Here is a 144179-nt window from a genome sequence, read left to right on the forward strand (position 1 = left end):
GGGTTGGGACCCATCATTTTGTCTCAGCTAAGAGCTAGGAAAGCATCACATCCAGTGTACTTACAACTAAGCTTGTACAGCAGCGTACTGCCTGTTGGTACGCTCAAAGGCTTTGCTAACATAGTTATTCCTCTAGCTGTTGTAGAAGTCTGAGAGGCAGCTGACAACTTTTTCCTGGGGGATTACACACTGATTAATAGATCACAGAAAATCTTGAAGCCGAGGCCTGACTCTGAGGACAACCCCAAGGATACTTTGAATATATAAAGATACCCCACACCAATAACCCAGAAAATCTTTACTGAAAGTTATCCTAAGACTTCCATTGCTTTACATCCACATCTTGGGGATGGAAGAAATTAGAACCACCCCTAGGATTTGGTCTACAATTAGCTAAAGACGAATTGTTTTTTATCTTAGTCTTGTACAACTCTGTAAACCTTGTAATTATGCTGTCAATAGCTAGACTGCAATGAACCTTTTATTTCTTCCTTAAACACTTGTTTTATATTCAAGTTAATTTCAGAATAACCAACCAACACCAAGGAGTCCCATTCTTATGTACATGCTCATTGTCAAACCAAATGTGCCAGATAGCTTTCGTAGCACCTAGCACACAAACTGGAAGGCTTTGTTTTGGTTTTTTTTTTTTTGTTTTTTTTTGTTTGTTTGTTTGTTTGTTTGTTTGTGTGGGTTTTTTTTTTAGATTATTTGTTTGTTTGTTTTCTTCTTTTTTCAGGAAGTGGCACAGGCCCATATGAACTGCAGCAACTCACAGGTAGTATGGGAGAATATTTCTCAGGGATCAGCATTAGTCGGAGACTTTGTGAGAGGCAGCAGTGTTGGCAGAGGACCCTCCCGGGCTTCCTGCGAACTCGAGACAAGCAGCAAAGGCAACGGCAGCACTACAGAGGACAAGCTCCAAAGTGACATTTTAAGTGACACTATCCAGGAACACCGCAATAGCTTCGGCACGGAGTTAATCATTTTGGGATGGCAAATATATACAAGATGTTCAGAGGAGACTGTGAGACTGCTGGCAGCCCCAAGTAGACAAATGGAGCTGGAGATGTTACCAGTGCCTTGAGATATTCATGGGTGCAATGGAGAGCGCTGCTTTAGATGCTCCTTGCTCAGCACAGCTGTTCCAGTCGGCCAGTGGTTACAAGACACACGGAGCTAGCCCATCTCATCGCTTCAGGGAACAAAGTAGTGTGCATGTCAAAAAAAGGAAGCTGAAAACAATTTACTTCCAAGAGCCCAAGGGACAAAACCGAGGGCCTCCGTTACAGAAGGGCCAGGGGCTGCTGCTTGCTGGCAGGTGGAGGGGGGTGTCCACCCGTGGGTTCTGTCCCTGGTCCCCGGCGCACGTTGCTCCAGCGGCTGCTGAGCTTCATGCAGGTATGAACTGGGACAAGCACATCCAGCCTCTGTGGGAGAAAACGTGCCAGCACCTTGATGGAAGCAGGGACTAAGCACTGCATTTCAGAGTGAAGTTAAAGCTCAAGTCTTTGTATTCATCCTTTTCGCTCTTACATGCTATGTTAAACCCTGTGATGGTCATACTCACCTGCTCAGGCTTTTGATTATGGCCAGCAGAAAATATTTCTGATTAAACTCTAAACCTCAATGTTAGCATGACATCAGATCGAGAAGAGAACAGTTGTTATTCCTCTGCAAGGAAGAGAGAAACTGGAGACAGCAGGTAGGGAGGAAAAGCACCAAAGCCCAGCTCTTCTTCCTTTCAGGATCCCATTCAGCAGTTCATACTGGAGGATCTCAAGGACTCTTTGCACCTCTTAGGGCTTTTATTTCAAACTGCAATACAAGCAGTACACCCCAAAACAGATCAGCCTTTTGCAGAAGAGATTATCTAATGCTTGGCAGGGTTAGCAGAGGTGGGAAGCAACTGCCATCTAGGATTTGCCACAATCTCAACTCCTGATCTTTAATCCTAACACTAATACTTAATCTGAATATTACTAGATTATTTTCAAAATACTTATCTGGAGACAGAGGCTCATTGGCTTCATACAGCCATAGCCAGGGCCACATAGGAGCCCAAGGGTCAGCCGGAGGAGCGAAGAGGGTCAGGCATCGGAAAAACTGATGAAGGCTGGCCGTGCTGAAGGCAACCTGGACTTCAGGAGACCCAGCAAGGGATTTTCCTGGAGAAAGCAGCCTTTTAAACTTTTAGGGAATAAAAATCTCAGGTGAGGGCACAGTGTTCTGTTGCCATGATCACTGGAATAGTAACTTATCCCTGGAGAAGCACTTCAGGGACGTGACACCCTTGGTCCCCCATACCCAGTGTGCTGGCAATGCTGGTGGCAGCATGAAGGACTAGTGGGTGAGGGAGGCATAGTCACAGCCAAAGGAAAGATGACAGCAACCAAAAAAATAAAATGAAAGGTGTAGTGTGCAGTTGGACCCCACATCTCCCACCCAGGACAGATCTGCTCCCTCCTACAAGCAGAAAAGCCCAGGGTAAGCAACAATTCACCGACAGCCTTTATCACTTATCTAGCCCCTGCTCTCATGCAGGAGATCCGCCTCATTTCCTTAGGTGGGGGGATAGGAGAGGAGGCACCCCAGAGAGGCACAAAGTTAACACAAATATATACATACGTATTTTGGCCCCAGGGCTTCAAAACTCTGAATTTACAAAGTGTTTGAATGTTTCTTTGCTTCAGGGCTCTTGAGCTTCAGCAGTGCATCTAAATCCACCTGCACTCTCATCACCCTTGTTCACAGGCAAGAGAAGCCAAGGTGGAAAGGAAATAGGGAACAATGGCATCAAAATAAGATTTATTATTTAGAACTGAGATTTGGAAGAGACAGACATGGCAGATAACAACAAAACAATACGCCAGGCTCCAGCTGCGAGAAAGGATGGTACCAAAAGGCTTATGGGCAAATAGAAACTCCTAGTTCTCTGGCATCAAAAACAAGAGTGAAAAGGTCAGAACATCATGGTCTGGAACTAAGGGGGAAGCAACTGAGGTCCTTGGGTGCACAGCACAGCAGCAGAAAGTCAGAAGAGTTTGGGGCCCAAATGTACCAGTAAGAGCAGCACTCTTTCCCACTCCTTAGGAACAGTGCTAAACTCCATCTTTCTTAAAAAAAAAACAACAAACTTGAGTAGTCCTTTATAATAAATGATTGATCATGAGATTATTGCTACAAACTACTTTGTACATCACCTCAACCCAGGAGACAGCTGAAACCCATCGTTAGTGAATCAAGAAGAAGAAATCTCCCACTACATAATTTTAGCTTGTTGAAGGCACTTTGAAGTCTTTTAAAAATTGCTCCAATTACTGACTCATCTCTGGAAGGATTTTAGTCTTACATTTAAAATTAGAAGTGACTCGAGAACTGTGTATAACTCTGGCAAGAAAATGTGGACGGTCTATAAGAAAAAGAAAGAGGTACAAAGGGAAGTGACAAGTACAAACTTGTTCTCCAGTGAAGCTTCTGTAGGTGTCTTTACTTGATTTAAGCAGATTTAAGAGAGCATTATCTTTACAAAAGAACTGTGAGAAATTTAAATGGAATTGGAACTTATCTTCTTTGTACTAGAATCTGAACGTGTGTGCCTAGCTTATCTTTTGGAAAATTACTTAAATTACAATTAACTGTGTGAAACAAAAAGTATTTGAAGGAGTGCCTCCTCCTCCTCCTCCCTCTTCTCTAGCCGCTGCTCATGGGAACCTGGCTCACAACAGAAGGGAACAATTTGGAACAAAATTCTTTTCCCCCAAAATAATTCTCCTTTATTTTTTTGCATAACATTTTTGTATTTCCAACTATAAATAAAAAAATGATTAGAAAGAAGTTACAAAATTGTGTCGAATGGACCAGAACGGCATAGAATTTCTCACACATGATAAATCACTTCCCATCTTCCTCTTCCTCCTCCTTAGCCATGGCAGGGCCTCGCGCTTGGCACTGTAGCTGAGGGGGCCACGTGTCAGTCGCTGACGATCTCATTTTCAGAATCTAAAAAGAAAAATATCCATATATGGATTTGACATATAGGAAAACCCAAGCAAAACCCAAAAGGGCCCCATGAAGTTGCAGACCCAGAGCGCGCGGAAGATCTTTCTGCCAGAGAGTGCCAGATGCTGCGTGTGTTTTGGGTACTGCAAGGAAACAGAAACTGAAATCCTCTGTTAACACATCACCTGTGTCGTACTGATAGCTAGAAGCACAAACATATTTATGTTGGTGGCAGAACCCAAGCACCTTGTGGGGTCACTCAGAACAGAGTCCCGGTTCCCATGGGGAAAGAGCTAGTCTCATAGGAGGCAGGAATAGTGAAAGCCAGAAAAGATGCCCAGTGCGTGTCTCAGTCTCTGCTGCTGAGTGAGAAGGGGAGAGGGATGCTGTGCTGCGTGGCTGCTGAAGGGATGGTGGGATGGCTAGGGCAAGTCATGGGCACCGGCTCCGGTCCCTGCAGGCTCGGCAGCACAGCCTGACCTTCCCTCGACTGAAGGAAACGGAGCCAAGGCTGAGATCCTTCTCCCACCTGGGAAGCGGGGATGCCATATCCCACGCCAGTGGGGATCAGATCCGTCAGCCTCCACCACCCTTCTCAGGGCGATATGGCTGGCCGGGCATGAAAGGGTAAGGAGATGCCAAGGGTTTGCAATGACAGAACCAGAACAAAATGCAACGAGGGTGCTGGGAACACCGCACAAGGCCGAAGCAGCAGCAACACAAGGTGCCACCATGCGTCCCCCGCATTCCACAGTACATGCCGCACCTGTACGCATCAGCTGCTGGTGACATGCTCACAGTGACATGCACCGAAGCCCTTCACTCTATGGCACGGAAACATGCATGCCGTTATCGGAGCTGCAAGCATATATGGATTTTATATAGCATACACAGTCTGCTAGATGTTTTCAGAAAAAAAAAAATGCTGTGAGTTTTTTAGAACAGCAGGGAGGGCAAGGGACATCAGGGAAAGCTCAGTGTGCAAACAGATGTCATCTGTGTCTGGCATAGCTTATGGTGGGTCTCCATGTGTTAGGCTTTCCTTTTATTAAATGCAGTCCTAATTTTCTCCCTCCCATATTTCTTGCTCTGCCTGCTCGTAGGGAAAATCACTTTTAAAGGATGTAAAAAAAAAAAAAAAAATCACATCTTCATCGTAATTCCTCCACGAGCATCTGATCAACATCAGTTCTACAGATTCACCTGAATCCACCACTGTTCTCAACATCTGCTCACTATTGATAACCAGCATTTGGCACAGAAGTTCATCGAGGAAAACAAGACAAAATTAACTATCTCCAGGTAGCAGGGAAAAGCCTTAAGACAGCAGTGGGGCCTGACCCCTGGGGTTACTCCATGGATCACCGTAAAGCCAAGACCAGAGCAAGCTCCCCAGGGTGCCTGGCTCTTCATAAATCCTTGCAAATGATTACCCCCACATCCCAAGGACAACATCTTGACTTCTTACTCTGAAGTCTGTCTGAACTTTCAATCAAAGACTGTAAGGACAACAGCACTGAAGAGATTAGCGAACTCAGTTACACTCAAAATTGTTGGGGAGAACTATGGGAATAAGGCAGTGACTGCAAATCTTGTAGCTACTAACAGTGAGAAAGATACTAGATAGAGTCTATTTAGCCTGATAAACAAAAACTGAATGCTGAGGAAGTTTACAACAACTCACAAGTATATACTTTTTTAGGGTATTTTATGTCATACCTAAAGAACACCTATTTGAGAAGGACTGGAAGCTGGTTATTTCTTCTTAAGTTTCCTAGGTTTTTACAAGGTGTCAAAGCCCTGAATATCTCAGAAAAACTACGACAGACACAAAGCCTCCAGAAGAGTGGCTCAAGAGACTCTCACCATGCTCATCCTGTCACCTGAAGCTCCCCAAGAGCAATGGTGTCGTAGTTGCATAGCTTAATAATGTAGAGGCAAAGTGTGGGGATCTGCTCCTTTCCAAGGGGAAAAAATACCATCCTAACTTTTCCTTCTGCCTTGTTAATGTGCATATACAACAACACACTAAATATATGCTGTGAATCTATCCAGTGGCACTACGTGAAAAGAAATTAATCCAAACTTCCCTTGCTCACCAGACTTTGAAAAACCAAGAACTTGTCACAAGAATTTCACTGTTATAACAGATACTTTATCAAAATAGTAGATCGTCTTCTATGAATAGCTTCTCCACACTTATCAAGCAAAATCGAAAGCTTAATGAGGCTTTGCATGTAAGACTGAAGGCTTGAATTACATAGCCTCTAAACTCTTCACATGAAAGTTATTTCAAGGGAGAAGTTTCATAGTCAAATATAGATCCAAGTGTATATAGCAACAATCTTGATAGTATGCTACAACTATCACTGAAAAAAGAGCAGAAAAGACCACACGATTTACAAAAGTTGCTGCCTCCTGGTGTAAACTTGACTTTCAGATGAATCAGTTATAAGTAATCTGTTTACTGACACATCTAACATCAGCATCAGCATCCAAGTTCCTCTGAGCAACAAATTCATAATGCAGAATTTGTAACCTGACAGCTCCCAAAATCCATTTCATTATGTTGCGCTTCTAGAGCTTATCTGCATCAATAAAAGAACCAGGACAGTCAGGGCTGAAACATCACCCTTGTGCTGCACCTGCAGAGATGGCTCCACAAACAGACCTACCCGGAAAAGCAATTCAAAAGTCACTGATGTGTATAAGTCACAACACAATTCCCATCTGATCAATGGTTCATTTCAGGAGTATATAGACAGAAAAATAATTGTGTTTACCAGGTTCCTTCAGAATAAACGCCACGTGGATCAGCACACCAGACAGCTGGCCCAAATACTCAGCTGAAGCTCAGCTTGCCTAAGTGCCAGCCAAACCACAGCCCAACACTGAAAAATCACAGAAATGCTCCTCAAGGATTCAGTCAAATAACCATAGTGAGAAATTCCACGCGATTATGGTTTTGCTGTTTTATCAATTCAACCCCATAGTAAGCTATTCATCCATCTGTGGTAACAAATAGCACGTGAACTCCCTGCTCGTGTACTCTGCAGAGACCTTGCTCACATTCGGAATCCATATACCTCTCCAGCATTGACATCCTTCTCCACAGACATCACCAGAAATTGGAGGCTCAAAAAGGCAGACAAGGAACCACAGAGGAACCTTACTAAGGTATTAAACCCAGTCATGAACTATTTAATTTGTGACTTCTGTCTCCAAGCCAACACTTTCAACAGCATCTATTGAAAACTCAGGTGGGGGCTAGTTGGCAGCAGGGCAGAAAACTATGTAGGTTTTTGCCATACTAACTAACACCAGAGACAATCTTAAAAAGACTTGAACCCTTTGCTTAATTAGGGGGGCACAGGGAAAGCAATGCTGAGGTCACATAATCGGAGACTTCGGATTACAACTCTACAAAGCCAACTTCCAAAGAATGTAGGAGGACGGATGTTTTTCCTACTCAAACATGTGCTCACTGAACAGCACCAACATGGACCCACCAAGTACTAAGTCCACAAGGCTTGTTTGGAAAAATTCTGAATGCTCTCAGAATTGAAAATAGTACACTGGGACCACAAAAAAAGAAAACGCTTGAAGAGCAAGTATTGACAAAGCGAAGTTAAACTAACGATTGATTAAAAAGTATTAGTGATATCCTTCCACAAATACCAAATGGCAAAGCTTACAACTTGATTACAAAGTTCATTTCAGAAATACTGCCATTTAGCACCCTGTTCCCAAACACAAATATCTCTGTAGAAGCAAAGAGGCTACCCCATTTGGCCCACTCACACCCTCATCTTGCCTTTGATACCAGTCAATGTCAAATATTTCGGAGAAAAATAAGGTATACAGTAGACAACAAAAGGGAGCACTTTGGAGGTAGGTGTAAAGTAGCAGTTAAGTAGTATTTCCTCTTTAAAGTTGTGGAATGAAGACCAGAGTTAAACATGCAAAGAAACTGCAAGGGCCAAATTTACATCATTCTTTTGAATAAAATCTGTGTCAGGGAGGTTGAATCAAGATTTGCAGAAGACCCATAAACTGCTCAAGTGTTTCTCCCTGCCATCTCCGGTTCCCCACTTTGCATCCCTGCAGCAGACAAGCAGCGACAGCAGCAGCAGCTCTCTTCCCTCCCCCAGCCCCACTCCAAGCAAGCCAGGAATGCAGTGGGAAAACAGGATGTGATTATGCATTTAGATAACTCCATCACGATGCACAGCAACCAGAAAGCCAGATTAATGGCATATGGGCAAACGTAATTTGGCATTTCCAAACTCCTGTGTGCATGACTCGGCAGTCTAAAACATTCTTTCAATATTTGTATGAAGTCTCTGTAACTTCTAAACGATTGAAAATCGGGGGATCTGTGAACTCCCTCATCAAAACCTCATATTTGAAGCTGAGGATCCATAGTGACTTTGCATGTGTCTTTGCAGAGCAGCACTGGGAATGTCAAGAGCTGGAAGAGCTACAGGACACAGCTGCAGGCCTGCAACTGGCGAGGCGAGGAATTCTAAACTTAGTGATTTGTCCAGTTTGCTGCGCATAAAACCAATATCCAGTCAGGAATAAAATTAGTTTAGTTCTGGGATCTGCAGGGGAATGTCTTTTTGGGTACAGACCCCCCCCCCCACCTCTAATGGTGCAGCACAGACCACCCAGGTCCGTCTCACTCCACTCACCAAGTTGTTCCATTTATTTAATCTCATGTCATTTGCTTAATTGCCACCAAGGGTCAAAGCACCCTTTGACATGATAGAGGGCAACAGAACATAGCTTGAAGTTAACAGTCAGAAGAATTGCAGCCAAGATGGCTATCAGAAGATGAAAATCATGAGTGGCGAAATACAAACATCAACCTTTGAGCCATTATTTGGTTCTAATACCAGCTAACGAAGCAGTAGTTCGGAACACACCCACTAGAAACTTGGAAGCTGCAGTTAAGCACCACTCGCACAGGCTGCCCTTCCCCGGCCCAGGCACGTGGCGCATGCAGTGCCGCTGCCAGCCTGGGAGAGGATGGATGACTCCCAGCGAGCTGCCGCACGGACCGCAGACTTTCAAACGTATGCATCACATACAGCAAAGCCACACAGGCCGGATGCACAGGAAGACAGAAGCAGGAGTTTCAAACCTCTTCCTGCACATCCTTTCCTAATTCGTCCTGCAGCCTACGCCAGTGACGGCAACCGCCAAGAAGGTGCTTGTAGCGGGGCCAAACTTCACATCCTTGCTTCTTCGCATTTAAATGATGCCAGGATAAAATTAAAAGGGCTTCCCTAACACTTTTCAGCGTAGGAGAGACACAGTCCACGTGCCTCCCTCACCACCTACCAAACTCTAGCATCCTCATGTGTACCACCAGCAGTACTGAAGATACCGGCTGCTTAAAGGAACTCATTTAAAGTCCAGTCTCGTCTGCTCTGCAGCAACGGAACGGCAGAAACACTGCAGCGGGCAGGGGATTTCAAGCAACGTAACCTGCGAGGTGGCACTATGTGACTTCTGGAGCACTGTTTCACTTCTACAGCTGCCAAGAGGAGGGACATGCCAGTTATGGGCAGAATCTGAGCAGCAGTGGAGGCATCACATCTGCTCCTTCTACACAAGTCAATGGATAAGAGTCTGGAAAACAAATGCAGAGTTACCCGGAACAGCTGGGAATAGACAGTTCTAAGTTTTAGAAAAACACTGGGTTTTTCACACAATTTTCAAGCACAAAATGTTTATTTTTATTCTTTTTAATCTTTACAATTTCTCAGGGTTTTTAGTGCCACTGACTTTGTCAGTATACAAGGGATGGACTATACAACAGGCAATAGCGACATAAACTGTAAGGTTCAGTGCAAGCCGAAGGGAAACTGGTGTGAGAACATATTTTCCATGTTTGCTCATGAAGCATACAGACATGATTCTAAAAAACCCAAACAAATTAAAGATACATGTTACAGAGAACAGAAATCTCTTACTACAGTAAGTATTTTGCCCAGGCAGAAGACTCTGCAAAATTGTCTATAAAATTCAATTCTAACTGAATTGATGGAATAATATATTCAAAGGGTACAAATAAAATAATTTAGACAGATATAATGCTCAAAGTACAACAGAACTATACAGTTCACAGCTTGGCAGCACAAGACATCTCTGTCCTTCAGCAGACAGTATAAAATGTCATCACGGTAGAGATACAGAGCAACGTGCCTTCAGATGTGCCCGCAAGGCTCGTGACCTGTGCCCGTAATGCTCTCCCCTTAGTGCTTTCGAGGGAAAGAAGACTTACCATTAGCAAATCAGTTTTAGTGGTTATCTTGTGCCTTTAGACTGAGAGGTGCAGGTGGAGACTTTATGCACAAGCAAACAGGCAAAAAGCAACTTTCAAACAGGAGAGAGGTGTCCATGCCAGCTAGAGTGCAAACTTAATTAAAACTGGAAAAAAAAAAAAAAATTTTCAAACAAAAGAGGGTGAGACTCCAAAGCTGAAGTATCAGATATGAAAAAGAATAGCTTCACATTTTTATTCCATTTTAGTGTGAATACTGCTAGCACGTCAGTGGCAAAACACCATTCTTCACTTTGGTGGCCGAACTGAAGCCAGAATACATGCAAGTACTGTACTTACACAGCAATTACAGTAATCTGGAGATATATGTTCTCCTACAGTCAAGACTTCAGTTAGATTTCTTCACTTATGAAGCATGCATGAATTCATAATTTAACTAAATTATGAAAGCCCAGTAAGAGGAAAAAAAAAAAAAATGTAATCTGATTTGTTGCTGATCCAGAGGAAAACAGTATTTGCCAGTCTGTTAGAGAAATAAGTTGCTGTCTACAGCAGCTTTACCAAAGACTGGGGAAGAGAATGAATTGCACTGCCCGAAGCTATTACTTGTCCTTATATACAACTCACTTGGATCACACTGTAAATGCTCCTATTTTAAAATGTACATTTCACTACTCCTTGTACAAACACAAACAATTTTTTGATCAGCATCTCAAACAAACCTCACATTTATTTTTAACAGCTTCAGAAAAGAAAATCCTACCCATGGATCAAAATAAAAGCATTTACAGCAGAATGAAACTGATGAAGAACGTCGACTGTAAACCTTCAATATCTTTGCAGATAAAAAGAACTTCAACTCCCAAGCAGATTATAAATAAAATACACCTTTCAAATAATTTTACATCTCTTTCCAGCTGGAACTGAAAAGCTGAAATTCAAGGCACTGTACTCCTGCAGGGGTTAGTACAATTTTCTAGTCATCAATTCAAGTACATCGACTTTAAGGATCGCAAGTGTAAAACATCAGAACACAACATAATAAAGTGTCTTCAGCAATGACATATAAGCAAGTATTGCCAGAACAAACGAACTACCTTGTGTGAAACCATTTCACAGTGATTGCTGGATGCAGTGTATGGCTGTGGATGCTAGCGGGCCTGACCCAGACCCCTGCCTCATCCAACATCTATGGCATCTACAGATCAAACACTCCGTGTGACAACGCCACAGTCATCGTTACCTACGGCGAGGCGGCCGAGCTACGTCATCCGCAGGTGCGGGCCGGGCGGCTCGGCAGCAGGCCGCTGCAGCGGCACCGGGTACATCTGTAAGCAGGTTTTGCCCAGAGGCGAGAACCGTGCGAGGCTGGGAGCCCCAACAACCCCGGGCTGTGTGGCCGGCCCTGGCCACCGCACTCCGTAAACGGGCGCAGGGAACACTCCTCCGTACTGCCACAGAGGCATCGCATAAGGTGTCACTGTGCCCGAGAGGGCAGGCCCTGGCATAGGCACTGGTGGGGACGGTGAAGCTCCAGGAGCTAATGCAGCGGGCATGGGGCAAGACACTGGAACAACGCACTTTTTCCCCAATCCCGTTCTTACTGAATTAACCTATGAAAAGAAAAATACAAAAAGCGTTGCTATTAAGCTCCTCTTTCCCAACCTGCTGCAGGCAGCGCTGGCGTGCCACGACACACGTGTGTGTGTGTGTGTGTGTGTGTGTGTGTGTGTGTGTGTGTGTGTGCTGCATCCTGCAGCGGCACAGCCGCCGCCGCAGCCCCCAGCAGCATCCCTGCCCTGCACCTGGGCGCTCGGCCCGGGGCCAGGCGAGCGCAGGGGTGGCATGGCATCCTTGGAGCTTGGGGGGGTGGGTTGGTTTGTTTCTTTTAATTGTTTTGTTTGGTTGTTTGGGGATTTTAAAGACAAAAAAAAAAAATTGGAAATTAATAGGAAAGGTTGATACAGGGAGGAGGAGAGAGAAAGCTGTCTGAATATAATCTTACTATTTAAGGAGGCAGGAAGCATCACTCTACAAGTGAGAACTGAATGCCACAAGGCCAGGGAAAAAAAGTCTCTAATGTCCAAAGGAACTCAAGTATCTTTTATACTCAGTCTTGTGCATAAAAGCAAATATTAAACTAAATGCAGAATTACTCCAAATCTTGTATTCTTACAGCCATCCTCAGAACACATTTTAAAAATTCTGGCACATATTTCTATAAGAAGTTGTTTCATCCAGCCTCACTGAACTAATGGTAGCAAAGAACAGAAGGCTCTCTGCCACAGCTGTTAAATACCCAGCGCTGATGGCGATTGAGACCGGGCAAGGTAAAGCAGCAAGGACAGAGCAGGAGCTGCTCCTGCCTCGGGGGCTGCCAGAATCAATTCCAGCTATTTTTAAAAAATTCTATTAACACCCACTTCAGTTATTCAGTTTTAGCATGCGAGGGGCAGAGATAAGAGCTCTCCTTCCTAAATACAGGGATGACAGAGCTTCCCAAATGATACGCTCCATCATGTGCAATGCCACGGAAATAACTGTCACCCCAAATGCTACCTGCTCTAACTGTGGATGGCATTTGCAGCATTTATTATGTTTTGAATTTCAAAGAATTTACAACTCCCCGCTGTGGTTCCCACCAAACCAGCACCTATTCATGGCATAAGAAATAAAGGGTATTATTTAAGTCTTGGAACCTCCCATTAATTTGATATTTCACATTAAATTGATAAAATTGGTATGAAGGTGAAATTTCAGTGGGGAAAAAATGAATATACATATAAGACTGTGTGGAACACTTAATCTGTGTTTCTGATTGTAGTATCTCTTCTCAATAAAAAACAAAAATGGCAACATCACTCTAGGATTTACTGTTTTGGGGCAATAACCTGTGCTCCAAAGCAAATTTTAGAAAAATACAGAAATATCTGACTTTCTTCTTCATTTTACTGTCTCCAGTTCTAATATGAAACCTGAATCTGATGGTGAACATCGAACTAAGAGAAACAGCTCCTTCGGTATAAGGAATTTAACATTATTAATGTATTAAAATCCACCAAAATTAACAGCAGACACCAAAGAACAATAAACAGAGGAATCGAGGACATATTTAAGACCTGAAGACTTCTTTAAGCTAATATTAGACACTTGTTTTAACATCCTCAGAAAGAAGGCTTCCACCAAACTAGGCAACTGGGAGCGGATGACAACGGACACCCATAAACACACCTAACCAAAATATGTAATTTCTTATACAAGCAACAGATTATATACAGTAGCATTGAAAATGTGAAATTTTAGCAAGTGGTCCTTTTTATAAACTCTAACTTGAAAAAGTTTATTTTTAGTTCTTTTAAAATACTGAGAAATCTACCACTACCCGTTTCATGTTTCTTGACTTTTTCATTCTCAGCTAAATTAATCAGTAAAGCAACACCTGTATTTAATGCTACGTATACGCAACTGGGAATAAAACTGCATCATGCTCCAAAACCAACCATTACACATACTTATTAAAACCTGCTCATGTAGTCACAAATGCACATTAATAATTTAATGTCACTTTCTCTACCTTTGTTGCATGCTTCAGAGGAGCAAAACACACACTTTAAGAGGCAACAAGACATACAGCTTTTGCATCTTCCCCTGTATAGAAATCTCTCGGTCAAAGCCATTTTTTAACCATCATCTTTTAACCCGCTATTACAACCCAACACCAGTGGAGGCAAATACAACCCATTTCTTCCTGCATGTAGATGCCAACTGAAACATCAAAACCAATGTGTACCAGAGGAACTCTCAAAACAGCACAAGGAACAAGGGATTTCCTGGCTCTAGGAAAGTCATGAGACTACACGTCAGTTTTTCATAAAATTCAAAGGGAAGCAGACGGACGTTCACAGAGTGATGGACAAGGTGCATACCTACACTGAGGTCAAAGTCACAGCTGTAAACAGAACTAGCTCAGCATTTCAATCAATCAGGCTGGTATTTTAATGGAGGCACAGAGAAGGAAGCTCCTGGGATGCAGGGCACAGCCAGGTGCCTTGTCAGTGCTAAGGGTATTTCACACCCCTGAGCACAAGCCCTACAGCTGCTGGGGGGCTGAAGCTCACAGGTGAAGCTGTGAACCCACAAGTTCTCCCATCATTCATGAGCTGGCCAATTCTGTGCTGAAAAGGCACATTTGCTATCTCTAGCTCCCTGCTCGCCCAGGTGACCTCTCCCCTTGTCATTTTTGCAAGTTTGTTCAAAAGGTGCCGGTTCTGGCCCGAGCTGTTGGTTGCAAAATGTGCACCAAGTACAGCACACTATCATAGCAGTGACGAGGCTTCAGCTTCCAGAACATCTCTGGGGCTTTGGTATTCTACCCACAGCTTGGAGATATGAGCTCTACCTGTTTTCAGTGATACTGAAGTTATCTTGGTAATTGAAAGCAAGTGGTACAATATCAGACTCCTGTATCCAGCTCAAGTCAGTGTAGAGAGATCACTGAAAAACAAAAGGTCTTTATAGGCATAGCCTGCAGTTGTATAGGACGAGTGTTTGGGATTTATTTAAAATACTCTGATCCTCCTGATGGAGTGTAAAGCAGAAGTGGTCTTTTCCTAATTCAGTTTTAGACAATGCAACACTAGTAATGAGGAATGAGACTGATTATATGATTTATCCAACTACAGATAGCTTTATTTCATTTTTAGTATTACAGTATTAATTTACTTCTGTTTGTTCTGCTGCCTGTCTAGAGCCTAATCAAGTCAGCTGCCCTGGCCTTAAGCAAGCTGATGAGGTAGACAATCTCAAACTTAATGAATTTAACAAATGCACTGCAAAATTTACATCTGTCATCACCATGTAAAAAAGTCTGTCTGCCAGAGACATTTAATACGTATTTTTTTTTTTTTTTTTTCGGAAGGCAGACTGGGTTGACATCCTAAAACATATCCTGTGTGATATGGGAAGTGAAATTTCCCTCCTCCTTCCCTCTGCATCTCAATTAGCCCCTGCTGTAGAAGCAATATACTTACTGAATGAACGAACTATGGCAGCATCTCTGTCTGCTGCCTTCATATATCTGCTCACACTGTCTCCTTCGTTTGTCAAACTCTCTTTGTACTAATTAACCTCTGCCCTGAGGGCTTGTACAAGTCCCTGCCAGGTAAGAGCCACCTCTTGCTCCTGCTTCCCCAAATGCCTGTCTTCTGCTGCTAGTCTTTCCCTTGCTGCCATTCATTCCCGTTCCCCCAAATAATCACCCAAATAACATACTCATTTAGAAAACAAGAAAAATATATACACAAAGAAGAACATATACAAAAACACATGTAAAATGAAACAAACCCCACTGGACAAAGGCTATGATAGTTTAGGAAAAAAAAAAAAAAAAAAAAAAATCTGTTCTTTGGACTTTTAAATCTCTACCTTGTTCTCATGCTTTACCAAGCAAGCTCTGAAGTGCCACTTTAGCAACATTCATAGCTATGGTACTGTGAAATTATATAGCTAAGAGTTGTGTTTCGCTTATAATAAATATTCATATTTTTATATTAGAACAGATGAAACTAGGTAATTCTGACATAAAAGCTGACTGTAACTATCACAACTCATTCTAAAAGTGCAGAATTTAGATTATTTTTCTCCCAGCTACATCTTGATGGCTACATTATTAGCATTACTGTTTTACTTCTGTATGGTCCAACTACCACTGAAACAAAACTGAGTCACAGGACAAGGTTAGAGCTGGCTGCCAACATGAGCAGGGCAAGGATGCTAATACATCTTCTTTATCACCTTTTTCCAGTTTGCTGAAACCCCAGTTACTAGGTGCTACTGAAGATTTGTGTTTGTGCTCATCCAGGTACCTGGAAAGCTATTCTGACATTCAGACCAAGAAGGCAGTGTTGAATAGCTTCAAACACAGATTCATCCTAGCTTTTATTATTCTTCCAATCCAATAAGAGACGGAAGACACAGTAAAAGGTGTTAATAGTCCTTTCACTCCACTTTCAAGTCTGTGGCTATCTCCAGAAAACCTACTTCCCAGGCAGTCAGCTCATTAAAATCAAGATGCACTCAATACAAACAGATGTGCAGCTATTACTGATGGTCTAAGCCCCAGCACACATCACCAACTGACACAAACCTGCATGTTCACAGAAGCAACCTTATTATGGACTTGGAACACGTTTACAGCTTTTTTGGGGTAATAGTTTTTTCTTTAAAACCCATGGAGCTACCTAACAGTATAAGGAATAGAAAGCATTTTTAGGAAGCCCTTTATTCCCAGGCATCTTCAAATAATGCTTTTAACTACATAATATTCAATACTCTTTACACACAAGGCAGCTCATGTTCCCAAAGCATATTCCTTGACTGGTGGTAACCACAATTACCTGTAAAAAACGATTATTTCATCAGGTCTTCAACATGGACGAGCATGAGAGAAATAACTATTATCAGGTAGTTTGACTTCAGTCTTTCCTAATATCTCCTACTACATTTCAAATTACTGGTGGTGAGAATCTACATGTATTTTCATGTTTATTTGAAAAAAAAAATAAAAATGTACCAGTGCTCCTGTGATATAGCTGGATGTCTGAAGGCGACCCCACAAACTTCTAACATGTATCAACCACTATTTGCAGACAAACTGACAGGTAACTTCCACAGAAACAAAGCAGAATGTAAAGTCTTCCTTTGCATCCCAATTACTTTATTGCTTTCTATACTTCTGCTGATAGAGAATGAAAATAAAACCACTAACTCTTATTAAAAACATCACCAATTTCTCTTCTAAGCTGATTTCTAACCTTAAAGAGTAGTCATCACTTAGTTAAAAATAGGTACCAATAATAATATACTGTATTCACACAGCAAACAATTTGCCAATGGTGGTAGAAGCAGCTCAAGATAAAAGTTAACTTGGGAAAGTTAGTCCTATTTCCAGGATGAAAGAAAAGACAGCACATAGCTACCCTGCATATTAATAATAGTGAGAGGACAGTAAGAGAAAATAATTAAATAAATAAAATAACTCTACCTCTAACCAATAAGAATTTGTTGCAATTTTCCTTTGGCATAGAGATCAAAAAAAAAAAAAAAAACCAAAAACAAACAAAACCAAACCAAACCAACAAATACAAGAGTAGAAAGGGGCCATTTCTTTTGATGCCTTCTTTTTTATACCTTGTGTAACAGAAGCCCAAGACTTCCACCCCAGGAGGATGCTCATCACCTATGTGGCCTCTGTCACATCCAAGAGCTCTGTGCCATGCTAATTCCTGGGGACCTACAACTAACAGAGGACCATGGGACAACTCACATCACTCCTATTCCTGTTTAAAAACCCTTTGAGACATCTTTCTGTCCAATAACCTCCAGAGACAATTTAGAAGTGAAGGTATTAATGCTGCCTCCCTCTGCCACTCATTTCCAATCACTGCATGGGACCAACAATAGCTTCTCTTAAAACAAAATACCCAGTCTGAAGATATCAGACAACCTGCCATGCTAGTTTGTTGCAGTCAAAAAAAGACATAAGAATCTCCACGTTTCCAATTTATCTAGCTATTATTTCCAACATAAAACCTTATTATAACTTTCTCTGATGGCCTGGAAATGTGTTTAGTGCTCCTTATTCTTTTCTTGAAAAGGCATTTCTGTATTTGATTAAAAAGATGATGAAAAGATGATGTTAACAGATGGACAGAGGAAGCTCAGCCTGAGCCTTATATGCTCCTAGAATAATAGAAAGCTATTTTTTCCATCCTTTATGTGATTTCCCTACTTCTTTGTGTTTTTTCTATACCATTTTAAAAGTGGACTCAACAGTGATTCAGTGCGGGTATAACATCTCCCCATGTAACTCATCACTCCAAGCACTGATGTTATGGATCACTTGTCTGGCTCTCCAGACTAAGGGTCCTTTCACACAGTTTCCTTCATCCTCTTTTGGCTATTTTTCTTCCAACATCATGAAGTCCTCTCCTTCTTTAACTTCAGTTTCCCCTTTGGAGTGAATTTCAAAAGGTACAAACAGCAGAATGATGTTCAACAACCAAAACAACCATTGGAAAAGTCTTAAATCATATCTACTGCCCCATTTTCTACCATTTATGGCAAGCTGTGCCATCTTCATGGTCAAAATACCACAACAATAGCCACGCTAGGGAATATTTGCCATCTACCTTTGCATCTCTTCTGCAGCCCACATGGCACTACAAGGACTTTATGCGCAAAATCACCCACCCAGGGCAAGATGGTGCAGGGCTCGCAAGGTCTCTAGCTGACAAGAAATGATGTGAAATGAAGAGCAAGGAATCCCAAAACTGAGAGCTCTTGGTAAATTATCTCAAATATTTTTATCAGCCTTGTTAATTCCCTGAAACAACTGTCATATTCTAGAAAGAACTAAACCCTCTAAAATTAGTGTACCGAGACAGGGACATTCCTGTTCCTCTCACAGCAATACTCTGCCTTCTCCATAGGCTTTGAAACAGACACCAAGACTGCAGAAAGTAAAATTCACTCTGAATTAAGTTAATGGGTGATTTAAATAAGCAAAATAACCCCTCTGTTGCAGAGTTACAACTGAGCAAAATGCCCCCATCAAATACTTTAAACTACTGCAGGAGTCTTGGGCAAAAGACATACATCAAGCTGCAAATAGCACATTGAAAAAGAAGTGACTTAACAGAACAAAATCTGTCCTCTCAACATCACTTTCTAGAAATCTTCAATTTGTGTTTACTAACACCTCCTTTGACTTTTTTTGGAGAACGAATAGGATCTTATGTAGATGTCACTGTTACTCCAGAATGGATTTATACTGGTTAAGCCATCACTATGGCGAAGGATTATTTACTCTGTTATGTTGTCCCTTTAGGGCAACTAAGAATTGACATAAACTTGCTTAATAAATTTGCGCAAATGCTTTTTCCTGTGAAGTCAGTGACCCTACTTATTCAGAACCAGCACGTACCAAAGCAGATGTGTTAGCATGGTTCCTGCGTTGGCACGTCTCACCTCATGAATAACTACAGAGCTACTGCTGCTACATGCAAGTTTTGTGGGTTTTGTTTTTTTTTTGTTTTGTTTTTTTTTTTTTTTCCCCCCTTCTACATGCCAAAAAGGCAATGGTTTACTACGCAGATCCAGTTTTCTTCTATTTAAGGGATTACAAAGCAGCCCCTCACTGTTTCTGTTTTCACTATTTCTTTGTTTTTAAGAAGAATTTATTTTCCTCTACTTTGGCTCCATTTCCAGTCTTCTAAAAAAAAATGAATCCAGCAAAAATTATTAGTGGAAAAAATCATCCAACCATGAGGAGGAAGAAGTCTGGAAACCTAGATCAGGGTGAGACAGAATTCTAAAAACTGGGATCCTACATTCATTTTTGTGCTTGCCTCCATATCATCACCCAGCCATGAAAACAAGCACTGAACACAGACACAAATGCACGTTGCCACGTTTTTTTCCTGCTACGATGGGATGAATGGGGGGGTGCCTCCAATTTCCATTTTGTTGTAGTTTATTTTCACAGCATTTCTGAAGATGGCATTTTCATGAGGCAGACAGCCTCAAAGGTACCCAGTATGACAAGCAAGGGTCAGAATCACATCCAGCTGTCCCGTATCTTAGCACAGTACTCACTCCACTTCTGCTAAAACAAGGGCTCGCTACCACCAAGCCACCAACCCCAGCCACTGTTCTGCCTAAGGAAAGTTAATATTAAACATCAAAAAGAAGAAAGCTTTAGGAATAGTTAAGACTTAACTTGAGCAGCAGATGGTTAATTGTATGAGTATTGCTGTATATTGCTGTTAATAAGCAGTTTGCAATTTAAAAAAATATATTTTATATATGTATTTCAGACCATATATCCCTCAAGATTATTCCAAAAGAATTTAAAAAAAATATCTGGTTTAGTACTTAACAAAAAGAGATGAACATTTATAGGAAGCATCTATCTGAAGCAACTTTAGTTTATGTCCTCCTCCAAATCTGAGTTTTGCAAAAGTTTTCAGACACATAGCAAAAGGTACGTTCTTCAAGGAGTGCCACTTACTCCACATGTCTCATTCTGTGTTTGCATGGGATTAGCCTTTGGCTCCATGTCTTGCCTTTTTTGGTTCTGCTTCAGTTGGTTTAAGGAAGGCTTTGTCTGTGCAGCTCCAACAGTTTTGCTTGTCCACTGGTCAACCAGCTTGTGAAGATCGTCTGTAAACGTCCCTTTCTTGTTGTTACTGTTGTTGGCCTGAACCTGCAGGGTTGATTGTGGGAGGGGCTCAGGACACGTTACGAGACTGTTTGTCGAGGATCCTGGAAAATCACACACAAAGACAGTTGATGATGGCATCTCTGCTTCACCACTTTGCTGCTCAAACAGTTTCTCATCTACAATCTCATCATACAAATGGTGGCTTTTCTTTTACCCCTCCCCCACTTTTCTACAGAACACCTTTGCTTAAAGAAATGGTCCAAGTTCAATGCGTTCATATTTTCTATCACATTATGTTACCTCAGCCACTAGCTGTTACACTCACAACTTCTCTCTGGGTGAAATTAAGGACTCAGAGAAGAAACTAATTCAGTCCCAGTAACACTGACGTCCTAAGGCTTGCAGTCTCTTCAGAGCAGACTACCATGAGAGAATAGGAGGGCAGGTTGTATTATTTAAACTGCATGCATTTAAAAAATGAATTTAACATTTAATTTACTTGCATAAGTTTACTGTCCTCCTGGAAAAACCTAAGTGTCATATAGGTTACAGGTGGGGTTGGCTACGACACCTCAAAGGCTCCAGGAACCCACAATCTCTATCAACGGTGTTAGGAAAATTTACTCTGTCATCTGAATATTTTTTGGGGAAAAAAAAAATTCATCAGGACCATGAATGTACAGGAAAGAGAAAGAAGTAGGACATAAGTGGCTGTGTGAGATTTTGAGACAAAGATAAATATACAGAACTTTTGGTATAAATAAAAGCAGACAGGAAGAGTACTGACATTTAATTTTGTATGTTCCCTTATTTCTAGACTAAGAAAAAACCAAATATGTCATTTTTAAGTGTTGGTGACTACAAGTCTGACACAGCAAGATTAGCAGTGAACAGCAACTGAAGGTGCCTGAATTGGACCTAAGCAGAAAATATAAAGTAACTTTTCAGCTAACATATTTGATATAGCTAAAGATTTGAAATAAAGACCATCTCTCCAAGCAAAAAGTTCATAGAACTGTTGTAAAATTATTATATAAACAAACATGAACATTCAGTCTTTCTTCTGTTAATTAGTTACCAGCCAATGAAACTGAGTAAACTAATTAGTCCTATAGTTATATAAAATACGTTAATAACCTTTAAATGATCATGCATTCAACCTGCAACATAACTTCTAAGTGAATACTGCTCATTTCCTTTTCCTTTGCCTGGGGGAAAGGGACCAGTAAGAAAAATAAGTATTTTGACAGGAAAGCTCTTAAATTAGTGTTTATTATTTCATGCAGCTCAACAGGAACGAGATCGCTTTAAGCCATAAATTCCTCCAGCAGAGAACTGCAATCATATAAAGGTGTGTATTTCAGAAAGACAAACACTGAATCCAGTTTTCTTGCTTCATGCGTGCACGGTCTCACACACAAAGAATACCACAACTGTCTTGCAGCATGCATGATACCCAAGACATCAACAGCACATGCATTATTATGAAAGTATCACAATTTATAGAGTCTAATTTCATAGCAGTATAAGTGCATCAGCTCCTTATTAAACAACTAGCTTTTAGTAAAAATGAAAAGAGCAAAAAGCATCCCATGCCATGAAGGAAATACTGAGAAACAAAAATGGGATAGTTACTACTACTGTGATCTTTGCCTAGACATAGTCGTTTCAAGGTGGACCCTACAAGGTAAAACAATACAAGACATACAGAATTAGGTAAGACTAAACACAACAAATCTGACGGACAAGCTTCTGTACTTTTAAGCAATCAGAAAGTAGTTATTATGCAAGAAAGGACAGACAAAGTCAGCAGTTCAGGTGAGTAAAGGAAGTCTAAATAACTGGACAGCTCAAACCTTTCTTAATGTGCAGCCATTCAGAAGCTTTGAGAAATACAATAGCATGCCAAAAGCAAGGTCCCATGACTTAAAGATGCATTTTTTTTTTTGTTGTTGTTTTGGTTTTGGGTTTTTTCATGTTTTTTTTTTTTTTTTTAATTGCATTTTTTGTTGTTTTTTTTTTTTTTTTTTTTCTTCCCGAATTGCCTTGGCTTCCTAATAGGAGGTTTTGATTCCTACTCTATTTATGCAGGAAATGATGTCAATTCAGTTTGTGATAGGAGGCCAAAAATGCTTTCAGGAACAAGTCAAGCTAGTCTGGCTGCAAAAGACAAACTGTCAAACAACCCTAGAAGTCCTGTTTTACAAGTCCAAAAAGATACATTGTTCTGCAGGTCTGAGGCCAATTGTTTCCAAATATTTTATTAGTAGTATTTGTGTCTAAGTGAGATTCTGAACTTTAATTGGAGGTAACCATGAACGTGTTTCCCTTGTGCCTTGTACAAGTGCAGAAAAATAATCCAGCAGAGTAGCTGAGTTTTCATTTAACCAAACTACACGTTTTTTTCATTATCTCATTACATCCTTCATCAGATTTTACATATTCTGTTGGATAGATATCAAGAGCGCCAGAAGTATACTAAGAACCCTACTTGACCGTCAGATCTTGCCAGACATAAGCACTGTTTCTACTTGAGTGCCAAATTTCCTGAAAGGTATTTTGGACTTGTTAAGAAGAGAATCATTATGGTATGGGAGGAGATGAACATCTGACATGGGGCATGGCAAATTTATTGTGAAGAAGCACTTGAAAACATGAGCGAAATCAGAGTGGGGCAAAAAGCAAGATACAGGATGAATGTGCTTTTTCTCTACAGCAAACCAGTGTCGATATTTTATGTTACTGTGCCAGAAATGTAGCTTCAAACTCAGACTGAAGGTCTAGGTTGACATAGGCTCTGAATGATTCTTCAAAGGAGAAAGGAGAGACATCAGTCAGAGACTGAGGAAGAGAAAGTAAAGAGAAGAGGGAGAGGGAAAAAAGGGAGAAGAAATGTTTGTGCTTTAATATGGGTGGCATGAGGAGGAACAGAAGGAGTGCTTTGAAAGATTTTCTTATTATTTCATTCAGTTTAATGAGGTTTCTATTCCAGGAAAATCAGAAGGACATGACTACACTAATGTCTTACGCAAGCATGACCAAGTTTAGTTTCTCATCTCAAAGCCTGGATAACAAATACAAGTCACATTCATAACTTCACAATCTTGCATTGTATTTTTAATTTTTTTCCCATTTTTCCCTTCAGATATACCTTACCTTGCCTATCTCAAAGTTAGCTAGCAACTCCAATTATGGAAACATCAGTGGCAATAATACTGGAATGCTAATTTCTTAACTACCCTGCACCATTTCTGCATGTAGCAATAGGTAGTGTTTAGCACAATATGTATGCAAATGAAATGCAACTGCCTGCGAAAAATAAAAGCAGGCAGCTGACTACAGTACGTGCTCAAATGCATGTAAAAATGTTTAACCACCAACCCCTCTGCTTCCTGAAAACCAAGTCATAAGTTTATATGCACCTCAGGTGCCAAATCAAACCTGGGGCCCCCCACGTGTGGGGAAGCAACAGAGAACAGTGATGCTAAACAGATTCGCAAAATATGCACGTGAGTGGAGCCAACATTAAGGAAAATATTACAGGAGAGTCAATCACCAAGAAGAGAGCCCTTTCTTCCAAAGTGTATCACTCCAGCATGTTGCTTGGGAGATGAGAAACATTATCTAAGTAGTGATATTACCTGAAGCAGGGACTGACAATCATTGATTATGACTAGTTTTAAATTAAAATTCAATTCAAACCTAATTCACCAGATTAATTGTATTACTTCTAAAAATCAAGGTGTTTAATAGCTGTAAAGTTAAGGATATGAATCATAATTAAGACTTAATTTAAGACTGCAAGAGTTCAGCAGAGTGTTTTACCTCTAATTCCAGATTGCTTATCTGAGAAATTAAGTAGCTATTATATTACACAGGGCAGAAAAAAAAAAATTCCACTCTCCCATATTTGCACTCTAACAACTGCCAAAAAGCTTGAAAGCTGAACTAAAATTGAAATGGCAAGAAATTGTTAGACCATTTCCATAATCACATTTGAACATATCATATATTAATTACTATAGACCTGACAAAAATCACTTTATAAAAGATCTAAGCCTAAGACTTAACTAGATAAATTTTGATCTAAGAGAAATGGAGCTTTTGAAAATTCCAGTCACAATCAGTGCAAGCTCTTCTCTAAGGTGTCCTTGCAATTCAACCCAGGGAAGGAGCTCAGGCTAAAATTATGCCAAAGTCCATCAAAAATATTTTAGTCCATGAAAAGTGTAAAGGAAAGGTCAATATTGGACACAGGGAACAGATCAAAAAGCTATTCTGGGAGAACACTGTGGAAGTGTTCAAATTTGATGGAACCAGGGCAAAATATTTGTAAAAACTATCCTTAATGCATCTGAAAACCTGAATACATCTTTTAAAAGCATGCCACTAATTTGTCTGCTAATATAGTACAGTCCTCGCACTAGAATATCCAAGCTCCCCAAAAGGCTGTTTTACCTTAATTAACCCTAGAGATTCAGAGCTTTTCTGAAAGCCCAGCACAACTTTTCCCAACAGCTCTCAAAAACAATTCCCGGGGAGCCTCGAGTTGTGGGGCAGGCCCAGGCCCCTGTGCTGCCCGGGCCCGCCAGGCCCGTGGGCCCAGCGTCGCCCACGGCCCGGCCCCACCGCTCGCGCTCCTCGCCCCGGTGTGCAGCAAGGACCCACACACGTTTCGCACCTAGCTCAAACGCTCAGCTCTGCCTGCACGCCGGGTCCCTTCCAGAGGGGAAGGAGCACAAGCCGGCCACCATCCCCAGCAGCACCTAGCACCATTCTTCCCCAGGCCCGTAGTCACGGCTGCTCTGGACACCGGCTCCGTGGAATTAGCAGCCCTACATCCTTCCAGCAGTTCCTTGGGGGACTTTGCGGCATGCAGCCCCATCTTAAAACCCTTCACACACACACTCCCAAAGTGTTGGGCTCGTTGGGAAAACAAGCTAAAGTAACCTCCCATCCGCATCAAAACCTAACAGTAATTCAGGTGTGGATAACTGTCTGCAACTCAAGTGACAGGCAGTACTTGAAACGAAGCTGCACACTGAGCCACAGTGACTTTGGATGGATGTGTCAGGATTAAGTGCCTGAAACTCAGTCCATCTCCTTGTACGACTCAGAAACGGGGGAGTGCAAACCTACTCTTTGAACACTTCGCCCAGTAGAAACCAAGAAGAGAGCATATGGGCTGAGAACAGAAAGCAATTACTCATGCCAAGCTATTTAAGCATTGAGAAACTTCACAATTTGAAGGATTTACATATTCCTTGGTTTCATTCACAATACCCATGCACACAAACATTTTTAATGTGCTTGTTTCTAATTGCCATCTCCCAGGCTTTTTGCATCCTACTGAATAGTAATTCTGTGAAAGATTAATGAAACTACTTCTAGGAATTACATGTGCAGAGGAAGAAACTACTATGTCTATTACATCAAATGAGAAAATTTGTGAACTGAGAATTCCACTCAGGTTCTCAGAAAAAAATCCCTGAATGCAAAATTGTCTCATGATTACAATCGTCATTAAAAACTTGTATTATAATAAATTCAGTATGCTGAGCAGTAAATTTCATTTTGAGAACCTGAGTGCTTGGACTTTTAGGGACCTCAAACAAACAAACAAAAAAAAAAAATCAAGATTATTTTAAAAAATACTGTTTATTCATAAAATTAGGAGTGTTTTTGAGTGGTCTTGTGCCTTTGATCTGTACCACTTGGATAATGATGAGCAATGTAGAACTCCAATGGGAGATCTGATATTAATGCAAACGAACAGTTAGTTAACCAAACGTTCTCAAGAACATTGTTAGCCTTTCTAATGTTATATGTAAATGGCCTATAGTACCTGTTCAGCACAACATATCTTTATTGTACAAGCAAAATCTGTTTGCCTAAAAGGCAGCATATATGATTGGGTAAAAAGGTCTTAATTTTTTAATTAAATAGCTTGATATCATTTGGTTGAATTGCCAATTGCTTTAGAAGTCATACAAATAGGGTACAAATAGCAGGTGCACAATTATTTGAAACAAAAAATACTGGATCCTAGCAATCCATTTCAATGTATCATCTGAAAATCTGATATTGCTTTTTACTTATTTATGCTTTGATGAACTGCTAATTGACTTCATCTCTGAGGTCACATAAGGTCATAAGAAAATAAACTGAGTAAAGTGCTTCAGCCAGATCAGCTTACACAAAAAAAGTTGATGGCACTCTCCCTTGGAGTAACCAGATCTTCCTGCTGCTTCTGAGTATATAAAAACATTGCTCACTTAAAGTAATTAAAGTGAATGCATGGGGAAAAGCCCACCTAGGAAATGGATTTTGAAAGAACTAGCTGGAGCACTATTGTCTCAGCATTTCCACATGCAAAGAGCGGGGGAAAAAAATTAAAGAAAATAGAGTGGATATAAACAGTACTGTGTATCGTGTTAATACAGCCCTTGTATGGAAGTTATACCCTTCAGTGACCTTCTAGTATTGTATCAGCTTGCTACATGCATGTCTTCATTGTCCAAACATGTGTGAAAGAGACCATTCGTCTACAGAAGGATGGATTTCTTTTTGTTGTCGCTGGAACCAGGACAGCAGACATGTATATTTGCCACATTGCAAATAAAGTTACTTCAACATAAATAACAAAGTACAAAAGCTTTCATAAGTCCAGGGTAAAAATTTACCATAAGGCTATATAATAAATGATGAGATCTTCCACACATGCTTTTGGTGCCCAGACACGAGCCAAAAGCAGTGCAAATAAAAGCTTTCATATGAAAAATTAATATAAATAAGGTGTGTTCGTGATGATTACTTAAAAGAAAGATAAAAAGAAAGAAAAGATGGTTCAGAAAAAGGGGCATCCTGCCAAACATATTAGAGATATAAAAACATGGAATTGGAAAAAGGGGGTAAAAGAAAGATGGACTGTGATAATATACAAAAGAACAAATACAAACAGATGGACAAAGACACAGGTCCACTGAGGAATCTGGTACGAGGTTTGCTACTAGATTTATAGGTCACTCTCTCAGACGTTTGGTGGAAAACCGTCCAGCCTGCAAATGAATATAAAGGGAAGAAAACAAAGACACTTATAAAGTACAAGTAGCTGTGATCAGATGTCCTATACCATCAGTCAAATCAGTTTTGTTAAACATCCACATCTCCATTTTAATTTTGCCAAAGAGGAGTAAGTTAATTGACCATACACAAAGGATGCAATAACAGCAGAAAAGAACAGATAGATATTTTGTAGATTAGTTTGGCAGGATGTGCAATGAGAAGAAGGTATTTTAATTGTCATAATAACTTCCAATATGCATGGCAACAAGATCAGTCAAAGCCTATGGAGGTGTGCAATACACAGAATATCAGAGGTCAGGACTGGAAACACAGCCAATCTACAGTCATTTCGCTGGGACTGCAAAGTCATGCACAAAGTTAACCCCTTAGGTAAAGGAAACATAACTTTGTTCTTTGGTTATGGTTTTAGTTTTTTGTTGTTTGTTTTTCCTCCACCCCCCCTCACCCCCCCCCCAAGATAGTTTGGTAGTTTATAATGAGGAACTCATTATGAGGTCTACCAGTATCAAGGGGCTAAAAAAAGCCCCAAATGAACCAAAGGAAACAATCTCCTATCCTTCTATACACTTTTTGTTTTCCTTTCTTTTTTCTCAAAAATCTGTAAGGCAGACTCCAGGAAAGTTGTCAGAATAAAGCCATGGCTGGCAAAAATAAAATCTATTTCCTTCCTAAAAATTAGCATGCCTTCTTGAGTGTTGACTCTTAACACTTGATAAGATACTTTACTTTTCTTCTTCTGACAATACTGCAGTGATCTTTTTAAAGATAAGCCAGTAATTTGGATTGTCAAAGGTTCATGTTCCTATATAACTAGAAATGAAATCCACTCCTAAAAAGTTCAAGCATAAGAGAAGCAAACTAATTTTAGCATGTGCTGGAAGATATGCCGAACAGCTGGTATGAAAAAAAATCACCTTGGCCAGAGCTTGCGTTCACATCGCCTCCTTCAGGGCCTAAGCCGGAGCAGATGTCAGAAGACAGAGAGGCTTTGACAGAGCATGGCTGCTGTGTCTGAACAGCCTTCCCAAAGGTGGCTGACGCAGGGGAAGTTACTGCTGCTGCTTCAGGAGATCCAGGCTGAGTTTTAGTTGTTTCTTTGTGGGGTGAGTCTTTCGAGTCTGAAAGGTTACCTGAAAAAGCAAACAAACAAAATACATGCAATGGCAAATGCTAGGAAAGCACTGAATAAAAGTCCGTGCTGAAAAGTAATCATTACTTTGCCACCAAGAGGAACAATGGCTTACAATTCTGCAGTACTATATGAAGCACAGACTTTATGAATAGCCTGCGCCAGAAAATAATCTACACATACTAGTGCTGATCCAGTTTCTCCAAGAAACTGGAGAAATATAGTAGGCTTGATTTTTACAGTTTCTTTTCTGCATTTTTCAGAAAGTCTGGAGTCAGGACCTCACAAGGAACAGTGCTGAAATAAAGTGAGAGCTGCAGAACTGCTTAAGTAGGAGGATGAATGCACAGAACAACTGAGCAGAACATGTAGGTTTGCTCTCAAACATGAATAGTGAAGAGCAAGCAACTGGAGACAAATAAAAATTCGTTGCAAATTTTTATTTATAGCTATTTATAGATAGGTAGATGTCTATATATATTATATATCTATCTACATGGATAACTCTAGTAAAGAGGCTTTACCACTGGAATACTTCTGTAATCATTTTTTATGTGGATTTATCAGCAAAAGCATCTATGGATGTGGAAATGACAATTGTATCAGTAACCGTTATCAGAAACTGCCTGCCCTTGATTCCTGAGAAAGGACCAAGGAAGGCCAAAAAATGAGAAGTCTACAGACAAGTCAAGACTCAGGCATGAAATACAGATTCTCAAAGATAACGTGAACTTTACACAGTGCCTAAAAAAACTGGAAAATAAGAAGAAATGCAAGATGGAAAGCATGCACCAAAGTAGCAGTCTTAACTGAGCAGATTTCTGTTCTCTGACTGAAGGTGACAAGGGTTAAAAAAGGAGAATTGGGACATTTTAAGCAGAAATAAGCTTAAATTCTGCAGACTAGGGTAACATACTGATATGAGCCAAGATCCATGAGTGGAGAAAGCTGTGGGTTTTGTGACGAGACAGAGGGGAAAAATGGCTAAAGAGAACCCAAGAACAAACTGAAAAATGAATGCACCAAGGATAACGGAGTATCTCATCACAAGGAAGGGAAGTAAAACTGATGCTCATCAGCCAAGCAACAGCTAAAGAGGTGTAAAGCACTGAACATTGCTTCAGCTCCTGTAGGTAAATACACCAAGACTTAAGATAGATCACAGAACACCTTGCATCTTGAATATCTTTCGCTTTTCCAATTTCAGTTGAAATCTTTAATTAAAAGCAAAAACCTCCAAAACACTCTGTCTCTAATGAAGACTGATGCAACGAAATTCAAAGTGGACCTATGATGAAGCGAATTTGAAAACAGGAACTACCAGGTTTGAAACAGAGGGTTAATGCTGGAAGGGCTGGTGCTCCTCTAAATAACAGTATGAACTAAGTTGAAGAAAAATTATTCATATTCTATTCTACATTTTGCTGAAAAAATAGGTACTGGGGTATATCAGTATTTCCCAGTTGAAGTATATCTTTATACTTTCCAAAGAGATAATGACTCAAGACTGTACTACTGTTTGAAAAATCTCAAAGTACTTCAGAGATGGTCAAAGCATTCATCGGAGTTTTATAACTGTTTTTACCTCCTATCCTTTGGGAGAGCAAATACAATCCAATCTTACTTTTATGGCATCTTGTAGACAAAAATAAACAACAAGATATTGCACATAATCAATATAGGATAACAGCACGTAAGTGAATACATCAATAAATTGCATTTGGAGAAAGGATAAGAAAAATGTAACCAGGCTGTATTCCAAATTGAAGTGGAATATTGTTTCTCTGCCAAGCATTGTAACTGATGCAGAGAAGGTATATATGGTTCAGCACTGGGCAGCTGTAATAAGCCTGTCACAAAGGAACCCCACTTCAAAAACAGTTTGCAGTACACAAACTTGAGTCATCGTATTAAAATCAATAAAAATTCAGCTCCTTTCCTGCAGTCCATGCAATTACACATCAGAACCACAACTGACACAAACTGGCACATGGAAAGCAGCCTAGTGTACCTACTTGTGCTTGATGTTCCACTCCGTAGCTGCTGGACCAGAGGGTTTAGTAGTTTACCACCTTTCAATTTATTTTTGCTGGTTCTTCGGCGACGGCTGCTTGGTGGGGCTGAGTGAAGGAACCCCAGGTTGGGAGGAAGGGGTTTCCCTAACCGAATATACAGTGCCTCTATCTCATTCTTCTGCTGAGTCTGAAGTTCAGCAATTTCTTTCATATGCCTAAACAGAAAAAATAAAGAACTTTGCTATCAATGTATTTGATAAAGCACCACATTTTGGCAGCATAATTAGTTATAAAAAAAAACAAAACAAAACAGTCTTTGGTTATAGAACTCTTCATCCAAAAGTATGTAAAGTTATAACAATCCACCTGTGATGACTGACTTCTCAAATATTCAATTATAAGACAGAATCCTAGAAAGCTAGAAAGATTCTTAACATCCTCAGCAAAAACAACTGATTTTGACATGAGATCTGACAGGAACTCCAAACTATTCCAGAATCTCTCTCTTCAAACCAGTGGCTTCAAAAAAGTTAACTCTCAAGGCATGTACATCAGTTTGAAGGAGTTCAATGTGAAGGAAAACAGAAGTTCTTCCCATAAAAGTGCCATTAGCACATGAATCATTACCTTATTTATGATGTAGATTTCATGATGCCATAAAGTCAGTTTAAAGGTTTTGTATTACTGTAGTTCTGTTCTAAAAAGATGCATCATCTGTATTCAGTAAAACCATAATACCTTAAGAAAAAAGTTTAACATTTCGGTTAAACTAGCACCTAATGCTAGTTTTTACCCATCACCTGCCAGGAAAGAAAGAAAATGTTCAAATGTAAAACTAGCTAGCTCTCAGGTCTGGCAGCAAAACAGACTCCTGCCAAGACTGGACCAGTGACTCTGAGAGATCCGATGGGAGGTGAAGTGAGGTTCTTATCTGACTAAAAGATACCAGGTCATCTACTGTAAAGCGAGCCTGGAGATTGTGATGGGTCTGCAGACCTGATAGTCTAAATCACCCTTGCAGAGGAAGGCATGAAGAGAACACTATGGCAGCTGTCTACACAGGCATCCAGACTATATTTATGCCACCTCAAATAGCAGCCACATGGGAACCTACTATCACATACATTACAAGTTCTATTGTTTACTACCACATCAACATAGCTTTTCAGTAAGGAAACTGCTCATTGCAGCAGAAATGTTTTGGGGTTTAAAAAAAGTTACTATTGAATTATTCTTCTAAATGGAATCGACAAATAGTGATGCATAAAAGGATGCACTATGCCATTTGGGGGAAGGTCCTAGCAATGTCTAATTTGCCCAGAATCAGTTGACTCATTACAGCTATGAAAAACACATATTTGCTCATCATATGCAGAGATGCTGCCTAGGTATCTTAACACAATCTTCCCTAGCATTGTTTGCAAACCAGACATACTTTTCTCTGAGGTTCTGCAACTCTTTCTTCATATCCGCATCTTCAAATTCCGAGTCATTGTCACTGCTCATGTATGATGACTGTGAGTGGAAAGATGTTATGTTGATGGTAGGAATTTTTGTTCCTTGCCCATTAGGCGAATCAAGGCCTGGCGAGCTAGCTTTGCCAGACCTTTGCAGAAAAGCAGCTGCTTTTTTAATTAAGTCAGTGGCTGCACTACTGCTCGGGGGGGACTGTTGGGCAGCAGCAGCCAACTGTCGATGGAAAGGCTCATCAGCAGAATCACTTGAACCCTGGTCACAGAGGACATCGATAGAAGAGGCTGTCTGCACCTGTCGGACAGCTGTCTTCAGATCAGGGCTGGAAGGTAGCTCATCCAAATAGACATCTGGGGGTGCTGAGAACCTTAAGCAGTGAGGTGCTGTTAAAGTTAACTCATCTTGAGTGCTGATTACTGAAAACCTGCCAATAGTTTTCGCTGGTGTACCACAGTCATGAGTTTCAGCCTGTTTTCCATAGGAACCAGAGTTTAAAGAGTCATCCCTCTGAAGGTTATTTATCACCCCATCTGCTGTGGATAGCTGTGTTACGTTGTCTGTGTGTGCAGGCGAAGTCACAGTCTTTGCCTTCTCACTCCTTTTAGAAGTTTCCATCTGTTTAGTTATGCTTGATGATGTAGGTGCAACCTGGACAAAATAACGGAGATTAATTTTGAAAGTAACTGTAACAATCAAGCATAAAACTGCTCCTAGTTTTGGGTTACCTGAAAGAGGCCTTTTGTTGTAGCAGCAGGAGCTGAAGTGATGCTTGCAGCTGAACCTGTTTTACAAGTTGGGAAAAAAAAAGAAATCATCTCTGGAATGCTTTAGTATATTAAAGGCCAATGTGTTTACTTTGATAAACTGAAGAGTGATAAAGTGTAGCACTGAAGAATAATTTAAATATCCAACCTTTGTAACACAGGATCTATAATGCAGGAGTCAATATCAGCGACAATATAAAATATCTGCAGGTAGGCACCCTGTTCAATCTATTGATTTGGGGAATTCAAATGATAGGATTGTGGAATTTCATTAGTCAGTTGAAAAATTTTAAGGGGAAAAATCAGAGCAAAATTTAAATTTGCATTGTACATTGGGCCTGCATTACTAAGGTGTTCTTGATGTCTCAAAAAAGTAATTGCACTTGGCTATTCATGCATACAAAATGCTGCAGTTGACCACAGACGGACTGGTATTTCACACCTTTCATTTGACAGATACTGACACCAACAATTAAAAGTGCCCAAAATTGAGTTAAACGCACATTGCTTAAAGTGGAAATTACAAGCTCAAAAAATGGCCACTCGGACACAGAAGCAAGCAAGAAGCAAAATATTAGTGGCAGTAATCAAGATGAGATTATTTCACAACCTGGACACTGGTTTTGAAGTTAAACCCATAAACATAAGCTTTTTAGAAAGCTCACATCACATTGCAGAGAGTGAACATAGGGCAAAAATCTGTCACTTCATAGGTCTAAAATGGTGAAATACATCACTGCTTGATGGTCTCTAAGATAGATTAATTTTACTACACAGTGCTACGTTTCACTTGCCTACTCTCTCCTTTGTAGCGAGACAGATGAATGCAGGCTACCCAACATTTTCCCCCTTCACACACACCTAAAAGCAGTGTCCACCAGGACAAGAATGATCTATGTTGTGACACAAACCTAGTATCTGGCTTCGCCATGACAATCTCAAAAAAAAAAAAAAAAAAAAATATTACAAGCCCTCCCCAACCCTACTCATGACTCAGGATCAGTTTGGAGTTCCTCAGCCCTTAAAACTTCCCATGACTTGCTAGACAGGTAAATGGAGCATAATACATACCACGTTTCTCACTATGGCTCCTACTACCCTATTATAGAAAGTGCTGTTGCATCTACAAGTACCTAAAAGTACTCTTTAGTAGTTCTCCATGGGATTCCCTTGGAAATCTTACAGGCTTCTCCCCAGAAGGGCCACCCTCAGTCATGTTATTTTCATCAACACATTTTTATGAAACCCAGGAAATCTGAGGGACTTTGTTTGGATTTCTTAAGGGCATTGGAAATCTATTATTGGGAACATAGCCTTCCATGTGAATACCCTAAAGCTACATCGCAGCCATTTATTATATATTCATGGTTTAATATAAATCTACCTGTGAGGCACTTTCTTTCTAAGAAGATTGACAGAAGTGAGATGTTTAATATTAGTTATATTACAAATAGGATCAGAAATGCCTTGTGCTGGGCAGTGCTCTCCAGTTAACCAGAAGGCTGAGCAGCAAGGGCACACCAGGGAAGAGAACCATGCACTAGTACATATGTATCACTGTTGTTCATCACTGGAAGGAGAATTACCTTTTCTGCTTGCTGACCCACCTCTTGCTTCTGAGGAATGAGCACCAATGGTGGTGACCTCTGATTTTTCAAACTTTTGGTAAAAAGAAAAGAAAAAGAATTTCAGTCTCACACACAAAGCAGAAACGCAATGCGTTTTCCCTCTCTCTCCCCCTCTCTCTGGTCTCACACTATTGTGGAATATTCAACTATTTTATAGTGTCTGTGGAGAAGACCTTACAGATTTTTCCTTTGGAAGGCAAAAAAAGCAGTGGCAGCATCACATACAGGACTGAAGCCTAAGTTACTAAAAACAGAGGCCCTGAATAATAAAACATACACACACACACACATATATATCAGCCTGGAGTTTTGTACTGGTTTGCTTTTCCAGCCAGACTGTACATTCTTCGTCTGTACATCTGTCTTCAGAAATTCTATGTCTCTTTCTTATTGTCACAGACTTTAATAGGACAAATTCCAATTACTGGAGAGACATAACACCTTTCATAGAGATAACCTCATCTGTTGTAGACAGTCATTTATCATTATAAACAATATGGTCTAAAGAGTTACTCAAGTGCAGCAGTCTTTCCTGTAACATACAGCATCTTTCAAGCAGTTGATATAGTTCATCCAGCTGATGCTACATGGATGGAACAGCCTCATCCTTGCTAGTGGTGAGGTAATTATCTCCAGTAATGCTACTTTTCAAGTAAGGTGTACACTGATCTTCTAGTAGAAAGTGCTGCAAATCTGTTGCATTTCATTAACCTAGCATTTTATCTGAAAGAACACAACACAGGTGCACAGTTGGGACATTGAGTAAATAATGACCCAGACACCTGCTCCAGCTTTCCTTAGATGCTTCCCAGTGAAGTCTTGCTCTGCCAAGTTCATGGAAGACAAAACAAATCACTACTGGAAACAGAGCAAGCTTCAAATGATGGAGTGTCTTCCTTTAGCTGCAGCACTTGAACAAAGCAAAGGCTCCTTAAGTGTTTAAATTTATTTAGACTGACTTGGGAGGCAGGCATTACAATCACTGTCATTAATTTATATATTTAAAGAAATCCTATTGAAGCATGATCGTCTTCATCAGAATTTGAATAACTATACCCTTCACATGTTCTACATTCTTAAACTACAAAAAAAAAATTATCACATTTCTGCGTGCTTTAGAAACAAGACACAAGAGGAAGAGAATGAATTAAGATATTATACCACTCTTAAAGCCAAAGGAGAAGTTTGGCTTTCACTACCAAGCATTTATGTAAAATGAGTTAGAATGCATCTGACAGTAAAAATTTAAGAGAACTTTCACACTGGAAAGCAGTCAGCAGGTAGAAAGCGATACACCCAAGAGCAGAAACATAAAATGTTTAGAGAAGCAAGAAGTCTACATGTGTCCTAACACAGGCTTCTTGATTCTGAGTTCTGCTTTGGTGCTGTCCCTCACAGCTGGATTTGGGGCTATAAAGGGCAGTCACTGCTGGACTAACCGGTGTTGGGTAGGGCGAGATCTCGGATGGTATGAGGAGTGGCACCGTCTGTGCCTCAGCAGCAGCTTTCACCTCCTGGACAGTATCTGCAACATTATGGCCTAGCTCTCTCGAATCCAACACGGGAACTTGATCTTCAGGGAAAGGTGGTAAGTTAAATTCACTGTCACCATGTTCTAATGGGACAGAGGTCTCTGGAGTCCCTGCTGATGCAGAAGAAGTGGGAACGTATTCCTGGTAAAGTAAATTGCGCAATTTTTCATCAAGGCTTTTTATTGTGTTGTCAACGAAGTCCACCCTGGGAGGCCCCTCTCCATCGGACTCGGCGGTGCTCGGCTGCTGCTGCTGCAGCAGGCTGATCCCCACGCTGGCGCAGGCTGCGGGCTGTGCCTGGGACAGCACCGCATGCTGCTGGGATGCAGCCACCAGCACCTGCGTGGGGCTCTGGAGCTGAGACCCTGCCAGACCGAGAGGATCGGATGCAGTGGCTGCAGGGAACACTTGATTCATGAAGGAGTGCTGCGCCACACCGGGCTGGCTGGCCTCTGGCAGGTGAGGGACCTGCACCGCAGGCTGCCGTTCCAAAACGATGGCATCTGGGAGCACGGAGAGCGGGCAGGGCTCTGCTGCCCTTGCGGGTGCTGCCAGGACTGACTTGTGGGGCCCGACACTGCAACATGCTATCTCCACATCAGGGACACACGTGCCCTTGTCAGCCTGCGGCTGCAGGGGCTGAGACACAGGAGCATCAGAAGGCTCCTCCAGCAAGGCGGCATGAGAAGCAGGAGCGCCTGGCTGAGCTGGAATCCCTGCCTGCAGTGGAGAATACTCCAGCTGACCACTGCTAGCAGCTGTGTGCTCCAGGACATTTGGTACAGATCCTGGTAGTGTCAGGGCTGGAAACTCTGTCTGGCTCAGCAAGCTGGTGGAAGATGCTGCAGCAGGAACTTGTGCCAAAGATGGAGAGGCTCCGATGGGGCTGTCACATACACCTGCTTGTAGAGGAAGCTGCTGGCCAGCTAAGACACCAGGCAGGTCTGTCACTGCAGAGCTTGCTTGCTGATCATCTGACTGCTCCAGGTCTAGAAAGAGTACAAACATCAGGTTAACTTGTTAGTGAGCTGCACAGAATAAAAGAAAGTCACTGCAAAACCTTCTGGCTAGCTGCGGTGATAACCACATCTAGCCGTAACCCATTAGCGCTTCCTGTCAGAAAATAACTGCTATAGAAGTCAAATTAGAACCTAAAATTGCAGATCATGCAAAAATATTTCCCTGAAAAGAAACTGCTTATTAAAACAGCAGCAACTAGAACTTCAGCTGCCTTATAGCATAAAGGCAGAGTTAAATGCTGAGACTTCCCTGAAACTCAAAAATTCCTAATTTGGTTCAATACCAGGAACACACTTAAAATGCATGACGACTTAACAAAACCAATTATTTCTTCCTCCAACTAAATGAAGTGAAATAATCACAACTACATTAGATGAGAATAGAAGAGAGATGAAACAGCAGCTTCAGAGAAGAAAACATTTTCTAAAGAGTTTGTAAATACCTGGCCCTTCAGACTGCTGTGTACTCTGAGGTACCGGTGGAGAAAATTCTGGTGCATCAATAGGAGGGTTTTCCACAACAGGACATATAATAAACCACCTTTTTCCAGTATGTAAAACTAGAGAAGAAAAAAAAAAATAAAAAGTACACACAATTGTTTCCATTCATTCCAGATCATCTGTCAAAACCTAGTTTTAATTTCCACGTTTGGAAAGAAAATCAGAACTTCTAGAATATTAGCCATTTTAAAATCAATGGCTCCTAATTTCTCATCCCATCTGGGAGGAAGACAGTGGTGTCTCCTGATTCTGCCACATATTGAGTTATTTGAAAATCTATTTTCAAGTGTTCATACTTTTAGAAGGGCAGTAGTTCCACACATGAAAATTTTATTAACAGTACTATGGACGGCTTTCCCACAATAAAAAATTTGGTAATTTTGTGAAGTTTATCCAGCTTAATTTTTCCACGTTGGAAGTTTTCCAGCTAGTGTTTTCTTCCACATCTTATCTCAAAGCCTGGCATATGTATATGGCAAACCAGAACTATACGCACTTTTTAACTTGCATTAGTAGAAATATAAATGTTATGTTAAAAAAGTTGTACTAAGATAATTATATGACCTTTACAGGCAAAAAATAAACCAGATCTTTTGAACAGGAAGTCTCGTTTGGAGGATTCACAGTTTTTGCACTTGTCAAAGAAGTTCTAAATTATCCTTCTTTCCCTGTCAGCATGGAGCAAATTCACAGCACCACATGCAGTAACAAGAATTTTGGAAACAACAATTCCTTCAACATAGGTTTCGTTTTTCCCACCAGCATGCACTTAGAAAGAAGCAAGGGCCAATTCCCTTCCCATTCAGTTTGTCTGTAAAACCCATAAGATACGACTGTGTTCTGTTGGTCAAGATCCCCCTTGTAATACCACAGTAGCTGAAAGCTTATGGGTTAGAAGTCTCAATGAAATTACCAATGCAAACAATCTTTAAGCTTTCTCTTGCAAACAGAGTTGTTGTGAAAGGAGTTTGTTTGCCCATACCTTCTTGACTTTTCCACCACTGCTTATCAGCTTGTGTAGTTCAGGGCTTCCCTAAACATCCCCAGGTGTTATATTCATCCAGGTTAGCCCTGAGATCTTCCAGGTTGCTAACAGCAGGACCCACTGTTACACCCATATTTCTAGATGTATTTCCAACCACCACCAATTGGTGGATTTATTCCTGAATCTAGCAAACTTCTGCATCAACTCATCACTGCCTTAAAGCTTGAGATTAAGTTTGTATTCAAAGGCACATTTACCATTTTGTTGATACACAGGTGTCTTCATTTGAGACTGACGCTTCTCCTGTTAAAAAAAACAAAAACAAACCCAAACCAATAGAAGAACTAGCTCCTCTTGCATTAATATGAGACAGCATCATTCCAAGGAGCCCTCCTAGTGTAAGCCTTAACGGAGTAAAAGCATAATTTTTCTAGCTAATAAACTGTGGGGGTTTTTTAACACGGGATGTAAAGCTAATTTACAGTAACTGCCTGGTAAGAAAAAGGAGTCAAACTAAAACACTTTTATTTAACGTTTCTTACCTCGTTCGTTTCCAATTTATCAGTATCTTGTTGGGGACTCATTCCCTGATCAGAACTTCGTTCTCCTTCTGTATCTTCACTGAGCATATCTTCCGCTTTATCAATAATATCTTTCATTTGTTCAATAAATGTCTCTTTCTCACTCTGTAATATGAATTCATTCTCTACCTATTAGGCCACATCAAAATAAAGAGGAAAACAGTAACATTTCGATTAATACCCCATTTCACAACTACCAGAAAGCTCGGTCAACAAGCACACATGAGAAGTTGGCTGAAGCAACGTGGTGCATTAAGAGACTGTGGGCAGCTATCACCAAGTCTTACCATGTAAGTGGCAATTTCCTCTGGCGCATCACCATCCAAATCAAACTTAAAAGTCACCATTTTGTGATTGTGTGTTTCAAGCTGGCACTCCACCATCTTATCCCCCGTGTTACAAACCTGCAAGCAAAGATTAACAACAGTTATTTCTGGCAAAGACAAGGAAATCCTAAACTTACCCTTGAAGCGGTTGTACTTGCATTTAGTATGGTCAGCTTTGGTCTGCTGGACTTCTCCTGGCGTGAACGAGCACGTGTGGATTTCTTATGTTTCTTCGATGACTTTCCTTCTTGCTTTCCACTTCCTATTGCTCCTTCAAAGCTGTCACTCATCTCTTTACCTGAAGCAACATCTGGACTCATGTAGCTTTGTAAAAGAAAGTAATAAAAACCCCAAAATGAACCCACCATCACACACGATGGAGTTACGCATAGGTAAGATACACAACAAAGACTGCAAAATGCACATCTGCACTCTTTTGGCCCAAACTGAGCCAGCGACTGAAAGATGCTCAGTAAGTGAAGGGAACTACTTCAAGTCAGGCATGTACTCTGGCTACCACACCTACTAAGAAATTATCTATTAACATTTCTGCCAATACCACAGGGAAAGTCCCATCATTCTTAATATATCACTACATCCTCCCAGTCACTTCAGGGACCTTTACAGCCCCTCTCGGAACTGCACAAGTTCCTGTTTTTCTAAGGTCCAGTTTTCTCAATCCCTGCCCTGTCTGCAGTCACAGCAGGTCTAAACAGGGTCAGTTTATGTTTGTCAGAGATGACGAAGAGTGAAAATTTGGTACAGCACCCCATAAGAGACTGCCTCTCCTCTCTGCAGTTCTTGAGGGTCAGAATGCCACAATATCCCACATGACCAGCTAGCAACAGTATATTTTTTTTAGCAGCCAAAACAGTAGCTGCTAACAACCTTATTATGACATGTACAGAAAACATCAACATGCAAGTAATTTGCAGGAAATTTTCAGAGGTTCATAAAAAAACATGTCAGGAAGGAACCTGTTAAGGCCATCTGGCCCATTTATTACCCCAAGGTATGATCAGCTCTGTCTAAACCAGTCCTCACACAGGTTTGTGTAAACTGATCCTACAAAGCTCCCGTGAGATTTCTTAACCTTCCTGGACAATTTATTCCTGTGTTCATTTAGCCATACAGGCATAAAAGAATTTAAGTCTAACCTATGGATCCCATTCTTAAATTTCGGACTTCTACTTCTTGTTCTGCACTAGTCGCACAGAACAGCCTATTTCTACTGCCTTTGCAGCTACCTTGTAGGTGTAACTCGTACGTTAGGAAAGTGAACACATTTTGCACATAGGATATACTTTGCTGCAATTGCCAGCCGTTTGATTCATATGCCATTACCTTCCACTCTACAAAAGCACAACCCAGCTCCAGTGCCAAGTTACTTATGCACCTGGAAAAGAGACCTCCCTCTATGACTACAAGATATGTGCTGACAGCCTCTGTGCTGCTGCAGTCAAAACAGTCAGCTTTTCAAACACAATTCTGGAAGAGGCAAATTAGAATTCAAAAGACAAGTGAAAATTTTATGTGCCTTTCTACAACACTCTAGATACACAAAACGAGTTCTTTTTGTCTAAGTTGTTTATAGCCAGAACTAACCTATAGTCATGAAGAATTAGATTTCACTTTCCATGCAGTATTTGAAAGCAGAAAGTTCTTAGGAAAAAATGAACCATTTCAAGGTTGTGGGGTTGCATTGACTTGTGTCAGGCTAACTTTTTTGGTGGGGGAGAATGAAAAGAGTAAGAGAGGTGTCTTCAAAGTTTATGAACTGAACTCGTCTATTCAGGAAATAGAAAAAGGTCACCAAAATCCTAACCACAAAATAAGGATGAAGTTGGTGCTGGCTCCTGCAATAGGCAAGGCGTTCAGCTGCTTATGAATACACACTGTTTGTAGCTGTATTTTTCAGTGTTTCCAAACACTGAAAAGTCTGGCTTACTGCTGGTGCCAAAGCAGGAGCTGTAGCATGGGAACAGCAGATGACTGGGGAGTTCTGCCCCTGAAGAAGCAACCACTGCCCCTACCCAGCCTCTCTCCAGTCCAGCCTCTCCAGGGCTCTTCCTCACTGCTTCCTCTAAACCTTACTACTTCCCCTTCTGCTTTTGAGTACAGAAACAAGATGATGAGGGCTGGCACAAATTGAAATTTGCTTTCGTTTTTGAGGAGTGCTGAGATGGCTCTCTAGGTTATTTGTCATTACTTCCGTCATTAGCATTAACTAGGCTTGAGTGTGACCTTGTGTACTGCAAAACCACAGGGTAGGCTTTGGCCATGTATTCTAACAATACCTTTGAGCAGCTCAACACACAACTCACTGATACACCATTCCCTGTAACATACCTGGGGAAATATTGCAGAACGTGATACAGGCATACGCAGTTTATTCTCAAAGAGGCAATAAACTATACACCCAATTATACAAGAGTAGCATGTCATTATACAGATTCAACAGCAAAACCAGGGACCGCACCACTTCAGTTATCTTAACAAAAAGAGAAGTTACATGCCGAAATGAAAACTGTTGTATATATATCAAATCTAGGATGCAGCACCCAAACTGAAGAATTAAAAGAATTGGAGGATCCAAAATAGGCATACTGCATACAGAACATTTGCAACTTTCTCCCTAGACATGAGACCTTGCTGTCCTCTCCTGGTCAGCTCTTGCTACTTTTCTTTGAGCCAAGGCAGCGGTCAGGCATTTGGCCTAGCGTTATAAAGAGAAAGGAGAAACAGGCTCCAGAAAGAAAACATTTCTTATGCCAAAGAGATTATAACGATACCTTTCACAGCTCTGTGACAGAGTTTGAAGTTTGTCCTGTATTGCCTGCTCCTAAAATGTAAGAAAAAGTAATTTAAGTAAATGCATTGTATTGGCAGATGAAAAACACCTTTAGAAAGGTTTTGCTGTTGAGACACTGGTAATCCTAAACCATTCTGTTTAACCAATTCTTAGAACCTGGAAAAAAAAAAAAGCGTCTCATCTTACCCTCCTGACATTACTTCTGTCCAAAGCATGAGTATCTGTGCACAACCACTGTAAGACAGATCCACTGACCTGTTAGTTTCCTTCTGCTGCCTCTAAAGCAGAAGAGGTGGTGAAAGACACAATGGTTCTCACCACTATGGAAAAAACTTGATTGCAGGACAAATCCACATCAGCACCTACCTAATTTTACTTTTGAATGGATATGGAGTACAAGCTAATTTGCTTTGCACAGTTTCCCGAAATGTTAAGTATTTTCATTGTATTTGGCTTATTGTGAAAATTTGAGGAACTTACAAATAAAAGATGAAAATTTGTCATTTATAAACACTGCACTCGTATGTCCTCTTGCTCTCTACACAACAGAAATTTTCCCTGAAAGCTCTTCACTGGTTGCAATGCTACAGGACGAACATCGATAGCGTGACCTTCACATCGGGTAGATCTGCTTTCACAGAATTTGTGATGATGATGCTACTGGTCCTACTGTAATCAACTTAGACACACACCCCAAATACGAACATAAAAAAATATATATATAATTTTATATATATTTATATATATATATTTACAAACATATGCCTGTAAAAACAGCTAGAAACAAGCCCCTCGACTGTCATCACTATCTTAATACCAAAGCAGTTGGTAGACTGGAGTTAAAAGCTTAGCGGTTAACCAGTCAACCCCACTCTCTGCTTATAATGCCACATATACGCCATGCCAAGCTTGACTGCAGTTTCAGTAAAACTGCAAAATTAATGAACAGTGAGAACACAGACATAATGTATCTCGATTTCAGTAATGCACTTGATCAAGTGCTTTACGAAATCTCCTTTGCCTGACCAATTTAGATTGGTTTGGTTGAGTACTGCCACACGTTCAAACAAAAGAAACAGTGTAATGGCAGAGTAGCAACAAAATGTAGTGTTTCAAATATATACAGATATGAAACTCCTCTTACACTCAAGAAAACCTTAGCAATGTATGTCATAAAACCAGCATGGGTAGGACATTGATCAATTTGACCATCCTATGATATTGGATTGATTTCTTAAATCGAAAGAGAAAAGGGAGTTAACTTACAGATGACATATGAGAATGAATTTAGCAAAACAGTGGTTACATGTTCTTAGGGATATGATAAAGTGACAGGACAGACATGTGCCTCAGTGGGAGTGGACTTCTCAGTTAATATACGACAACCTGCATCCCCCGTATCACACTGCACAACAACAATGAGGTTCATTCCTATTTCCAGAATCTAACGGGACGGACCCTGCATTGAAGGCTGCAGTTTTGGCATCAGCACTGACCCTGACAAGGGCTGTCCATACAGAAAAAAGGCAGCTGGAGAAGAAATACCTTGAGTAAGGGATATGCCCGACACAGCCAGGATTTACTTGGGTATTCTGCAAGTGAAGTGCTATAGCAGAAATGGTAGAATCTGTCTATATCTAACCTATAGGATACAGAGGTTCATCAGAAAATGTCCTACATCACAGCATGAATATTTAATTTGACGAGAATTAGGCTGCCACTAGAAGTACAGGTAAAATGAGGAAGTAGAATCTAGTTTCAGTGTTACCCATATCCTTACTGGACATCTTCTGGAAAAGGAGTTAAGCTGTACTTCTAATGAAATTCATAGGCTGTACTATGTAGTCAAGGCATGCGATAAGTGCATGAAAGCATGGGTAAAAACAAAAGATTCCATTTGAAAAGATGGAAATTGTTACTTTGGGAGGAAAGGTAGCTCAGAAGAGAGCCTCAAGATGAACAATTCTGAAAGCAGAATTGCTGAGGGACATTTCCATTCAGAAGTGGAGAATACATGTGATTTATTTCCTGAAATGTAGTACAAATGTCAAAACTTTTGTTTTGCTTTGCTTATGGATATCTATTAGAGTTGAAGAGAAGGAAATGTTATGTGACATTCTGTCAAGACTGAAGGTTAAACAATTATGGGAGTGGAAAGAAAAGTCAAAATAGCGGACAGGAGGAGCTGACAATTTTATAAAGAAAACCAATAAAATGTATTTTGCTTATATGACCACTGAGAATTAGGAATGCTTATGAGTATCTGAAGAAACAAAAATCCCAGGGCTAGACTAGAACTCAGGCAATTCTGGAGGATACAACACTAAATGAAATGTGAATAAGGCTCAAGCCGAGGAGCGTGAAGAGCTTTTACATAGTGAAGAATCAGATTATGAAGCAGTTTAAGGCAAATAATGGTTGGTTGCACAAGTGCTTGAGACACTTAGGACTGGACAAAACATGGATGAAACTCTACAGAACAGCTTCTTACTGACCCACAGCCCCTAAAGTAATTTCTATCTCTGTGTTTGTGCCCAGGTACGGACAAAGAGGTACTTAGTCCTGCTGCCTCATTACTTCAAGGAGACATTTCACAAGGCACAACATGCAGTTTCCAGCTTCATTTGAAATAGCCAATTATTTGCTGACCCAGAGTTGCCAGCATCTAGGACAAGCAACTCTATATAGGGAGAGGGGATGATCTTCCCCTTGTGAAATAAACCCGTTATTTCACAAAAGAGTATGAAGGTTAGGGGTGAGGTTGGCGAGTTACTTTCGGGGAAAACAGCTCTACCTCTTGAGATGTCTCTGCCAGGACAGCTGAGCAGGGAGCCGGGAGCTGCTGACCCAGCGGCTGGGCAAGATCGGGCTGAAGCTGCAGCAGAGCAGAAGGCTGAAGAGGCAGACAGTGATCTATGGGGACAGGCGGACTAGCTGTAGCAAGGCTGCCATGAATCTGTGAAATGCCTTCTGGAGCGACGCAGGGAGGCAACAGTTCAGGCTGCAATTGCAAAGGTGGTGACATGACTATCGAAGGTTGCACAGTCACCTGGGCTCCAGCTTCCAAAGCATACTGAGTGTGTCCAGTAATCTGCTGTAACACAACAGACAGCTATTAAAACAAATTTCTACTTGTAGTGCCTGTGATTTATATGACAAGGTATTAAAGCCACTGGAGCTCAGAGAAAGGATTATAATTCTGCCGTGAGACCGTGGTCTCTGCTTGGAAAGGCAACTACTTAAGAGTTTAAATTTGCTCTGAAATGACCAAATAAAAATCTAAGGATTCTTCCTATACAATTAACACAATGTGTGTATTGCTCAGGTGCCCGTTTAATTTGTAGAAACAAAGCCATATTTTGCTAAGAAATTAAAATTTAGATAAATTCATTGTCCTGAATAATTTGCTCTGCTTTCAATGAGACTACCACAACGTACACACAGAAAAATATATTTTACCAATGATCTAAATTAGGATTTAAAAAAATTTTGCTATATATATATAGAACCAGTAGCTGGTATAGACAACACAACCAATTCTTACTTACAGAACACATTGCTTTCCATTTCAACTTTTAAGACACAACTTAACTCTTGACATGCTAAGCACCAAGGCCCCAGTCCTGCAAACACTTCCTCGCGTTATGCACACAGAGGAAGTTACATTTGTCTCCGTGGATTTCTTCAGTGCATTAAAATAACTTGCCTGCGTAAGCGCTTTGTGGGAACTGGACCAACGTGATTAGCTGCCAGCTACCTTAGAGACTATGTTGTTATTCTGTATAACAGCTCTTTTGAGCTGTACGTTCAAGAACAGAACATTCTCCTTTTATGTACATCATGTATTTTTCCAAGGGGACTGAGCTTGTGGGAGAGGAAAAAGGAAAATATGGAAGAAAAAAGGCTTTTTAGTACTAGGTAAAACTGCCTAATTTTACTTTTTGAAAGTATCATCACCTAGAGATTTAGCCTATTTGGAGAATATATGAAAAAAATATCAAGACGCAGATAAGAACTAGGCCAGATGATTTCATTACAGTATGCTCCCTGCAGATTCTGGATATGAGACAAAATTATTATTCCAGGTTTTAATGTGGATAAAAATAAAGACACGATGTGGTTTGCAGCACATAACAGTTACATGACTGCCTAAGGGGAGGTTGATAGAATAATAACCGTGGTGTACATTGCAGAAAAGCAGTGATTTTTTTTTTTTTTAAATCTTACGTAACTAGAATAATTCACAAAATATTTCAATGTATAATTTACCTGGGCAAAACTGAACTCAGAATTGCTACACATCAACTTCCAAAGCAGCACTGCATTGGAAAACCTTTATTTACAGAAATACCTCTCCCTTAAAAGTACTTGAAGATGTAGAACAAAGAATTTTTGAATATTCCTCTGCACTTGTCCATTTTGTCTGCAATAGCTTTTTTTATCTGAGAAACATTACTATGCAATTCTTCCATACCTATTTGATAGACAATGACCATGTCAAGACCGTCTGGGAATATCAGTTCTCCAGTTTTGGTGTTTGCCATGCTTGCTGTGCGTAACAGGGCTCATTCATTTCCCTCTAAAGCCATTGGAAACACTGGGGCTAATGAACTCAGTGGTAACTATCCCGGGCTCTGTGTTGCTTATGTTTTCGCAAACAGTATTTCTGTACCAAATACATGGCTGAAGAGAAATTTTAAAATTATGTACTACTTTGATGATCCCATGATATGACAGGTTGAAATGGGATGTTATGTATTTTAATCAGTATGTTATGGCAAAGTGATGTAGTAATAAAACACAGCTTTTCAAGAATGCTATTAACAAATTTTGTGTTCTCTCCTGCTTGGGTCAGACTGCTTTTCATGTTGTCATAACACCGATGAGGCAACAGAAGTATTTACAGACTCTGTCAACAAGTCCTGAATCAATTCTCTTGCAAATAGCGCTAATATTAGAAGCTCCATTTTATGCTTAATTTCTTTTAAGGGGGGAAGGGTCTGCAGGTAGAATCTGTTCTTGCCTGATAGACCTCTCCCACGCAGTTTTCTGGCACTGTTGTTAAATGGCCATTCCCCTTCACTGTTTTGAAGCAGTTCCGCATCAAAACAGCTCTCACTCCCGCCATGAGCATGCAGCAGCCCGCACATCACGCGCGGACCGGAGCAAAGGCATCAGCAAGGCCGCGCAGCTGCTGCCACGGCTCGGCCTGTTCTCCTGCCCCAGGAAAACGACAGCTCATGCTTCTTTCATATTTGAGATGGGAGAAGGAAGAGGGAATTCAAGAAGTGCTCTTGTCTGCTCGCTTTCCAAAGCCCGTGAGATTATTCCCTATATCCTCTCGCTATTCATCAGGTTCTGGATTAAGACCTCACACCTGCTCCACCTGACTTCACAGCTCTAGCAACCGCCTCCAAGACCGAGGTCGAGAAGTTAACAAAACACCCTCAGAGCGAGGAAGAAACACCTCCCCGCTGCGAGCTCACAACGGAGCGAGCCGCGGGGATGCGGGCGCGCTCAGCAGCCACCCTGCGGCCCAGCACCAACACAGCCCCACGCCCAGCGGATTACCTGGTGAGCGGCCCCGGGCGCAGCCAGACTCTGCTCTGAAGGGTGGATTGCGCTTGGCTGAAGGGACTGAGGAGGTGGAGGCTGCTGCGGCTGGGATGCTGCTTGCGTGCTCTGCGGGTGATGGGGAGAGGGCGCTTCGCTTGGAATGATCTGCTGGAAGGTGGTCTGGTACATCTGCTGCTGGGGGAGCTGGGGCACCCCGTGATGCGGTGGCAGCGCTGGCACTCCCGGCGGAGCCACAGCTAGCAGTGGAATTGTAGCAGCCGACATATTTGGCACTATTGTTTGGCAGGGCAAAACCAAAGAAGCCACAGTGGTATGAGGAAGATTGACTGCCTGCATGGGGAGGGCAGGGGAGTTTGGTGCCATAGGCAGAGTGGGGTTCATGGGGAGGCTGGGTAAAATCACAGCTGGAGCAAAATACTGAGAAGGAGCAGGTATGGGGGGCACATTTGCAGCAGGTATATCAGAGAGGTTTGGAGGAAGGCTGTCAAGTCCTGCCAGAGGAGTAATTGCAGGAATGACAGGAAACTGAGGAATCTGAAAAAAATATAATATCACATAAATTGCAAGTGCTTTCACTGACAGTACAAAGTAGTTTCATTTGCCATACAAGTACATAAAAATCACCTGTGCCACGATGATAATTATGTCTGTTTGTTAATCACTTCCATTCATTTCCCGAGGTTTTAAACAGTAGTAAGAACTGATTTATGCTTAAATCATTAGTAAATGAGAAAAATTTTCATTTTGGTGGTAAGTTTTTATACCTTAGAAGCTTAAAACTATTTCTAACACTAGCTTGCAGCCTTCAAGCAACATGCTAATTAAAAGTTGCTTTCATTTTAACAGAAATTAAAAGGAATCAGACTAGATGAAATGCAAAACTCTTTCATGCAAAATTGAGTAAGACAATTTGAAATGAGTAAGACAATTTGAAATCTTTGTCTTTAAGCAGGCTGGCTGCAACCCAGGCAGCACAGAAGATCTCATAAAAGGGTTTTTACAGTCAAAACCTCCCAGTGACATAGCAGACCATAACTACCCTGTCATCATGGAAGCAGCTTGCTTCTCCCCTCTGGTGCAAGCTGCTTCACGTCATGGTGGCCATCACTAGCAAACATACCAATAGCACCAACAAACCCTTCCCAGCCAAGGAAAGAGTCTGTCCCTGCTACTGAAAACAGTAACAGGGCTGAGAACTAGGGCGGGGGTGTGTGGGTGGTAAAGAAAGTGGTGAAGTCAGGAGCTCAGAAGAAGAAAAAAAAATTTCTCATGCTCTTAAGCCTGGGATGGGGAAGAGAATATGCCAGAGGGGAAGGCGCAAAAGAAAAAAAAAAAGAAAAAAAAGAAAAGCAGTTATTGCAACTTTAACTGCTATTAACTGGATTCTCTAGGCATGACACAGGATTACTCACAAAGGAGATTTTTCCTTCACCAAACAAAAACAAGTAGTAAAGAAATATACAGGAACTAGGAAAAAGCTATATTCTTATGGACTAATTAAATTGGCATGCACTCAAAATAGCCACACAAAAATTGCAAATCATGTTAATAATTAAGTAGGAAAGCTTTACTCAAATGCATACATTCACATGCAGTTCTCAAAGATATTACCTGGGAAGGGGCCACCGGCGGAATCTGTGGCATAGTTGAAATCTGAAGGGGTTTTAGTGGTGTACTGCTTGCTGCCACCTGAGAGGTCTGGGGTTGATACTGGGGTAGCAGATGGGTTGCAGGCTGCATTGGGCAAACTGGCTGGCTGGCAAGCACCTGCTGCAGGGAAGCTTGCTGTGATAGGGGCTGCTGCTAGGAAAAAAAAAAGAATAAAAAAAGGTTATAGCCTGTATATTACAAAAGAACCAGTTCACTGGACACAGCCACCCATTTCTCTCTCTAGCTCAACTCGTACTGTCAGAACAGAGCTGTTGCTCTGAGTAGGGACAGTTTATTGAAGAGAAAGGTGCTCCTAATTTAAACACTGTGTAAGAGCCTATGTTTAAAACACATTTAAATGCAAGATACATTTCCTGAAAAGACAAGTTCTAACTGTCTTGGAAAGATTACTTGTAATGACTCAGACCCTTCAAGTCCCAGAGATTGTTCTAGTTGGCCCTGTAAAATCCTCACCTACTAACTTCAAAGATTCTTACTATGCAGATTATACCCAGCTAATCTTGGCATTCAAAAGCTGACTACATAATGTAGCAGGCATTGAAATATACAACACATTATCTGAGACATGAATAAAACACAATAATTACAGTAAAAGCTGGATCCCAGTTATTTCTGAGGTGCCGTAGTAACAACGTGGCAGCCAAAAAAAGCAGTTTTACCCTTCCAGGGAAAACAGTGTTCTACTGACCTGCCAGATTTTATACAGTAGAACAGAAATTAAAAGCTGCATTAAAGTTGAAAATAATCAGTAACAAGCTTTCACATTTCCGTGCTACCAGTATCTCCTCCAATTCCTCTAATTAATGCTGGAAAGTACTTTAAAAAAAAAAAAATCCTGTGTTTCAGAAGCAGGGCACCAAAGTGGCTCTGGATTGACCTACTTGGGATCACAGAATTCATTGCTTCACCCAAGCTCTGCAGCACATAGTCCCTAACACAACGCCCAGTGGTCAAAAGATAACATTAAAATAAATAGTAAAGCATTATAATCTTTCAACTTTGCCACTTCCACCGCAAATCAGTATTGTAATATTGTTCTCTGTACTTTTTTAGTGTCAGGATTCTTCAATCAGTTCTGGGTATTAATACAATAAAACTGTAGGAGATGTGTCAAGGAAGTAAGATGTCATCCACCCTTAAATAGCTAAAATTCAACCATGACTGGTAAGTTTGCAGTACAAGGATCAGTGAACAAAAGAGTATTTGGCATTTGGTATCGAGTGTCTGGGGCTGAAGGCACCAAATGCTACAAGCAGTGCAAGACGTGCTATAGACAGCATTGAATAGCTCTGCACATCACCTGCAGTGTTTATTAGTCCTGAGTATTCATCTTGCCACATTAAAGAAAAAAAACAATGACGTGGCTCTGCATTGCCATTTCTGCCATTCCAGGTTTTGGGAAAGCAGGGGCTTTTACCCAAATAAAATACCAAACTCGAGGGAATGGCAGCACTGACACAAGCAAGAGGCTCAGCAGGAGCTGGCCTGGACCTGGTGATGAGACAGAGCATACTGGCCAAGACGGAGCCCACCCGTGGCATCAGGGGAACCCATCTGTCCCCCACCACCAGCTCTGCAACATGGGAAACTCCTGCCAGACCCAACTGCAGGGGCAAAACAGTCGCACGCACACAGTGCTGAGCTGGAGCTAATAAACCTTGACAGCACCCAAAGCCAGCTCAGGTATCTTGGCAGCCCTGGCTAGGTTAATCTGCAGCTCAGACAGGCTGCCCACAGATAACTGAGGATTGAGCACGCTGACACAGGCTGCTCAACCCACCTTCAACTTGAGAGGACACTGTATTAAAAGCACAAAAATTGTCTCATGGAATAGAGCAGTTTCCTAAAGCCTCCATTCCAAATTCAACTTGCGTTTTACAAAATACTGGTGAACTGGATGAGGCATAGGGAGGTGAAAACATCAAAATGAATTATGCTAAACTGGAGCACCTCCCCTATGAGGACAGGCTCAGAGAGTTGGGGGGGTTCAGCCTGGAAAAGGGAAGGCTCAGGGGAGATCTTAGAGCAGCCTCCCAGTGCTTAAAGGGGGGACAGGAAAGATGGGGAGGGACTCTGGATCAGGGGGTGTAGGGATAAGACAAGGGGTAACGGTTTTAAACTGAAACCGGATAGATTTAGATTAGATCTAAGGAATAAATTCTTTACTGTGAGAGTGGTGAGGCGCTGGCACAGGGTGCCCAAAGTAGTTGTGGCTGCCCCCTCCCTGGGAGTGCTCAAAGCCAGGTTGGACGGGGCTTTGAGCAACCCGGTGTAGTGGTCCTCCAACCCAAACAATTCTGCAATTCTACGATTATAAATGCACAGACACCCAAGTTGGGAAAAAAAATAAATAATGGAAGAGATGAAACACTGATCCCATGTATCCGAGCCATCAGTGTATATTCATACAAGATCAATATGTTTCATTCTGTTTGGCAGATGAATTCTCTCACCCTGATTTCCCATTCTTTTGTTGACCTGCCCTACCATTCATTTACAAAAGACTGCAAATCTCCACTACTCATGGCATCATGCCTGGAGACTGAGAACACCATATCTACCTCTGTCTCTGAGGCACACAGGTGCTCTGGGAAGTTCTGCTCAGAAACTTTTTCATTTTACCCATTTCTGTAATCATACTGTAAAAAGTCAGTCTTTTATTAGGCTTCCTGGCAAGATCAGAAAACAGACTGGTTATGAAATCCTTTTACTATCAGGGATTGAATTATCTCAGGAGACAGAAACACTGTGAGGAAAGGGTATGTGAAAGAAATTGAGAAAGCTGGGCAAATATCTTATTCCAAACCAGCATTTACTCATGAAGGAAAATAAACAACAGATTTTTGAACTGTCAGCATAAAGCTCCAGAGGCCACTAGAGATCTGTGCAATTGGTGAGGTCCTAAATTTGTGTAAGGGTAAAATTTTTGGCTGACAGAATCATGTGAATATCCCTGCCCATTAGAAAAAACCCTGATATATGACAAAACTTCACATAAGCATATGTTTTCTGAGGACACCACATTACACTGTTCCTATACTGATCCTTTCAGAAGAATAGGGCACTTTAGAAAGGCAACCTGTGAGATAAATGTTGGTAACTAAAAAGGTTTGGAGAGGCATGATACATGCCAGTCCAAGTCACACTCCACAGCCCTGTCAGCGGTTTCTACAGAAAGAAGTGAAGCTTAAATGATCCACAAATGATCAGGTCGTACAGCTCTGTGGCTGCACTTGGCACCTCTGCATGAGGAGGTGACCACAGCCTTCACAGCTGCCTCTCAGCTGCTTGAGAGCTGTTTTGTAAATACCTTCAAGGAGCACAGTGTTTGGAGGGAATCTGATACTTCAAAAGGCACAAAGAATTACTATTTGGAGACAATTCAGAGACAGACAGACTCTTCTCTTGGAAGATAAAGCTACTGGCTGGATGCCTATATGGAACTATATTTAACATGCATGCACAACTCAAAAAGCAGCATTGCTGAGGATTCAGACACAACTGACACCTGGCAAGAGTCTCTTTCTAATCTTTTAGAAAGGAAGTGCTAAATAATAATGTAAAATTAGTAAAAAAACTCATTGATTTTCAAGGACCAAGACAGTACATTGAAATCAGTGCAAGGCGTCAGGCCAATGCTGTTAAGCCACAATGAAAGGGAAGTCTTAAACTACATCAAGACATTTCAAGGTGTCACACAACAGTTGTCCTCAAGCCCATTACTCTTTCATCCCTGAAACTCAACACCCTTTGCCCCATCCCTAAGTCTCTCAGGTAGCAGCTTAGTAGTTTCAAACATCCCCAGCTTGCTACAGGTATGGGTTGGAGCAGCGCACGTGGAAGGAATGGGATGAGAAAAGCACTTTTGGGCAGCAGCTAAGCTCTCACCTGCTGGCTGGCCAGCACCGGCTGCGGCTGTCCCAGCTGCAGGGAGGCCACGGTGGTGGGCTGGACCACGGGGAACGGCATCACCGGCTCCTGGTAGTGCTGGGGCCGCTGGGAGACCACTGTGGGCGCAGCCTGAACGGTGGGGAGGCCAGGCTGCGGGAGGGAGAGCACTGCTTTAGAGAAGGGCAACCCTCAGGTTAAGAGACTCCGCAGCTGTTCATCAAGAATGTAACTGCAAGTAAGTAGTCTACTCAGTACTTGGTTCAAGACAGAAGGAGGGGGAAAAATATGAAAAATTACCTGCAAGAAGTAGAAGGTTATTTAATCTAAAAATGTAGAAAAAAAGTCAGCAAATTCCAAATAAAACAACCAGACTGCATCGCATTTCTTTCTGGAAACAAATACGCAGACCAGTAAAAACCACTGAAAGCATGGACATATTGACTGAGAATATACCAACAGCAATGACAAACCATCAACTGGGTGAAACGGAAGGTTTTTATGATTTCACAAAGAATCTTTCTCTTCCAAAAAATCAGGTAATTTACTTGAAATGGATGCCAAGAAAATGAATAGAAATGAGAAACGAAACAATGAAAGTGAAAACAACAACAAAAAAAATAGAAATTCAGATAAGGTTTGTAACAAGAACAGTTCTCAAACTTCAGCTCCAAGTAGATAAATTAAAAATAAACAGTGTGTCAGACTGAGGCTCATAAGTCTAAGAAAGTCCTACTACAGCTCAAGTTATGTGCTCGCTATCTTGGTAAATAATCTCCCAGATAAATACAGCAATTTGTTTTTTTTTTCTTGGAAAATGGAAGGTTTTGAATCAGACTTTTGTTTCCTGTGTTCGCTGATATTTTCAAACTTTGAAACTTTTCACTTAAGTTATCACAAGAAGAAACAAATACGGAAACCTCATCAGAAAATAAAAAGCTATGAGAAATTTTGCTCATTGATAAAGGTTATCATCTTTCCAAACCCTCAATGACAAAAAAAGTAATGCATTTAGGTTAAAATTACTGAAACCTGTCAACGGAATGAATGAGTCTGCTCTAAAAGAGTATGTTGCACAGCTCAATTTATTAAAAAAAATTCTGCTCAAGATGTGCCATTAGTGTGTTATATTTAGAGTTACATCAGTGCTTTGGGTGAACAAGAAACAGGGATGCGTCCCAGGAGACGCATCTACATAGGAAAGGTGGTTTCCACAGTGGAGGGAGCTGGCTACAGATGCCAAGGATGAATTTTTTTCATTCAGTTAGAGAATCATGTTTCAATGCGTTCACAAAACACAGTTCATAATTTCTTGCAGGCATTTTGGAAAATATAAGGTAAAACCAGGGAAAATAAGGTAAATCTGGATTAAGCAGGAAAAAAAAAAAAAAAGGCGTTTCTGGATTTTATTTTCTCTTAAGTCAAATAAGATGAAACAAAAAAAAAAAAATTTAACCTACCACATCATTACTGTCATTACTAGACAAGTGCTTCCACTGCCTGGAGTAGCTGCAGTCACCAGCTTGCTCTCAACCAGCAGTGTTTTGCCAGCACACTCTTTGCAACATGGCTGGGACCATCCAGGGATGTTGTGCTTGGAGTCAAAGTCACAACAGGGTCGCTGTGTCTGCCAAAGGCAGTGTGAGCACTGCCTGTCGTGTGATGGGCGCGGGCTGGGACTGGAACATGGTGCTGTCACAGCTTCTGAAGGAAATAACGTGCTCATATTGTCGCCTCTCAGTGGAAGTACCGGAAGATTTATGTTCACTTGCACGTGTTCTTGCACAAGTAATTCCATTAATTGCTTTCGGTCAAGGTCATAACAGCTCAAAACCAGTAGCAAGTGCGAACATCTGACTGAGCTACCAGTGCCTGATTTCGGAACCTCAGTAATGGATGTACATTGCTGACTCTGTGTGAGATTAAATCCAAACCCAGAGCCAGAGAGGCAGTGACTGGATGTGTGACCTTTGTCACAACTGGAAGAAACATCAGACCCAAGAGGCTCTTGAACAAATGAAGGACAATAACATGTGGCTATACTGACAGTGAACAAAATGAAAGAGAACAGTTCTCAACTATGTGCATGAGCTTAAAACTAATCCTTGAAAGCTACTAATGTAGTTCAGCAACAATGGATTGTTAAGAAGCTTTTCTACTGGAAGTATGACAGCTGCCTGTGAAGCATTTCTCTAGAATGGCAAAATACAGCTAGCCATACACCATCTACTAAGAACACATTTCAGGTCAACCAGAAATGTATTACTGAGCAAGTCACCATTGACAGAGGTGAGTGAGGAACATATAAGGCAAGCCCTGGAATCCATACCTACTGAAAACAAGAGTGTAAATGAGCTATGAAGTGTGATCTAGGATACAAAATAATGTCTAAAAGCTTTAGACTTACTCCTGAGGGCTGCTGGTAGTGCCCCAGCTGCTGAAGGCTATGGGGCACGGCCTGGCTCTCGCTCAGAGGTGGACTATACACCCGTTGGATAGCAGGAGGTACAGGATCCGGCAGCGACGAGTAGATGACACTTTGCTGGCTGCTTTGAGAGTCTGAATAAACAGTGGACCCCTGGCCACTGTCAAATGTGCTGTCAGCTGAAAAAACAATATTTTTTATTAAAAGCTCAACAATCATTTTAGAGCAAGGTCAACGCTGGTTTATGTAATACCATTTATACTACCCTAGCCTTTTCCATTATATAAATAAATTTTACAATGTGAGTGCTATTTTCTACAAAAGGCACATACTGCTTCTCAAGCCAAAATCCATCCCCATGGATTTCTGTGCACGATGATATTTTAGGCACATTGATATTTCCTTTAAAGGGCAGAAGGTTGACATTAAGAATTGCAAAAGTTTATAGATTTTGTAGGATGAAAGGAAACCCCAATTATAATGTTGATAGCAGATCACGGAGTTTTTTTAGAGTTAGATCTCCCAGGGATGCACTGATTTTAAACACCTTTTATTAGCAGCACTGAAAACTACAAAATTCTTTACCTCATATGCCTTATTAGTTCAGCAAATCATTCATACTCTACTTGAGTACACAGCAATATCTCAAGATGAAGATTAGATAACAAAACAGTTTGCAGGTTTGCAGTGATTTAGAAGTACCATTCAGAGCTCTGAGTTTCTCATGCAGAGCGTTTGCCCAGCCAACCTGCAGAATTGCATAGCTGCGGGTACTGGGCAAGCATCGTATCTTTTGTTCAACAGAAATAAAACTGCACCATTGAGTATTACTGGTTTTAAAATGTCTTTTCACAACTTTGGAGCCTGTAAAGTACCAGTGCCCACTTCTTGAGCATAAACTACTGTTTTCTTTGTTTGAGAAATTAAGTGAGATAATCAAGACTGTAGCTGTAAGTATCCAGAAGACAAATAGCTTGTAACAGAGATTTAAAATTCAGAACTGAAAACTAGCACAGTTACAAAAAAGTGGCTTAGATTACAGCTAAATTTAAATGCTATTTATTTTTCTGACACTTTCCATCTTTTTTCTATATTTCAAATAAGGTTTTACGTATTTGGCTTTTAAATAACGAATTATTTTAATAGCACCAGGGATAACATTTCTCCTCAGTACTCACCAACTATTCCCCCCACTGTTTTTTTGCAGATTTAAACCCCTTTATATTTATTCAGCTCACTTCTAAAAAGAGTCAACACGGCCCTAGTCTAAAAAGGCTGGGATTTTTGTCACTTACACACCTCCACTTTATTACAAACAATTACTTAAGACCTCAAAGGAGAATAAAGTAAGTATGACAGTAGAGTGCCAAAGTAAAAGCTGTAAGTCAATCTCAGATTTTTATATAACAACATGCATTACACACATTAAGTTATTAATTTACATTTTTACATTTGATCTCAGGTTACTATATGTATTGGTAGAGCAATAATTTATAGAGGTCTTAGGCCTAACATCACTAAGAAAATGTTCAAAGACAGCTGACAATGAATTGTCACATAATAACAACTATCGGTTAAAAGTCGAAGAAGGGTAGGAAACAAACCAGGGGATTTATACTTATTATAAAATTCTGCCAACTCATGTCCAGCAGAACCATGGGAAGCACAAGTATTTCCCACATTGTATTGTGGGAAACAAAAAGTCATAATTATGGTGTTTCTCAAAGGAATTAGATAGCATGAAATATATGACCCAAAAAAATGAAAATAGATCAGTTTAGCTTCAGAAAAATAGCTTTGTAAATACTGCAATATTCTGAGTGTTACATAAATACGGCCATTTCTCATATCTCATAAAGGTTTGTTTTCTTGTAGAGGCATGCTTTGTTACTGTAGTAACCAAAGCAGACTTCTGTATAGCAATTTATACAATCCCTGAATTAAAGCAGCAGCTGTGTCTCTGCTAAAGATAATACATCTTTAATTTAAATATACTTATATAAAAGCCCAGAACAGCAAACCAGAAACATTATAATAATAATTCAGCAGCAAAATACATGTCAGATTTTATCAGTAAAACTGGCTAGAAAAAAAAAAAAGGCAACTCAAAATATGAAATCTTCCAAGCTAAAAATATCTGGCAACATTTCCTTCAAGATATTTAAAAGTATAAATAGATTAAGATTTCAATATCAGTGCCTGACTCTGTAACAAAGGCTGATTTTAGCGGACAGAGTCAGGGTACAAGTTACTTTAGGGAAATAAAAACACTACTTCCTCATGCCTTGCTGTTTGCTGGAGATAAGTCTAATGCTCGGAAATAAAACAAAGACACAGGCTCTGCAAGCAAAGCCACGTAGATTAACATCAAGAGACAGACCAAAATCAGTGCTTGAAATTAAAACAGGAGATGTAAATCCATCTGTCTTGAAATAGCCCAGTGGTCACTCTTGAATCAGCCCCCAGCTGAATGTAAAGAGTTGGCAGGTCATAGAGGGCCTGGGCGACCAAGAGCAACCACCTACTCTGACCTGCCATAATGATCAAGCAACCCCCTTGCTTCAAGGCTATGACCTCAGGACAAAACAGAGAGCCCAGAGGAACAGAGCACACCTGCACCATGACCTAAGGACACCAATAACAACTACAGAGTCAATCCACAGGGTATGGTGCTCCCAACATGTACGACCAAACCACATTTGGTATTTCCCACAAAAGAGGGAAATCCCGAATTACATCATGGAACACTGAGATGGATTTTATTTTTCTGCTGTAGACCTTTACACAGCTTCTCAAAAATACTCAACACGAGACATCAAGAGTAACTCACAAAACACAAGAAACTGCAGTGCTTTCATTTCATCAAGGTCTCCTTTTGAATAAATATCTGCACACTGCCAACATCATTTGAAAAAGCCACCAGTCTGGTCTGACCATTTTGGTGCCAGTTCAACCTCTGCAGGCTCTGAAATTGAGTTTCACACAAACTTAGCGTTGATCCTACCACCTGGCACAGAAAATGTATTTTTTGTGTCTAGCAGCAGGTCTCCTTGCTTTTCCATTTACAAATATTTTGTGATTTCCACATTTATTGCAAACTAAAGGAGATGCTCTCTCCATGTAATAGTTTTTCTTGAAATTTCTCCCCAAATGGTTATGGACCTGTCTGAGACCTTTGTGTTTTGAGCTAGCGTGCAAAAACATGCACAGCAGCTCATCTCACTGCTGAGCTCAGGGTCATTGATTTTTACCCTCGGACACTCATCACTGTGTGCACACAAAACCAACACAAGACTTACATGCAACAGAGGTGACGCTGGTGGGCAGGTTTTGCTGGAAGGGATGCTGGTCTGCCTCGGGCTCCTCTGACTCGGACAGGATGTGGTGACCAGTGTGAGAAAGGTGGGTGACCTGCACCTGCTGGGCATGCGGCAGCTTCAGCTTCTCCAGACATTCAGAGTCCCGACGTTCCTCTGACTGCATCCGAGGCCAAATTCGCTCTCTTCTCCATAGTATTAATGCTACTCTGTCACGTATTGACTTTGCAACTATCTTGAGATCATTTTCATGAAAAAATCCAGAGTCAATCTACAGAGGAGGCACAAACTTAGCAAGATTGTGCATGCAAACATGTGCATGCACATGTATTACTCAAATCTCTTCCTAACAGAGAAAACATCATTTTAATATAGCATGAATTACATATTTACTTCTCACAAGAACAGGAACTCAAGAATTTGATGGGTTTTTCTGAATAAAAATTCTATCCCTAATGCATTTTAAAACAACAATATGCAATTTTTAAGACCTGAATATGTACTGGGTCAATTTATTCACCAGTTAACATCCATAAGGAAGAAGAGAGCAAGTTTAACTGTGAATGTGTTCCCTTTTTTTTTTTATTTTCCCGGAATGACTACTGGAATAGTCAAAAGAGAAAAAGAAGTATTTGAAAAAAGCTGTTTGAACAATGTATCTGGAGTAAACCATACCACCCCTGAATCAGAATTTGTTGCCTTAACCTTTCCAGTATACACAGTTCCCCAAATTTCTGTGCTTGATATCACAGCAAGTCACAAAGGAAAAGATGGTAACAGAATTTCGTCTCAAATTAACTTCTTTTAAATGGTGAAGTCAGTCAGTATTGATTGACCTTTGTAAAGAAAAAGCCTATTGAGTCAAATGCAGACTGTTCACATTTGACCGAAAAGGGGACCAGGCTTTCTCAGAATTCAACTGCTCAACAGATAAAATGGAAGTTTATCTTTGTGCTATTTGTTTGCACGGTCTCCTCCAGCTTAGGGTATGAATTTTAGTTTAATAACAACTTAGCAGAGATTTGTCTGCTCTCCCTACATTAACATGCATATTCTACAGATTTGGAAGCACTTACGTACATGGAAGAAATCTAGAGGTTTTCCTTCTCTGCTCTTGCCCAAACACAAGGCAGTTTTACAGCTTAGATTTCCACTGTTTAAAATCAGTAGGTAGCAAATCAGCTTAAAACACAGCTGCAGATAGATACGGTATTTTCCAGTGCCTATGCCCTCAGACTTTACTGACATTCCTGAACTGATGATCCAGCAAGTGCTAATGACGGGAGTTACTCAAGAGAAGACCCACACAGGTCCAGAGAACCTTGTACAGTATTAACATGCCCAGTAGTTTCTTCATGAAAAAGTTTAATTGGAAGGCACTGAAGACCTGTCACATTAACATTTTTTTAAAACAATTCTTATTTCTACATCGCTCTATAGAGAATGGTTAAAGTTTAATGAAGACATGCTTCTACAGTTCTTCTAAAGTTCTTGTAATGAAGAACATGCTATTCTACAGTATCCACTAGCTGTGAAAGGTAGCTTCAAGTTGCAAAACCACCAGAACATTCTGAGTTCCTTTTGCCCACATTGTTTGGACAGGTTGGAATACCTACTGAAAACCCATCAGTAATGGTAAATAATGCCCTGTACACAAAAGGTCTCCTGAATTCTCTTCCACATCACATGAAGCAACACGAATTGATGAAAGCAAAGATGATGGCTCTGCCGTTTTACAACTCATAAGGCCTAGAAAGACATTTAGGAATAAATGTCCCCCTTTGCCAGCCCCCCCCTGCCAAGTTTGAAAGCATTTCATATGCAGTCACTTAGGTAACTGTTAATGTAATCGTAAAACACAGGTTTTAGAATCATTTGGGAAAGGGTATACTATCACAGTAGTTTGGGAGTGATCCTTTTAATTATACCTTTTATTACTATTATTTCTTCTTAAAAATGAAATATTATAACTATGGGCCAAGTAATCTACAGAACTTCAAAATGACAAATCTTTCCATAATTATTTAAATGCAAAATATAACAGCAAGTAACTGTACCAGAGCAGCTTTTAAATGAAATGGGTTCTGAAACAATACACTGCTGAAAAATATTGGACCTACTGCAAACTAATAACAAGAAGACAGAAGAGCCTGAATTCCTCCCACTAAATTTGGAGCACATGGTGATGAGGTCCAAGCATTGCAAGGCAACATTACCAAAAATGAGTGCCCTCTAAGCAAAAGTGGTGATGACAACATTAAATGGGATCTCTTGGGATTTAGATTATAATAGGAACATTTCTGCAAGCACAAGAAAATTCAGACCCTTGACTCAGTGCTTACTGATTATATGTCTCCATGACATTAGAATCAGTAAAATACAAGTTCAAGGACTAGAGTAAAACTGGATCACAAGGTAGTTTATCTAACAAAACTCCACAAGTTAAGATACAGAAATTCACCAAGGTAAACTTATGTTAAAAAATCCAAAGCTTGTTCCTAACTGTGCAGTGGCCTTAAATCTAGGTTCCTATTTATATTTAGGTGATGCAATAGCTGACCACATACTTTCCTCATCTACATTCCTCTTAAGTAACACTGACAGAAAAGATGAAAAGAAGTGTTTTGAGGAATAGAGTGAGGAGTATTTTGTGATTGAACTTTTGAACTCTTCTAATCTGTTTCAAGCTGCTGTCTGAAACTAAACAGATTCCAAACAAATTTAAAGACATTCAATAGCAAACAGAAATTGGCAAAGGAGTTTTCAAAGTATAGAAGAGATATCTATAGTCCCTAAGCTATTTGAAATGCCATATCATGCATACGTTTTCATACTTGGTAGATCACATTTTTCAGTTAGTTCTTCCCTGTTTACCCCTCACAGCACTCATTCTAAAATCATTGCAAACAGCTTAAACTAGACACCTGGAATGGTTTAAGTGGAAGTTACTTTACCAGACTTGTTCCTGCAGCCCTTTGAGACTTATGTACTACCTTATATATGAACATTTTTGTCAGGAGAAGTTTATTTTACCATTTCTTGTGCAACATCATCAGGAGTTTCCTTCTCCAGATCAAAAGTAAACTCAATGGCTCCATTATCTTTGGGTTTTCCTTTCAGTTTCTTAGGATCTTCTACCCAGAGTCTTAAGGCAATAGAGGATTTCCTACCATGGTCTTCTTCTGCAAGTTCCACTCTTACCCCAGTATCTTCAGCAAAAAAGGCATGGCTTAATAAATCTTTAATTTCATATCTGCAGTGGATATAAAGAATATTCAAATACTGCAAGTCTTAATCAATTTTAAAGAGCTTTGTGACAAGAAACTGCTGTTAAAGGTGAAAACATTTACAGAATCTTTGGTGTTCTTCCATAACAAATCTGTGTTCTAAGCAAAAAGACATAGTATTCCCACTCTTGCTGAGGACTGCTGAAAAAAAATGACTTTTCCTATTTCACAGAGCTTCAACAATATTCATACACCATAAGCATGTACAGAAATGCAGGTTATAGCTTTGCTCAACTTTTGAGCATCTCAGCTTAAAGAGTACTAAAAAAGAGGTTCCCTCTAGGTAGTCAGTTGAGGTCCCTAAAAACTGTATTTGTGAAAGTTATGAAATACTGAACAGTAGACACACTCATCTAGGAGAGACCAGCATAAGAAGATTAGGTTTTAAAACTAAAGCTGGAAACAAGGCACAATTTGTCTCCATATCCAGAGGCTGAGTCCATGGAATCTGCTGTAACAGCTTCTTATGAACCTAGCAGGTCACATTCGTGGTCAACCTCCACCACACTGGATGCTCTAAGCAGAACCTCCCGAGTGAGATTTTAGACAGCTATGCCAGAACGTGCCAGAATACACTAGCTCACACATCCACAACAATGCTTTCTGACCTTATTCTTCAAGAGTTTGAGACACGCAACAGTAGCATTTATTCAATTATCCTGATATTATATGGCAGAAAAGCAGGCAATCAATTATATTTGTGTTCCCATTCTGCATTTTCTCCTGCACAGGGGAGACCCAGAGGCCAGAAAAATTCACAGACAGCTTTGAAATCCCTGCTTGCACATTATTTAATACAAAACTTGATTACTTGAAACAAACCTTTCTTCTTTATTTTTGCAAATGCACTCCCCGATTATCTCCTTAATTTCAGGATCAGTAACTTTCTCAAAGCTTGCTGGCTTTATACCCTAAAAGAATAGAGAAAAACAATTTAGTTTGAAAAATAATTACATTATATCTCTTAATTAAGGGCATTCTTCCTACATTTTACAGTCCAATCAACCCTTAGAGTAACTAATTCTTTAAAGTTGCTAGTCTTAGTGCAAGACTGAACTGAAGATTTAGGGCTAACATATTTCTAAGTCCCATTGCACTTCAAAATAAGCACACTAGTTTGTATATGAACTCAGCTGTACATGGGTCAAAACTCCCTTTTTCTTTACTAACCTTTGCAAACCTTACCTTTATGTCCTGTGGACTCTGAAGTCAATATTCAAGAAAAGACCAAATTTAAGTTTTCAAAATAGCTCTTTTCTAAAATTAATCCTTTTATGTCTTTTGCCTTAACTCTCAAAACACTAAATGAATACAGACAAATAATCATGGTTTACTTCAGATAGCCAGTTTCAAGAATGGAATATTCCAAGGCATTTTTGACTCATATTCCCGTTTCCCACAAACCTTTTGCTTTTCTATGTCCCCACTACTCTGCCACACCCCATGGCCTGCCCACCCCCTTCCCCCCAAAAAAAAACCCAAACCAAACCAAACAACCAAACAAAAAAAAAAAAAAACCAAACAAACCAACAAAACCAAACCAACCCCCAAAACAAGAAGGGTAGCAGGAAAATATGTCCAACAGCTCTGTGTTGCTCTTGTATTTCCACAGCACATTATTGGAATCTCACTGGAAATGAGCGGCAGAGCAGGTGTATTCTATAAATCATCCTCTAAATCAAGTTAAATCTCTGTCAAATGTTAACATTTTTGCCGAGAATAGCATTCAGTTCTAGATTTGGAACAGCTAACCTATGAGCATGGCCTTTCAAGGACAAAACCCAACTGTTCACTGCAGAAGAAAATGTAGAGAAGCAGAATCCAATTCTCCACACAAGGAGCTCTGGCTTGATACAGGAATAGTTTGCATTTCTTCCAGATTAGGTGGGGTTGGTTTAAGAATATGGTGAGGATTTAAAAGTAACACATACACACAGACATACACTTCTACAGCATCTCTGCCTATTTTCTAGTTTTCCAGGACCAAGACCTTAACTCAGCAAGAACCTCCTCAGGTTATGTAGCCTCTTAATTAAAATAACATATCTTAGCAACATAAAGTGAGACTGTAGGAAAAACAGTATGCAGGTTCTCAGTCTAAATAACAGTTTATATATGTCATCTTTCCATACACATAATCATAATATACTAAATAATTACTGGGAACACCTGTGCAGTTAACACACACATGCAGCTGTTCATTTTCAAAGCCCAGGCTGACAATCTCTTCTGATGCCAGGTTGCAAACAGGGAGGAAGGGATATTCCATTAGGAAGAGCCGTCATTCCCAGTGAGGCCACCCTGCTGCTCTCCTTGTCAAAACAACACAGGAGCAACTAACAGACACCCAACATCTGTACTGCTAGTAACTCCTTCCATTCAGTTCAACAGAAGATTCTCTGTGAATACTTTTCATGTATATATTCTGCTATAGATGACAAGAGTGACAACACAAAAGCCATCCATTTTATTTGTGATGTTCATTTTAAATCAGAAAAAGAAAATTGTGCTTAAAAAATATGCAACATCTCTACCTACTAAACCAAGATTTATATAGACTAAAATTTGTCAAAATTAGTTAGGGAACAGATTCTGCAGTTAGACCCTATTACTTAAGGACCCAAGTATTTCCAATCAGGTCAATAAGCAGAATAAAAGGAAAACATGTTTTCCTTTGTCTAAAAAACCCAGAATCTTATTAAGCACATAACTGAATGGGATTTGGACATTTAAATCCATTCAAATCTTTTAAAAGTTTCACCATGAAAGAACAGTAAATAATGGACCACATAGTGGCAAATAAGGGGGCCTGAAGTCCTGAAGAGTAGACTTTTGGCTCACCTCATACTGCTTTGCATTAAAAAAAAAAAATATGTATTTCAGAAAGTGTCTGCAAGTACTTCACTGAAGTTAGTCTTTAATATATTTTATGCGTGAATTTTAATCAGGGTTGGCACCTCTCAATTTCTGAATATTCTAGCATCAGATTTCAACCTTTAATAACATTCTGTTGCCACTCAAGCCTCAGATTGAACTTTTAAATAAATAAATAAATCCAAGTTTAAGTGAACCACTCTTTTTTTTTTTTTTTGTCTTAGAACTTGAACATGAAATACATAACTCAAATTTTGGAGGAAATAAAATTAAAAAAAATGATACAGTAGTCATACAAATACTCAGCTTCCCAGTTTTGCCTAGGCAGAGAGCTGCTGAAATACAACAAAATAAACCCAAAACCAAACAAACAAAACCCCATCATTCTTGTGGGAACAAAACAAAATCTGTACATGTGTTTGCCTAGCTATGACCCACTAAAGAGAATTATTTCCTTAAGCAAACGTAAATCTCACTTGTGAGATGACGATTCAAATTTTGTGTATTAGAAAAATGTGTCAAAATGATAGGGAATACACAGCCTACCAAAGCCCAGGCTTGCTCAAAACAAGAAGCTCACCGTAGTCTGTCAAGAGTGTTTCTTAAGAGAGCTCCGATACCTGACTTAGACATGAAAGAAAACAAAGAAGTACCAAAAGACATTTTTAGCATGAATTCTCTATACCCTAATATACCCTAAATCTATCCTGTTCTCAGAGGCGGAGGAGTTTGAAGAAATCTTCAGTAAATCACAGTGGAAAGCAACAGCACAAATCTCTACATTTGTGAATACTCCAGTTTGCTCTAGGAAACCATTTATTTCCATCTTAGTGACACTTATCAGGAAGAATAGGTAATAAAGACCATCTGTTATAGCTTAATGTTTACTGAAAATTATCCCACAAACATGCACTGGTATCAATTTAACTGGAGAAAAAAAAACCAAACCAAAACAAAACACCTGACACCCCCCCCCCAACTCAACAAAGCATTAGATTCAACTTTCACTGTACTACCTGAAGAGCTTGCAGCTACCTAGAAGAATATATTGCTCACATACTTATGCATTCAAGGGAACCTGTCAATTGTTTCTTCTAATTGCAGAGCACCTTAACCACAAACTGAACACAAGACACACAAATAGCATACAGCATGTCTCAATTTAATTTTCCAGAATTCACAAACAATCTTCATTTACCTGGTTCAACTGGAACTCTGACATGACTGCAATGGAGCAGAGCAGGACATGCTGGGGGCATCTAGAAACTAGGTTTGCCTGAAAATGGTCCTTTTGAGAGATCCCTGATGACTGAGCCTGATTTTTGACTTTACAAATTGCCTCTACAAAAAAGGCAACTCCTTCAAACACCATTTTACTTTCAACATCTTTTGAATGAACACTGACTCCACTCTGAACATCTATTGTATTAATCTGCTGAACAGTTAAGCTATGAATAGATGACTAAACCAAACAAGGACAAAATACGCACAGTGAAGTACTGAACGGAACTGCTTTGCCAAAGTATTTTCTTAATGCCCATATGCTATAGTATGCTTTTGCACCTTACTCTTCATTAAAATATCCATGTAATGCTGCAAACCCTACAGCGCTGTGCGCTGATGCTTACAAGTCTCCTGACAAGGAAGGGGGTTTATGCGAAATGCAGGTTTCTAGTTGCAGTCAAAGGACTCATTCATTTATACAAAAGCCATCTGTCCTTCCTGAGCACTCCCAAGGAAACATGACACCAAAATTCAAAGTATATTAGCTAAGGAATTATCCATGACAGTTTGAAAACTGTACAGCTGTCTTGCAAACAAAAGTAAATACAACACAACTGCATCCAAAATGCAGAGCTAACTGGTTGACATTAGGTATATAGGGATATTTTTATACAAATAATTTAAATGTTAAAATATATACATGTATATATTTGTGGCAGGTGTACCCACCTAATGAAAATGTGGCTTCCTGGCTGTTGAACCTTTCCTGTGCCCTTGTTCTCAGGGCTTTACAGTACTTGGGGTCTTCAGCCAATATGGGCTGTTATCGACCACAGGGCAGATTTGTCGTGGGTATAAATGGAGTCCCTTGGGTGAGCCATTTTGAGCTCGTCCCTCCTGGAGCAGTGCACTGCGGGCAAGGACTCTCCCCTTGCGTTGGGATGCTGCCCAAGGAAACTCCTTGATGTTCCTATGGGTTGGGACACTGCCCTAAAGTTCCTCAAGATTGAGTGTTTGGTTGGTTATTGCTTTGGGGGTTTTTTTGTTTGTTTGGGTTTTTTTTTGGTGAGTGATTGAGCATTTTGGGTTGTCGTTAAACCCTAGGAATTTGTGTGGTGATAGTTTTGTTCTCCTCTCAGACATTTGAACCTGCTGTTTCTGTTTGCAGAGTGTTGGTTAATCATGTTGAAAAATAAATTTTATTTTTATTGGTATTTGTTTATTTGAGAGTTTCTACGACCATAATCCAAGAGCAAAATGAGAGGATCAAACAGTCTCCCTTTTGAGAATTTCCGTCTCAAACGGGATGATTTCCTTTGAATCCCTCATCAGCACTTTGTCTCCTCACCTTCTTTCTGAAGTGATTAGATTTGAAATACATTGCACTCCAGTATAAGATAGTTGAGTCTCAGGCACATATAGGACATTAAAGTTTTAACCTCCACATTGGGGGCAAAAATGTGAAGCTTGTTTTTCAGAGGTCTAAAAACAGCTGCTTGTCATTTTTCCATCAGCAGAGGACACTTCTGAAGGAGTAACACCTAATGCTTTATAAACATGCACAGCATATGCCAGGCAAATCAATGTTAAGTTTGACTCACGTCAGCCAGTCATTTTTCTAAATACTTTCCTTTCACCTAGAAGATGCCCTCCAAGTCTAGATACAATCTACTTTGGACTAAAACTCCACCTTCTATCTGAGGGTAGCCTCTAGACTCATGTAGTTCCCAGAAAAGGAGAAAACCTTCCTCCAAAAAGCTGACACCATGTTTCCAACTGAAATTCCACACTATCATACACTCTCTGAAGTCAATAAAGTGAAGGTAAAAGTTCTCCATTTTGTCAGGATTTTGTTCCATGACATTCAGCAGCAAGATTACTGTGTGCAATTACAAACTCAGCTCTATTTCACTCCAGAATGGTACTCAAGCCTCATGCTAATCTAAGAAGATTATCTGCAGATCTAAGAAGATATCTAAAACACACGAGAAGTCAATGCAATGACATTCATATTATTATTTGTATGCTACTGCTGTGCTACAGATATAGCATTTATTCTATCTGTATGAGCAATATAAAATATAGCCTGAGAATGCTCAGAAAACATTCAATATATTTATAAAAAAGAAACAATATGAAAATTTAAAATTCAAACCAGAACACTATAAGCATGTAGGATGCTTTAATGTGAAGGTCTGTGCTGCTAAACCCAATGAGGTTGCCATGAACCCGCAGCAGATACAGCTGGTCTGCTGTGCATTCTGCAGTCCATCAGTAAGAAAAAACATTGGACTGGAGCTGCATGGGAAGGTCATACTCTGATGTTTCATCTCTATTGTCTACATCAAAATCACTTGGCAGAATGATTAAACAAAAAAATCCGAGTAAGAAAAACCATCAAGTTATGCATGAAAAATGAGATTATGGCATCAGAATGAAGGTCACTGCAAATATGCTGACCAGGAAATCACTTCAAAGTTAATTGCAGCAAATGTGGCTCAGACCTTGGACCCATTACTTCAAAAATATGTATTTTCTATTTCTGTTACATATCCACTTTTTTCATGTTTATATTCCATAATTCAGGCTGAAAGGGTAGAAAGAGGTGACAAGTCATTACAAATGTATCATCTGGCAAAGAAATGAGCCCCTCTGTACATCTGGAAAATGACTGTCACTTTATCATGGACTATTATATACATACAGTTACACCTATATAAAAGCAACAGTGAAAAACTAAAGCAGCAATTAACCCATGAGAATATGGTCAGGCAGAATAAAAGGTCACTGAAATAAATTTGTATAATCTTACACTACAGACTGCATAATACATAATAACTTAAAAGAAAATAGTAATGTCTCAGAAAGGTAATATTTCTTTTTTCTATACCAATAGGGGCTACCAACACACGTGACTTGCAGCTGTGACTTCAGATGTATCTTAGCAGGCAAGAGTTCGATAGGGTTATGACAGTGAGTAGAAACAATTGAAAGTAATTATAATAGCAAAGCCAAAGCAATACACTCATTGTGCTGGGCAGGAAAGGGAACATGCAGCCCATCATAATCCAAAGTAAGGTTAGAGGAAGTCTAAAGAATAAGGTGGTTAATTGTATCTTCACTAGCAAACAATCGCTTCCTTGATGCAAACATTAGCAAGTAATTCTTGACCCCTTTAGAGGCTATTAGCACCTCCAGTGGTTGCAACCACAATGCTGAGCCCAAAGCAGGAAAAGTGAGTTTTCTTTTATATTTTTAAAATAAAAGCATCAGGAAACTAGACATAGCAATCATTTTTACATTACACTGACCCTCAATTTAAAACACTAAAAATAGTGTTTACATTTCTGGTGCAAAAAACCCAAACCAGTTTCATCAAAATTTAATCACAATTTCTCACTGACAAGCTGAAATACGTGACAGCATCAGGAGCACTGCACCATTGATCCCCTCCAACTGAGAAAATCACAGCCACCTTCTGCTCTAGTGAGAACCCAAAACCTCATCTAACAATGGGAAGAAAACAGGTCTAAATTTTAGTCTACGCTCCATTTCTATACTGTATTTCAGTGTAGTAAAACCCAGTGCTAGCAATAGCTGCTGCATGATGAACCCTAACTCTTCATGAAAAGTGATTTTAAAGTTTTTTTTCACCTGCAAGTCACCACTGCTCCAGCTAATGGGGCAGACCCCACCATTTGGTGATGTGCAGGGATTTAGGGTGTGGGGTCCTGAGCCCCCCACCGCAGCAGCCGTTTCCCCCAGCCCTGCGGTGCCAGCTGGGCCACTCACACAGCTCAAAGCGGGTCCCTTGCTGCCCCCAGCTCTCCCGCGGGTGCAGCTCCTTTCAAGAAGCTGTCCAGCCCATGAGAGAGGTTCCTTCAGGGATGGAGGATCTGCCCCAGGGCTTGCTGCTCTTCTTGCACCCTCACCAAGAGGTCCATCCTCTGCTCCTGTCTGACAGTTCCTGCAGCTCCTGGCATGCAGGGCTTCCTCACTCTCACAGGGAGCTGGTTAACCCTTTCCTTGGAACAACAGTAACCCCAATCTTTCTGTCTAAGGAATCCTAGTGCCTTTGTTCCCACTGCTACTGCCCTGAGTTCAGCTGAAAAACACAGTAAACACCTGCTGTGCCTGTACCTGATACTTTCTGCTGCAGCTTTCTCTGCTAGACAGTTCTGTTTCAAAAATACCCTTTACAAGTAATAAAGTGACCTTTCAACAGGTTCTCTGCCATTACTTGTTCTTTACAATAAGCATTATTTTCCATCTCTCTACAGTTGCTCATATAAGACCAGTTTTACAAAGCTATAATAATGTACCATATAATCCTCAGCTATGTAAAGGTTATTGCCACAAAAAATGAGTTGGCTCAGACTTGCATCAGTATTTAAAAAGAATGACTACTTAAGTCTGCAAATTGAAATATAACATCTAATTAGGAATCCTCAGATTAATTTTTATTCTTTGCCATCTTGGATATTGCTTTGATAAATGAGGCTTAGGAGTCTTACAAAGTCTTAATTACCAATATTCCAGATGGCTAAGAGTTGTACAAAGTGTTTTCTCTGGGTATGTGGAGCAGTGGGAGACATCTATATTATTTGTGACTCTAAAAGGCATACACACATACCCAGGTCACCTTAACATCAGCTAACTGTGATGGCAGCTCCACAAACACGAGGCACACTGCTCACGCAATGCCTGTCCAAGGCAGCAGGTAACGCACCTTACACTTCTCATGAAAGCCAGTCAGTATCTAGAGTTAAAAAACCAGTATCACACTTAAGGAGATGAGGCCCCAGAGCCTAAAATTAAAAGGCTCCTGTTGTCATCACATGAAGCTTTAGAGCCCAAGATGACATCTCCTAAACTACCTACAAAGATGGCATTTAGAGCACATCCAAAGGAGTACATACCTAAATGAAGCCAACAAGGTACTGTGCCACACAAAATAAACTTTTCCTTGTAGGAGAGGAGGGGAATAACAATGTGACAAAGCACCATGGAGTAATTATGTGGAACAAGCGGCCATTCTCAAAGATTCAGACAAGCAACTCCACTGAGCCATCAAACCTATTCCACTTTTTCGAGAAGGTGTCACATGCATTTCCAGCCAGTCCATGGTACAGAGCACAACAGCCTCCAGTCAGTAAATCAGCAGACACATCCCTGCACACACGCCCTTCCCTACAGCACTCTAGGGAGCTGCTCCAGCCATAGCAATGAAGCTAACTGCACTGCTGAGCAGCTTCTGATATCTTAATTTATTTTTATGTCTGAGTAGCTATGGGTTGAAAGAAACAATACAAAGTTAAGCTATCAGAAATCAGGGTTGCAGTCCATTGGGTAAGATTCAGCTTTACAAATATCAGTTTGCAACAGTTTACACAAAAGTGGGACAAAGCTGCTCCCCCTCTTCAGATGTGTCCTGTTGTCAGAAAGCCATGGCACCTCTCCCGTTTCCAGCAGGGACATCCTCCTATGATATGTGATACTGACTTCAACTTATAAACAGACTCCCAAATCATTTGCATCCTCCCTCTCTCACCAGGTTAGCATTATCACAGCTGGTTAGCACAGCAATCTACAAGAGCACCAATTTACCAGCATCCCAGTCTTCAGTGGTGGGAAAAGACAGATATGGAATAATACAATCTATACCTATAAAAATTAAATTGCACATGAAGCCATCATCTGGCACACATGAGTGTTTGGGTATCTGATGAAATCATCTCTATATCCAATGGGAGAGATTATCATACAGCAAATCAAAAACTGCAATTTTGACCCCAAGCAGTGTTTGCTGACTGCAGGATTTCACAGAACCATACTTGCACTAACCTGATTCACTAAACCTCTTGGTACATTTTGAAATCAACCAGTTATTACTAAGTTTAATTTGAGAAGATTTTTCTTCCTAACAAGCAGTTAGATAAGAGGAATACAAACTAATTTTGGGACCACACTTTGAGACAGATGGATCTGCTCAATCTATCTACTATATAAGCCTAACTACTCTTTCTACCTTACAGGTCAAAAATAAAAGCAACCTTATCAGTAGCTAATCTTTGTAAATTTTAGTGCAGCCATCTTCTGAGGATTAATCTCTTCACATCCCAAGCATGCATCACCAAGAGATGCAGTCTGCACAAGTGCTAACCCACACAATTCACTATCTTCTTTTGCAGCAACCAGACGGAAGAAGTATCTGGGAAAATCTTTGACAAACCAGTCTGTTTAACAATCCATCCTGAAAAAAAAAACCCTCCTATAACCCCTGGTTTCACTTAACCAAGTAGAACAGAATATAACCACAGCTGCCAAAGACTTAAGCAAGTCTCATTTCTCTGCAGTCAGTGATTTACAATGTGATAGCATTTTACAGACTCAGGAGTTTTCAGGCATTTGCAGTACAGCTCATGTAGACAAATACATTTATCATCTGCAGGTGAGAATGTTGGAGAGGGTATTTTATTCAGTGCAGAGATTATTTTAGATTAACTTCTCCAGCCTAACCCCACCTGAAAATGCAGCAAACCCATTTCCATGGCTCCTGTTGGGATTACCTGACCTTGCAGAGTTCTAAAATGCAGATAATAAAGCTCCTCTGGTTGACTCCAAAACATTGCTATCTTTTCCCTTTTATATCTTGAGATACTTTCTTACACATAGAGAGAATCTGTGCTGGAAATCTGTATCAAATATCCTTTACCATACAAATAAGTATTTAGGCTGTAACCTAAGAGTCCCCGTTTAGGATGCAAGACTAGAGTGAAGACTTTTCCCTGTTCATTATTCCCAAGTTTTATGTATTTTTGGCTGATGGAAGCAAAATCATCAACAAAGATTACTGAAAATATTTTATGCGGCTGCAGTACAGTCAAACACAATCCAACCATGGAATTGCAAGCTCACAAATAAACCTGCAACAGGTTTGCATAACCCAGAGCTCAGATACCTCAGTTTGTATAACACACTATGCATTTGACAATACTGACACCTCACCAAAATACATTTTTTTAAAACCTTCAAATTATAAAATCTCAATACAAATTAAGGACGTTTACTCACACAGGTTACTTTCCGGTAAATTTGAGCAGCATTCTGGCATTCTGAGTAAGGGTATTCTGAGGTAGCCATTTCCAACATGCACATTCCAAAAGCATAGACATCCACAGATTCATCATAGTGTTCCTCATACATTTCTGGGGCCATAAATTCTGGTGTACCTACACAGACATGAACAAAAAGAATGTAAATATTTGATAAAGGCTAAATGTCTTTAACCACAATCTTTTTTGCCTATAAGAAGTGTGACCATTATAGCTGTGTAAGGGTGCATGGAAGATTATTTCAAAATAGGGAAGTAACAAGAATAAGTTCAAGCAAACTCCAAGAAATAAACCCAAAGTCACATATGTACATACCCATGGCTCACTGGTAATAATACAAGGGGCAAGAAAAAAAAAGTAGCAAAATTTCAAAAATTAACAAGAGAATGAGATATGGCACATTGCCTGACCATACTGAAAGTCATTAAATGTTTTCTTTTTCTGAGCGGAGGGATGTGTACAGGCTTGTGGAGGTGAAAATGAGAGAAGAAACAAGAACATTCACTCTTATTTTTATCAATGCAAATTTGCATTATTTTTTTCTTTTTCCCTCCAGAGCTACATAGCAACCACCTAGCAGACAGACAGCACTTTGAAAGCAAGTAGTATCACAAATCACCTACAAAATCACATGCAAAACATTAAACCTAATTCTGTCACTGGTTTAGCAGGACAAATCAGTGAGGCTACTCACAGAATAAGGTCCTACTCAGCAGGGATTAGGGTGCCAGAAATCTGATGCAACTGGATCAACAGTAAGTGAAACATTGTACTTACTGCTTCATAACAGGAATTTGCAGCTTTCTGGCAAGCAGCAACTTACGCCCGCAACATATGCACAGCAAACTATTCTGAAAAGTGTGGTCTTGTAAAGCAAATGGAAAAAAATTAACACTTAGGTAATTTATTCCAGGAACTGTACCTCGTAATAGAATTTATGCTTAGGAGTCAAGACTAATCTATTTTCGGTTTACGTTTAGAAAAGATGAAGGAAGAGAACTCAATGCACAGTTGTGCTGTGAGAGAGGGCCAGCGAGCCGTTAGTACCGGGATGCTAAAAGGAGCATAAGAGGTCTTGGACCATGTGAAGGACCTGGCCAAACTCTGCCCAGCCAGCCAGCCCAGCAGCAGCCACCTCAGCACTCAACCTGGCCCCCAGACCCCTCCCGGCTGCCTGGCCATCCCTCGGGTTTTTGTTAGGGCAGCAAAAGCACAACTGAAATTAAAGGAACACGTGCTGGGAAAAAACAGTTCTGGTGTATGTTTGAGGACTTGACATAAGCTTTTTTTTTAAAAATGGCAATATAAACCTTGTCTCAAAATCAGGGTCTGTCAGTAAAAACTGCTTTTGCATGTTCTCCGAAGTAGACTAGGCCTAACTCATAATACAAGCCTCAGCACAAGCATTTCTGTAAAATTCATTTTGCAAAATTCGTGATTGATCTCTCCCCTTGTTTATATTTTTTCCACCTCAAAGACACTCATTCCTTCAGCTTTTGTAAATCAGACAGACCCATGTCATGAAAGCTTAACTTAGTGCCTGCTCCTATGGTTTTTCTCCCAGTTGTCACGTAAGTGGTGGCTGCTGCTCTGAAACAGTTAACAACTACCACGGAGAATGGTTTTTGCAGCTGCTACCTTGTTTTAGAAGGAACAAGACTCGGGCAGGAATGAATCTCCTAAATTATGGAGCATTTAAAGCAAATCTGAAAGAGTTGTAGCAATAGTCTAAGAAGCAAATGAAATTCTTGACCCATTCCAAAATAGCATGAAAATTACATTTCCCCCATCCCCCCCCATCCCTCGGGGGTGGGAAAGAATTCATACAAGTATCCTTAAACAAAACAGACCACCTAAATGTAAAGCTGCTCAGCATCTGTTTAGCTCCTCTTGGCAGAAGGAGCTTTGCCCTGGCTCGGCTCCCTGCAGAGATACACTGCAAGGTCAGAGGAGCATCAGTGATGGCACCAACACAGCAAAGGAAAAACTGGACCTCAGCCACGCTGACTTCACTGAGTTCAAGCTGATGTAAAATTGCAGCTACTAATACTCCTTTGAAGCTACTACATCTACAGAGGGAACAAAATTACTCATCTCTGTTTCCAAGCCCTCCTAATTCTTTCCTTGGAGGAGCACTACTCAAAAGACAAGCTTGATTATATTGCCAGAATGAATGCAGACACCTTGCCATCAGCCATCAGCCTACAGCCCTTTTCAGTATTAAATGTCTTTTAGACACAGGCATGCTTTGACAGTGTTGGGGTAACAACTGATTTTACAGAAACTTGTACTGGTATTACTGATATTATTCCCAGTATTGGTATTACTGATATGCCCAATGGAAAATCGTTATACTGTGAAAAAATTATGTGAAGAAATCACAACAGATCCTCAACAGAGGAGAAGCCATCAATTATTAAAGTTCAAAACTAGAGAAACTTAACATATAAACCAGCATGATTTCACTAAGATCAAGAAGGTTAAGCAGACCCACAGTAGCCAAGTACATATGCAAAATTTCTATCATTTTGACTTCAATGATACTGGGCTCCCCTAAGCATTAAGGTCAATAGTTTTGTATGAGTAATTGTAATAAATTATTATCTCTGAAAATTTGAGATGCTAAAATAATTACTTAAGCAAGTACTGCTTGAAAGATAGGATACTATTTTCAGATATATAGTAAGAGAACAGTGTTTGTCACTGAGTTTGCTGACTAATTACCTAGAATCTAATTTCCATTTATATTATAAGCTGAAATACGACCACACGCATGATAATGTCCCCCACTTTCATCATAATTTCTCAGGAATTTGCAGCTTCCTAGAACCATCACCTTCAGCTCTGAACAAGGGAGATTTGCTATGGAAGCTTAGGTAAAACACACAAAATGTTTGAGAACATTTCAGGAAAACACTACATTTACACATAAAACATTAAACGTAACTTCTGCAAGGAATTAACATCCTTCAACAGTCATTCAGAAAACATCCGCCCGGTTCAAGCGGTCCCAAATTCTAACACTCCTCACACGGGTACCACATAAGTGCATCAGCTATTGCATAACCTAGCGGAAATTTCTTTTAATTTTGTACCTACTGATTTTAAATAAACTGCAGATGTTGTTTCAGCAGAACTCTGGCAGGACGGCATTGAGGCAGGGATGAGCTCTGCAGTAGCTGCCCATTTTGCTGATGCCTCAGTACATGGGGATAAGGTGTTCCAGCCAGACCAACTTCCCTATGACCTCTCTGGAAAGGAGAGAAGCCCAGCTCTGCAGAGCACTACTGCCTCTCCCTTCAGCAGAAGTAACCATCCCTCTCCCAGCATCACTGGAAGCAAAAGACTTCCCAGGGGCTTTCTCAGGCTTTTGCAGCACTCTCTTGTTAGGGAGAGAGCAAGGCATCCTTTCTCTTCTTTCTCCCCCTGCCTCCCCAGCAGGCACTGAGCCTGTTCTCAGGTGGACGATGCACACAAGCTGCTGAGAATCCTTGCTGCTCCTCTTGAAGGAGAGAGGAGAAGGATTTGTGGACATCAAGTAATATCTCCATTAAGAAACAAAGAAAAAAGTGTTTTACCACTGTGATACAGAAGGAAGAAGAGGAAGTCATGACACCATTTCCTACTGATTGAGATTTTTATAGTGGTATAAATGGAACAGTCACAAAACCACTTAAATCTCTACTACCAACCTATAAGTGAAAAAAACACTAATACAACACGTGAAAGAAAGATTAAAAAGACAGCCACCATACCAACAGAAGTAGTCAAGAACAGGAGGATTACCTATCACACTTTTGGCAAATGAAGCTCTCTTGAGTGTTGCCAGACCCAAGTCTCCTATTTTCACAGATCCAGTTGGTCCAGTAATAAAAATATTGTCACATTTTAAGTCTCTGTGAATTATTGGTGGAGTTCTTGTGTGCAAGAAAAGAAGACCTTTCAGGATTTGCCGGCACCAACTACGCAGGACTTTTGGTTTCATCACTTTAAATCTCTTCAGATACCTAGAGCACAAACATATAAGTGTGTATAAATAAAATGATATGTTATTAGAGATTCTAACTGCTGAAACTTCATTCTGGATAAAAGCCCCTTATTAGATGACATAATAGCAGCTCAGAAATATCACAAAATTGAAAGAAACAGATCCTTTCAAAGGAAGAATTAGAGCATTTGTTTTTACGGAGGAAGATAATAAGCATTTTTGGTGCAAATACAACCAAATATTTGCAAGTCTAATAGTAGAGCAATTGACTATGCAGAGAACAGCTTTAGAGTATGTTTCACATACTCAATTCAGAAAAATACTGAAGTTTAAGTTTAACCACAAGATTTTGACCTTTTACCACGTACTTGTATTTTTTCCATTTACCCAAAACACTGATTGGGAGGGTATATTTTGGAAAAAATGTAGAGCCTGCTAATGCACTGGCAGTGTAGCACACTGGATACAGGCAATGATGAGTATTGCTCCCATTGGGGCTGAAAATCTGTTCCAGAATTCATGCCAACTGCTTTTTATCAACATTAACAAGATTGTCAGTACCAAAAGCTATTAATTAATATTGTTTAGTAGATAACCTAGTGCATCTTCTGCTTCAAAAAGAGATTCTACCATTCAAGTGCTATTCTATCTGAATTTTCTAACAAAACATGCAAATATAAGCACAAAAGCAACCACAAAAAACACATCCTGACAAATTAAAACATCACAGGCAGAACATACTGGAGTACAGCTTCTAGTTGCATAACTGAAACAGGAGAGCAAGGAAAGGGAGATGGAGGCCAAAATTCTTCCTGTCAGATCAACACAGTTCAAATGCAGGGACAGATGACAGACACCAGAGAACAGCTCTTTTTTTTTTTTTTTAATCTGGAGATGCTTTTTTTCAGAATATGAAAGTAGGATTTTTCTAAAAATTTCCATCGCTATTTATAGCCTCCTTACCAGGAGCGCAGTACTTACGTCTTTAGTGTTCCAGAGGTCATCAATTCGGTAACCAGCACAATGCATCTTTTGCCTTTTACACAGGATTCCCAGAAGTCATAAAATCTCACAATGTTTGGGTGCTGTAGACCTTTCAACATTTCTGCTTCCTCTTTAAATCTCTGCCTCTCTACTTTTGTGAGTTTTCTGTCCTACAATCCAAAATAAGACATTATTAGCAGTGAACAGACAAAAATAAAATAAAGCTACTGCATTGCTAGGGTATTCAGAATCTTAGATTTGTTTTAGGCTTGTATCAAGAGCGATTATAAAATCTTTTATGTAAGAGATGAGCAGTGTGTATGAACCAGGGCACTAGCCTTAAATCCAGTGTCAAGAAGATAACGACTCGCCTCCAAAGAGATGTCTGTGCTACGCGATGCATTAATATTTCAGGCAACAAACACACCCATGGCTTGATGGATCAACACACAGCTATTTACTTCTTGTTTTGGTTTTGTGAGGCTCGTTACGAGATATTAACACACATAGGATTTAATTTCCAGGTATGAATATCCTCACAGCTAAGTGCTGCTGTCTCCCTGCCATGTCTGCTTATCACCTTCCACGGCTGCTCCTAGGGAGTGGTGGCAGTGACCACCAGGTCAGGTTCTCCAGTAACAGCACTGGGCTGTACAGCCTGTCCCATTTCTCTAGGGACAAGTTAAAACAGTAGCCCTCTCCAAAAAAAACAAACACAAATTTTTCTATTTGTTTGCTGTTCTGCTTAATGTTACAGACTCTTCTTTAAAGTTGACAAAGGAAGGATTTAAGGCTGTCTTTCAGCCTTGTCTTGTAGGCTGCACATTGGCTGCATGAAAATACTTATTCTTTTAGATCAGAAACATGAGGAATATCATGTTCTACAACTATGGTTTTCCTAGAGAAATTTAGGAGCTTTTACTACAAATTCTAAGCTATGAAGTGACCCTGCAGGGAGCACACAGATCCCATCCCATCCCCTCCTCATCACCAGTCAGCAGAGGCCTACTGGCCTACCTGGACCTCATGAGCAACATGGAGACCCCTACAACAAGCAGATCAGATGCATGCTCTAGCCTCTTTAGACAATGTGAAAGAGCAAAATAAGAATTTCACCGAAGACCACATCATGGCCAACTGGTTTGTCTCCCCTGGACAGCTGGTTGGGCTGGGAGCACTTCCCTCCACTGCCCTAGAAATGATGCTTTTTTTGTTCATTAAAAGTCACAAGTGTGTATCTGTTCTTACTTACAGAAGCAAGGTATCAGAAAGCACTAAGATTAATCAGTTCATGTTCTAATCTCAGACATTTTTATTTTCTCAGTTCACTTAGGCATGTTTATAAGAGCATATACATACTGAATTAAATTGGCACCCAGCTGATTTGTAGCCAAGATGCACACGGGTCAGGCCATTGCCATTCTGATAGCCTGCCCTCATTGCAATTGCAAAGAATTCAATATGGGAATGAGAATTTCCATGGCTACAAACAAGTCAGCTTTACACTGAGACTTCATGAGAGAAAAAGCCAAGTTGAAACAACGATGCTTTGGCTCTTCTTCCAAGTCAGAAAACCTGCTTCCTCAGCAGTGCACGTGTGTGGGGGGAATGTTTCCACTTTATACCGTGGCTGCTGAGGAGGTTCTCAGTTTTCTTTATGGTTTACGGAGCAGCATCAGAGCCAACGTTGCCCCCAGCAACAGCAGCCACCAGGGCTGGCACAGTAGGGTGCCCTGGGAGGACAGGCACCCAGATCCCGGGGGGGGGGGGGGGGGAGGCAGGGAGCAGCTCATGCCCAGTGGCGCTGCTGGGGACAAGCAGGCAGCAGCACCCTGAACACCAGCAGCCTAGAGCAAGGCAGTATTTCTGCTGCCCTGTAGCAACTTCGGAGTTTCTGTGGGTTTTTTTTAAAAAAAGAAAAAAAAAAAAAAAAAGCACAGGCTGTCCAGTGAGCCAGGACATAAGGGCCTGCGAATTGATTTCAAATCCATCATTTCTTCCCCTACTGCTGAGTTTCCTCTTAATTTAAACCCTGTAGAATAAATCAGACACACTGCTATTAAGGAGGAAAAGGAGCAAGTCCTTGTGTGAGACAGGAAGAGCAGAGTGCGGGCTAGTAGAGAAAGGAAAAAGCAGTGACACAGATCCAACAGTTTTTAAAAAACCTTCTAATTAAAAAGTAATACCGCTTGACTCTCATTTCCAGATTTCTGAGCACTGTGAGAAATTTTCCACTGCTGCTTTAAGGGCAACTTTAAAAAAAATACCCTTCAGACATTGCAGACAATCATATTCTGTATATTCTACATATTATGAGCACTGGATCATTACTGCCTGAATTTAAAGTACTAAGACAGCAAGCTGGGCAATTGCAATGAAGTGATTCTGGAAGACAAATGTGTTTCATCTATAAGTACAGTAAGAAGAACCTGGATTTTTTTTTTTTTTCATCAGAATGATAGCTGAGCAATTTTCTCAGAAGAAAACCTGGGTTCAGTACTAACACTTGTGGAGAGGCAAGGACAGGGAAAATATACAGGCAGGGCCTGGTCAGAGCAGCCACCCTCACATGCCGCATCCCCCACCACAGAAAGGGCCTCCAGCCCTGCAAGGGCTCAGACTTTTTCTAAATTCCTCCAGGCTGAACCTGACATGTGAGTTGTTGGCCAAAGCATAAGCTGTTTCTGAAAGGGCTTAACAGTTGAACTGTTTTCTACTCTGAAGCAGCAAAACCACCCATTTAACTGTGTGACTCGGTGTTTAATCCAGACCCCAAAAACCTTCACTGGGATCACAGACACTTATTCCTCATCATATAATCCACAGGAGGCAAAATGCCCTTATGCTGACGCTGAGGGTGTAAACCTGAAACAACCTTCGAACATCAGATTTTAACATGGGGAACAGGGTTCTTTGGAAAGGTCATGCCAGAGAAAGCTAATCCACTTAACTGGATTTAAGGCATCACTTTGCATAAGTCAAATTTATCAAAATATGGGGGAATGAAGCAAGTTTCCAGATTCACCCAAGGAGTCATCAACCATCACGCTAGCTACAGCAGCAGATGTTTACAACATTGTACAGCTGAACAAGGAGGTACGGGGATGCTGAGTGACATGCGACAGCCCTGCTCCGCCACAGCTTCACAAGCACAACTGCAGCATCATGCCAAACCGAGCAACGAGCTCGTCTGTCAGTCTGCTCCACTGCATTTATGGCATCACTGCTATTCTGACCTTCCTCAAGGCACGAGACTTGAAACTTGGAAAACATTCTTAATGTGATCTGGGAGATACCACTATTAGTTTGCAGATATCTACATGCTTCCTCTCCTTTTAAGGCTTTCACAATTCTTGGCTCTTTTCCTCCTCACTGGGACACAAAGTCTTGACTCAAGAGGTGATATTGTAATTCCATTTCATATAATTGAAAGCTTCTCAAGCCTAGTACTTAGCATTAAGGTTTCTAAAATAAACTTCAACCTTCAGAAGTCCACAGCAATTGCACTGAGATGGTTCAACTTTTCCAGAAAAACTGAAGTTAAAGAGAACCAAGCAAGAAATTTGACAGCTGCTTGGTCTGTGCTACTGCTAAGAACGAATATGTACATTTGTTTCTCCATCTTAATAAACTTTGAAGAATAGTCAGCTCAAAAGGCTTCAGTACAGACTTTGTTGGGGACACAGCTGGAATCAGAGCACCAGAGGGAATGGACACAGTAACAACAAGCTTTCTCACCCTCAGAGCTTTAGATGTATCAGCTTTGCAAATATATACACAACGCCAACTCATCAACCGCCTGTTATTTTACTGCAGTGCCATAGCCAGAATCACGTCCAGCAGCAATGAAAGCACTAAGTCATACAAAACACAAGAGCAGATAGGAGATTGCATCCCCTGTCACACACCTTACAGACTGGTTTAAAGAGGCATTCCCCAGTGCAACCGCACTGATCCATGGTCAGCTGCCTTAACCCTGTGCTGAGAGTTTGACATTTTATTATTACAGCTACTCTGGGCTCCTGCAGGTAAGTTCTTACAGAGTGCTTCTACAGGAATAAACCACAACAGTGAGCATTCATGGTGCATCTTGGGCATGGCATCACCAGTCACACGTACAGCCTGGCTGCCTTATGGCTCCATGATTTCACCTTTCCTGTATATAAATGAGCACTAATGGATTGAGTGTATGTATATGTATCTTTCACTATGGAGGGCAATCTAACAGACACATATGAAACAAGGGGAGAGAAGAGGTTATAAATTGTAAACTGCCTTTTCTTCATTAATTTGCCTAGCTTTCTTATTGCAAATCAGATTATAACTGCATAGTCAGTTTTAAGCATCAAACCACTGAAATCTAATCACTTTTTGGGAGGAAGAAATAATTCCCAATTAGTACTTTACAGCCTCACTCTTGGTAAATTACACATCCATTCAGAGGGAATGGAGTAAAATGATGTTTGCAGCAGGAAGCTAAAGTGAGTTTCCTACCCATAAATCATATTTCTGCTAATCTAACACACATATGCTTTCTGCTTCTCCCTACTCATCACAGGGAGGGCAAGCAAATACCTCTCTGTGTTAATATAAAATGTATCCCTTCATTGATTAAATTCCTTAGTGGGGAACAGAAGAGACTAGAATTAGTAAGTAAATGTGTTAACAAAGTGAAATGGAAAGCTTACAAATTAAATTTCTGGAATGACACCCAAATTAACAGCAGGAACATGCTTTGTTAGTCATCCCCCAAGCACATTTCCTCCAGGTTGTAACATATGGACTCTACAACTCTGAAAGTTACACAAGCAAGAGATTGACTTTCATGTGAGTTTTCAGGATTTCTAACAAAGATTAAAAACTGAGGTCAAGTTTCTTGCCTACTCACTTGTGAGGGGCTAACAGATTTGGGAATAAATTACATCCTCATCCCATGAGGAAAGAGGATCAAATGAAAAAAAAAAATAGGACACAAACAATTATTTTTTTACATAGCAATGCCTGTAACCATGTAAGAACAGGGTTTGATGCAGAACTGTTACCAAACTAGAAACCTGAGCTGCTTTGCAGTTTCACGAACTTTGTGTTTCTTTAAGTTCCTCCTTTTAAAGTCTTGAATCTTCAATAAGTGATAAATATTGGGTGGGTTTTTCAAAATGCTTAAACTCACATAGCTGTATTTACTGATGGTTATTTAATTTTTGCCTAACTGGACAAAGTCCTCATTTTGGAACAGATTAAGGTCTGTCTGGTGAAACAAGTAGGAGCAGTAGGTCAGCAAACGAGGGAAGGGCTCACCTCTGTCATGCAGAAGTGATAACATCTCTTACCCCATTAGTGATGAAGAAAAAGAAACTGAAGAGGCATTTCTGACACAGGAACAGAAATCAAATATCTAAATCAGCCGAATGAACATCTGTTCATATCACTATATTTTCACACCTCTGTGTGTGCCAAATCTGTACATTTGGTCATGTACCATAACTACTTTTCTAATCAGAGATCACCTTGAGATATGAAATCAGCAGTAGGATCCATTGATAGCTTTCTCCTATGTAGCTGTCTATTGGTTTATTGTGGATTTATGAATAGAAGTGCAGTTCTGGTCTGCACTAGAGTCGTGAGTTCGACAGTGACATACTCAATTTAGTGGGAACAGACAGCAGCTTTCCCAGACATCCTGCAGTATAAGTCAAGAACTTGCTTTGCTCTAACAGTGAGCTTAGGAGGTGTTAGCTTGTACCTGCATATTACAATCATTAAATTCTGTTTTGTCAGTACTGCCTCTTCAGGGAAACATCGCAATTTTGCAAAAGTTTTCAAATTTTAAGAATTCAAAAGGCCTTTAGAAATAAAGATGAACAATACACTTTCAAAGAAAAAAATAAAAACAATTTTTGTATTTAAAACTAAAATTTTACTCATTTAGTGCAATTGCCTCTTGCATTTCACATTAAGACTTGTCTAATCCACTATCAGAAGAATCTAGGATTTGTCCCAAAGACATAACTGAGAGCAAATGCAGGCTCAGACACACAGCAGTTGGCACTGTGAAGAGCTCAACACATTACTGAAGTAGCTGCTCATGTACCAGCTCTATGCCTTTATTATTATTATTCTGCCTATGTTATAAATTTTTAATAGCATTTAGGACATTTTATTCCCAAACCCTGTACATTCAATTATAAGCACGTATCATTTAAAGTGATCCTAAAAGAGAAAATCCTCTTTTTGTGAACAAACTGCAGATGCCATTAGACAACTTGCAAATAAGGAAAAATTTTTACAGCTTCATTACATACCAGCATTCAGCCAACATTCTCCTTCACTAAGTCACCCCTGGTGAATTACAGCCTGCTATCTGTTAGCTGTGTTAGTGAAGCACAGTGAGGTTTCCCAGTGGTAACTCATTTTCCAAATGCATAAAAAGCAGCCCTTGCCCCAAGGATGCTCACAATTCAATGAACAAGCTACAGAACAGGCTGAGAGATATTTATTTATTTGCTGGGTTGTTGCTACACATCTACAGAAAATTAGGATCTGAATTCAGTTCTTTATGGCTAAATCTGGCACTGTAGAAAAGGCTGAGTTTGCTTTTTTTTGCTGGATGCAAGCACAGCTTGCTGCTTTTTAAATTGTTTATGGGACACAAAGTCTGATGGCAAGGGAATGATGAGATTCACATCTTCTACTGAACATCAGAACTTAAAAAACCTCATACTGCAGGGTGCAGGAAGAAGGGGAATCAACATCTCAAATCACAGATCTCAACTCAAGAGGCATGAAAACACCTAAGAAACCCCACACCATGGGCAGAGACCTTGTTTTACAAATTAAAACCTCCCAACACAACTCATAACCTATGGTTAAACAAAAAAGTCCTTGTCACAAGCAATTGATTTAACTGCAGGCAGCACCCCATTAACTCTTAATTACCAGTGCTTCACAGGTTCCACATAACCTTGTAATTTTAGGTGAAATACCAGAAACAGTTCAGGCTTGCCTCACAAAATTATTTTCAAAGTAAATTCTGAAATCAATGTGTGAAAAAAGCTGGACAGGCCCTGTGACACCAGATCACCTCCGCTCACATGGAAAGAAAATACCAAGCCACCAAAAACTCTTTTAGAGACATCATAAGAATTTTTTGGTATTTTCCAGAATTCACTTCTGAACTAAGCATTCATTAAAGTTTATGCAACAGTTTGTACTGTTTCTAAAAAGCATTTTCCTTCACCTACTTCATGTCATCCATACACACAGAATTTGGGCATGTAAAATGGCTAACAACACAAGACAGTCTCAAACAGATGAGGCGAAATGCCGATGTGCCCATGATCCTGGTCCCATATCCCACCTGCAGCAGGATCCTACTTCTGTCTTTATTTCTAAGGGGTTTGGAAGAACACAAGCTTCAGGATGGAAGACTCAAAGAAGATACAAATACATCCATGTACAATGGCTGATGCCTTAGCAATTTTAATCACTGTAGTTATGAATTATCCTTGTTTCGGTGTTGGATTTCTGTACCACACAGATAGACAGAAGAGGTAGCTCCAGACACCTCTTGGAGGCTCAGCACTTCTGGACTGGGCCACAGCAGGAGTGGAAAGAGTCATTTCAGTGCTGCTGACTGAAAATCATCTTCGGAGAGCTGAAAATATGTGTAGGGAAGACAGGAGATGCCGCTGCTCTCAGGGCTGGCACTGCCCAATATAACATGGGTATAACATGACAGATAAAAATCTGTCTCAGGACCTGTACAGCAGCAGGGCACCTGAATGCAGAAAAAAGCCATCTGATTTTTTTTCTTCTTTCAGCTCCTCTCCTTACTCTAAAGCAATTTTCAAATTAACTTATTTTATGGGTATGAAATCCCCTTCAGTTTCTCTTTGTGTGCTTGCTAAGTAGAAGCACTGTCTTTCCTAAAAAAAAAAAGGAGGGGGTGCCATTCCTCATACACCATGGAGACCCAGCTGGAAGAGAATGCTCTTCCAAGACGAACTGAAAATGTTGCTATTTCCAAGTTACTGTTCAGTATGGAAATGTTAATGCTTATTTGGCCAATAAGCTTTGCTAGCCAAAATTAACCCAGCATGAAGAATTAGCAGCACAAGGCAAGTTTTATTTAGTTTTGCCCTGGCAAATTTAATCTGAGTGTATCTCACATAGCCTTTCTAAGAGGCAAATTTCATTTTCATCCCATTAGTGCTACCTTTCCCATGCTGCTATAACCTAGCAATTCCATACTTCAGTTTGTAAAACATGAAGTGAAATATTCTTACCAGTGAATTAATTATAATCCACCAGTAACCCTAAACAGAGAATACAATCCTCAGTCACAAAACATTCAGAAAATAACAAAACCATTTCACCGTAACCTGAATGCAGCCACATAACATACCTTTCAGCATCATCGGTATTTTGAGTGGTAAAGTCTGTCAAAACGGTAAATCTGATAAGACCCAAAGAAATGCTTGCATGGCTTTACAGTTTCAGTAAAATGCTTCATAAATTATTAAAATTTTCTTTGCAGCAGTAGCAAAGCTTAGCAGTAGCTAAACCAGATTCATTTCTATATGCTGACACCTTGTAAATGGAAGAACATAAATGTGACATTTATATAATGACTTTTAAATGTTTTCACTTCATATTGGTTTTGATCATTCATGAAATACACTAATTTAGAAAAGTTGCTTAAACTATTCCCTTTGGAATGGTTTAAGCAGAAATGCAGTAACAGGAAATATTATCACATTTGTAATGGAGATCATTCAAATCAGAACATATGTTTTCTGCCTCCAAAATTAAGCCCTTGAACTGTGTTGGATTCGCTAGTTGGATAACCACAGGTTAGGCAGCCTTACCAATCCTGAAGATACCCACTGAACAAGCCTTTAGACTTAGTCTCCAATTACACACTAAGTACATTTATTTTAGGAAACTACCTCAAAAATTTTCAAATTAGTAAAAAAACCCCTAAACACTCCAAGTCTCCCCATCAAACCAGACAGCTATACTAACAACTATTTAACAGCCCTGCCTGTAGCAGGCTGTAGAAAGAGGTATTTTCAGTGTTCTTCAAGTCATGGTTCTTATGCAGCAATGAATACACCTATAATACAATCACTCTTCTCACAAAAACCTCCTCAGAGTTAAGAGTAATTTCTCACTTATTCCTGTCCATCCAACACAGCATAATACTTGAAGACCTTAAAACACATCAGCAAAGCGGAGCTGAGCCCAGGAGGCTGGGGCTGCAGCAGCCACCCTGAGCTCTCCTTGCAGGAGAACAACTTGCACCTTCTGTCTCCATCACCCCAACAACTATATCCTTTATTTAGCTGGACATATTTTATTTTCTTCCTGGAAGAGAGCTGCCTGGGTGCACAAGCCAGGCGAGTATGGAAAACTTGCCCAAGCAGACTTCAATATAAGTTCAGCATCTCATAACTTTTCATGTCTTTGTTTTCACAAAACAAGTAAGACTAAACAAGTGCATGTGTGTTTATGTACATACATGAACTTAATTATACTGAGGGAAAGGAATATAAAATTAGATAGACAGAAGAGTGATGGGTCTTTGCACAGACTTTCATTTAAACTAATAGTGGCTTAATGGATCCTGGAGAGAAACCTTTGCAGTTCTTCCCTAACACTGTTGCCTGCTGAGCCACCTACCTACACCTAGTCATTTAATTCTTCTGTGCCCATGTTTTGCATCTCTAGGACAAAAAAAAAAAAACAAAAAACAAAAAACAACCAACCAACCAAACAAAAACAAACAAAAAACCAACCAACCAACCAAACAAACAAACAAACAACAACAATAAAAAACCCACAAACCACTGGGTCCCTTGGTACACTCCAGAGTTTTATGTCTAAACAGCACCATAACCAGCAGTATTGTGAACTCTTCCTCCTCCCAGCCTGCTTCTGTTTTGGGACCTTTTTGGGGGACTTCTTTGGAAGAGAATACAGGAAAACAGTCTTTTAACGTGACTTGCTCTTTCTGTTTGAAAACAAACAAAAAAAAATCCTTGCAGAGGGCTATATTATCTCAATTACCCAACTTAAACTCATGCACATGAAAAATCAAGAATTTGAGACTTCAGAACTGCCCCATGAATGCTCTGCTCTTGTTCCAGCCCAGCTCCACTGCAAGCAGCATCTGAGAAAGGACCAACTGCTTGCTGCTGATGGAAATAAGATTCAAAAGAAAATATATGTGGGAAGGATATAGTGCAAAGATGAAGGAAAAAGCCAATAGATGATCTTTTCTGCTGTAACAGGTCAGACTGAAAACAAACATTCCCTGTAGCATGCCTGCAAAACTCTTCAGAAGTAGGGACAGGGACCTTTCACTGCTACAAAGACACTTTGCAAACTGGGGTATCCCAGCTCCTGAACACTTACATAGTAATTTATCTGGAGTTTAGAAATGTCATGGAAATCTTTTTAATTGCTGAAAAGAGCTGCCACTTTTAGTGCATTTCTAACACCACTTAACAAACTGTTAGAACATACTCAAGGGCAAACGCTGCACTCCTGGACAGGATACATTAAAGTTGCCCATAACAGTTAAGAATTAAGATGAAAGCATCACATTTGTAACAAAATATTTCATTTTTCTTTTTCTTTTCCCTCCCTTTTAGCTTGTCAGCTAAAACATACTAACAGCTAAAAATGTAACTTCCCATCCCTTGAACAGCAAAGCATGAAAGGGCAATATCAACAGGGGTTTATGAGAAACAGATCTTTGCCACTTTCCAATGAGATTATATGTTTGGGTTGATAAAGATAATAGTATTTACATAATAAACCCATATTTCTGCAATGCATTTGCTTCACATTAAGAAAGCATAAGAATGAAACAAAATATCCATTCACATAAATTGATTTAAAATTGGGCAAGTTATCAGTCACAAGTTACACATAAAAATACAGGTCCTCGATGATTTTCAAGAGGTTCTGCAGTGCTTAGGTTTTGTCCTAATTAAGTGATTTGTATTTTTATGAAGAACTGAAAAAAGCCCATCGTTCCTAACAAATTTTACACTTTGAACAGGATTAGAAGAGTGTCGAAGCATAAAGATGATGGGTCACAAACAGAGATTGAGATGCTTGCGCAAGCTGGGTGCAAGCTGCCTGACAGTGCTCGGCTGCCAGGAGGTTGTATAACTCAGACCAGAGACAAGTCAGCCAGCATAGGGGCTGGAGAGTCAGCCTTGCTAAGCAGCGACCCTAAACGAGACAGAGGGGTGCTAGCAGAGCCAAGCACAGCCTGCTGGGCAGCAGTAACACGAGGCTGGAACAGGATTCTGAAGCAAAAAGTCTGCTGTATTCTCCTGCTGCAAAAAGCATCTCCCAGTGCAGAGCATGCTTTTCAACATGTCCTTTAGCACAGACACAGCTTTAAGGATGGGCTGTGAGAATCACTAAAGAGTTGGGCTACACTGGCCACAACGAAGAAGTTCGGTCCACACAATTTATCTGAGAGGGTAATGGATAATCAGAGAGCCATCCAAGAAACCCTTATGACCCAAGGTACATGGATTCGATTAGATGACCACAGTGGTACTTTCTGACTTGAAGTCAGAGACAGTTACGTTACAAGACACATGCCCTTGGCTAAGGTCCCAGAATTCTAATTCAAATGTTAGTTAACAAATGTAAACAAGATAGTTCAAATTCTGGCTAGACAGAACCTATGAAAACATGAAGTCAGCATCACCAAATCTAAACAACTGTGAGTGATGCTTAGTGATAGGAGTTCCTGCCCATTGTGACAAGAGTTTGAAAATCGGAAAAGGAAGAAAACACTCACCCCCAAAAAAACCCCAATCTTCCACTAGCACTTTCACACCTGGTGGGCATAGATACATTTCTTGAAAGTTAGTGTGTTCGGCCCTCTTGATCACGGCTGTTTAATAAGCTAGAATCTCTAGCCTACAGAAATATGGATTTTATGATGTGATGCAAGAACGTTCCATACACTGTATTTAACAAACAGCATCAGACATTCAGAGACTCTACAGAAAGCAATGTTAATCAAAAAATTGAGGAAAACCCACTATATATAATTTTATGAAAAAATTCAAGAACAGAAACATAGTATAGTTTGGGTCAGAAGGGACTTTTAAAGGCTATCGTGTCCAACCCCCCTGCAATAAGCAGGGCCATCTTCAACTAGCTCAGCTTGCCCAAAGCCCCATCCAACCTGACCTTGAATGTTTCCAGGGATGGGGCATCTACCACCTCTCTGGGCAACCTGTTCCAGTGTTTCACCACCCTCATCTTAAAAAAAGTCTTCCTTCTATCTAGTCTGAATCTACCCTCTTTTAATTTAAATCCATTTAAATCCCTCTCATCCTTTTGCAACAGGCCCTACTAAAAACTCTGCCCCCATCTTTCTTATAAACCCCCTCTAAGTATTGAAAGGCCACAATCAGGCCTCCTCAGAGCCTTCTCTTCTCCAGGCTGAACCACCCCAACCCTCTCGGATTGTCCTCCCAGCAGAGGTGGTCCATCCTCTGATCGTTTTTGGGGCCTCCTCTGGACCTCCTCCAGCCAGGTCCACATCTTTCCCGTGCTCAGGACCCCAGAGCCGCACACAGTACTGCTGCTGGGGTCTCACCACAGCGCAGCAGAGGGGCAGAATCCCCTCCCTCGAGCTGCTTTGGGTGCAGCCCGGGATACGGTTGGTTTAAGAATACTTAAGACTTTCAAAATGGGAAAATTAGGTTATGGAAACAAATGGCCTGGTAGTTTGGACTTCACTCTCAGCTTTCATTAAAGTAGAAAGTACTGTCAAAAGAGACATTATTTGTCAAAAAGGCTTGTATGTTTAATCATATTATCTCCTACATGCGTAAAACTGAACGCTAGTTAGAAAAATACACAGAAGCCTTCTCTGTTCACTCTCCCTCCCCCAAAATGCTCTGCAAACTGGAAAAATTCAAAAGCCAGCTTTACTCTGCAAACTCCATTAAGGGGCTACATAAAGATGACGCTGTTCTTGGCTATCTTGCACACTCCATAATGACGTGTACCTATGCAAAGCAAATAAAAACACTTTTCAGTTTGGCTATTGTTTGACTTCAAGCACACAAACATGGTACTACAGAACTTAAGGTGTGGTACCCACTGATAGAAAAGTAACACAACAGAAGTGTTTGCTCTCTTCTGTTAATTTCAGTGAATAAAGACTAAAAAAATCTTTCTGAATGAAACAGCTAAAAAAATCAATAATGCATACAAATATCATATCAATTTGAGACACATCAGCGGTTTGATTGATTGGGGTTGTTTTTTAAAGACAAATTGCATTGCCTGCAAAACTTAGGATGGAAGATCCATTTGGTTCAATGCACATTAAACAAAATGCATCTGTATTAAATAGATGAATATTACTGATAAACACTTTCATTAAGGAGTTAAAGAATTTTTTTTTTTTTCAAAGAGATCTCTGTTCAGTAAGTTAACCACCTACAAAACAAAATACAATCTAGTGAAAAACTTGACTAGAAGTTAGGAAAAACAATCTGGGAACTCTGCCTAGTTTTCAAATTAATTTAAAACACTTTAAACTTCCCAAAATACAGGTATTTCATATCTCCTTAGAGATTTTCCTATTAATAAAGGCCAATCAATATGCCCTTTTAAGATTGCAAATGCTGGTCTCTGAAGTCCCTGTGGCTTGCATAGCATGAAAGCTTTTTCCTAGTATGAAACAGCTTAATTACTAGTGAAGGAGAACCAGCAATTTGAGTAAGACATTTTTTTATTTGTCAGCAGTAATGGACACTCACTGTAAAGAATGTAAATCCTAGAACTGTTTCCCACAGTCCCCAGGATAAGTGACAGGTGAGTACACAGAAGGGCTTCAACTGTGGACAAGTTATTGTTCAGTCATGGGGAAAATGGTACTCATACAGAAAAATGAAGGCACAGATGTCTGCAGAGTACACAAAAAAATCAGAATGCAGGATTTAACCACGTATCACAAGACATTACTAGTAACTGCCCTACCCTGGGATAAAGAAATGTTGTAGGATATATCATTGCAGGAAAATGTTCAAGGCTATTACAGAAATTAAAAGCAAAACTGATACCCTCAAATGATTTATTTACCTCTTTCTCAATAAAATAATTGTTTCTATATAGCACCATTTCTACAACACTCACTTAGCTTTGCCTTTCCCCACTGCTCAGCCTTAGTCTGGCTGGCAACAAGCAGCCTCCCCCTCCCCTAACGCAGCATCCCTCCTCATCATCTCAGACCACAGAGCTACCATGCTCATGTGGAAAAGCCAGTCATGAACAGTTACAGATGGAATAAAATGAGGCTTAGTCTGAAGATGGCAAATTGTCACCAAGAATAATTTTAAAGGCTTCCTGGGGAAATCAAAGAAAGTGGTGAGGTATGTGGTTTGTATAAAACGCTTTTGCTCAGAATTTCTGAAGGGATACAGTCTCTCCTCTGTGAAACAGCACAAATAAGATATTTCAGTCTCTGCATGTGCATTCATGGGTCTCAATTTTAATATTTGCATTCCTTTAAGTGAAATATTAAAAATCCGACTTTGTTTGAGTTAATTCTTTTATAGTTTATTTCTTTACAATTTTTCTGTGGCAATATCAGCAAAATGTGGGTTAATGTAAGATACAGCAGACAGAAGATGAATGAATTTCAATCTGCGTCTAATTCAACTTATCAGTAGAGTGATCTGAAATGTCTTTTCATCAATTCTTGCTCAGTAACTTGCCCAATTCCTCCCAAACCCTAACATGCCCTTTTTGTATATTTGCACAGTAAATTCAGGTAAGAAACCATGATAAATACCACCAATAAGGCATGAAAATACCTTAGCAGCTTACATAAGAGGGCAGGGCTGTCTTTAAAATTCATCAGCACATTAAAATCCAAGGCACCACACTCATTCACAGCTGACTACACAAGTTCAAAGCACACACTGCAGTTTCAGTCCGTGCAACTGAAGTCAGAAACAGCAGTTTGCACTTTTATTTCCAGCTCACACTAACGTGTATGGTAGGGTGAGAGGTACAAAAAAGGTTCAGAAAACACACTAAAAATTTTTAAAATCACTGTGCCATCTGACAGCTGTTTATCCTAGAGTGCACACACAGCTCTATCAATGGGCTTCACTCATGAAAGCTGCAAGGGATTTCTGAGCCTTCATACTAGTTTCCAAATGAAACCTTTAATACCATGCAGTACATTATTGTTCATTTCTCAGCCATGCCAGGACCAAAGTGTTTCACTGATGCTAATTTTGCCACATCACCATTTTTCAGGATTAGACAACAGCAGGGAGAAGTCACAGCCAGTTTGAACTCACTTGGGCCATCCTCTTTTGTAAGGCTTCCATCCAGGATTGTCCACATACTGGCAGAACAGCTGATCAGAGTCCACCTTGCAAGCCTAGTTGCCCAGAACACGTTGGATTTATGGTGCATGTACAGCCTAACACAGACCCACTTGGGAGTTAGTCTGAAGAGAGACTGCTGCTTGCCTCACATCCCCTGACATCATGCAGTCAAGCCCTCCATTTTCCAGACAAAAACTGATAGACTCAAAAAGGGGAGATACCAAAGAAAGCCTGGGCACCCAACAGTTCTACTCATCTTGCAGGAAAGCATTCAGGGCCTATTTTTTCCTTCTGGAGGTAACCATAACACCAAGCTCTCAATCCTATAAATCACTACCTTGTTATTATACCAGGCAGCACCAGATTGGACATATGACGCTTATCTGACTTGTTTAACACCATCTGCCTTCATGTGCAAAAGAATGGTTCAAGTCACATAGATGGTGCATTACTCTCCAGAAGAGCACTAGTGGAAGTGATTCATGTCATTATTAAATAATACTGTTCATGTTCTGTTAACAGAAGCACAAGGACCCATTTTTGGTTAAGAAAACACCGTCAAGGTCCATTGGTTTAATTTTATCCTGAAAGAGAAGCATATGAAAAATCATCCCATAGGGATCAGTGGTATTCTCCTAAACAGATGTTCTTGCCATAGAAAACATTTAGAAGGAAAGCAGGTGTGATTGATAAGATGGCTCACAAACATAAACCTTTGCCACAACAGGAACACCATTTCCATTTAATTCTTGCACTATATCAAGGCTTTAGAAGAAAGAAGAGCAATCAACTTTGACAGAAAGACAGGATTGGAGAAGGACAAAACACACAATTATTTGGTGTCCTTATAGAAACAATACTGTGTGTTAAAATAATGCTTAATAAAAATAACAATCATCTTTCTAATAAAGTGTTATTATTTCATAAAAACCCCTTCAACATAAAGATACAACAGTAGCCAATCTAGAGCTGGTTTGCCACTAAAACTAGATTAGGAGTTTTTTAATTTATTTAGTCTTTTGTTATTACTAGTGTCTCTTAACCAGCCTGAAGTTAGACTAGAAGAAATCATTGGTTATTATCTTGGTTGCTTCACTAAATATGCACCTCAGTCAGTAACAGGAGACCTACCCTCAAGAGATGAGGCTTTGTGGAAAACCAAGCATTAATCTCGGTGTTTTAGCCTTAGTCAAAAATTACACATTAATGCTTTATTGCTTTTGAGACTTAAGCATCGCAGTTTTCTTCTACTACAACCAAAACCCACAATGTGCGTTCTGACGGTATAGCCACCAGGTCTAAATTTTCAGATTATGCTGAAAAGACTCTAGCAAGACACTTGATACACCATCCTCAGAAAGCTCATGTCCTTACAATGACCTCAGTAAATGCTCAGATGCAGCATTTCTAGAATGTATCAAGAAAAGGCTCCTTCATTCTGCAAGCTTGCCCTATGATGTGCAGTTACCCTGTCAAATTAAGTTGTAGAAACACTGATAGAAAACCTTTTTCCAACTCTGTCATTTAAAAAAAAAAAAAAGGAAAAAGAATTGATACAAGTAGACTATTTAAAACAAAATCAGATAGACAGCAGGAAACATCAACATCTAGAGAACACTACCATCACTTCCACAGCCATAAAAACAAAGCTCAGCAAAGTAAGGGTGACAAAATTAGTTCACGTGTGACCTCATCACTTTGGGCTGGAAGGAAAGCGCCAAGGGAATGGTGAGACATGAAGAGCCAGGGCCACACAAGAATGTTGTCTGCTCCGCTTGCTGGTTCCTCTGCTCTGAGGCTTCAGTATCTCAGTTGCTGATGCATCGTGTTCATCTCTGCTTGCCAAGAAAGCTGGATATTTACTTACACAGAACAACATTTTGCTTAAAAACAGTTTGTAAATTTGAAGTTGCACCATAACCCTTACACTATCTGAAACCAGTTCAATGCCTTCTTAAATAAATGCAAATACAATTTGCCAACAGCTCAATTTAAAGATTACTTATGATTGTTCAGTTTAGGTTGGCTCCTTACCAAACTAAACCAAACTTACATAAACCATGTGTTGATTGAAATAACAGTGCTCACAACACTCACCATATCAAGATAAATGTAAACCTTGTAACCCTGAATGTGATCAATGCCACAGCACAGAAGAGAATTGCAGCAAGTGGGTCTGGAAGTCACCAGGAAATATCACTAGTCTAATCCCTTGCTCCAAGACAGGAGCAATAATTTCTAAATTATTCCTGACATATCTATACACCAGGCTCCAGTGAAGGAGTATCTGTCAATGCTTAACTGCTCTTAGCTGGAAAGTTCTTCCTTTGGTCCAACCTACATCTACCTATATTCATTTTAGGCCCATTAATTATTTGCCTGTACATAGTGGGGATGAAAAATAATTTATTCAACTCCTCCTTTATTTAGGCTTTTGGGGCTTTTTTTTCAAATACCTATCTTGAATATCCTTATCTCAGTCACCTCCACCCCAGACTGGACAAACCACCTCTCACCACCAACCACGTACTTGAGATCTCTACTTGCTGTTGTAACCATGTGATGGATTCTGACGGACTAGTCCACATCCTTCCTGAAGTGAGACATATGAAGTGGTTTGGACCAGATAGCATGATGTTAGCTATCCAAGGGAATTGTCCAACATTTTGTAGATTAAGATTGAGAGACTGGGGAGCGTCAGATGAAATCAGAGTTCATCATTTGTAACCCTGTTGATACAATATCCCCACTTTTGGGAAGGGTGGAGACTCGGTAGGCGTTTCAGAGATTCTTAATTAATCTTAAATCTGAAAAATAGACCCCATTTCAAGGGTCAGCAGTCAGTTGATGTTGATATGACTGTTCAAACCTTGAGCTGTTGATTTAGTGTACCTGTGGGATCTAGAACACAATACTGCTCTAATCCATTTTCTGGAAAATCTTTCAGGTATCTTGGTACACTTGCTCTGCCTTAGAACCATGGGATAAGGCACTCCAGTTAGAGGAAAAATCCAGAAAAGCCTGTAGGCTCTGCAGTACTTGGGATATTAATCTTAAAACAGATTTTTTCAGAAAGGTTTAAAGAGGCTCATACACCCCCATTAGAAACCCTCCTAAACCAACATCTCATAGCGGATTGTGCTTCTCATTCTCACCAGAGCATTCTCCTTTCCCAGCAACTGTGTTCACAACCATGCTATCTGGGCAAGCTCACTCCTTTGCATTACCCCCCCAGCGCCGCTGCTTTGTGCATGGGATGCCCACTTTCATTTCTCACCACGGCAAGGTAGGTGATGAGTCAGAAAGGTGCTGCTCAAAAACAACTGAAGAGCAGCACAAATCCTGTGTCACACCAGAAAGGCAGAAGAGGGCTCAGAGCTTTTCCATGATTCACTGCAAATAACACAGATAAGGAGAAAGAGTAATTCAGGCAAAACAGTACCCAGAGGGAAGAAATCCTCCAAGTTCAATCTCACATTAAAGAATCAAGCCAGCTTCAGTTCAGGTGAAGGAGCAAGGACAGGATTCAGACAATCCCAGAAGAGAGGGGGTAGGAAGGCATCCCCTGCTCTGATTGCATGTTACCCACAGTTCCCAGCCCCTGGGCTTCTCCACAACTACCCATCTCCTCATTCCTCTCCTCCCTCCATGCCCTGCTGAGTCCCTGAGTCACCCCTTTTTTTTGCACACATCCATTCATCCAGTTTTTATCTTCCATTGGAAAATACTTGGAGTGCCTTTTCAATTTTCTGCTGCACAGACCTTACATGATTCCCTCCTTACCTCCCGAAAAACAAGCAAAAATCAGATCAGTGCAACATGCTTTCTAACAGTGGCCAAATTCAACCCAGTACCAGCTGGGTGTCTACCAGGTTCAAGGCAGCTACTGTATAGCCCATAAGGATAACCTGCCCACAGGCAAAACCAGCAGGGCAGAAAGCCCTTGGTGTGCCTAACACAGAAGCAGTGCCACTTGAATGGCTCACTCATCTAAAGACCTTAATTAACTCTTTCCTAAATTGCATTTTCCCTCTGCTGTGCCTAAAGAGTGGTGAATATTATTCAAACATTTGGGGATAAAAGTCTGTAATAATCATATTCTCCTTGCTTTGTGTGCTGTTAAACATCAAGCCTGCCGAACTGGTCACATTTTAGTTGTCCTACAATTTGCTAGTAGACAACAGTTACTTGTTGACCTTTATATCCATGTTATGTGTGTCTCTGCATGTGGACAAACCTCTCCAGTATCAGCTTTAACCACGTTTTTCCCATGTATGTTCATAGCACTGTGAATCATTGTCTTGCCTTAATACCACATGCAACCATGCTTTCAAAGTCTACCCACCAAGAGGAACAGCTTCTGCAGTAACAACCCATGCAGAAAGAAGAAAAAGTCCTAACAGCGGTCTAAACTGAAGCTGTATTGTCACAGAGGATCTGTTAGATTTCCCTGTTTCCAAACAGCTCGAATTATTTACCTGTTTGCCTGTGTCAGCAGAACAGCAAGTGACAGCAGTGCCTGCAGGGCTACCAGGAGCCTCATGGCCACCAACCACCACCAATAACCCAGCCCAGGGATGCCCCAACCACCACCCACTGATCCCATTGCAGCTCGTTTCCCATCCCTGAAATACCTACACAGGCATTGCTAAAACAACAAAACCAGCAGATTTCATAGCAGGTAGCCCAACTAATTGTTGCTTTCTTGCACCACTCCACGCTTTGCCAGCCCCCCTCTGCCTGGGCTCCCCATCCTGAGAGCAAAGGTTGGCCCAATGGAGATGAGGCTGTGCTCCCTGGCCAACCTGCCTTGCACACCGGGCAGAAAGGGAGGAGGTGCAGAGGCCATTCAGGGGGACAAATTCTCAGCCTCTGCTGTCAAAGCTCCATTTCTGATAAAGGTATTTGAATAAATTCCCCTAAAACCAATCTCTCTTCCTCTGCAACAAGTGAGAAATATTGTTCTACAAATCTACTTTATTTCCTTTTCATATTTTTAACTTCATATGGAAGATTTTGTTAACTGCAGAGTACTATACAGCACAGCCAAGTATTACTATGTGCCTTGCTTCCTTTAAAATAAAAATTTTATTTGATACATAGCGTATTTGAATTACATGAAGTGAAGAAAATAGTTCCTCACCCAATTAAATTTGCAGGCTTTTGAGAAAAATTAAGGAACCTTTCAAGCTAAAAAAAATATTAAAATCAGATGCAGAGAACACATGTGATGTCTCAGGAAAAAAAAAAAAGGTTAATTTCTTAAATCCAGAACAAAACCCACCTCAATTCAAATAACTCAGAGCTCAACTACTTGAAATAGGACTTGGAAGAAATTACAGGAATAGGTCTTTTCAGAATTCAGGTAATATACTGTAAATATTTCCTGTGACATTAGTAAACTGGGGTCCCTTTACAATAGGGATACCCATCTGGAAGAATAACTAGCTAGAAATAGACTGATGAAGCACAGCTAGTTATCCTAGGTAAGCCAGGACAGCCTCTCATTATTTACTAGAAACTTAAAAGAAAAAAGCTACATTTAAAGGAAGCCACCAAGGACCAAAATGTTTAGAGAATGTTCAGTTAGACTGGGGAAAGGAGGTAACTAATCATTTTCTTATTATGGCTTTTATATGTTGGCTGCTGTTCCAAGGGAAGATGGATTAAATGCCATGTCTGTTTGGTTGGACTTCAAATTAAAAGCTCTGTGATGACCTTTCATTCCCAATAGGGTGTTTTGGTGGTTGGTTGGTTTTGGTTTTTTTAAGAAGTCTATTAACTACATTAGGTTCTCCAGAACATTACCCTGAACAAAAATGGTTTCAAATGCAGGAGACAAAAATAGGATAGGAAATAAATACATCAGAGGTTTGGCCTACAAATTCAATCCACAAGTCTCCCAGATTTCTACCGTACAGCTGACCAAGGGAGCCCTTGGTCCTGCTGCGACAGGTCTGACGCCCTGCTCCGGCCCCAAGCCTGGCCACGCGGGCACACGGACACAGCCACCACTGCCACGGGCAGCCCTCAGCACCAGTAGGTAAGACAGTGTTTCTCTTTGTCTACTTACTAAGTCCACACACCATAATATTAAGACATTTCACATGGAGATAAGATTTTGCACACTAAATACACACAAGCAAACTTCTCTAAAAACATTACAGGCTCAGCTTTTAGTAGGATTTAATATTTCCAACTTTCAACTAAGGAGGCTGCCATGGGAAAAGACTAGCCCTAACCTGCAGCTTCTGAAAGGAATTGGTAAATATAGCTGTAGGAAATAAGACACCTTTAACTACTGAACTTTAACAGGAAAAAACCTAACCCTAGGGTAGTTTCTTCACTGCATTTAGATTCACATAGCCTTTTCCAGAGCTGGAGAAATTCAAGTGAAAGAGTCTGGGAGTGTTTTCTCCATGAAAACCAAGACAAGGCTAACTAAAGAAATTTTCTTCATTACACGCTTTTCTTCTGACATTTCCATGGGAAGTAATACATTAATTCCCACTAATAATATACATGCAAAAAAACTTATGTTATTAAAAGCGCATTTCAGGCACTAGCTCCCAGTTTGTGTTACAGGCTGCCAGCTCCCAAGACACAACACATCAGGAACGCAGCACATCACAGCACATGTCAGTCAGCCCTTCCTACCCTTTCCCCCAACTGTGACATTAAATCCAGAAAATTTCTCCTTACCCCCTTCTATTCTTTCAATTAACCTGATCATAGAAATAATCTGCAGTGCAAAGAAATAGAGCGGTGGGCAGCCTCCCTGGGAATTAATTACTCTAAGTCCACTATGCTGAGCCTTTTATAATGACAAAAGCTTGGTTTTCATCAAGCTCTAGACAAAGTTTTCAAAGACCACTCATTTTATATTAGTACTCTTGAAACAAATATAAGTTGGTTTACGAAAATATAATTATTGTTCTAAAACATGTAGTTTTAGTCTATAACACTAAAAATGTAGAAGTTGGAGCTCCAAGAGGTTCCAAGTAGCTGTAGTTAAATCCTAGGTATCTCAGAAAAGAGTGCTCAGAAGCATTCAAAGGACTTCTTGGAGGAGGAGGTTGGATTAGTCTTACCAGCAGATTCAGCCCATTTCCAAAGAACTAAATAGTTTGAATATCATAAAAGTAATAATAACAAAACAAAAATCTAGATATGGATTATCATCCCCATACAAAAACACCATGGCATTAAGGTCAAAGAAAAAATTCTTCTGAGTCCAAGTGATTTACTTAAAATATTTTACAGCTTTGTGTTCGGAAGTTTTCAAAATTAGAAATTCTAAGAACAATTTATTGACTGCAACGAAACAAAAGTTCTAGCACAGTCTACCTTAGAGCTGCAATTTAATTCAAATTTCTCAACTTTCTAGCATCTTAGAGTGTGATAGCACAGGATCAGCATCATCTTATACACAGTACTCAATAGGCAGCTGACATATCGCTTGCAGTGTAGAGAAACAGCTAATATATTTGTAAAAGCAAGGCTTCGGTAGAATTGTAGATAACAAGTTCACAATCTAGCTAAACTATCCCAGGTACTCTTTAAAGAAAGCACTTCAGGATTCACAAACTGAAGATTTTTTTTTTTTTTTAAACAATCAGGCATGTTTTGCCCACCAGAAATACATTATATATTCTGCACCACTACAATTAAAAGTGACACATACTGCAATTAATTTTAAAAACCCACATACTTTAAAGGGTCTTTTAACAAAGACTAGTACACATTGTGATGACCTTATTTAATAGTTGCTAAATTTAGGAGGACATTGACAAATTTAGATTCTTGTATTTCTCGCCTCTACAAACATCTTATCCTTATTACAATGACTATTGCACATTTATGTGGGTTTTTTTAAAGTAACTCTTACACTCATCTTATGGATATGCAATAAGCAAACACCAAGCAAACAAACAGTAAACACTTGCCATGAATATGGAAGTAAACAGCAACTCAACACATGAGACCAAAGTAATCTGAATCAAATCACAGCACAGCCATTACTTAATGAATTCCCCACTTGCAGTATTGTTACCAGATATATCACATGTCAGCTATTTAACAAGGCTTAACACTACAAAATGAACCCAGATAGCAGGTATAATGTTCCTTAAAATGGTTTCTTAAAGAAAGGTAGAATTACTGGGTTTTTCTCTGAAAAGAAAGGGAAGCATTTAGGCATGTATTTTTACCTCACTGACTCTCTAGATATGTTGTAAAAATACATTCACAAATATGCTGATTTTTCATTCTTGTCTTTTGTGGAGATTATAGCTCTGGTACAGGCTTACATTCTGCCACTGCTGTATACTGTATATAGTTATATAACTGTTTATCTCTCCAATTAAAAAAAAAATGTTTGTTCACTTTAATCTTGCAAGAGAAATAACACTCTGGAGACCTGCTATCGTCACACCATTATCAGTGCAAGGAATTATTTTAAAACAACGTAAATTTGCATGGTAATTTTGGGCAGACATAAGAATAAAAGCCACTGTTCTGGGAATATTATTAAATTTCAAAATATATGCTTAAAATACAGGCTGAATATAATGCTTATTGAAACATATACATAAACCCTGGCTTGGGGATTTTAAAACTTTGGTACATGAGCAATTTAGTAGTATGCAGTTTGGGTTTTTTTAAACTGAGCTAATTAAAACAGATGAACAGGCTTCCGTGACCAATTATTCATCTGACTGTCTTACACTTCTAAGAGTATTAACATTTCAGAATGTTTAAGATCTTCTAGCTAAACCAGTCCTTCCATTTTTCCATTCATGCAATTAAACACTACGCTTTGTCAGATTATAGCTCATTCTGACCCTTAAATATGTATCCTCTGAAATAAAAAAAAAAAAAACAAAACAAAAAACAAACATGCAAATCTATACTGAATTGATGGAAAAACTGACTACACTCTGTTCAAAATTGATGCAACAATGATAAGCAAGGAGCAGTTTTTACTTAATTCATCCAGGCTGGGAAATTCCTTGAAAACAGACGTGAAGCACTCCATTGGGTCCTCCATACGGATTGCAGTGTCACCCACCCATTATGACACAAGCGTGTCCCCCGCAGCGCTACAGCGGCGCTGTTAAGGCCCGGGGCACGCTCTGGGCACTGCCAGGCTGCCCATGGCACAGCAGAGCCAGGAGCCAGTGTCCCCCCCACCCCAGAGCCAGCCCCAACCCCTCGGACAGCTCCCGAGCAGCATCTCCGCAGGACATCCCCTCAGCACAGGCTGCAGCTCTCATTACAGCACTGGCCCCCATTTCTGGGAGTTCGGCATCTTTCACAGACTTAAAGAGCAAGACAAGACTAAGAGCTCATCCCTTCTAGTTATTTCTAGCGATTGTCCAAACAAAATTCAAAGGTTGTTTTTCAGCCTTTGTTTCTTCAGGGAAATAAGACTGCACTAAGACAGTGCGTCTGTGTGTGTATATCCCCTGTTGTCCACAAAACATTTAGCAAGTAAATCAGGGTAACAACTCAAAGCAACTTTCAATTTTCAGGAAAACTGGTAAGAGGGAAAGAGAAATTCTCTAGTTGCCCCCACTGAATGAAAAACTGCAGAAAAAGCACGCACGACCTTAGTAGCTGTAAAATGCACAAAAAAGCACATTCAGAAATAACCACACTGGGAAAAGCAGCTTCACGGGGAGTTCACATGAGATACTGAAGACTCCAGTTGCAAGATTATTTCACTAATTACCCTGCTGACAAATTTAATTTTGAAATATACACTATGTATCTTTTAAGGTACAAAGGTCACAGTAAGAAATTACTGAGCTCTCTTTCTGGACACAAAATTTAGCTTAGCAGAAATGTTTCAATGGCTTTTTTCTTTCTCTAACATAATTAATAGATTACAGTTTCAGCTCTAAAAATCAGAGGGAATGCAACTAGGATCACAGATAAACAATGCCTAAAATAAACAATATATAAATTTTATCAAAGCTTTTTTTTAAAAAAAAAGCATTTACAGCACATGTACTGTTAAATCATTAATTGCAACATCAGAATTAGGGTAGCTAGGCTTCAGCAAGGCAGTCAGGAAGACTACAAGTATCCCTAACAATCAGAAACTAACAGTTACTGCACAAAAGGCTATAAAATGCCTTTTCCTCTTATCTCACTAGATGATACCTTATTTTCCTTTATTTCTGCGCAAATTCCGGTTTCCTTCTCAGGTTCATCAGGATTTTCAAGATGACCAGAAGCTACCACAGCTGCCTGACAGTCTCATTGCTGCACAAAGCAGTTGTCCAAGAAAATACCTTGCATAACTGGAAGACCGTTAGGTGAAATAGTATTTTATGAGATTAAAGAAGATAATCTCATGTGATTGTCAAGATGAACCTCTAAAGAAAAGAAAGGGAGATGAAAAAAGAACAAGTGTATTTGTACACACCCTGTGGCTGTACAGAAGAGCGGTTAAAGAGCAGGAAAACTCTGTCCTTGTAACATTTGTGGTGGTAAAGGATTGGGAAGAAGAGGAATGAGAAGGGAAAAAGACATTAAACTGCTTTTTAAAAGCCTACTAGAAAGTTTTTATGAATTCACATCCATTTTGAATAAAGCCTCCCTAAAAATGCACAAAAGAATGCAGGAACAGGTTGATGAATCACCCTGTAATCCTCCCCTAATCTGTAACAAAACCAGATCAGCATCAGTCACACCCCTCACAGAATCCGGGATTCAGCAGGGACACCAATTTCATTTTTAGGCCCTAGGTTAGTAAGCTAACTCCCCCAACCGCAGAGCCTCCAGTTCGGCCATTCTCCATCACTATCTTCATGCTGAGAGACTCCCTCCCAACACAGATCACACTCCCCAGAAACACTTGTTACCAATTGAGTTGTTCAGCAACATCACAAGAAAAGGAAGAAAAATATGGATAGCTATTAGTGTGGCAAAAGTCAATAAACATTCACAGTCCCATTTATTCACAACAGTTGCTTTTGAATACACAGACTCCATCTGAAATGTCACATATCACACACAAGAGCCCCAAACCAAAGCTATTTAAAGGAAAAGTTGTCTTTGAAGCCCACATGTGAGTGAGCACTAGCCTGTTCTCCCCCTACCTCAAACCACCTGAGACATAACTAAATAAATATACACGTACCTTAATAAATGAAGCTCTGTATTTAATGCTTTGATGATACTTAGAGGAAGAATTGCTGTTTCTAACAGCTTTGTAGCTTCAGTGGTTAAAAACTTTTAATTCTAGCTTCATCTAAGTAAACAAATACACAACTCGGATCACACACATTTTAAGCATTAACTATTTCTCATGGTCCAGGATGTCATAATTATCTCCAGAAGCAGTGAGCATAGACGCTTTTCTCCTCTCATACAACAAGCCTTCTATACTAGCAGCCCAGGTGTCAGTGCAGTGTATTTCAGGGTACGGGATTTGGCAGAGTGCTCAAGGTGGAGAGGGAACAGGAATTCAAGTGCTCAAGCCGCAAAAAAAATAATCTCACAAAATATCTATAATTTATTCCAGAGTTAAGAAGAGATTTCACTTCATTTCCCTCTCCCAACCATATATTTGCTACAAGTTTTTCTGTTATACTTTGAAAAGAAGGCTTAATCCTCTTCCACATACAAGGATTCGGAGAGCTGTCTATAGCCTACAGGAAAACCCACAGTGCCTTTGTAGGAGTATCTATCACATGGGAATCTATCCAGTTGGCTTAATTTAACATAAGACTATAAAATTAAGGCATAAAATTGACCTGGGTCCAAATGCACTCTACTGCAAGCACTTGCAGCTCTGACACCCAGTCCTCCAGCTGCCAGTGTACGTACCAAAGGCACCATGCCTTTTCTTAAGATAAGGTGTCTGCAAAAGCTAAGGTCTCCCACATATGTCCCAAGTGGCCTCAGGCTTGACTTAGTTCGGTGACTCCCTTGTATATAAACACAGCTGGGACCCAGAAATAAACTGTTCATTCATTCCTCAGATAGCTGAAGCCAAGAGACATTTGCAGAGCGCACCTACTACACTGTGAAAGAGCTGGGTGATGGCACCTACCTTCCCTCTTACATGACACCTAGAAGAGGTATTGCCCATCTCCCCTCCCACGATGGCAACACTTAGACCAAAGGATTTACATGAACAGGGAAGATTCATTCCAAATTCCCATCCTCTCCCACAATAGTTTGGAGGCTTTGGTAAAGGCTCCAATGACTACTACACTTGCAGCTAAGGGAAGGGTGAGGAGCACACGTCCTGTGACCTCATGTCTCCAAGACAGGAGATTCTCCCATTCTCAGATAAGTGAATCCCAAGAGGAAACACTGAAGCCTGCTGGATAGGACAGCAGAGTGGTTAGCCACAGGTCTCACCTCCCTCCCAGGCAGTTCATGTGTGTGAATATGAAGTGACCAGCTGCAGGATGGAGCCTTCCCATCAGCACACTGCCCTTTGGGGTCCTCACTCATGCAGCTCACCACCCATACGCTGACAGCACCCCTAATGGGTTAAGGGTTGCACTGTCTGCCTCTGTAGGAACTGGCCCTAGATGCCCAAGTTTACCACCCATTGCCTGATGTGGGTGTGAAACCAGCCTAAGCAGACAGCCCTTCAGGTCTGAAGTGGAGATGCCAAAGTGAGTTTTCTGTTTAAAGACCAAGTGATCACTGCTACTTGACACTGATGGGGCTCAGAAGCTCTCAACAGCCTAGAAGAATTTATAGCTCAAACTTGCTTTAGATGACTTCAGTCCAGTTCAAGAGGCTGCCACACATCCAAGGGTCATTAGATTATCAGCAGAAGCTTTCCGCTCACTTTTTTTAGAGGGAAGTTACAGAAAAATCCCCACTTGCTTCCTGGAACAGTGCTCGAAAAGCTTCAAATTAACAAGGCCCATACAATAGAAAAAACTCCCAAATGTTACATGATGTACTCCCTCCTCACATCTGTCTGTGCTAGATGATCCTGGAAATCACATGTTTTGGTTAGGTTGAACTGCCACAATGACTTTTTAAATTCATTAAGGTCAATGAAAGACATTACACAAGTTATTACAACCTGTGCAAGAAAAAAGTCAGAAGGCTCGAAGGCAGTGAGGACTGATGCTACATCCCCAGAATTATGTGCAAAACACATCACATAAAGGAGAACATAACCTCAAGGGACAGGATCACAGATAGGCTATAAGCAACCACTCTAGGTCATTCTTACCAATTCATTTTACCCTATATCTTGTGGAAGTGTCTGTGTATTTTCTCTACTTCTGTTAATTTTATATTTGCATAGTGCACAAACATTCAGTACATGCAAAACCACCAGTGTTAGTCATGATCACAGTTTGCCAAAGGACAAGATACTCTCATCTTCTATTAGTAATTGACAGCAGTAAGTCTTATTGTAATTGAGACAAAAGCAAGCCCATTTTATTAGTGCGATATTTGCTTTATTATCTACAACAATTCCTAAAACACACCCTGATATGAAAGAAACAAGTTCAAATGCACATAACAATTGCAATTTTCCTTAATGAATCAGTAAAGCCTAGAACAAAACAAACCTATTTGGAATCCATTTTAATAGATCTAGATACTGTCAAATGTTTCAGAGCACTGTGTGGGCCTGCAGCGATGAGACAGTCACTGGAAATTTTGTGATTTCCCCCCACCCTTCTCCACTGTTCCATTTTAACAGACAGAATTGATTCTGCTCAGTCAACCACCACCCAGCTGTATTAGCTCCAGCAATTACAATGCATCACCTTAAATGTTGCTCTAACTGAAAAATCCAGACAGCATCAGGAAAAGCAATGTTAAAAAGCTGCTTATTGTACAAAAATCTGGAATAAGCACCATAATTTTAATTCTTCAAGCACACACCGGTTAGAAAGGAACATCCATTTCAGAAGCAGACATAGGCAATTCCTGTCTTACACTGATTTTAAAATATATTGAGAATTGAGTATTTATATTAGGTGACCAACTGTCATTTGTCCCTTTTAATAAAATCTTATCATATAGAATACAAATGATGTTTGATTATTTAGCTAAAGAAAAAGCCTTCCTCCATCTGTTTAGTCTTACTGGGTTTTAGACAGTTTTAAGCACTTGAAACACCAACAATGGCATTTGGACAAGCCCTGTTGATATAGGAATACACATAGCAACATTACTGTGCTCAGTACAGAACCACAGTTTATTAAGGCCCATACTTTGCTAAAAAGTTAATGGAAAAGGTAAAATAGTTTCCCAAAAGCACAACTATAGCTAGAAAAAAACCAGTCAGCCATCATCCATACAGATTTACATTTAAATTATCTGGGATAAGATAAAACAAAACCCTTTTAAGTTGTTTTCAGGAAAGCTTGACTACAGCAGGACTTTCAGAATTCAAGAAAGGTGAATTGGTAGCTTTAGTAACCAACTACAGTACAGCTTTCCCCAAAAAATCATTGCAAAAACAGGACTAGTGTGTAACAAACATGCCCATTTCATTTTGGGTTTTAATTTACTTAGAAAAAAATAGGAATCAAAGACATTTTAAGTTTACCTACCTAACCAAAAATTACATTAAAATTCAAACTAGCTTTGGTAAAATGCTGCCAAGATTCATAGTAGGATCAAATTCTACTAAAAGCGCATTTAGTTCCCCTTTAAGAAGTCAGGAATGAAGATCAGATTGAATTCACAAAAAAATAGCCAAATAAGAAAAAACCCACATATGTTATTTGAGTCTGCATTCTCCTATCTATTTTCCTCAGAGTTCATAAATAAGTGCTTTGTATCCCTCTGTAGCAAACAACTGAAGAACAGATGGTATTTGGTCTTAAGTTACACCTTCCTTGATAATTTAAACAAGATGTATATTCCCATAATATGGCACTTCATTTTACCCATTACTCCCACTGCATATTTAAACACCATATTATACAGCCATTATACTGCATTAACATGATATAGCAAAATTTTCTAGTACATCACTTATGAAAATCTGATTGTGTACACTGTGACACCCAATATGAATTAAAATGTATGTGCACTTATATGGAAGATTCTTCAGGAGAGAAGTCCCATCAGCTCCAGAAATTCATTTACTTGGAGTAACATTGTAGCCACAGTGGCATTATACAAGCTATGACATGTTTAGCACGGGTAATAAATTTTTTTAAGAAGCATTGGGATGAATGACAGTGAACTGAAAATTTAGGCATGAAAGATCATTCAAGTCTGATACGGAGCATCTTCCAAAAATAAAATTCATCTGAGTACAATTATATGAGTTTACTTATTTTTTTTTCTTTCTGGCATTGAGTAGAACAGGTATCAACACACACCACTAACTGTACATATTTGGAGTAAGCCAAGACACTGCTAACAAACATAGGCCATTCTAGAGAGTTTTTGGTACACATTTATTGCCAGCTGATTTAGAACTCTGTCTTACGTTCATCAATCCCTACAGACAACTGGCTGGCAACTTAGATGCTTCCTAGGGCTCAGAGGTGTTTAATGACATGTGACATCCTGTGCCCACAATACAGGTGATCACAGGAGAACAGGCAGGACTTGTGATCGCCTCCTTGTGTCAAATTCTCAGTGTTTTTTTTACAGAGGCACAATCATCTGCAAGAAGAAAGTCAGAAGAACAGTTCAGAAGCTATGCAGCCCCCAAGCTAATTCGGAATGGACAAAAAACCCAAGCAGCAAGTTGTTCTGGATAAACACCATGCCAAAAGGAGGTATGCCTACTTCTTTGGAGGACAATGAATTTTTACTCAGGGATATGGGAAGTTGCTTATGATCTGAAAATTAGTCCATTCCAGAGCAAGGAACCAATTCAACACAAACTGGATCTATTTTGTTGTTTGTATGGAAATTGGATTTAGAAAGATCTACAAGTACTCTTAAGGAAGAAGAGAGAAGTATAGAGAGTGATGGTGCATGCCTTCCTTTTTACGTACCAAACAGTTTATGCTCTTCAACTGCTTAAAGCCTTTTTCTTATTTGCTCCGCAGAAGGGAAATGGAGGCAAGAGGAGCCAAGACTCTCCTCTTTCTAAATATAAAGAAAAATCATCACACCAGATCCAGCATCGATTTGGACGTTTCTATCACCTTGCAGTTTTAACAATTGGTCCAGATCCTACTGCAGAAGAGGCTGCAGCCATTAATTGTTGCAGAGAATGGAATTGTACCGCTCCGGACAAAAAGGCAGGCTTCTCATTTCAGAGCGGGCAGTAGCAAAGTAGTAAGTTGGTACCCCCCTTTCAGAGCTACATAGGAATAGCAAGGTATTGGATGAAGGTTATTTCTAGCTGACTTCTCAGCTCCACAGAAAAAAAACAGCTTCCCCTTCCTTGCCCAGCTAGGTTTCTGGCACACCAAAATCACTGGGACAGCACTGATGTTTTCCAGTAGGCCAGTATCACTTCAGGGAAATAATGTATTTCCAGATGTAACTGCAATTTCACATATACAAACATAAACAAGACAAAAACCAGTCCTGCTTCTGCATCACCATTTCAGATGGTCTCCAAATGTCATCTGCATAAACCCCTCCTTATTTCAGAGCAATGAAGACGTCTCTTCCAAGGAGTGCCAAGTGTGACATGTCTCACATGACATGCCTTTGGCTGCCCTCTGCTTATGCCTACAGGCTGTGCAGGTATCATGCATCAGCACTTACCTTATATTTATGTTTTTTGGCCAGTCAGACCTACCACAGAGCCTACTGAACATGCAGGTGAGTATCCTGCTGCCAGAAATCACCAGCTACGTCATGACGAATCTAAGAACCAAACTTCCCACGATGAAATAGTTGTGGCACTCAACACACCCCCAAGCACAGACCTATCACTCCAGTGGGGCTCCTGAAGCACAGGAGATTCATCACTACCCCTCTCCTCGACAATCCCTTCATATCGGATTCTTACAGTAGGGCCTCTACCCTCTATCTACCCACCAAAGAATCACTTTCCAACCTCTGCAGCACCTCTAACCTCCCAGAACATGCAAAACCCCTGGTAACTCCAGTAACCAACAGCTGTATTGTTATTGCCACCTTTTTTTTAGCACATCCTTACCCGTGCCACTTGAACTTCTTCAGTCCTGTTACACCCTAACCACAAAATGAGGCAGCAGACCATAAACGTAAGCATGTTATACACACAAGTCAGACTGCATATCAAGTGCAAACATTACTAAGATGACAGCTTGCAACATCAACTTTTTTCCGTGTCAGCTGTGGACAAGATATGACCAATGGGACCAGAAATATCCTTTACACCAAGTTCTGATTTTATTTTAAATCATTTCCTCTTACAACAACTGGACCCCACACATCTAGCATGAAACGTTTAACCAGGATTTAAAAAGCACACAACCAACCTTTAGGCAAAATGTACTCAAAGCAAAAGAAAGGATTCTTGTTTGGTTCAAAAGTAGAATCTGAAGTCTGATCCAGCTCTATTTCATCTACTGAATTTGAGAAACAGACTATTAATAGTTCATCACCATATCCCTATGCTGCTTCTCCATGCCAGGTCAACAGCTATACTAACAAACACCCTCGATACAGGCACATGTTTTCATATTGACACTGTAAAGCAGAGCTAAACCAATTGTTTAAATTTAAACAGAAGACACTATCGCAAGAATTAACTTGAAACAGACAAAATTAGTCTCAGAGTTAATTTAATATGAGCACACAGTAATATCAGATTCAAGCTTTTAGATACAGTGTCTATCCTTTCTTCTCCCAAACAGATTTTCTAAATTATTCTGTTCACTTACGCTACAAAGTTTACCTGGCCAATAAATTAACAGCATTGATAGTAACCAGCTACTATTTCAACATCACATGAATGCTGCCAGCCAACAAGGACACTAACAAAAGCCAAGCTACCACACCAGTGAAAATCCTGAAGATGTTATCTTTTTCAGAAAAAAATCCCCTGGGTTCTTATACAGGAGCATAAGACACCTTCCTCCTTGCACATAATTTAACTCCACATCATTTTGCCGGAAGTGACTTGCCAGCTAAAGCAAAGTGAACTTGCTTTAACATTGCCCATTTTACAGGCTCCCTCTCTTAACCATGCAAATGTGTCTGCTTACACAAAAACATCTGAGTCATGCACCTTTGGTACCACTTTAAACAACTATCACAGATCTAAGTGGAAATAAAATGGAAAACTCAACTTAAAAAATTAAGAAAGTAGTTTTAGGCCTTCTCTCACACATCTCATCCTCCCTTCTTCCACTCAAACTATAGTTTGTTTTGAGGAAAGATAATAAGTCTTAGAAACAAAAATTAGCAAGTTCATATTGGTCTAGCATTAACAATTTTAAATGCCCATTTTATTCACCTTGCATTAAAACAATGTCTAATCTCATCTTGTACTTCTAGAATATTCATGCCATATTAAAATCAGACGGCTATCAGCCAATCTGCATGAACTTCTTGTTTAAGGAATAAAAACTGAGATCAAGAAAATACATTATCTGTTCCTATATTAACACTGCATATGAATCAAATGAAAAATGTTCAGAAATGCATCACATTTATAACTTCATTTTCAGTTAAGATCTCTGCCCTCCAAAAATTTGGAACTCCTGAATATCTGAGTGACTTGAGACATACAATGTACTTCCACTTTTTCCTTCGGTTCAGGCAGTTTGAAAATACTGGCAATAAAAATGAAAAAGTACTATAAAACTATGAAGTAAAACACTTTATTTTTTTTTTTTTCCTTCAGAACTGTACTATCAGAAGCTTGGCAGAAAAGCTGCAGGCGCAGGGGACAAGAAATTGCCACCTTAGAGGAGTATGTCTATTTGTGGTTGTTTTACCGTTACAGAAACCTTTGGTTTGGTGGCCATTTGGAAAATGACATCAGAGCTATTCTAATACCCTTGATTTCTAATTTCAGCTATATGGACAGGGAAAGAGAATTGTCCTCTGCCCATCCTTCACTCTTACATCACTCCTTAAATACCTCTAACATCCGACACCTGAACCACGCTCTGTCACTGAGCATCAAGGGCTCCCACATTCTTACATGGAGCACCTGAAGGCCAAGTATCCTGAAGAAACCAGCATCCATTTAAGCACTGGTACACAGAATGGAGAACAAGTCCTGGGCAACCAGTGGAAAAAGTCTGGCTTCCCTGCCGTGTTCATCAACCCGCCTTTCTCACCTTCCCACCACGGGTACAGGAACAGCAGGATGAGACAGCCCATCCTTTCCATGTTTTCAACAAGAAACTAAAATTGAATAGAATCAAACAGAAGCTCAGTCACAATTCAAGCAAGAACCATAAAGTACAACAAGGTCTTTGCACTTGAGACAGTACCAAGCTTGACTCTTCTGCAGTTTCCCTACATGTTCCCAAAGGGAAATAGGCAGCAGATTTTGAAGCCGTTCATCTAACTAAAGACTATGGAGCTTGCCAGGAGTAACTGGCAAAAGCCTATATTCCTTATTCATGGCTAACATTTTACTTAGGAGTACAACACTGAAATACTGTTAGGCCAAAGCTTCATCACACAGCAATTGTATGCCACCAATTAAAATTAATTATAGCTGTTGAAAACCTTAGAACACAAACCTTTCCAAACCGCAAGGGCATGATAATCCTGCTCCAATACTTCAATTTCAGCCAGGAACAAACTCATTTTCTAGCAAGAATTTGACTACAGCTTTCATGTCTTTAGGCAGGCCTAAACCCCAGATCTAGTTCAGTTAGCATTTGGATCCTACTTTAATCCAAGCCATAATTTTGGTTCTGAACCCTAAAGCCATCTTTTCAGGGAAATAAAACCACGGAACAAGAACTGCTCGCAAGGTCTGTGTACAGATGGACAAAAAAAAAAAAAAAAAAAAAAGACAGACACACAGACAACAGTACAACCGGACTGAAAAAAATGCTAAGCAAGGACAAATGATTAATGCCTGCATGGAACCTCAATACTGTTAGTTTTTAACTCTCCAGCTCCAAAAGCAACAAGAACAAGTGCATCTCCAGAAGAAAGACAAAGAATGATTTCTTGCAATTTTTCCACAAAAAGGCTCTGAGATGGATTTTAATGGTGTGAATGCAGAGGAAGTAATTTTGTCTTCAACAGTATGGTGATGATAGCTTCCACTCAGTCTTCTGCTATGTGTATCTGAACTTGAAGTTTCTACACAGAAAGAGACAAATGGAAGCATAGCTAACTGGCACAGTTTACATCAAACTTTTCAAAATGCCATGAAGTGATTACTTAACAGCACCCTCTGAATGTCTTCCCAATAAAACTCCCTAGCTGAATTAAGAGAGTACACTAAAACAATAAGCCCAAAGCACACAGATATTCACACCTGATCACTTTCTTCATGCAAACTCATCCTAGAAGTACAGTCTTTAATCACCATGACTTTTGTCATTCAGTTAGACTTTCCCAATCCAGACCAAAGTACTGGCTTTCAGAAGTCACATACCACCTCACATTACCTCCAAACCTGCACAACAGACAGACAGCAGTGTTTAAAAAACAGAGGCTCTTGCCTACTTCTATGGATTCACACCAACTTCTCTAAAGCAGTCAAGTATCAGAGTTTTCTTTCTACAATTAGAGGTCTAAAACAATTTCTGTATCAAATTGAAAATATCTAGTCATTAGATCTGCTTTAAGCTGAAGCACATGCAAACTAGTGGGAATTTGGGAATTACATGTAATTTCTTCACATGCATTCAGGTCAAGAATTCCTAAACAAGCGTAACTAGGAATAAGAAAACCAATCACCCAGTAAGCTTCATAATGCAATTTTCCCTTCCCAATCTCTATAACTGACCCAAACACTAGCATTTCAATACACTGCGTTCTCCAATACATTTGGCAGTCTTCTATAGTTAAAGCTATTCTGGTACAGAAAATATGTTGAAAATACATCTATTTCAGTTCCCCTCCTAGAGAGTACCGAGAAAAATTGGCAACAAGATAAATTCATAATCTGTGCGATCGCTCTGCAGCGAGAGCGCAGGCCTGCACTGGTCAGACCGACAGCTGACCATCAGCCTCTTCCTAGGGACAAACCTGCTCTCTGACAGCATCTTGGTTACCATCCTAAGTGGATTTCAGGCTTCCTAAGTAAAAGCCTTATGTGCTCGGGATTCAGTTTCAAGCAGAATCCAGACAAAGGCCGGGCCTGCCCACAAGGCTCTCCTCCCAGCAGCACTCGCCTCGCTCAACTCCCCTTTAATTCCCTTTAGCAATCCCACAGCCTCTCTCCTTTTCCTCGAGCCCTCCAGGATCCCCTCCAGACTTGGGGAGGCGGGTGGGGAGACAGTGGGCAAACCCCTTACCCCCAGCCCATCACATCCTTGGCTCTATGGCCATCCCTTGCCTGGCTCCTGTGGCTCTACTTTTTGCATCCCTGTCTAATACAAGCTAGAGGAACATTCTACTATGAAGACCAAGAAGTGCTCCCCATACTTCTTAAGGAAGTAGTGCTGCAGTGAACTATGATTATATTGTGTAATGAAATCATAAGGGAATAAAGCTATGGCTGTACATTCAACCCCACCTATCCCAGGAAGCCAGGAGTGATTTACAAACAGACTGGACCAACATTAAAAAATAAAACACCAGGAGCTCAGGCTTATTATATCACATTATTTACATGCTATCGTCAAATATTCTCATAGGCCATAAAGGTCCGTCAGCCAGGGGGAGTTTAGGGGCTCCAAATTATAACTAGGAGTGAAATCTTCTAGTTCCCAGCAAAATTCCAGAGTAGCTAAGGCTAGGTAATAGCTCAATTAAAAAATAAAAATCCACCTTAGGTCTTTCTCTTAGATAGGTCTCATTCAAATGGATGCTAACAGAAACGCGGTAAGTAACAGATGCTAAAAGGTTCACAAATACAAAAATTAAGCATATACTGCTATCATTTTTACAGAAGTTAGAATATAAAAATCACTCAGGGTAACAGCTATGTCCCAAACTAGCAAAAGACAGTATCTAAACCTTCACTCTCTTTAGATTTTACCGTATGACTTCACTCTTAAGATCTAGAACTCAAATCAGATCTTTTATTTTAAATCTGCCTTTTAAAAGGTATTTGGATAGACAGGTCTTTGACCTAACTGAAGCACTAGTTCATGATGCCTACAAAAAAGAAAAGCACTGGGGTACTTTCAGAGGTTTGATTCACAAGAATTTGACAACAATCACAATTTCAGAGGAGGGGAAAGGGCAAGTAAGGGGGCAGCAGACAGTCAATCTTTATAAAAGCATAATGCATTATATCTGTAGCAAAAGGAAAGTTCGGTCCTGCAAACACACTCTAATTCCATTTATGTTCGATGTCTTTTTAATATAGACCGGCTGCTCTGCTCCCGCTAAATCAAGCTGCTGCTTTCTGAACCATCAGCCTGAAGCTGCTTGGGGGTAAGGGAGAAGAGCAGAGCCCCATTTAGCTCTTTTTGGCAAGCTTTGCACCTTTGGGGAGAGCAACGCATGACCTTTTCTTTGCAATATGACAGGTTCTGTGTTAACATCGCTAGTGTCGGCAGTCAGATCCCAGGGCCAAGAGGGTTAAGCCTGGGAGGAGTATATATAAGGTGGTAGATTCAGAGCCAATGAGAATATTGCGCTATAGTTAGACACTGGATACTAAGCAATGGTGACTATAAAGGCTGCTCAAAGCTGAGCTTCTGTAGATGACACCAGCGTGTTGCCCTTAGCTCCTAGGCTTACAAAGCAGAAAAAAAAAACACAGGAGGATCAGCTCGGCTTACCTGAAGTTCACACCACGCCACTTCCACCCACGTCTCTGTGTCCAGCCCCTTATAGACCGTTTTGAAGGATCCCCTCCCAAGTTCAATATCAAACTTTAGGAACCTGCCATCCAGCGAGGTGGCAACGGCTTTCATATCAGCCTCCTCCTCAGGCTCCTCTTTCTTAGCCTTGGTCTGATCTTTGGAAACATCCGACAGCTCTTTCCTGTCCACATCTTTGCCAGCTTCCTTCTGCTCTTCAGCCCCTACGACAGTGCCAGGGGCAGGCGCTGCCTTCAGCTCCCCCGAAGGCTCAGCCTCCAGGCACACCTTCTCCACCCCCCCGTGCCCTGCCTTCGCCCTCTCCGCAATTATCCTCCTGGTTTTAGGGAGCAGGATGATTTTCCGCTGATGGTCTGACTCGGGAAGGTCGAAAGCCGGTTCCTCCTGGTCCGAGTCCACCACGCTCCTCCGCAGGAACCGCTGATGGACCATTTTGGGATCCCTGGTGCAGGGGGCGCGGAGCGGCAGCGCGGGGGCTCCCGGCGCTGCAGCAGCGGCCGCGGCCGCCCCGCTCCTCCAGCCACCGACGGCCCCATCAATATTCATCCCCGTCTCCGCAGCCGGGGGAGCGCCGGGCTCGGCAGCCGCTGGAAACCCGCCACGGCCGGCGCCTCCTCCTCTGCCTCCCCGCCGAGGTGCCGATCTGGCATCGCCCCCAGTTTCCATTAGGTCTGATGTTTCAGCGCCTGCCGTCGCCGCCGCCCCCGGGCCGGGCAAGTCACCGTGGTCCATGCCCGCGTCGAGCCGCCCCACCGCCACCTGCGAGGGGCAAAGGCAGAGCGCAGCGCCCTGACGCACCGGCGGCCGCTCGGGCTCCCGGGCCCGGCCGCCGCTTCCCCTCCCCCCGCCCCCGCCCCCGGCCGCGGGCACCCCCGGCCCCGGGGCTCTGCGAAACGCGAGGGCTGCGGCAAGCCGGGCCGAGCCGCAGCCGCCCTGCCCGCCCCCCCCCCGTTCCTTCCTCCCCGCCTGGAAAGCCGCGCGAGGCCAGCGGCCGCGGGGGCCGGGAGTGCCCGCGCTCGGCTGCGCGGCGGGCGCCGCCTCACCTGCGGCGGGGGCGGGCAGGGCCGCGCAACAAAGCCCCGGCAGAGCCGCCTCACTTACGTGCGGAGCCGGGGGCTGCCGTCCTCAGCGCCATGGACGGGGATGAGAAGGGCGGCGGGGAGAAGGGGCGGGCACCGCCGTGCGTGCGCCTGCCTGGCTGTGCGCGCCGCGGAGAGGGTGCCGAGCGCGGCGACGGGCGGCAGCGGGGCTCCGCGGCCCGCCCCTGCGCGCTGCAGCGCGCCCCTCCCCGCGGCTCCGGGCGCGGGGGGCGCCCCCGGCCGCGCCGAGCCCTGCGGCAGCCTGCGCCGCGCTCCCACGGGCGACAGCCGCCCCACGCCTCGGCCCCGCTCCACCCCGCCCCCCACACACACACCCACCCCCCCCCCGCCGCCGCGGCGCTTTTGTCAATGGGGAGCGCTCCCCGGCGAGCGCCCCATTTAAGGTACCGGCACTCGGCGGCCGCCAATGAGGCTGAGGAGGGCGGCCCCCCCCCCCCCCTCCCGCCGCGGAGACAATGGGAGGGTCCCCCGGCCCCGCCGCCGCCTCTCCCGGGGGCGCGGGTGGGGGCCGGGGGCGGCGGGAGCGTCCTCGCCCCAGTGCCCGCGCCTGGCCCCGGCCCCCCCCCCCCCCGGGGAGCGCCGGGGTGCGGAGCGGGGGGGCCCGGTCACAGCCCGCGGCTCCGGCTGCCCTCCCGGTTGACGCACGGCGAGGAGGTGCCTGCGCGAGGCAGCCGGTTCTTCTTGGGTGTAATGAAGAGGAAGGTTACTGAGAAGAAACCAGATCTTCTTCCTACTCGTCGTTTTTCAGAATCCTTCAAACGTAACACACAAACGGGGAATAACTCACCCATAACACTTGATTATATAACACAGTGCCCCGTGGTCAAACGCCCTGTCTGCCACATGTATCAGGGTTTTCCTGTGTTTGAGGTTTTTTTCTCCATTCCTAGCAGTTCATGAATCCTTCAAGGAATACTGACCTCACGGTTCCTCATGACTGACGCTTGGCATTAGACTAGACTGAGGGAAACTTGGATCTGAAGACCAAGCTGTGCTTCCCCCCAGATTAGGTTGGAGATTCAGGACACTTGCTTTGCTAAAGGCTGTGCCCATCGGCAGCTGTGACATTTCTGCTCTGTAAATTCATGAAAGGACTCTGGTCTCCACTATTTTCAAGTTCTCTTTCTTAAGTACGAGCTTGATACAAACACACCATGCATTTTGGTAATTAAAATTTAAATAAATTAAAAAAAAAAAAAAAAAAAAAGAGGAGGTTTACCAAGTAATTATTCCCCGAGATTTCTGAAAGAAAGGAAGTTGACTGCCAGGCAACCATAATTAGTTTTTCTTTTAATTAATTCATTTTTAGTTAAGGATGATTTAAAAAAAAAAAAAAAAAAAACAAAAAAAACCCAAAAAACTTTTAAAATAAGAAAACTGGTGGTTATTTAAAATAGAAGCTCTGGTGTTTTAATTTTAAAAAACATGATTCAGGACTAATAATTCAGCATTATGGATACATTTGATCTTTCAGTGGCTTGGTTTTTGAAGTGTTAAAATATACGCGATATTTCTAGGACTTGCAATTGTGGCAAAAAAGAGTGGTTTACATGATGTATAGAAATACAGAATTACCTCCTGTTAGTTCTGTGTGCCAGGCTTTTCTTACACCACAAACAGAGGTTTAATAAACAGAAAGCAGTATGAAGTTACCAAGAGAAATGCAGAGAAGGTTGAGAGCTCTGGCACCTTCTCCTAGTTTTTACATAACCTTGACCTAGAACTCGATTCCCAGATAGAGAAATTCCCATCACCATGGAGAAAAAAGGGTAAGATTCAGGCTAACGAGATGACCAAATGTAGCAGGCAACATTTCACTCAGCAGGTGGACAGGAGAAAATGGAGAATATTCTACAGTCGACCAAATACCAAAACCTGAAACCCACAGTTGAGAAAAATACAGAAGGGGGGGGGGGGGGGGGAGGAAGGAGACTTGATTCCCCCGTTTGCCTTTGACTGCCAGGCCCTCTTGGAGGAAGGCAAGCATGTACACATTTGCAGGTGAGGACAGCATCGAACTGTCCCCAGGAGGCCACACGGGCACTGCTGAGCTGCACTGGTCGGTCCTGACCGGCCCGCAGCGCTGGGCAAGCGAAGCAGGACCCATCCTCACAACAGCTTTCTCATGGCTGAGTCCCCTCTGGTGTTTGCTGTGCTGTCCTATGGCGAGATGGTGCCTAGTGATCTTCCCATGTCCATTTGGCTACTGAAAAATTAATGTAATTTGCATATCACCAACTTAATCGTGATCCACTATCAAGTGTTCCGAATCTGTTTACATGGGTGATTTTTGATAGTGCTTGAACAGAAAGAAAAAAGCTTCTTCACACTCCTACTGTTTGACATTTTCCGTGCTGCTGTACGTTAGCTCAACATCCTCGAGTGAGTAACCTTGGGCAGCAGCCTGACAACGCGTGGCAGTGAGAAGTGTCCGGAGATCAGGGACCAGGACAGCTCTCTGACCCTGTTACCATACAGTGCGATGTCTTCGAGCATAAGCAGCTCTGGAGCTGGTGCATGGTCCGACCCAATGCTCTGTGGCAGCTAGTGATGGCTTTTCCCAGCAGAACAATGCTCCCTAGCAGATCTGGAAGTTTTCTTTATCCTTCAGGAGCTGCCCACCCAGACCTTCCTGCGTGGCAGTGGCCACAGTGGACACAGCAGCTGGAGAGACATTCAGCACTCAGTTCTCTAATGTTCCCTGCCTGAGCAGTTCCCACAGACATTTTGCCATTCCCATGTGCACCCCTGCTTGGCAAGCAGCACTACACACGGTGGACTTTAAGGAAATCTAAAGGTAAAGACTGAAACACTCTTAATTTCTTCCATCTAGCCAAAGATCCCTTAGCCGCTCTGAACAGAGCCCTACAAGCTAAGTTTCCATAAGCTACTTTATTGGGGTTTCTCTACCTGCCTCAATTATCCCAGAACAGAAACACGTTATTGATTCTTCTGCCATCCTGACTTCAGCTCAGTGTGAGCCAGCAGACAGAGAGATAGAATTCTATATTACCAAATACAGCATGCTAGATTAGTATGGTTTATTCCCAAAGGGTAGAGAAAAAGAGAAATGGTTACAGTTTTCCTGATTGTTAGAGCACCACCGGAACAAGCTCGTAGTAGTTTCACCCCCAAGAGCATGCTGGTATGCAGGTGGCATTGTAAATTATAGCACATCTCAACAAAAAGAGAGTACCTCAGACATGGCAACCTTAATCAAGCCTTTGACTTGCAGAACCGTTCTTTGTAGGTATGAAAGCCAAACTGCTCATCCCCATGGATGAAACGCTCTCTCCATGCAAGAAGCTGAATGAGCCACACATCGCCCCCAGAGCACAGATGGGTATTTCCACTTGACAAGCAGATTAACACCATTCTGTCTGTGACTCACCTCACTGTTCCGCTGACTGATGTCAGGAACAGTCAGCCACTAACCGACACAGAGCAGGACAGCTTGTCCGAGTTAATAGCTAGTGTTCTTTTTTAAAATAACCATTTTGTCCTAATAACAGCCATTATTTTCTTCCTGTATTTGTTAGTTTTGAGTGAGGAAGTTAAGTCCAGTACTCCATGCTAACAGCTTGACTTTCGGGTTCTCAGATATTGAGAAAATTCTTATTTGTTTAAAATAAATGTTTACAGGGGACTGTGGAAATATTTATGTTGGCCTCCAGTTTCTATTAATTTGTTTTTTATATAATTTATAACTTGATTAAAAACATGTCAAATACCTACTGAGAGCTACTTTCAGTTGCACTGAGGGTGTGCTCTTACCACTGCACATGTGCTCCTGGCCCTAATGCAGGGTTATATAATAATTGTGTTTTCTTTAAAAGAGCAATAATAATAATAATTTTAAAACCCAGTTTCACAATATATTCTCAGTTAGGTCATCTGTATTCTGTTCTAAATATTCATTTATAGATACAATAGTTCAAGTCATTGAGTTAATACAAATTTATCTCAAATGCGTAAAATAGCATCTCTGTATGTCAAAATGATGGATGCTGTTGGCAAGATCACCTAGCAGGTACAGTGAGCCAGGCAGCAAGGGGTGGGGAAGGTGTGCATCACCCACCTCATGAGGGGGTGAACTCCATACGTCTTTGTTTGCCCTCAGGTATGACATCGGTACAATATATTGTTCTAATATGCATGACAACCTTAAACTCAAGAAATATTCTGTGTCCCTGTAGATTTTAAGAGGAGCTTATACAGCCCATAACAATATGCCATAACATTACATCTCAGGTTCCTTAAAATAAACAAACCTAATGGTGCTGCAAAGAAGTTAATGGACGATAACTTCATTGCTTTATAGATTGGTGGAGGTGTGTTCCCTGCTCCCCTGCCCAAGAAAGAGCTGTGCCCCAGGGAGCTGTGTTCAGGCCTTCCCGAAGGGCTGCTGAGTCAGCAAAGCGACCCTGAACAGTTATTTTGCATTTCTATATCATTTACATGGAGCATCATCTCTCCATGCCAATTCACTTAAGCTGAGATTTATTTTTTAGACAGGCAAGCTATCCCCTTTCCCACCCAAAATCTGACTGATGATAAATGGTTGTTTTAGAATTATTGTGTAATTCAAAAGTTTGCATTTAATTATTTATCTGCTTTTATTTGCCAGGAAATTATGGCTTTGAGCCTGAAATAAACTCAAACGAAGTACCCAATTAATTTCCCACTGATTCTGTGTGTTCACGAGGACTGCAAGAGTTCAAACAGCACACTGGTATTTTTTACAACCTCTCTTCCTCTTCTTGTCCCATTTTCTGTTATGATCCCTGCAGTACCTTTATAATGGAAATAAAATAGATGGATAGAGCAAAGTAAGGATTAGAGCAATGTAAGGAACAGTCAGTGAGTCAAATATGGCACTTCAGAGCACAGTTGGGATTTTCCAAAATGTTAATGTTTATGTTGAGCAAGTGAATATCTTTTTTTTTTTTTTTTCAACATGAAGCTGTATTTTTGCAAAGAGCCCATCTAACAAATTACGTTGCAAAATAGGCAGATTTAAGACATGACAATGACATTGTTCCTCCTAACATCAAAGATAGGTCATAAGTTCTTCTAAGTTTAATAAGAATATCTGCCGATCTTGTCTCTACCCAGTGCTGCTTGTTGTGCTTAGCTCTTTGATCCCGTTTTTTCTTACCAATTAAAGAAGTGAGGACAACATATAACCTTAGCACAGAAACAACCCTTGGTGCAATGAGCGTTCAAGTAACTAGGTTCACTTTACAAACAAGAGTGAGAACAAGCACTGTGGTATGAGAATTGGGTCCATTCGTCTGACTGGTTCCAGTGACTCTGAGCACACTGCTAAAATAAACAGTCAAAAGTCAGAAGTACGTCTACTGTGACATTAACTGGAATTAAAAACAATATTTGCAAAGGCAAACCATGTAAGTAAGTAATATAGAAACTATGTCACACACAAATGGAAACAAAGCACCTGAAGAATCAACACCTGTGCTCCAAACAGCCTTCATCCTCCACCTTCTGCATGAGAAATCTCCTATTTAGCACACTGACACTTCATTTTTAAGTACTTTTAAGTAAGTAGCATACACTCTTGACCTCCTGAGAGGTGTCACCACACAGACACATGGAGCTCCAAGCCTGTTTAAGGAGTCACAAGAACCACAAGGAGCTTTACACATTCCCAAGGTGACCCAGGTAGACGACACCTGGCCTTTCAGTCCTGACTGGTATGCTGGAATGCTAGGGGGTCATTAGAAAACAGGCAGTATGATTTGGGGAAGAGAGGCCCCCCAACGGGACTGATGCATGGACAAGGAGTGCTAACTGTACAAGAGAGGTGGCCACGTGCACAATGAGTGTCATCACATATGTAGTTGCTTAGTATAATCTTGCTCTTCTCTCTGCTAGCTCCCCTATAAACATCTGAAAAAGTCAATTGGAGCTGCATCATCCTTCTGAGCAGAATTACTTGCACTGCTTTTTTCTTGTAAGAAGTATTACTGGACAGGCACCGAACAGTAGGCACTGGTACATGTGTGTCACAGAGAGTTACAGAGAGCTCTGGATTGCTTTTAGAGCTCCTAACAGAATTTTGCTCTAACTCTCATCCCTTGTAAAATGCCACACCAGAAAAGACCATTGATGTACACTACCAGCTTTCAGCATTTGATAAATATGTATGGTACATTGTTATGTCAAAAATTTCCTTCTCATCTATCAGTCCAACACAATGAAAAATATTTTAGGCAATACCATGGTGAAAAGAAGCTGCAGTTACTGCTTTCAGTTCCTAAGAGGAAGCCAGAAAAGCCGTTGACGCTCCTAAGCTGCCTACACAGGAAGACACCTAAGACTGAAGAAAACAGATTTCAGGACTGAATCCTCTGTTCTTTTTCCTTGTCTTCCCTGACAACAGCAAAGAGACTGCAAATGAAACCTTTATTTCTCACGACTCTGCTTAGGCAGTAAGCATCCTACATTAGAAAGGATTTAGGAAGATTCATCAAGACCTGTTAGTTACAACATATCTTCAAAAATAAATGCAACAGATCTCACTTTGGGTACCAAACTCCAAGGCCTGAAGTTCAGATTCAGAAGTCAACATTCAGTATCCGCAAAACACCAGATAGTATTCATCTGACAATATTATTTTTCTGATAATTTAGAATAAAGAAAGCATTAGGTAAACATTCAAAATTAGGACTCAGTAAGTTTTATAGAGCAACTGATTTATATTTAACAACAGATAGTTTAGATGATAACAAAGTCAAATTGGTGTAATATCCTGAATTTCCAGATAGGCTCTGAGCACAAGGGTTTTGGCTGAGCACATAATTAGCCAAGGTCCCAATTCTGGTTTTATTGATGTGACTAGTTATTGATTTAAATGAAGATAGGGCCAGTGTGTAATACAACCATTTATGCATTTAACTGTCGACCTGCTCACTGTTTGCATGCTTGTTGAGGAAAAGCATACATTCAAAAAAATGTGAGCTCTTTCACCCAGATACCTTTACACATTTCCAAAATTCTGTAAGGGAAGATAATATTTTAAATTTAAAACATTATAATAAATCTGAAAAATAAACCAAACATAAGGTAATTGTACCCATCTCTCACCCTGCATAACATAAATACCAAGACCCTAAACCCTAAAACTTAATTTTTTCTTTAAGAAATTAAAACACTATATATTTTATTGCTTTCAAGAGGAGAAAGGATGATTACCAAATTCATTAGCAGTTAGGAACCATCAGATTGTTTGTTAGAACTTACAGTACACTTTTAGTTCTACTTTCTTAGTAGGGATTTGGTCCATGTTCAAGATATACTGACAACTGATTGTGTAATCAAATAAGTCCGAGAAACATTGTATGTGATAGCCAAAATGACTAAGCTCCACCAAGTGGCATAAGAGAGAAGGTGTTACCATAATGTCCATGTGTTAGAGTGGTTTCAAAGGCAATTGTGATCTCCCTCTATCCTGCCATAATTAAGTATGCATCTACTGTTGTTCTCTAACTCATATATGGAAGATGAGTAGGCCATTGGGAGAAAGATGCCTTGCAACATAATTATTATTGATATAATATTCAGCTCATGATCCTGCAGTACAAGTTTACTCACCCATCCCACTGGTTATGAGGTTAATTGTTCAAGTGCCACACTCCAGTGTAACTATTTGCAGAATCAGTGCCTCTATGAACGTACACATCTGGGACACAGACATCTGGTGCTACTCCTTTCTATTCCAGCAGTGCATCAAGCAGGACATGCATGGTGTTGCCAGCACAGACACCAGAGATGGCTCCTGTCCTGATAGGTTTCCAGCCATTAAATGAACCCATATCCCTCTATGAAAACACTAGGAAAATTAGATAGCATGCAAGAGAATCTAACAAAGACGATAGCATACCACGAGTGCTAACTGACAATCTTGATCCTCAAGGGAGTAATGCCTTCAGAAGCCCTACTCTGGCCCACTGGTTCAGAGTGCCTTTTCCACTCTGGCTTCACTAGACAGGTCTTCAGTTATAATTAGGTTGAGCCCAAAAACTTGTCTGCTTTTTCTGGCTGTATTGGCTGAAGTGATAAAGGCTATCATCTTCCCCCAGAAAAAAAAAAAAAAAAGAAAGCCTTCATTGCACAGAACTCCAAGGACCTTATTTCAAGGTTAATTTAACAATATTTTAAATATCAAACCTAACACAGTGTTTTCTATTCCCAGAATTGCAGTGCTCCCCCCCAAACAGAATTTCCTGTATTTTGGAGGTGATGGACAGAAAGGCAGATCTCTCTGTTCTCATTGTCACACGTGAAGAGATTGAAGCTGAACATACTACAAGAAAGCTCTCAATACTCAGGGACATGTCACACAGTGATATTAATAATAAAAGTATGTTCACCCTACTCACAATACTCTTATCAGTTGTGCTTTTTCTTTTGGGGGTTTTTAATTCAAGATATTTTTCTCCCTCTCTCATATTACTTGTCTAACCAACATTAAAAGAACTTCCCTAGCACGGAGGAAAAGCTATTACTGTGTTCCCAAGGTTTAAAGATGAATGCTTTTTAATATAAAAGTTTCCTAGCAACATGTGTTCTCAGCCTAGAATGTATTCCAAGACTGGCAATGCTTTCAGCATTGTATCTATCCCTCTGTTTGAACTAGACGCTATGCTCTGTTGTCATTCTTGCCTTCACAACCCATAGTATCACAGAACAGTAGTCTTCTTTTCCTAGGTTCAGCTTCTCACTGTCTCCCACTTTGGTCTTACACATGAAAATATCTACCCACCCTTGTCTAGTAATGTGTATTTTCTGCTTTTCTCCATCATTCTGTGGAAGCAACTCCTTTTTTCTCACTGAGTATCAGTCTCCTGAATATTTCTGGATCTCATGTTACTTAGACTGTACACTGTCCAAACTAGGGAGCTGTTTTATCTGTGTTTGTAAAGCTGCAGACAGCTTAAGACTGCTCCCAGACCAGCACTGTCACTCACCCGCCTGCAGCACCACGCTTTCCAGGTTGTTTATGGCCAGCAAGAGCACCTATACCTTCCACAGCAGGAGCTACAGCCCCTCACGGAGAGAAATAAACACAGAAAAAGTCTTATCAAACCAGATTTCTGATACGCTTGGGGAAGCAGGAGAGGAAAGGAATATGGAACCAACACACTTTCCTTGTGACCATGAAATGACAGAGAAATTGGTCATGGCTACACATCTGTTTTTCACTCTTTATCCACCCTATGACAAAACAAGCGTATGTGACACCACCGTGTGCTGTCGTGTGACACGGTGTCTTCACACATTATCCTACAGCTCCTTCTAAAGGGAAACATGCTTGAAAGGGTTGTGCCAGGTCACTGAGTCTTGAGAAAGATCTTTTGGTGCATGGGTGCAGAGATGCGGATCTGCGACAAATGGTTCTTCTCCTTCCCGGGAGCAGCACCTGTCTGGGCCACCACATTCTCCGTCCCAGGCCATTCCTGGGCCACGAGCAAGGCTTTCTAAATGCTGAGAGAAATGACAGGGGAGGGCATGGGTAGGGAGATGTTATTCTGGGGAATAAGTTAAGGTTGAGAGGAAAAAAATCCCACCCCTGACTGTTTCTTGGAGGAATCAGACCCAAATGCCTGAATTGTAAAGTGCAGACAGACGACTGTCTCCCTGGCAACCTGAAGAAAACACTAGAAAGAGAAGTAGCATATACTGATCCTCCACTGTGACCAGGGGATACCAGCAGAAAAAGATGTTTAGGGATTGAATAGAGAAATTAGACCGCCTGAACAAGAGGGGACTGTGCCTCCCCTTCATCTAGACACAGTGGTCCTCAGCAACTGGGGGGTGGACGTCTGGAGCTTAAGGTGGCAGTCCAGTATTCACTGGCTTCCACGGCTCCCAGGAACACTTGGGGACACAGGGCATTGAGAACTGTACAATGTGCAAAGGCCAAACAATCCATATCCCAAAGGGAAAGTAGCTTGCTCTAAGCACTGTAGGCACTTGTGTGGGCTCAGAGGAATAGGAGGGCAGTGGGATTCAAGGCAGCTCCTTGCCAAGTCAGTCTTTTCCAGAAGAAATACCACAAAATGGGAATGTATGGGAAGAAATACCAGGAAATTGTGCAATTTGCTCTTTGCTTGGGTTTAATCCCATTTAATAGCTGTGAGAAACCTCTAACTACAAGGCTAAACCAAGAAGCAGACGGCTAGCAAGCACTCTACAGAGAAGCACACGGGAGTAATATTTGAGCTCTTTTAGGACCCCTTTCTCACTTACTTACTGTAAAAACAGACTAGTGAAGGGAAAGCACAAAGTTATGCAAAAGCAGCTGAGATGGTACACTGTCAGTGTTTCTGTAATACAGTATTTGCTTAAATATATCCCTCATCAGAATGCTACAAGGATGAGTTATAGATGCTTTAAAGAACATTACTGTCAATTTACTCAATTATGTCCTACACTGAGAAGTGCATATGTAATGTCACAGAATACCTCTCAATTTCCTAATTTCAACAGAAGAACTGCAGTAGTCCATCCCATTAAACAATTGTGCCCAATGTTAACTGTGCCAGCTATGTTTGCTTCTGAGTCTGCTAGGTGCTGATGAGAATGCAGAGCTGGAAGTTAATCACTCAGCACACAACCCCCTCTTCCCCCCAAGGCTGAACAGGCTTTGGAGTTGCCTTAGGACAGATAGAAAACCTTCTTTAGGTTTATCTACTAACCAAGAAGTTATAAGAGCTATAAACCAGATGGAATATATGATATACATTAACCTGCTTTCGCTATCAACCACTGCAATCATCCTCATTTGTGGTATCTCACTGAGGAGTCAAAATTACCTACAAAAATTCCAACACACCAACTATGAGAAGATGTATACATACACTCCAACTGTTTTGAGAATTCATGCACCTACAACAGAAAAGGGATTTATTCCATTGACTAATAAAGATGCAAGTCCTTTTTCTTTGTTTAGGACAAATGTGAAGCACAAATAACTTCAGTGAAGGGGTCCTCCTTGTGCACTGGGGGCTAGGGGAGGAGAGAAAGGCTGTTCATTTCTGTTTGACCCCTGAAATCAGCCCACAGCCACCACAATTTGGGAGCCAGTGGCTTTCTGAACACAAATTCCCTGATGCTGAATGTTACCCATCCAGCAGCAAGCTCACAAGAGAGGTTTGGATTTTGCAAAGAGCAGGTGTAACCAGGATTCCTCTGCTGAATATCAGGGGTGTCTCACCCTCTCCCTTTCTCTCTCAGGGGTCTGGGCTGTAAAAGGGATCCTGGAGATTCTGTATTTTTCTTGATTCTGTTAATTCTAGGAAAAAAGTGATATTTTTGGTTCTTGCTATGGGAGGAAAGTACTCAGATAACTTTTACAGTGATAATTGCAGTACACATAAGCAAAGCTTAAGCCATATGTTTTCATTTGGCTTACATAGCACACTTTTCACACTATCCTGTCTCATTATCAGCTTCTACATCTTATGTACTTTATTTATAGATATCTGCCTTTCCTCATACAGAAGTTTTGTCCCTAACCAGGCTTTTGCACTGCTATCTTCCACTTATCAATCATAGGTTTCACCCATCTATCATCACTCTTCTCTTTCCAGCAATCTTCAAAGACAATCCCCAAATGACTGCTAAATGCATTTATTTTTGCCTTGAAACTAAAGACTAACCAGAGAGATATGTAGTCTAAACATTGTGCCTGGGGCAACACGCTGCACTAGGGTTCCACTTTGCCTGTGCAATTAAGGGGTCTCAATGACTTTTCTCATTGTTATCTGGAATACTCTGAGATGTGGTGTTAAATAATTTGAGTAAAGCAAATCTAAAAGTCATTCTTTCTAAATTAAAATTCTCTGCAACAAGGCACTTTCGCTTGGTGCAGATTTTTAAACAGCTTTTCCAGAGAGACAAGAGATGTGGCAGAAATGGTTGGAATGACCTATTGCCAACTGTCTCCATAAACTCCAGATAAATACAAAACCACTGTAGAAGAACAGTGTTTGCAGGTATTTTATTCTTTTCATTCATGAGATGAAGATAGAAAGAAATGGTTATCAGACATATATTGGTGAGATACTGTATTCATCACAGTTAGTTTAGTTACACCTTGCCATGGCTGTGCTTTTGAAACCTAGTTGACTCTGCTTGACTTTCTGCAGTCCAACGATTTGGGACATTTTGAATCATGTTGTTCACAGGATCCCACAGAAGGAAAAGTCTTTCTTTTTCTAAAATAAAAACCTGCCATTTTCACCCTGGAGTCAAGTGCTTTGATATTAAGATGACAGGTAACTTATCTAGATTCTATTTGCACATACAATTTTCACCCAGCAAGAAACCTTCAGGCTTTAGATTAGATCAGACAATAATACGATTAGAAATACAGAAGGATATACCATGACACTTTTGAATACAAATTTTCCAGGACAAGTTTACAAACCTTCTTTTGGCGCTACTTCCCATACTCTTTATGTACAATATTACAAAGTCAATCAAAAGAATGTGCCTCTCCTCTTTCATCTTCATGCTGTGTCACACCCAAGTTGTAATTTGGGTAATTTGCTTCATAACAGACAACACATCAAAAGAATTAAGCATTGGGAGGCCATATTTTTAATCCCAACCTGTGATTTTACATGGATACTCCTGTGGACTACCACACTGTCTTTACCAGGATGCAAAGCCTGCAGTTGAGCAAAACTAACTTTCTAGCCAAACATATACCTAACAAGGCACAGTCTGCAAGCACATGTATGGGAAAGTTAGAGGCTAAACATGGTGCAGATAGCTCATGGTAAAAAGTAATTTTATCCCTTCCATTGCAGCACATATTTTCTCCACTATTTGGTTACTTTGCACATGTTCTTCATGAGTTAACTATGGGTGTTACAGGTTCTACCCTGTGCCACATGCAAAGCAAGCAAATTAATAATACCCCCCTAGCCCAGGACTCCTGAACTACGTATCTTATCAAAGCCACTGCAATGCAACAGCTAGAAAAAATTGGATCCTATTATACTCTATACTCATATTCCTTTTCTGTTTCTTTAAGTGTGCAAGTATCTGCACCACTTCAATCAGACAGGTGTAAAAGAATTCCTTTATAAACTTTAATTTCATAAATTCACAATTGCCTGTTATCATAGTTATTATTAATTCTCTGCTTTAAATCCATCACCTGTACACAACACTACCAGTAACGTATCTTAAAAATTCTGCTAACATCTGGTTCTTCTAAAATAAACTGTTCAAAACATGACAGAACTCCCAGCTCCCCAAGCCAGGCCCCAGGAGTGGAGTGAGGTGTCTCCTGCCACTCTGCAAAATTTTAGTAGCCTGGAGTCCCTGTAGCTGTTCAGGGTGGAGATTCCTGCCCAGGGGCAGGCACCAGCCTTGACTGAGCTGCCTCAGCACTAGGAAGCTTACAGTCATCTTCATGCTATTGTGGGCCAGGCACTGAGGGTGAGAGGCCAAAAGGTCTCTGCCAAGTTACCTTCCTATTTGATACTGCTCTCACATAATAAAGAAATTGCACTGGAAGTCCAAGTGTACCTTTCTAATCTCAATTTTGCTGACCAGATGCATAAACCTAATCTTAACTTCCTGATCCTAGTTTTTTTTTTTTTCAGAGATTCTTGTTCTTTCTTAGGTTCACATTTTAAGATTTCACTTCTTATTACCCACACTGTGTTGCACTAACATAACCTCTGATGAACCCAAGGGGGAAAAAGCCAGTTCATAATTTCTCATTTTCTTTAAAACTTTAAATGATTATGTTAGAAATTTTGTTTGAACAGCTCTTTAGTGCTGTTTCTGCTCTCCACAAATCAATGAGACAATGGCGAAACACTCAGAAACTTCAGTGGCAACAGAGCTGAGGACTACCATTGCAACAAGGTTGCTGTTATTCTGAAGCTCCATGTTGCCTGGGCTGTAGCAGTTTGAGAAACGATTTTGCTCTTTTCAGCAGTCTGCATTTTCATTGACAGTCAATGCAGATATTCCTTCCCCATGGGTCTGTAAAACTGTAAACAGCAAAAAGAATAAGAATGAGCAGTCAGTCAAATGATAGAATATTTAAAAGGTCATAAGTAATACACAACAACAAAATAATTGCATGGCTGTATTAGAGAGTGGAATATCCAATAATAGCCTCCCAACTCCACGATAATATCAACATGAAAAACTAGCATAGAATGTTTAATTCAAGTAACAGTGAATTTGGAAATTAAAACAGTTTAAAAGACAAGTTTTTTTCCAACACCCTAATTTCTTATTCAGGTGTGAGCTAAATTCTGTGAGCATTATCATGCTTTCAGTGGAGGTCTTAATGGTGTTCCTTTATACGAGAATGACGTAAAGAAAAGCCTCAGTTGTTCACTTTGATGCTTCACATCTATTTCCCGTGAAACATACTTTCTTTTAAAGGCTAACTTCCAAGCCCTATGAAACTCAGTAAATCATGTGCATCCCCCTCAAGTATGAAAATACACACATCTCCACATTGGTATAGAATCCATGCATACTAATCATGGGTGCAACCCCAGTGAAAGAGTGGAAGAAGGAGATATATAATTGCATATTGGATGGTAGATCAATGTCTTGTGAGCCCATCATCCTTGGAAAGGCAGACCAAGCTGCTGAGTCACTGACTATTTCAAAGGATATGCATAGTATTTTCTGTCCCTCAACGCCAGAACGGCTTTAAGCATTTAAGACAAACTCAATGATTTCTTCCATTGCTGTCCTGAAAAGGATGACAGGTCTTCAAAGGCTTCACAGTCTGTGCTACTTCCATAATTTAAAGTATTGTTTTACTTCTAGGATTTTCATATAAAAACTAAACACTATATATATACACTTTCAAGGCTTCTGTCACAATACCATAGATAGGGAGAAATCTGTGTTGCTATTGGAGACCAAAGTGAGGAAGAGATAGTTTTCTGACAGTACAAGCTGACAACACACCATAAACACAGTCCTCAGCTATAACAAGGGACATCACCTGAAAATCACCTTTTTAACTGGGCAAAGCATATTTGTATTAGACAGGGAAATTTGAACTAGACAGGGAAAAGGAGTAGCATGTAGCTCTCACAATTAAATGCCCAAGCAGCAGGTTTTCAAGGTTCAGGAAATTGTGAGCACATCACTGGAAATTAATGAGAGGCTGGTGTATTTCAGTGAATAATGAAAAGGTTAATCTGCAATTTTCATTACATTGATACATAATGAACTGTAAACAGGGAGATCATTTCTAGCGGGTGAATGTGCTGTCCTGTGACAGACTAGGAGCTGAAGGTGGCTCAACACTTCACCTGGGCACAGAGTCACCTAAGTCTGGCTTCCACCAAGCTGATCCTACTCTTTCCTGCTGGGGAAGGCACTTCTTAGCCAACCAGCCAAACCAGTTCACAACTTTTAGGGAAATTTAGAATATACAATCTAAATTGGAAAAAGCACCAATTTCTAAAGGAGATGTGAGTTAAAGTCTGGCATCTTGCCAAATGGTGGAATATACTGTGGGAAACAATTGTGGGTTTCATTGAGGATGCCGAGTTTTCATCTGGCCTTCCATTCTTTCTTTAACAGGTGCCTTAGGAGGCTTTATAGCTTGACATATATAGTAAGCAGAATATCTAATGTTTCTGCTATTTCTATTTGTGAATGCTTTTTCAGTAACTTATTTGAACTTTATAAAGGTTTGTCTTAATTTTCAAAGTGTTATTTAATATTATCTTTATTTTTTTTAATACTGCTGTAAACAAGGGTGTAGTGCAAAAAACCCAGAGACGATCTTATTAGATGGAAAAATAGTTAAAACATGGGGCTTTCAGGTCATGCATCAGGAGGCGCTATAATTAATTTTTTGGCAGATTTTGACAACAAGGCACAGAGAATTCTCTACTGCATTTCATTACAAATTTGAACAAACGTGAATAATAAAATATTTTGTACAATTTTACTGTTGTATACATGGATTTACAAAGGTTTTTTCAGAGGTTTGCAGAAAATATTTGCTAAAAAATTAAATGAAAAAGTTATACTTTTTTTATTATTATTTTAAAACAAAATCATAATTCCTGCCTTTTGTATAATACCCAGTTACAACTGGATCTTTTGCTATTTCATTTTGTGAGGCAGAATTGCTCTGTATAAGGCAGTAAAATAATACCTCAGCAGGGAATTCTTTAAGCTCTTTCTTTTAAGCATTTATATTTTCTCAAATGTTATTCTAGTTTTACCAATAGAGTCCAGCCTCAGTAAGTAATTGAAACTGTGTCTGTGTTCAGTAGGTTGGACATCTCTGGTCTGAACCACAGGGGAACAAAAATATACCTTTATCCTCTGTACTGAAACTCTGATGGTTAAAGTCAGGTCTTCCAGCTGATTTCACAGTTTTTACAGCAGGATTAACTATTCGGTGCCAAATTCTGCTATTTGAAACAGATGCATTTGGTGTAATTACTAAATAATAGAAACGTTAGAAAAAGAAAATATCAGTTTCCAGGGTGACCTATTTAAATATCTCTGGTTGTCCTTAAGATTGTTTCTACTGATAATATAAAGGAATTAATGAAGTAGACAACATCAAGGACGATATCACAGAAAGGAAATCACCACTGCTTGGAAATGTGTTTTGCCAATGTGCCCAATATGCTTTTTTTTTGCTAGAAGGCTGTGAAAATGATTGAGTAATCTTCCTTCCTCCCCTCAGCTCTCTCCCATGGGTATCAGTAGCCTGAAACAAACGGGCTGAGCTGAACTCACCTGGGCTGAGCTTGCTGAGTTACTCTGCTCACCACCGCTCAGCCGGGCGAGGTGTGCTGCTGTACACCGCCTTACAGAAAGACCCCTCTTCCCGCTGTCTTCTTTGAAACCTGCTACTGGTAAGAAGGAAGCAAAGCCAACTTGGAAGTATTTATTTCCTGAAAGTTTTCTTTCCTAGAAGGAACACCCAGAGGAGCTGGGTTTTGCCAAACTGGGAAGCAGGTATGAGCTTATCAGAGGAACTTCACGAGCAAACAAATGATGTTTTGCAGTACTTCTATTGTTATTGTAAAACAAAAGCCCCAGCAGGCTGTGTCCTGCTAAGAGGGATATGGACAGTTAAAGCAAATAAAACACATCCTCCCTAAACACTGTAGCATTCAACAATGGGGACTCCCAGAGCTGAAAGAGCAACAGAGAGAACTGAGGTGCTGGGAATGCCATGGGGAAGAACAGTGCCAGTACCAGCAAAACAGTAATATAGTGTCTCTCTAACAGGGGATAGGAGAAGATCACAGAGACAGTAATCTTCTAGTGCAACACAGATGTCCTAAAGGCACTCAGTCTGCTTTTATCAATATCCTCTGAAATGTCTTGCTAACATTTTTGTAGGTAGTTGTGTAATATCAGCCTTTGTTTTATCAAAGAACAGTACAACACAAGCTTTGCAAAGCTACCTGCTCAGGGATGGGCTAGGCTACAGATGCTGCTCTCACTGCACAGGACACGAGACAACAGCTAAGACAACAATCTTTTGCAAGTATATGGCTGTATTTAATGCCTCTTGCAAGAACTTAAAATAGTTCTATTTGCTTTTCTTTTGTCACAACAGTTTCTTCACTCCCAAGCTGGAGCAGAAGATAATTTTCTCACTTGATTAATGCCCCTCCAGCAAAATGACATAAATAGATATAGAACAAGTGTTGCTGAAATGTAGAGGGCTTGAGCCTGTCTGCCACATTCTGTTTTATAATCATGAACATACTACTTTCCAAGATTTGGCCCTCCTCTTTTCCATTCTTCTGTCTCAAAAATAGACCTGTGTTAGATTCTTTCATAACCACCATATGGTGCCTAGAAAACCTTTCATATATTTGTAGTTCCCCAGGGCCCACTCTAGATTTAAGAAATAGATTTCTGAGGATGACAATCATTTACGCCAGCTCAAACAAATTTTAGAGGAGTGGGTTTTTATCTCTTTTTTAGTGCTCAATACATTTGTCCAGAAAATACACAGTGTCTCAAGACAAGTGGCTCCTCAGTGAAACAGTATTGCCTTTTTGATAGATCATATTTTATACCTTTTGATTTAAAATGCTTGCTCCTGCAATAAAAGTACATAGAAATGCAAGATTTCTCTTCCGTTCTCTAAGCACATCCATTACAACCCCTCTTACCTAAATTCTTCCTGCCTATCATTTTTCCATCTTATCTCTTACCTCGTTTTGTCAGTAGCTTTTATTTTGAAAATCCTTTTGCAGACAGAATTGAATGTTGTGCTTCGGGTGAGGCTGTGATGTGGATTTCAAATATCACATGATTACATTTGCAGTAGTATTTATCTAGATCATTATCCATCTTTTGACATTTTATGAGATGGCCACTGCCACATTCTGATCCACTTCCTTTAATTTCAGTCTGGCAAGGTTTGTAGGTCCTTCAGGTTTCTTTTCCACTGTGGGTTAGTTTTATCAACCCTGAATTATATCTACATTGTGCCTAGATTTGTTAGGTTTGTCTGAAATATTTAGGTATTATCTTCTAAACTAAATTTCTTCTTGCAAACTGTAAGATATGAGACATTCACATTTATTTCCTTGTCCTCTGTTTTAATTACTTCTATAATTTGTTCTATTCCAGGGAAGATGATAATTAGTAACCAGTCTTAGAAGATTTTATAGTTTTGGAGCGCACTATTGTTGTTAGAATTAATATGCCTATTCTTCTGAAGGCATGTTAAGACAGCTGGGAGGTAAGTGAATTGATTTGAAGAAATTAACAACTAAACTTTCCTACAGAAAAGACCAAAGGTATACTCCATTCCCTCCCATTCTTTCTGAAAGCTCCTTTCTCTGGCTGGTTTTGACCCACCCAATGGAAGCAGAAGTATTTAACGGTAATCACACAGGTCATCTTCCTTAAACCACTGAAATGTCAAGGACATGCTCCAAATTGTTCAGGCAGTTTGTTTTGGGGACACTTCTGCCCAACTTATCACCCTAGGCATTTGATCAGAGTTTTTTCCAAGTATCTCATATGTAGCTGTTGTTAATCACAATGTAAATATAAATAAATGAGGTCACAGTTTCATTATAAAAATTGGTTAGAACAAATAGAGCAGCCTAAAATTAATCTATGGTAGCTGTAATACAACCCCCAAAAGCTAATAGAGTGCTGTTGTCCTGGCTTTGGCCAGGATAGAGTTAATTTTTCTTCTCAGTAGCTAGAATAGTGCTGTGTTTTGGATCCAGTACAGGATTTGGTATGAGAAGAACACTGATAACACACTGATGTTTTCAGCTGTTGCTGAGAGATCAAAGACTCTACAGCCCCCCCTGCTCTGCCCAGGCACAGGTGTACAAGAAACTGGGAGGGAGCACGGCCAGAGCACCGGAGCCAAACTGGGCAATGAAATATTCCATACCATATAATGTCATGCTCCATATATAAAGGAGCATCAGCCTGGAAGCGGGGCTTCTCTCTCACTTCTGGGACTGTGATTGCAGGATCTTGGTATTTTGGGATCTCTAGCTGGGAACAGGCTGGGTATCAGTCAGCGGGTGGTGAGCGATCACATTGCGCATTACCCATCTGTACTTTCTATTATTGCTATTGTTTTATTTTATTACAATTATTAAACTGTTTTTATCTCAACCTACAGGTCTCTCTTTACCCCTCCAATTGCCTCCCCCATGTCCCAGGCAAGGGGAGGGTGAGTGAGCGGCTGAATGGTGTTTGGCTGCCAGCCGGGGTTAAACCGTGACAGCTGTGATGAAAATTAGTTGAGCACTCTAAAAAGCATGGACTCACTGGATTAAGTAATTGGAAGTAGACACACCTCTAGTAACACACTAGGCTCTGGAAGTTTTATTACACACATTTCAGATGTTAGCTATGAGAAAGGTTTAGCAGATTTCCTCTAGCTTAGTTAATTACTGTGACTTTAAAATGCATAGCCAGTTTTAGATGTAGGGATTGACCAATTCCTGCATAATGCAGCTGTCTGTCAAAATAAGATATAGAAACAGGCTTCTGGTTGCAGAATCTACTGTGACCAGGTTTGTAAAGAATTCTCCAACATGAATGACCCTCGTGAGTAAATCTGATACAAGAGACATCGCTCTTCCACGTATCGCACAGCCCGTGCTGCTCCCCAGGGTAGCAGCATAGACTGTTCTCTCTGGCAGACATCACCTTACCCTTGCCATGCAACAAACCCTTCCCACCAGACACACGATTCCCTTCTGCCTAGGTCCTACCATCCAGGCTACCAGCTGAAACTCTGCAAAGGTGCCTTTCTCATTTTCTTAGAGGATTTCTCTTTACATTTTCCATTTGCATGGTTCAAGCATTTTCTCTGGTGGAAGCATTGCACAGAGCAAACTTTCAGCAGAATAACATAGACACTTTCCTTGCTAACACACAACTATAATAAAAATGAGCACAATAACAAACACTGACATACCTGTGCACTTGTGAAAAAATTTGCAGTTTCTTACCATGAAGTAACAGAAAGGAAATGCTATACACATTTCTGTCCCTCATGCAATGAGTATGTTCTTCACTGATCTAGAACTATTATGCCAGTGCATGTGAATTGGCCCGTTCAAAGCATGCACTGACCCTAGATCACTAGCTGGTCACCTGTTTCTCACCGTCTTGGAAAATGACCACGAACCAGCAGATAGAGGAAGATGTGGCAGGGTCTCACAACCTTGCTGCCAAGTACTGTCATTTTATAGGGGAATGGGGGCTGATTCCAGCTGCTCATTCTAGAGTTGAAGTTAATGACATAAGAGTAGGAAAAAATAGCTTCTGATACAGAAAAGTAGGGAAAACTGGCAGGGAAACACTCATGTGGAGGAATAAAACCTCTGGTGAAGTTTTTTACTGGAGTCTTATTTCTGCTCACAGAAAGGACATACCTTACCAAAGAGAGAGAGACAGTTTGAGTGTGACTGCAGAAAGCTATTGTTTTCTTTTAGAATTGGATAAGGATTCACACCATCCAAAAATACTTTATGATGCCAATAACATAAATAAAGTACATAGTGCACCACTTTCAACACCCTTCCTCTTTCAGCGGTTATCCAGCTTGTTGTATATTTTCATTATGGCTTATATTGGTGTGCAGCTCTATTCATAACTCATATTAACTTTCTTTGTACCTTCTTTCTGCAATAAAAAAGAGATTCTTTCTTCCTTGCACATAGCAACCCAATGGCAAAAGCTAATGAACCAGATTATCAGAGAACAATCCCTATCATATATCACAGCTAAGCTGTGAGGCAAGTCTTCTTTGAGGAAATTTCCATTAGCTGTACCTCCTCTACCTGCAAACTCCCTTCAACATTTTCTGAATGCAAGTTATAAAATAACTGGATAACATACGTGTAAATTAGATGAGGTTGCTGTATGTGTGAAATGGCATCAGTGGTTAATCAGGTCCACTGCCTTTTCTGGCAGCTGCACAACAGAATCTGAGACAGAATCTGAGACAGACCTGAAAAATCTCATTAAAAAACATGACAGAAAAATTATATCCAAATGCAAACAAGTGAAAAATAAAAGTTTAACGGCAGTGACTTCCCAGTTCTGTTATTCTTGGGCTGAAAACTGTATGTCTTTTGTCACAGTCATAACCAATAATATCAAGCCAAGTATTACGACACTAACCAGTTAACTGCTGATAAAGATAATTTTAAGAATATTCTCTCTTATTATTAAAAGTAGACTGTATTAGTATGTTCAATATAGTAGAGCAAAGCTGTCTTGATTGAAAACTAAGCAAGGATTTTTTTTGTTACCTTCAGACTAGATAGAGAGTTTCTGCCTATTTTCATTATATTATTTTACACCAAATACATTTTTAACAACAATGGGATACCCCATTAAGGCTATGAAGAGCTGTCAGCAGTTTTCACTGAATGCTGTGACATTTCCAGAGTACTCCAAATGATTCAAATAATCAAATAATATAATCACTTCTGGATAAACCCCCTGTTGTATAGTTACTAATGGAAAATTGCTGAAGAGAAAAGCCTTTTGGGGATTAAATTACCTCAGAAGGGAAGAAGAGAGCAGTGATTTTGCTACATTCCCATCCTGAACAGTCAAGGACTGGATCAAATCAGTCTGTTTGGAGAAACCTCACTCGGCGAGGCAGAGCAGCAGGGGACCCTCCATTCTGGCTGTCCTCCTCAGATGTGTCACAGAGTGAGATTTTGCACGACAACATAGTAAGAAACAGATAAAAAGCTGTATTAACTGTCTCTAAGTTATTGTACCATGAACCTGGCAATGCCTGATTTTGTTCTAGATGATGGCTATGCTTGTTGGACTGCAATTAACAGGGAAAAAAAAAGAAAAGGAAAAGCTTTTGCATCATAAATCCTGATGCATTATAACATAATAGGGTGCATTCAAGTCAGTCAGAATGTATTTAAACAAGGTGCTGTGGAACAGCACAACATCAACCACTTCAGATGTTGCATTTCCTGAGCAAATTAAGTCCCCATCCAACTTTAGCTGGATATATCATTTTAAGAATCCAAAAGGCTTTAAACTGAATTAGAGCAAATTTTAATGCAAGTTTCTTTTCAATATTTTTAAAAACAAATACATTCCATCTTTATTGCAAACTCAAAAGATTACAAAGACATGTGACAGATCTGAAGAATTGCACCAGATTTTCCTAGAAGTCTGAATGCAGATTAGTTTTCTGGATCTGGATCAACTCTTTCAAAGCACTTAAATGTCAGATTCAAAAGAAATTTAAACAGATTTTCGAGCATCCATCTGTAACCTAGCTAGATACCTTTGTCTTCTCATTGTGTATTTTGCATGCTGAGGCCTCTTGACTGACCTGTTCAACTAGTCTCCCAGCCTAAGCTTTGAAACAGAGGTTTGGGGGCCTTAAGAGTATTGTTTCATGAGAACAACACATCCTCTTTTCCCCTCCATCCTCCTACAGAAGATGCACTCTCCGCTTCAGTACTGCAGCTTTCCCCTGGGGTCTGAGCTGGCCTCCAGTTCTGTATTTTCTCAAAGACAAAAATGGAAAAAGTTACTTTTGGGGGCAAAACTTTAGTTCTAGTTGGAGGCGTTGCTTAGCTACACACGGGCATTTACATTTATATTGCCTGCCAAGCAAGGAAAAAAGACAACTATATTGGAGTAGCAGGGATAAAAAAGCGCTTTAAGAGAGGTCATTGAGTCCAACCTGATGCTCTGAGGCAGGCTTGTCAAAGCATACAATACTCCTGCCAAGTTACATGTTGTTCCAGTCTGTTCTTAAAAGACCTCCAGTGGTGGATAATCCAAGTTTCACAATGCAGGCCAATGGCCAGGGCCCTCGCAAAGGATGCTCCCCTCACACCAACAATGGTCCTTTCTATTATGTTCTGGTGAACACAGAAAGGAATTTCTTCTGTCTCATAGATCAGGTTAATTCCCTTGCTTGGTTAGTTTCTGTCAGCTGAGCTTTGAAGATACCCAGTAATTTCAGTTCTGGGAGAGCATTATGAGCTGTTTTCTGATGAACACATCATCAAGGACAACACTGTAATGGGTTTTTAAATTGTTTCTCTTAGTCATAGGCTTAAAATAAAATTTGAAAAGAGGCAGAAGAAATAGTACTAGCATTAGAGAAATGTAATAGGAATTCTTAGACACTGTAAAAACCAAGGGAGAACATAATTACAGACCATGTTTCACTGAAAGTATAAGTCACTAGAGAAGACTAAAAAAATGCTTTAAATATATATATATTCAGCTGTTCAGCTGATAATAATAGTAATTAAAAAAAAAAAAAGAACCCCAAACACTTCGGGGCTCCTCTCCTCAAATACCTGTGATTCCTAAATCCAGAAATACAAATAAAAGACCACATCCTCAGGCAGTGTAGCAGGGTGTATAGATTTACCTCAGCTGTGAACCTGCTGCTACAGCTGCAGAGCATACAGGCTTCAGACAAAACATACCTGTGAATCCAGGGGATGGTGAGAAAGATGAATATGTTGGACATATGGCTTATATTTAAGTGGTGCATGAAATCCATCGAGCTGGGCTGCCTGTGAACAGCCTCGTATCCCAGCAACACTGAGTGTGTTGTTAATCTTAGACAGCAGTCAGCAGAGGTACTTTCAATAAAAGCAGATTTGAAAAGGCCATTTTTAACCACAGTACACTTGTCTGCACCTATACAAGATCATTGTAAACTCAGTATGTCATAGCATGTTATATATTCAACTGTAGAAGTGGTTTAAGCCCGAGATATCAGCTATGTATTGCAAAGGTTACAAGGAATTGTGTTATTTCAGACATGCAAGCAGCAGTACAAGTATACAACAGCAGTATGGTTTAGATATTTCGTTTGGTTTTTTGTTTTGTTTTGTTTTGTTTTGTTTTGTTTTTTAATTTCAGATCCTAACAATGGGAAAGAAGAATGAAAAATGATATGTGTTGGGAAGGTGGAAGTCAAGGTCACAAGCTCTGTGGCTGAAGTAAACAGATGTCTGAAAGCTCTGCCTGTACCAACACTTATGCACAGCTAATTTACACCCCCTCAGCTATCAAGTGAAACCCTGATGCTCCAATCCTGTCTTGTGTCCATGTTACTGCATCACAGCTCATAAAGCCACAGACAAAACACTACAAACCTGAAAACACTTCACATGACAAGGGAGCAAGAAATTGTTCTTGTGAAAGACACTGTTCATAGCAAAAAGTAAGGCAGTCTGCCTTACGTCTACCTGGTGAAAAAGTGACTTTGGATACTGCATGCTGCAAAGCAGTTAAGCTTCAGGGTGTTTACATGCACCCAGTGCATTCAAGTCTTATGTGGGATTTGTTCTCTAGAAGGCAGTAACACTAATATTGCATTGAAAGGCAGAAACTGCTCTTTCCTCATATGCTCTTGCTTCTCTGGAAACTTTGGCCAAAAATTCTTCTCTCCTTTCCTTACAAATTGCAGAAGAGATAAACACATATTATATTGTGTGTTCTATTATTCCAGGCCTCAAGTCTGGCCTACACCACACATTCACTTCATGTCGCCTCAGCTGCTGCCAGATTGCTTACATCTCTGCTGATGGTTCCTGCTGAGGATTATTCTGGTATGTAATGATGTCTGATGCAATCTGTTGTAAACTTCCATCATGGCCAGAAAGGGGATGCCGTAATACTGTAATACCACATTGGGACGATTCTCTCTTTCCATATTGCAGGAGCAGAAGGGGAAGTCACATACTGTGCTGTAGTTTCATGGGCTGTAGTAGAACTCCAAGAGCCTTCTCCAGCAGAGAACCTGCTGTGCTACTCTGTAGAACCAGAGATTCCTGTGGGCTGAAATGCACATCAGGAAGTCTCTAGTCCAACCTCCTGCTGAAAGCAAGGTCAACACTGAGTACAGATCAAGTTGTTCCGGGCATTGCCCAGATATCTTTAAGGACAGAGATTATACAAACCTGTTGGGTCCTTATTCCAGTGTTAATTATCCTCACTATGAAAAATATTTTCCTTACATGTAATTGGAACCTCCCATTTATGACTCTGACCTCTTGTTTTCCCATCATGCCCCTAAGGGAAGTTGTTCCTGGTAAACACATCATAGGAAAGACATAGGAAAGTTTATGTTCCCTTCTTTCCTCCAGGCTGAATAAGTCCGGTTCCCTCAACCTCTATTCACAATTCATGTGATACAGCTCCTTGCCCATCTTAGGGGCTCTCCACTAGACTCATTCAAGCTTATCAACATCAGAGGGGCCCAAAACTGTATGCAAAATTCCATATGTGGTCTAATGAATGCAAAGTAAAGAGGGAAAAAAAAATCCCTGTCCTTGATCTACTGATTATGGTTCTGTTGATAGAGGCCAGCACATTGCTTGTCTTCATCAGTACCAGGCTGTAATGCTAACTCACTTTTAACATACTATTTGTCAGAACACCCAATTCTATTTCAGCAGGCTGTTGTTCAACCAGTCAGTCCTCAGCCAGCAGTGCTGCAGAGGGTTAGTCCATCCCAGAGGCAAATACTTCATATTTGACCTTGCTGGATTCATGAAGGTCAAACACGTCCCTTTCTTCTGGCCCTTTCTTCTGGCCTGCCTAGGTCCCTGTGAAGGTGTCTCTGCCCTTAA

General features: G+C 40.7%; 1 protein-coding gene across 13 annotated transcripts; it reads right to left on the minus strand.

Moving 5' to 3' along the window:
• Positions 1-2796: 2796 nt before the first annotated feature.
• Positions 2797-118249, minus strand: WNK2 (WNK lysine deficient protein kinase 2). Of its 13 annotated transcripts, none has more exons than XM_042806967.1 (29): positions 118037-118249; positions 116894-117694; positions 78715-78887; positions 77532-77752; positions 73705-73862; positions 63355-63443; positions 62279-62498; positions 59228-59516; positions 55911-56107; positions 53504-53656; positions 49556-49747; positions 47939-48478; positions 45162-45461; positions 42348-42397; positions 39714-39879; positions 39517-39633; positions 39191-39358; positions 38906-38951; positions 37606-37722; positions 36051-37132; positions 34570-34642; positions 32945-33000; positions 32182-32867; positions 30747-30961; positions 28517-28732; positions 27476-27574; positions 22152-22196; positions 20364-20617; positions 2797-4002 (listed from the first exon to the last, which is right to left on the minus strand). In XM_042806967.1, the coding sequence occupies exons 2-29, from the start codon at positions 117665-117667 to the stop codon at positions 3895-3897; spliced, it is 6804 nt and encodes a 2267-aa protein (XP_042662901.1). In that variant the 5' UTR covers positions 117668-117694; positions 118037-118249; the 3' UTR covers positions 2797-3894. The 13 variants fall into 13 exon arrangements, with proteins under 13 accessions (XP_042662901.1, XP_042662903.1, XP_042662894.1 ...); XM_042806969.1 differs by having other exon boundaries at positions 3898-4002; positions 20419-20617; XM_042806960.1 differs by lacking the exon at positions 2797-4002 and adding an exon at positions 9723-11907 and having other exon boundaries at positions 49556-49744.
• Positions 118250-144179: the final 25930 nt, after the last annotated feature.

Source organism: Tyto alba, unplaced genomic scaffold (genome assembly GCF_018691265.1).
Source record: "Tyto alba isolate M040663 unplaced genomic scaffold, T.alba_DEE_v4.0 Super-Scaffold_49, whole genome shotgun sequence".
NCBI lineage: Eukaryota > Metazoa > Chordata > Aves > Strigiformes > Tytonidae > Tyto > Tyto alba.

What these genes read in the sequence shown, in the direction of transcription:
- WNK2 (XM_042806958.1), bottom strand. Translation starts at nt 117,667, where the DNA reads ATGGACCACGGTGACTTGCCCGGCCCGGGGGCGGCGGCGACGGCAGGC. An exon ending in CGGTGCTGGCCAGCCAGCAG is followed by an intron (nt 49,748 to 53,503) that starts GTGAGAGCTTAG and finishes TTTTTTTCCTAG; the next exon opens with CAGCAGCCCCTATCACAGCA. An exon ending in TGGGTCAGCAAGCAGAAAAG is followed by an intron (nt 33,001 to 34,569) that starts GTAATTCTCCTT and finishes CTTGTAAAACAG; the next exon opens with GTTCAGCTGCAAGCATCACT.